The sequence below is a fragment of the Oncorhynchus nerka genome, linkage group LG12 (assembly GCF_034236695.1).
Source record: "Oncorhynchus nerka isolate Pitt River linkage group LG12, Oner_Uvic_2.0, whole genome shotgun sequence".
Lineage (NCBI taxonomy): Eukaryota > Metazoa > Chordata > Actinopteri > Salmoniformes > Salmonidae > Oncorhynchus > Oncorhynchus nerka.
Window position 1 is genome coordinate 48,437,376 of NC_088407.1, and position 109,255 is coordinate 48,546,630.

At 42.7% G+C, this 109,255-nt stretch overlaps 3 protein-coding genes, 1 long non-coding RNA gene and 1 pseudogene across 5 annotated transcripts; 2 read left to right on the forward strand and 3 right to left on the reverse strand.

Annotated features, from left to right (window-relative positions):
* Window positions 1–9,252: 9,252 nt before the first annotated feature.
* Window positions 9,253–13,038, reverse strand: LOC115138931 (uncharacterized). Its single transcript, XM_065025626.1, has 2 exons — window positions 10,999–13,038; window positions 9,253–9,686 (listed from the first exon to the last, which is right to left on the reverse strand). The coding sequence occupies exon 1, from the start codon at window positions 12,971–12,973 to the stop codon at window positions 11,771–11,773; it is 1,203 nt and encodes a 400-aa protein (XP_064881698.1). The 5' UTR covers window positions 12,974–13,038; the 3' UTR covers window positions 9,253–9,686; window positions 10,999–11,770.
* A 14,476-nt stretch (window positions 13,039–27,514) lies between these two features.
* On the reverse strand, window positions 27,515–45,331 carry LOC115138301 (zinc finger protein Rlf-like). Its single transcript, XM_029675006.2, is given in 9 exon segments — window positions 27,515–31,898; window positions 31,901–32,294; window positions 32,443–32,584; window positions 32,776–32,912; window positions 33,171–33,373; window positions 33,510–33,645; window positions 33,867–33,948; window positions 34,202–34,356; window positions 45,112–45,331. Coding segments are annotated over 9 exon segments (5,640 nt in total). The 5' UTR covers window positions 45,292–45,331; the 3' UTR covers window positions 27,515–27,687.
* LOC115138302 (uncharacterized) lies at window positions 44,387–67,069 on the forward strand. The gene is made up of 4 exons (XR_003864917.2): window positions 44,387–44,641; window positions 65,335–65,441; window positions 65,705–66,580; window positions 66,825–67,069. It is a non-coding gene; the product is annotated as an uncharacterized LOC115138302 (long non-coding RNA).
* Window positions 67,070–67,729: 660 nt separating this feature from the next.
* Window positions 67,730–91,626, reverse strand: LOC115138304 (nuclear receptor coactivator 7-like). 2 transcript variants are annotated; one of them, XM_029675008.2, is made up of 17 exons: window positions 90,687–90,775; window positions 84,185–84,388; window positions 82,859–83,075; window positions 82,134–82,318; window positions 81,285–81,364; window positions 78,474–78,584; window positions 75,953–76,132; window positions 75,411–75,542; window positions 75,113–75,297; window positions 74,305–74,711; window positions 73,969–74,125; window positions 73,555–73,726; window positions 73,184–73,300; window positions 72,032–72,184; window positions 71,590–71,685; window positions 70,851–70,924; window positions 67,730–70,704 (listed from the first exon to the last, which is right to left on the reverse strand). In XM_029675008.2, the coding sequence occupies exons 3-17, from the start codon at window positions 82,921–82,923 to the stop codon at window positions 70,569–70,571; spliced, it is 2,250 nt and encodes a 749-aa protein (XP_029530868.2). In that variant the 5' UTR covers window positions 82,924–83,075; window positions 84,185–84,388; window positions 90,687–90,775; the 3' UTR covers window positions 67,730–70,568. The 2 variants fall into 2 exon arrangements, with proteins under 2 accessions (XP_029530868.2, XP_029530869.2); XM_029675009.2 differs by lacking the exons at window positions 84,185–84,388; window positions 90,687–90,775 and adding an exon at window positions 91,551–91,626.
* A 9,354-nt stretch (window positions 91,627–100,980) lies between these two features.
* LOC115138783 (mitochondrial fission regulator 1-like) lies at window positions 100,981–102,829 on the forward strand (annotated as a pseudogene).
* The last annotated feature ends 6,426 nt before the right edge of the window (window positions 102,830–109,255 follow it).

The following is a 109,255-nucleotide window of genomic DNA, read 5'->3' on the forward strand; positions in this document are numbered from 1 at the left end:
TAATTTTTTTAATCTGCTCTTCTGAAAGTCAATATCATGTCAATCTACAACATGAATATACTCCAATTATGCACCATCATCTACAAGTACACACACTGTACCTCCCAGACATTCTGCACAAACCCTTCAATGCATTATTCCAGGTTAATTCCCAAATCCATGCATACAACACAAAACACTGTGATACACTTTACCCTCCCCACTGCTGCACCTCACTATCATGTTCAATTGTAATTAGTATGATTTGTTTAATTGCTTGAACAAACTGTTTTGTATGTATATATTGTTTATTGGGGGGTTGACGAAAATAATTGACATGGTGGGTGGTGGGGAAAGAGAGAGCAGGGTGATGGTCTGTGCTATCCGGGATCCTTGTGAGGTCCTTACCCTAAACCCTAACCCTTACCTAATCTTAACCATTTGAAATTTCAACTTCAACGGGGTAGGGACGTCCCAAGGTACGGAATAGCATGGACAATCCCCCTGCTCTCTCCTTCCCCAGGACCCACCATGCCCCTTCTTCTCTTCAAGGATGATCAATGGAAACAGGATGCACCTGAGCTCAGTCTAGAGTCTCATAGCAAAGGGTCTGAATACTTATGTAAATGTTATATTTCAGTTTTTATTTTCGATAAATTTGCCAAAATTGAAAAAATAAAAATAAAATTGCTTTGTCATTATGGGGTATTGTGTTGAAATGAATGAGGGTAAAAAAAAAATTAAATACAATTTTTGAATAAGGTTGTAAAGTAACAAAATGTGGAAAAAGTCAAGAGGTCTGAATATTTTCCAAATGCACTGTATAACCAGAGACTTTGATACAGATGTAACCCCCTCACCCTTCATACCCCATCCACCCTCAGTTCACCCACATGGAGTCTTATAGTGCAACATATACAGTATATCGATTTATTTATTTGCACACACTTTATTTATTGATTTATAGTGTAACATACAGAACCCCATCTCTCTCTTTCAATAGTATCCACCCTGCCTCTCCCCCTAAGTACCCACCATGCCCCATGACCTATATGTAACAGATACACTATATATACAAAAGTATGTGGACACCCCTTAAAATTAGTGGATTTGGCTATTTCAGCCACACCGTTGCTGACAGGTATATAACATTGAGTACACAACCATGCAATCTCATTAGACAAACATTGGCAGTAGAATGACCTTACTGAAGAGCTCAGTGACTTTCAACGTGACACCATCATAGGATGCCACCTTTCTAACAAGACAGTTTGCCCTGCTAGAGCTTCCCCGGTCAACTGTAAGTGATGTTATTGGGAAGTGGAAATGTCTAGGAGCAACAACAGCTCAGCCGTGAAGTGGTAGGCCACACAAGCTCACAGAACTTAATGTTAACTTTCACTGCTATGCGGATGACACACAGCTCTACATTTCAATGAAACATGGTGAAGCCCCAAAATTGCCCTCGCTAGAAGCATGTGTTTCAGACATAACATTGCAAAAATCAGAAACTTTCTGTCCAAAAATGATGCAGAAAAATGTATCCATGCTTTTGTAACTTCTAGGTTGGACTACTGCAATGCTCTACTTTCCGACTACCCGAATAAAGCACTAAATAAACTTCAGTTAGTGCTAAATACGGCTGCTAGAATCCTGACTAGAACCAAAAAATGTGATCATATTACTCCAGTGCTAGCCTCCCTACACTGGCTTCCTGTCAAGGCAAGGGCTGATTTCAAGGTTATACTGCTAACCTACAAAGCAGACAAAATGAGAAAAAAAATCCAGAAAATCACATTGTAGGATTTTTAATGAATTTATTTGCAAATTATGGTGGAAAATAAGTATTCTTTTCTGGTGGCTTTTGGGAGAGATAAAATGATTTTAAAAATAATGTTCAATGGCCTACATACAGTACATTTACAGTATATAGTGCATGTACAGGGTTGTGTAGGTTGCTTTCTAAATGCAATCTGTTACAGTTACAAGTTACCTGTCCAAAATTGTAATCAGTAACGTAACTTTTGGATTACCCAAACCCAGTAATGTAATCTGATTACATTCAGTTACTTTTAGATTACTTTCCCCTTAAGAGGCATTAGAAGAAGACAAAAATGTATTTTATCAATTGAATGACATCTATTGCAGGTTAAAACAATGTTAAAGTTTACATAGCTGGTCATACATGGATGTTAAATGTTACTTTATGGGTTGGTTATATGGGCTTCCTCTAACCCATAGCTTTCTACTACATATAAAAATATGATTAAATTATATATTTACATTAATATATTATTTATAAGTCTAAAAATGGATGAAGCGACTACATATTGCCCTTTAAATGTGTCAAAAGTGTGCGAGTTTGAGCACGTGTCTATTAGACCTGTGGATGTATTGTTTTTATCAGCATGGATTAGGTTGAGTAATAAAAGCCCTACTTGTATTGCATAGGCTGGGATCCACACTATGCATCTGTTGCAAGAGCACATTTTTCATTGGCTGTTCACTGGTTTCAAAAACAATGATTGATAGGCAACTTAAACTTCTTGAATTCAACCATTATTGGGTTCAAATATACATTTAGATTTGTGAACAGCTATCCACAACAACCACAATCCGTAAGGCGCAAATAGCTAAATGAGAGAGCAGCAGTGTGATTCACTTCACATCAATGCGCTATGTAGATATAAATAATAAGTGATACCCGTATCACCGTAGACTACACCACTGCTGTGATCCTTACCTCCAAGCGTTTATTCAAATTGGATCATCTTTGGATGCCGACAGCAAACGCACCATTGGAAGACATAGCTTGGACTGTAGCCTACAAAAGCCTATTCCTGCTCTTTTCCCGCGATCCATCAAACACATTTGGTGTGTCATCAACAGATTGTACCCTTCCAGCTCCAGCTTCTCCAGAAGGACCACACACCATCTCCTCAGACCAGGCATGTCGAGCTAAAGGAAGTGCACAGTCAGAACGTATTTTCAATTGCACATTTTGAGCATCTGTAAATACAAAACAAATACCTATTCTGCATTTGAAATAATACCACTTATGAAAAGTGTCCATAGCAAAATACCATGGGTACTGGAAAGAAAACAATCAATAAAACATAATTATGTGAATGACCATTTAAAATGTCTGTTAAATAAAAAATTATGATATTAGATCAGTGAAATCTGACCATGAGCATAAAGACGCCACAATTGCCATATGGTTGCCCAGGAAGTCCCTGTTTCAAGAGATAAAATAATAGTTTGAGTTACAAAATGTGCAACAAAATACTTGAAACCAAATAATAACATTAAAGGCAAAAAAACACTCAATGCAAACGATCACCTTTAAGTCCAGGCCAAATATTATTATGTCCACATCCCAGGGACAAGCTGCTTTGCCAGTTCACTGAGAGAGCAAGAGACAAATGTAGCGGTATAAAAAAATATTTATGTAAAAAAAAAAATACTATATATATAACTTCTATAAAGAACATAATGCCAAACACAGACGTGAATAGAACATGTGATTCTGCAGAGAGCAGAGATTATCCGTAACAAACACTGAGAAACGCAATAAACAAGGTCAACGTAACATGACCAGAAACAAGCACAAACAGGACATGCATAGTCAGCAGAACAGGACCATTGGGTAGTATTGTTTCTGAACCTCTGTGGGATCGGTGTCCCCCCTCATGGGACGGTTGAGCTAACGTGCACTAATGTGATTAGCATGACATTTTAAGTAACAAGAACATTTCCCAGGACATAGACATATCTTATATGGGCAGAAAGCTTAAATTCGTGTTAATCTAATTGCATTGTCCAATTTACAGTAGCTATTACAGTGAAAGAATACCATGTTATTGTTTGAAGAGAGTGCACAGTTGTGTACTTGAACATGTATCAATAAACCAATTAGGCACATTTGGGCAGACTTGATACAGCATTCTGAACAGTAATGCAATGGTTCATTGGATCAGTCTAAAAGTCTGCACATACACTGCTGCCATCTAGTGGACAAAATCTAAATTGCACCTGAACTGCAATAATACATTGTGGCCTTTCTCTTGCATTTCAAAGATGGGAAAAAAACACATGTTCTTTTCTTTGTATTATCTTTTACCAGATATAATGTGCTATATTCTCCTACATTAATTTCACCTTTCCACAACCTTCAAAGTGTTTCCTTTCAAATACTATCAAGAATATGCATATCCTTGCTTCAGGTCCTCAGCTACAGGCAGTCAGATTTGGGAATGTCATTTTAGGCGAAAATTGAAAAAAAGGGTCCGATCCTTAAGAGGTTTTTAACTTTATAAGCAGGTCATGGGAACGTGGCCGCCAAAGAACATGTCATCCTCAGGTTGATCTTAAAACACTCAGAGAGCCTTCATGTCCAAACTCTTGTGCTCTCTCTGTATACTTGGAGTCTAGAAAAATATTTATTTCTGTTCTGGCCTCATAGCCTTTAGGGAACATGCAGTCTGGATGATAAGCAAACAGCAATGCCACAGAAAGAGACAGCAGAGTATCAGCTGTAATAGACAGGACCGTAACAGAACAACAACAAAAATGACATTATTCATAACTTCAGTGAACACACACATCAATTGCCCATCCCATGCTGTTATTGGATCTACAACTGGGCTTTAATCAATCCAAATCCATCCAAATAATGATGGCTAGTAATAAACATTGGCACAAAAGGTCTCAATTTAGAAAGTGCCCATGGGTCCACAAGTTGTCTTTCATGTGAGTGTTCTCGTAACACAAGGGAGGTAATGCACAATAAATTGACTGTCACGTTTTAAAAGGTGGCCATGTATGTGTTTTACCAGAAAGTTTAGCTTACCGTGAAGCTGCTAAGAGGAAACTGGTTGGTGGGTGCTAGTCATGTCGGAGGGACATAGAGATCTGGGGTATAACACTTTTTTGGTTACTACATGATTCCATATGTGTTATTTCATAGTTTTGAAGTTGTCACTATTATTCTACAATGTAGAAATAAGTAAAAATAAAGAAAAACCCTTGACTGAGTAGGTGTGTCCAAACTTTTGACTGGTACTGTGCTGGGAGATAGTTTGTAAATGTTCAATACAAATATACTTCATAAATGGTTTGAACAAGGATCTAACTATGATTACATTAGTAATTTGCATCGTAGTTATTTTCAGTCAACCTAGGAACCTTTGCTTTGGCAGTGATCAACAATGGTTAACCATGTGGCACATACCCAAGCATTCTCTGCAAAGATCTCCTCTGGCACTAGTTATTTGGGGACTTCTATTTCCCTAAGATGGTCCAAAGCATCTTCTGACAGCACAGATGGATGGTAATTTCTTATGTTCATAAATATAGTGTACCATCCTTGTCAGACCTTCATTCCTGGGTGTGTATTCAGTGGTTGTTTGTTCAAGATTGTCTTCGCAAATGTTTTCTGGACATACATCACATGGCAAGTGCTGTTTAACATTCTCAGTGCTGGTCACTGTGTGAAAGACGCCTCTATTCATTTGGAATACATACCATTTTCCAATGCATTTATAGACACAGGAAACTCTGGCCTTGGAGCAAGGGCAGTGCCACGTGTTTTCCTTTGAATTAAACCACCATTACTTTGCCTAATCAGCTGTTTTAAGACACGTTTCCTTCAGAGATGATTAAAAACAGATTATAAACAGAAACAGATTACCGATCCACCTCTACGCAGACGACACCATTCTGTACACTTCTGGCCCTTCTTTGGACACTGTGTTAACAACCCTCCAGACGAGCTTCAATGCCGTACAACTCTCCTTCCATGGCCTCCAATTGCTCTTAAATACAAGTAAAACTAAATGCATGCTCTTCAACCGATTGCTGCCTGCATCTGCCCGCGCGTTGTTGGAGGACATTATAGTTGAAATGATTAATTATGTATACATTTTTAATTAGAACCATTTATTCTAATACTATTATGTTATGGTATGAAATGTATGGGTTCTTGGTTAAGCTGTTACTGAAAATGTAAGTAAAACAAATTCATTGTCTGTACCTTGCGGGAAAGGGAGAAGGAGGGCATATCTTTTCAGACAGATAAGAATGTTTGTTTGATGTTCCATTAGTGGAGAAAAGTTGATCTTTTAGACAGATTGGAATGTTTGTTTTATGAGGGGAGTAGAAGACATCTCCAGACCTGAAGACACTGCGCTATTGTGTGGATCGGAGAGAGTGTGAGAAACTGATGATGTCATTTTATGTTCTCTCTTTAAAATGTAAGGTTCTTTGAATTTTTGGTCAGTACTGTCTTGTAATAAATGCTGCTACCTGAGTTTAAGACTGGGGCTCTGTCCATTCCTATAATAATAATAATATGGGTTTTACGATCCCATAGAATGCATTGACAGAGTATTTAATTCTAATTGGGAAATAATACAGAGGAAATTTAGAATTCCACTAACACGCGTCCAACATCACTACTCTGGACGGTTCTGACTTAGAATATGTGGACAACTACAAATACCTAGGTGTCTGGTTAGACTGTAAACTCTCCTTCCAGACTCACATCAAACATCTCCAATCCAAAGTTAAATCTACAATTGGCTTCCTATTTCGTAACAAAGCATCCTTCACTCATGCTGCCAAACATACCCTTGTAAAACTGACCATCCTACCGATCCTCGACTTTGGCGATGTCATTTACAAAATAGCCTCCAATACCCTACTCAATAAATTGGATGCAGTCTATGACAGTGCCATCTGTCTTGTCACAAAAGCCCCATATACTACCCACCACTGCGACCTGTACGCTCTCGTTGGCTGGCCCTCGCTTCATACTCGTCGCCAAACCCACTGGCTCCAGGTCATCTACAAGACCCTGTTAGGTAAAGTCCCCTTTATCTCAGCTCACTGGTCACCATGGCAGCACCCACCTGTAGCACGCGCTCCAGCAGGTATATCTCTCTGGTCACCTCCAAAACCAATTCTTCCTTTGGCCGCCTCTCCTTCCAGTTCTCTGCTTGCCAATGACTGGAACGAACTACAAAATCTCTGAAACTGGAAACACTTATCTCCCTCACTAGCTTTAAGCACCAGCTGTCAGAGCAGCTCACAGATTACTGCACCTGTACATAGCCCATCTATAATTTAGCCCAAACAATTACCTCTCCCCCTACTGTATTTATTTATTTATTTTGCTCCTTTGCACCCCATTATTTTTATTTCTACTTTGCACATTCTTCCACTGCAAATCTACCATTCCAGTGTTTTACTTGCTATATTGTATTTACTTTGCCACCATGGCCTTTTTTTTGTTTTTTTTGCCTTACCTCCCTTATCTCACCTCATTTGCTCACTTTTCTACTGTATTATTGACTGTATGTTTCTTTTACTCCATGTGTGTTCTCAACTTGCCTACCTGGTTAAATAAAGGTGAAATAAAAAAAATAAAAAATAAAAAATGTGCAGTAATCAATTGAGCATGTATGGGGACATTGATTCAACCCTAATTATTTTTTTATCACATGTCCCCTGGAAAGATTTTGAAACTGCAGAAATCCCTTTTTGCTGGTCTATGCATTGGCTCTTCAGATTGGATTGTGCTGTGATGTTCTTCACAACAGGCTAATGCTTTTTCAAGTTATGTCTATTTAGATCATTTTTGTTTAGCCATGAACTGCATTTAGGACATTTGGTCTTTGGCTTGCCTAGAGGTGCGACTGTTGAATGAGCTAGTCCCGGGGGTTCCGTGGCGGGACGGGCTGGTCCAAGTGATTCTGTGGCAGGAAAGGCTGGTGCCGTGGCAGGAAGGGCTGATTCCAAGGTCCCATGACGGGAAGAGCTAGTTCTGGGGGTTCCGGTGGGAAGGGCTGGTTCTGGGGGTCCCGGTGGGAAGGGCTGGTTCTGGGAGTTCCATGGTGGGAAGATCTAGTCCCAAAGGTCCCTTGACATTAATGGCTGGTCCCGTGGTATGAAGGGCTGGTCCCGTGGCGTGAAGGACTGGTCCCATGGCGGGAAGAGCTGGTCCCGTGGTGTGAAGGGCTGGTCACGGGGTCCTGGGGGAAAGGCTGGTCCCGGGGAGGGAAGGGCTGGATCCAAATGTCCCACGGCAGGTGCCTTGTAAAGTCAGTAGTTCGTTCGACATGGTGGGATCTTTTTGTGTCTGTTTAATTGTGCAGTGATGAATGAACATATAACTCTTAGAAAAGGGATTCAGTAGCCTGTACTTCAGTAGCCTACACTACTTCGGACAGAGTATCATTTCTGAGTCTGAGCTTGCAGAGAGGGTTAGGCAGAAGGAGTAATATCTGACCAATTACCTGCTTGCTTTCGAAATGCCCACTCCTTTTCACACGCCCATACTCCAGCAGCTACCGGTCATTCGGTGTCAGAGGAGGCGCGTTTTGAGTGTTTTTCACAACGTTTTGTTCTATAAGATATTCTTCATCAGCTAATGTCACTTTTTGTGAATTTTGAAGCATTTATGTCATCAAAACAAGCACATAAAGGCTTCATAATTAATAAAGGCCATGTTAACTAACTGATATTATCTCTTAGAACAAAAAGTACAAGATCTCCTAAACCTGTGTTAATCCCAGACCATATTTTCAGCGTTTATCCCAAAACCCCTATTCTTTCCCCATTTCGCCAATAGGAGTGGATGAACGAACCAGAGGTAACTCATTTAAATTTTTTAGGACTACAAGCTGGCAAGCTCTATTTTTCCCTGATGTTGGCCCTGAAGCTAGATATACGTATGTGTTGTGATTCATTAAAATACCATGAATGTGAGTATAAATTGCTTTAAAAGTAGTTTCCTTTTAAAAACTATTTATAAAGATCCTCCTGATATGTACCCTAAAGGTCAAAGGTCAGAGTTATGTTGACCTGAACATCCCCGAAAATGTGTCTGATGGATAGCTGTGAATCTACACTTTCCAATCATACATGATTAAAGGGTATACGTGAGCAATAACTTGTTGTACACTGACATTGTATGTCTTAGGGTAAAATCCGCATGTGAAAAATGAATTGGAATGGAGGGATGAAAATAAGTGATAACACGGAGAAACATACCATTGCTGCACTGCTATCATACATTTTCCAACTCTAGGGACATAGACCTAAAAGAAAATCACAATGAATCATCACCACCCCAGGTGAGCCTGACCAATCCTCCTGTCTCATAGACTATGTGGGGAAAACATTGTGAGATTTAGCAGATGTATTACGTATGGCTGTATGACTGTTTACTATCATTGTGTTATTCCAATAATTAAAGACAGACACCAGAGATATTATTGAAAGAAAATATATTTAGACAACAAGTGTTTTCTCATGCCAATGAAATTCAGTATCAACATAGGTGATCGACAGTCTAAACAACAGGGTCAATAAATAAATCATTTAAATGTCTCCATTGGAGTGCAGTCCATTTCATTTTCTAAGACTATGGCCTATGCAGCACTCTCCCAGTCTACTCTCCCAGAGTAGCTGCTGCCCTTGGTCTGGAGAACGTGCTGAGAGCAGTGTGGGCAGGAACAAGATGGGGCGGCTCGATGTGAACCATGATTCTCCAAGGTTCTCTTCATAGCAGTCAGTTTCAATTCCAGCTGCTTGACTTTGATCAGCAGAGGGCTTAGCCGCCTTTTTCTGGACCTTCGCCACTCCACTTTCTCTGTTAAGTTTGTCCAACTGGCTGGACATTTGGTCACCCAACTCCAGGCAGCCTTAATGAAAAAGAGATTGTGTATAAACTGCTAATTACTACATTTTTAATGAACACAATCAATGGTCAAAACAGGGACATGCAATTATGGAGGCTGAAGCAAAGATATTTGATTATAGAAAATGGGTTTATGGCCTCTTCATGATCATTTGATAGCTATCATTCACTAATGGTATTGTAAATTAAACGTGGCAGGCAACAAGCTGCCTAGTCTCCTGCCACTCTGATTGTGATTATGATAGAAAAGACAGGAATTAGGACCAAACTAACTTGTGAAGCAAGCTCTATTCTGTCCCAGTAGATGTAGCACAGGTAAGCGAGAGCAGCCATAAATAAAGCTGTGAAGCATTTCCATCCTTCAAAGACAGTCTGGGGCGAAGGGACAACTGTATTGAAAGTTGCATGTCTGACTCTGTTGCTGCCAGTAAAGCCGCTGTTGCTGCCTTTAAAACCAGTCAATAATGCAGATTGCATTCTTGCCCATTCGGATTGAGGTTCAGCTCCTGGAATCCAATCCATTTCAACCAATGTTTCCGTATATATTTTAATTGGTTATATGGATGTAATGCGCTGCTAAAATGTGTCTGCCACAATTTCCCACAAATTGGTCAACATTCTAGAATCTAAATTGTGATTTAGATTCTAATCGTTCTACATGGGTGTCACAAACAATGCAGATATTTATGACAAGGCCTACAATTAGGTGGCTTTTCCGACGACATTCCAACTATCCACCGCATTTTCGAATGCTTTTAAAACACAGAAGCCAAACACAGAAACTATGGATACAACTTTGTCCGCGCATTATCATAATTCATAATAATTATTCAAAAGGACATATACATTGCAGTTTACAGCCTAGACTTAAGTGGCCCGCTAATTTAGTACCTTTCTGGACCTAAACTTTGGAGAATAGACCCAAACTGATCCAAATGGTTGCATAATCATACCTAGGCTGTAGGCCAGTTATTTTGTCAGGAAACTAAACAGGATGCCTACATCACTGCAGTTTAGAGTCTATGGACAATAATTGTGTACTCATTTAATAACAATAATACATTCCTAATTACACTGTGTTGTTGTTGCCCAGGTATAATAATTTGTGTCCAAAAACTTAGGCCTGGGCCCAGCAGCGGTGCGTGGGTAAAATCACTGGGGAAGCCAGAAAGATTAGCCATATTACAACCTATGTGTTGTGATAATTGCGTTGTTTTCTCTATAACCTGTTAGTTCAAATGTCTTGCGACGGTGATATATAGGCCTAAAGGCAAAGACAATAGGAAGACATAGTGACAGAATAGATTCAACCAAACCTTTGTTTCATCACAAAACCGGAGAGCAACCTCTGTCCGGTGAAGTCCACAAAACATATTGTGTTACGCCCCTGAAAACAGGGGAGAAATAATCACGAGAGTGATACGGTGTTGTATTCTCAAGTCAACATTTAGTTCAATGAGAAAAAGACCGCGAATTTCCCCAGGAATATGGGTGGAGACCAGAGCAATCGATCTCCGGCTCATAGACTAAAAGCATTTCGTAGATCACAGATTAACACTTTTAGGCACCACAAAATAAAGTAATCAATATAACGTTTACACATTACTCTCACAATTCGTACCCTTTGACAGATTTGGACTTTAACACAATTATATGAATGTTATCAATCTCTATCAACTAATACTGAATGCATATTTTAACCTTAGATGTTTTAAGATCCTCACATACTATGAACTTACTAATACTTTTCAATGTATAACAGGCTATGAATATGTCCTTTAACCTGTCACACTCTCCCGACAAAATAAATGTTGTCCCAACATTACCAACATTGTCTTCTTCAACAGTTCGTATCTTCTGTAAGATAGTACTTGAGCAGAGGTCAAGGGTCACAGTTCAAATATAACTAACAAGTTATATTCACAGTCCATATCTGTTGACCAGCTATAACATAAGCATTATTTCTCATACTATTGATCAACAGTCCATCAATTTTAATGATCTATATGCATAGTCTGTAAATTGTCTCTTTTGACAGTCTGTGAAATCTGACAGTAGTCCATGGTCAAACATGTCAACTCTGTAGCCTCATGTTTGCTGAAGCCCATACATGTAAGGTGGCTGAAAGTAACATTGCTGTAGTGATGGCAGCCATGGAACCAGTCCTGGTGCAGAGTAGACAGGGAACAACTGTGGCTGTGGCTGTATACTGTAGCAGGAAGGGATACCAAGCTGATCATAGGTGATACGTCTTGGAGGGTGTCTCTCTCTTTGTGGCAGCTGGTAGGCTGGTTCCTCAGGTTCAGAAGCATCAGTATATGAAGGAAAGGCACTTGGTGGACGATCATCAGGCAAATTTTCAGCAGGCAAGTTACTCTCCTCAGCAGGCAGGTCTTTAACTGTTGTTGTCTCCTCCAGCCGCTTTTCAACAAGAGGCTGTGCTGGTAGCGTATCAGGGACTGGCACTGCAACTGTCCGTTTCACTGTTGGGGGCCTGTGTTCCCACTCTCTCGCTGGTTCAGCATTCCTCTCCTCAGGTACTGTAGGAGATGTGGGAACCTGTAGCGGCTCATGATGAAGGTCATATTCATCCCCACTGTCTTCATCAGAATCTAGAGTCTGTGATGCAGGCTGGTGTCTCCTCGTTTTCTGACTTTTGTCCACTTTGGTCATTTCTGGTTGTGTCTCAAAAGGTAAGTGGTCACAGGACATGAGCAGATTTCTGTGCAGGACCCTGGAGCGTCCCCTACCCTTTTCTGGTCTCAATTCATAAATCGGCAGGTCTGAACCCATTTGTCTCACCACTGTGTGAATTGTATCTTCCCAATAGTTACGGAGTTTTCCTGGTCCTCCTCTTGGTGTCAGGTTTTTAATCAGAACTCGCTCGCCAGGCTGTAGCACTGAACTCCTAACTTTAGTGTCATAGTACTTCTTACTTCTTTCAGCGGCTTTCTGAGCATTTTCATTTGCAATGGCGTATGCTTCTTCCATCCCTCGTTTCCAGTTCTCCACGTATTCTCGCTGGTTACTGGAACCTGCCTCTGTGCACAATCCAAAGAGCATATCAACTGGAAGCCTGGGTGATCTCCCAAACAGAAGATAAAATGGTGAATAGCCAGTCACTTCGCAACGGGTGCAGTTATAGGCATAAACCAGTTTGTTCAGAGACTCCTTCCAATTTGACTTTTGTGTCTCAGTTAGTGTCTTTAACATTTGCAACAATGTTCTGTTCATGCGTTCCGCTTGACCGTTTCCCATCGGGTGATAGGGTGTTGTCCTGGACCCCGCCATGCCACTGAGTTTCTTTAACTGATGGAACAACTGATTTTCAAATTCTCCCCCTTGGTCATGGTGGATGCGGGACGGAACCCAAACTTCAGGGCAAAATCATTGAAGATGAGATTTGCAGCAGTTTTACCTGACTTTGATGTGGTGGCGTAGGCTTGAGTGAAACGTGTAAAATGATCAACAATCACGAGGATGTACTCATATCCCCCTTTGCATCTGTCGAGATGAAGGAAGTCTATACATACCAGTTCAAATGGCTGTGTTGTCACAATGTTTGTCAGAGGAGCTCTTGTTGCATGGGCTGGCTTTTTCTGCTTGACACAGCTACAAGTTTTAGTCACATAGTGCTCGATGTCAGATTGCATATATGGCCAGAAGAAGCGGTCACGTACTAGTGATACAGTGCGGTCAGTACCTTGGTGTCCCATGTTATTGTGCAACTCTTCCATCACTTTACCTTTGTACTGCTCTGGTAGAACTAACTGCTTGCGGGCTGTAGTGATTCTGTACAAAATGCCATCACTGTCTATTGTCAATTTGTCCCATTCTCTGAATAGGCATTTTGTCTTTGGACTGAATTTCTTTTGCTCTTTAACTGGCGGTTTGGAACCCGACAGTTTGAAATTGAGCACAGGACGGATGACTGGATCAGATTCTTGTGCTTCTCTAATCCCATCTTTTGGGATCGAGCTGGTTGTTGCAGTGGTTGTCTCACCTTCAGCTGATACGGACATAGATGCAGCTGAAAATGACCAAGGTACAACAGCCTCTTTCTGTACCTCAACTGCTTGTATCGTGGCGGCGATGGTGTCTGGTGGAAGCTCCTCAGAACATTCTCTCATCAGTGACTCTACATCCAGTGGCATCCTTGACAAAGCATCTGCATCACCGTTCTCTCTGCCTGGCCTGTACTTTATTGTAAAGTGGAAATCAGCCAAGTCTGCAACCCACCTGGAAGTGGTTGCGTTCAGTTTTGCAGTAGACAGAATGTAGCAGAGCGGGTTGTTATCACTGTATACAGTGAAGGTCGGAGCATAGTACAAATAGTCATGGAACTTATCAGTGATTGCCCATTTTAGAGCTAGAAATTCTAGCTTGCTCGAGTGGTAGTGATAGTTCTTCTCAGCTGCTGTTAAGGTTCGAGAGCCATAAGCAATGACCCTAAGCTTCCCCTCTTGCTTTTGATAAAGAACTGCTCCCAAGCCTTGGTGTGACGCATCAGTGTGTACAACAAATGGCTGAGTGAAATCAGGGAAACCTAAAACTGGTGGGTGAAGCAAACACTCAATCAGCTGTTCAAGTGCCTGTTGATGCTGGTCAGTCCGCAGGATTGGCTTGTTTGAGGGCACCACATGACTTACTTTCTTTGTTTTTGTTTTCCGTGGGTGGTCAGGTAATTTCTCTGAATCTGCTTTCTGGAGGTCATACAGGCAGCTGGCACTCCTAGAAAAGACTTTGATGTACTGTCTGTAGTAAGTGAGTAAACCAAGCATTTTTCTGAGCTGGCCCACAGTCTCTGGTCTGATTTCTTTCAATGCTCTTACTGCTTCAAAATCGGCTGGGTCAACTCGGCTGCCCTCTGCAGACACTATTCTGCCCAAATAACGGACCTGGGGTTTAAAGAGATCACACTTACTTGGTTTGAGTTTAATGCCATACTCTCTGAGACGCTGCAAAACTTTTCGCACATCATTCACATGGCTGTTGAATGTTTTACTGAAAACTAGCGTGTCGTCCAGATAAGGAATGCAGATGTTATCCCGGAGCCCTTCCAAACACTCCTCCATACACCGCTGAAAAGCTGCAGGAGCGTTCATGAGGCCGAATGGCATACGTATCCACTCATAGAGTCCCCACGGTGTCACAAATGCTGTCAGTGGTCTGCTTTCTTCAGAGATGAACCCCTGGTGATACGCTTTCCCCTGATCTAAGAGGGAGAACCAGGAATTACCACCTAAACTGTCCATGATGTCTTGGACCCGAGGGATGGGCTGGCGGTCGGGATGTGTCTTTCTGTTCAGATCTCTGTAATCTATACACAACCGGAGGGTCCCGTCCTTCTTACGAACGCACACGACAGGTGAGGAATATGAAGAGTTTGACTTCCTAACCCAGCCCTGGACTATGAGGTCATAAATGTAACCCTTCATCTCCTGATACAGTGGCCTGGGCACTGACATGTATGTGCGCTTTACTGGTTCAGAGTCCTTTAGAGAAATAGTCATTTTCAATCGTTCAATGCAGCCAATGTCATTGTCTGATCTGGAGAAGGAGTGACACTCTTCTCTAAGCATTTGCCTAACAACCTCTCTCTGTTCTTCGGTTAGGTGAGTTAAATCTACTGGTGGATCCCACTGTTCAGTAGCAGTACATGGGGTTCGAATGCTGGTGTGATTCACTGTGGCTGAGGTGACAGTTTTTTCAAAGACTTGGGCAGGTAACACAGTCATAATGGTTTGTACTGTACCGATGATTGTGCGTCCTAGCAGGGCAATGTCGTGGTCAGTGGGGTTAGAGACATCAAGCAGGATAACTGGAAAAACACCTTTACTGACTCTGACTAGTGTGTCAAAGAACTCAAGGTCATCTGGCCACTGCGGGTTCAGGTCTGGCTGGAAAAGCATTGTCATGTCATCTTTGAAAGGCTGGGAAACTACACGGCACTCAATCTGAATGCTACTGTGTTTTGGTACAGCAACCTTCTCTTTCTTGGTTTTCACTGCGTATTCATCTGTCTGTTCTGCGCTAACAGCCTGTATAAAAGCCCTCACCTTGTTTCTTTTGAGGCTTGGGAAAGCTGTTTTTACTGTACTGTATAGTTTAGTCTTTTCGGTCATTGTCAGGATGTGCTCGATAACATTGAAACCTATGATGGGATGAGATAGGTGACAGCCTTTCATTACCAGCACTGGGATGATCAGTTCCTTTGTTTGGTCAGTTTCAGAGGCTAGACGAAAAGTTGTTTCAATCCATCCCAGGTACGGCATTTCAGTCCCATTTGCTGCAGTCAACCTTAGATCATCAGGTGAGTCCAGGATTTCTGAAACATCTCTCAGCCTTGCGTTTGGGAGAGATTCCTCTTTCCATCGTTCATCAATGACCGATACCTGAGAGCCTGTGTCCCATAAAGCTTGGAGGTGGTGGCGATTCAGGTGACACTCAATAAGGCACTGTCTGCCGACTAGCGAGGTGACCTTTACGGGGTGGCAACCTTGAGCTAGGGATGGTAAGGAGTGGGCATTTTCCTCTGTGCAGGAAAACCTTTCACTGGTAGAGTCACTTTTCAGGTGAGTGCATTTTTCCTTATGTTTAGTCCAATGTTGGTTTTGACATACTTTGGAACAGTACAGTCTCTCTTTACATGATGAACATTGTTTCAGGTTCTCAAATGACTCTTCTCTGGCACAATTTGCACATTTCTGGGACTTTTTGGTAGCTACGGTTAACACTCGTCCCTCAGCGGTAACCCGTTTCCGTTTAAAGGGGCCTCCCTTGATGGTCTGGCTCCCGGATTTTACATCCAGCTTGAAAATGTTCTCCACTCCCACATCGGAAGCAGTGTGTGCAGCGTGCATCTGTTCTGGCCTGCTGGCAGACAAAACACCTCCTTGGAGCTTGAGCAGAGTGGTTGGTATACCGGTTAGGTGCATATTGATGCTGTGCAGGCTCAAGTGCTTGGGACCGACTGTAGTTGCTGTAATACTGCTGCTGGGAAACAGGTGGCTGGGGGTCCCTATCTGGCCTCCTAACTGGGGGTGGGGCATAGGCACAAGGCTGTGACTGAAACATAGGCTGCTGTAATGTCTCCTTAATCTGAGCAATCTCTGCACTGAGACCTTTTAGAGAAGCTACACCTGTCTTAAGTTCAGCTAACTCTGTTAACAGTTCTGCGGGTATCGTAGCTTTGGCTTCCTTCACAGGACACTTTGCAGATGGCATATCCTCTAACTGGACTACACTTACAGTTGTAGCAGGCTGTGGGGCATTAAACCGCTTTTTGTTTCGTCTTTCTCTCTCATTAGCACAAGCAATGTTAAGCTTCTCTAGCAAAACCTCATCTGATGTTTCGCTCTCTAGCAGGAGAGGCTGCATGTCTATCCTGATACTGTCACTCTGGAGACCCGTAAGGACTGTGTGTAAACACATGCTCTGGACTAGAGCAGGGTCATACTTAAGCCCTGATTCTGACTCCTGGGATGCAAACAGTACTTTTTGCCTCAAATCTAAAACGCATCAGGAAGCTTTGAGGGGTCTCCTTGCTATGCTGTGCTTCTGAAGCTAGCTGTTTGTAAAGCTCTGTTGCACTCTTCTCTTGGAAGTGGGAACGCAGGATACATCTAAGTGTGGGAAGAGTAAGCTGGGGTTTACCTTCCAAGTAGCTGCGTAGCTGTGAGCCTGGAGAAATAGCCCTGACTACTGCGTCTACTATTTCTACCTCAGGATATCCTCTGTTAAGTCCATTTTCAATCTGATGGGCAAGGCTGGAAAAAATCAGTTTTTCTTTTTGGCCCGGTTCACCTATCTGACCAGAAATTTTAAACTCTTTGCGCCAGTATGAGCTGGGCTGTGCATTGGGTGAGAGCGGCACGCTCCCCTGAAGATTGGCATGGTGTTGGGGCTGACGCAGAGAATCACTGACTTTGGCTGCAGTAATCTGCTCAGTTCCCGCCCCTTGTTGTGGGGTTACAGTTCTCAGTTCCTCTATTCTGTGATGTGTTCCGGCTGGTTCAATATCATGGTCAATTTGCCCTGTTTTGTTATCTATGCCACTGATCATCTCTGTCATTTCGTCTCTAAGTAGCAACAATTCCGACATGCCGCCATCTTCTAACTCTGCGACTTCCTCTCTTTCAAGGAACATCATAATGCGAGTCATTAATGCTATGCGGGATTTATCTTTAACATCTCTCCTCTGTTCGCCTGATATTTCAAGGAAATCACATATCTCTAGTAATTTGTCTTTAGTCAGGGTGTGCAATTCTCCTACTACCTCTTCCTGTAGTTCTTCCAAGGTGCTTGTCATGTTGACAGAACAGGAGGAACTTTTACTGTGCAGGAGTTGACTCTGAATTAGATGGTCCTTACTGTCTCTGATGGTCGATCAATGGCCTCAGTTGACACGTACTTAACCACTAACTTCCAACTTCCCTCGAACAGCAACACTTTCCTCACTGCAGCCTGCCTGAGTTGTTATGTGGAGATTTAGCTGGCTCGGAATTCAGCGACCAGGGTGTGGAAACTGGACATCTGAGCAGCAATCTCAGCGGAGCCTCCAAAAATGTTACGCCCCTGAAAACAGGGGAGAAATAATCACGAGAGTGATACGGTGTTGTATTCTCAAGTCAACATTTAGTTCAATGAGACAAAGACCGCGAATTTCCCCAGGAATATGGGTGGAGACCAGAGCAATCGATCTCCGGCTCATAGACTAAAAGCATTTCGTAGATCACAGATTAACACTTTTAGGCACCACAAAATAAAGTAATCAATATAACGTTTACACATTACTCTCACAATTCGTACCCTTTGACAGATTTGGACTTTAACACAATTATATGAATGTTATCAATCTCTATCAACTAATACTGAATGCATATTTTAACCTTAGATGTTTTAAGATCCTCACATACTATGAACTTACTAATACTTTTCAATGTATAACAGGCTATGAATATGTCCTTTAACCTGTCACAATTGCATGTAACAAACCGTTACATGACCTAAAGCAGTGGTTCCCAAACTGTTTATAGTCCCGTGCCCCTTCAAACATTCAACCTCCAGCTGCGTACCCCCTCTAGCACTAGGGTCAGCGCACTCTAAAAAATTGTTTTTGTTGCCATCATTGTAAGCCTGCCACACACACACTATACAATACATTTGATAAACATAAGAATGAGTGTGAGTTGTCGTCATAACCAGGCTCGTGGGAAGTGACAAAGAGCTCTTATAGGATCCGGGCACAAATAATAATGTAATCAATAATATAGCTCTTTATTTAGCCATCTTACATATAAAACCTTATCTGTTCATCAAAAAAATGTGAAAAACTCACCACAGGTTAAGGAGAAGGGTGTGCTTGAAAGGATGCACATAAGTCTGCAATGTTGGGTTGTATTGGACAGAGTCTCAGGCTTAAATAATTTTCCACACACAGTCTGTGCCTGTATTTAGTTGTTATGCTAGTAAGGGCCGAGAATCCAATCTCACATAGGTACGTGGTTGCAAAGGGCATCAGTGTCTTAACAGCGCAATTTGACACAGCCCTATCACAGAACCGCTTGTTGCAATTTCAATGAGGCTCTCTTGTTCAGATATCGGTAAGTGGACTGGAGGCAGGGCATTAAAGGGATAACGAATCCAGTTGTTTGTGTCGTCCGTTTCGGGAAAATACCTGCGTAATTGCGCACCCAGCTCACTCAGGTGCTTCGCTATATCATATTTGACATTGTCCGTAAGCTTGAGTTAATTTGCACACAAAAAATCATACAATGATGGAAAGACCTGTGTGTTGTCCTTGTTAATGCAGACAGAAAACAGCTCCAAATTCTTAATCATAGCCTCAATTTTGTCCCGCACATTGAATATAGTTGCGGAGAGTCCCTGTAATCCTAGATTCCAATCATTCAGGCGAGAAAAAACATCACCCAGATAGGCCAGTCATGTGAGAAACTCGTCATGATGCAAGCGGTCAGACAAGTGAAAATTATGGTCAGTAAAAAAAACTATAAGCTTGTCTCTCAATTCAAAAAAACGTGTCAATACTTTGCCCCTTGATAACCAGTGCACTTCTGTATGTTGTAAAAGCGTTACATGGTCGCTGCCCATATCATTGCATAATGCAGAAAATACACGAGAGTTCAGGGGCCTTTCTTTAACAAAGTTAACCATTTTCACTGTAGTGTCCAAAACGTCATGTGCGCATAATGATGATCGCCAGGTGTGTGTAATGATGAATCCCAGGACCGGTGGTTAGAACTCTGGCGATGTCGTATGCCATAGGGAAGGAGCAGGAGCAGACGTGGCAGCCCCGTTGGAAAATATAAATGTATTAATTGAAAGTGTGAAGAAGAAAAAATGTTAAAAATATATATACAGTGGGGCAAAAAAGTATTTAGTCAGCCACCAATTGTGCAAGTTCTCCCACTTAAAAAGATGAGAGAGGCCTGTAATTTTCATCATTAGGTACACTTCAACTATGACAGACAAAACAAGCATTTTGTCCCCAGAAAATCACATTGTAGGATTTATTTGCAAATTATGGTGGAAAATAAGTATTTGGTCACCTACAAACAAGCAAGATTTCTGGCTCTCACAGACCTGTAACTTCTTCTTAAAGAGGCTCCTCTGTCCTCCACTCGTTACCTGTATTAATGGCACCTGTTTGAACTTGTTATCAGTATAAAAGACACCTGTCCACAACCTCAAACAGTCACACTCCAAACTCCACTATGGCCAAGACCAAAGAGCTGTCAAAGGACACCAGAAACAAAATCGTAGACCTGCACCAGGCCGGGAAGACTGAATCTGCAATAGGTAAGCAGCTTGGTTTGAAGAAATCAACTGTGGGAGCAAATATTAGGAAATGGAAGACATACAAGACCACTGATAATCTCCCTCGATCTGGGGCTCCACGCAATATCTCACCCTGTGGGGTCAAAATTATCACAAGAACGGTGAGCAAAAATCCCAGAACCTAGTGAATGACCTGCAGAGAGCTGGGACCAAAGTAACAAAGCCTACCATCAGTAACACACTACGCTGCCAGGGACTCAAATCCTGCAGTGCCAGACGTGTCCCCCAGCTTAAGCCAGTACATGTCCAGGCCCGTCTGAAGTTTGCTAGAGAGCATTTGGATGATCCAGAAGAATATTGGGAGAATGTCATATGGTCAGATGAAACCAAAATATAACTTTTTGGTAAAAACTCAACTCGTCGTGTTTGGAGGACAAAGAATGCTGAGTTGCATCCAAAGAACACCATACCTACTGTGAAGCATGGGGTGGAAACATCATGCTTTGGAGCTGTTTTTCTGCAAAGGGACCAGGACGACTGATCCGTGTAAAGGAAAGAATGAATGGGGCCATGTATCGTGAGATTTTGAGTGAAAACCTCCTTCCATCAGCAAGGGCATTGAAGATGAAACGTGGCTGGGTCTTTCAGCATGACAATGATCCCAAACACACCACCCGGGCAACGAAGTAGTGGCTTCGTAAGAAGCATTTCAAGGTCCTGGAGTGGCCTAGCCAGTCTCCAGATCTCAACACCATAGAAAATCTTTGGAGGGAGTTGAAAGTCCGTGTTGCCCAGCAACAGCCGCAAAACATCACTGCTCTAGAGGAGATCTGCATGGAGGAATGGGCCAAAATACCAGCAACAGTGTGTGAAAACCTTGTGAAGACTTACAGAAAACGTCATTGCCAACAAAGGGTATATAACAAAGTATTGAGATAAACTTTTGTTTTTGACCAAATACTTATTTTCCAGCATAATTTGCAAATAAATTCATAAAAAATCCTACAATGTGATTTTCTGGATTTTTTTCCCTCATTTTGTCTGTCATAGTTGAAGTGTACCTATGATGAAAATTACAGGCCTCTCATCTTTTTAAGTGGGAGAACTTGCACAATTGGTGGCTGACTAAATACTTTTTTGCCCCACTGTATATAGACATACAGTTGAAGTCGGAAGTTTACATACACTTAGGTTGGAGTCATTGAAACTCTTTTGTCAACCACTCCACACATTTCTTGTTAACAAACTATAGTTTTGGAAAGTCAGTTAGGACATCTACTTTGTGCATGAATCATGTTTGCAACAATTGTTTACAGACAGATTGTCATTTATAATTCACTGTATCACAATTCCAGTGGGTCAGAAGTTTACATACACTAAATTGACTGTGCCTTTAAACAGCTTGGAAAATTCCAGAAAATTATGTCATGGCTTTAGAAGCTTCTGATAGGCTAATTGATATCATTTGAGTCAATTGGAGGTGTACCTGTGGATGCATTTCATTGCCTACCTTCAAACTCCGTGCCTCTTTGCTACACAAACTGTCAGAAACCGTCTCAGGGATGTTCATCTACAGTCAGTCATCTGCTCGTCGTCCTCACCAGGGTCTTGACCTGACTGCAGTTCGGCATCGTAACCGACTTTAGTGGGCAATTGCTCACCTTCGATGACCACTGACACGCTGGAGAAGTGTGCTCTTCATAGATGAATCCCGGTTTGAACTGTACCGGTCAGATGGCAGACAGCTTGTATGGCGTCATGTGGTCGAGCGGTTTGCTGATGTCAACGTTGTGAACAGAGTGCCCCATGGTGGCGGTGGGGTTATTGGCAGGTATAAGCTACGGACATTGAACACAAATGCATTTTATTGTTGATAATTTAAATGCACAGACATACCGTGAAGCGATTCTGAGGCCGATTGTCGTGCCATTCATCCGTCGCCTCAGGCCCCATGTTGCAAGGATCTGTACACAATTCCTGGAAGCTGAAAATGTCCCAGTTCTTCCATGGCCTGCATACCCACCAGACATGTTACCCATTGAGCATGTTCGGGATGCTCTGGATCAACGTGTACGACAGCATGTTCCAGTTCTCGCCAATAACCATCAACTTTGCACAGCCATTGAAGAGTGGGACAACATTCCACAGGCCACAATCAACAGCCTGATCAAATCTATGCGAAGGAGATGTGTCACGCTGCACGAGGCAAATGGTGGTCACACCAGATACTGACTGGTTTTCTGATCCACGCCCCTTTCCTTTTTAACCCATGAGGCGGTGCACAGTTGGCCCAGAGTCATCCGGGTTAGGGTAGGTTTTGGCCGGCCGTGATTTCCTTGTTCCATTGGGCTCTAGTGACTCCTTGTGGCGGGCCGGGCGCCTGCAAGCTGACTTCGGTCGCCAGCTGCTTCAAGAAGCAATGCGGCTTGTCAGGGTCATGTTTCAGAGGACGCATGGCTCTCAACCAACGCCTCTCCTGGGTCCGTAGGGGAGTTGCAACAATGGGACAAGACTAACTACCAATTGGATATCAGAGCAAAAAAAAGCCATGAGGTTGAAGGAATTGTTAGTAGAGCTCCGAGACAGGATTGTGTCAAAGCACAGACATGGGGAAGTGTACCAAAACAATTCTGCAGCATTGAAGGTCCCTAAGAACACAGTTGCCTCCATCATTCTTAAATGGAAGATATTTGGAATCACCAAGACTCTTCCTTGAGCTGGCCGCCCAGCCAAACTGAGCAATCGGGGGAGAAGGGCCTTGGTCAGGGAGATGACTAGGAACCTCTCACAGAGCTCTAGAGTTCCTCTGTGGATATGGGAGAACCTTCTAGAAGGACAACCATCTCTGCAGCACCAATCCGGCCTTTATGGTAGAGTGGACAGGCGGAAGCCACTCCTTAGTAAAAGGCACATGACAGCCCTCTTGGAGTTTGCCAAAAGGCTCAGACCACGAGGAACAAGATGATCTAGTCTGATGAAACCAAGACTCTTTGCCCTGAATGCCAAGCGTCACGTCTGGAGGAAACCTGGCACCATCCCTACGGTGAAGCATGGTGGTGGCAGCATCATGCTGTGGGGATGTCTTTCAGCGGCAGGGAGACTAGTCAGGATTGAGGCAAAGATGAACGGAGCAAAGTACAGAGAGATCCTTGATGAAAACCTGCTCCAGAGTGCTCAGTACCTCAGACTGGGGCAAAGGTTAACCTTCCAACAGGACACCAACCCTAAGCAAACAGCCAAGACAACGCAGTAGTGGCTTTGGGACAAGTCTCTGAATGTCCTTGAGTAGCCCAGCCAGAAACCGGACTTGAACCGCTCTGGAGACACCTGAAAATAGCTGTGCAGCAACGCTCTCCATCCAAACTGACAAGAGTTTGAGAGGATCTGCAAAGAAGAATGGGAGAAACTCCCCAAATACAGGTGTGCCAAGCTTGTAGCGTCATACTCAAGAAGACTCGATGCTGTAATCACTGCCAAAGGTTCTTCAACAAAGTACTGAGTAAAAGGTCTGAATATTTATATAAACGTGACTGTTATTTCTAATTTAAATGTTAAAAAAATACATTTTAGAATAGAGCTGTAACATAACAAAATGTGAAAAAAAATCAATGGGTCTGAATACTTTCTGAAGGCACTGTATGTAGCCGTCAAACATTGGACTATGCTAGCTACATTTACGCTAGGTAGATTAGTTTATCTCACGACAGCCAGCAATCTATCTAGCTAGTAACAAGTTAAGCTGATCTTTCTCTACCAGTATGGACAAATTTCAATCTCTTGAGTAGGTAGGTTCAAATAATAAATCCTACATCAAATTATCTTGTGGAAACAATCATGCTTTTTCTCCGTCAGCTGCATGGTGAATGCATCATTAAATTTTTTACACGCTACATTAGCTCCAATGTTGCTGTGACGTTACTAATGTCTGTTATTTGAGCGGGTCAAGATCCGCTGTCCTCAATAGATGGAAATAATAAAACCAGGTATAAACATGCCACAATGTCATTTTGGTCGGTCACTTCACCCCCTTCTCTCTTTTTTCAGACTGCATTTTGTCATTGATGATATTACTACACTCATAAAATGTTAGTATTTGGGCAACCCTGTGATATCACTACAATCAATGATAAAATATATTTGTAATTGGTGGTGATTGACATGTCGGTGTTAACTCAAATAATGCTTAGACTGTGACGACAACTATTGGAAGCAGTGCCTATCAATAAAATCAAATTAATTCATGGACATCCAGTGTGGAGTAGACAAGTCAGAACCAACTACCCAAACTGGAAAAAAAACTTTAAATATATAGGTAACCCCTCATTATGTTGTGTATATATTTTTTCTGGGACACCATGGATGGTAAGCAATATAATAATGTTTTTCAGAGACCGTGTCACTATCTACAATGCTAACAGCAGAGGTTGGCAACGTTTTTTTCAGAAGTTGCAGAATGTGAGCTATTACCATCTGTGTTTCTGTTTTTCTACCAGGAAGCTGTACGGTGAGATTGGAGAACAAAACCATGTACTGGATTGCCAGTGTCTTTGGGTTGACTGTCTGACTAGTACAACCACCATGTTCCATCTTCCCCATTTTGCAAACCTGACATTTTCCCAACCCTAGTGAAACCAGTCTATGACTTTCCGTATAATCAACTAATAAATGTATCCCTTTCTTTTGAAGAATGTAACTTATATCAATATTTTTTTTATACACCGGTCTTACTCCTTATATTAAGCAATTTAGAAGTTTCAAATGTATAAATCTGAAATAAACAGTTAGACATTGTTGGAAAATGTGATATCATTTGGCAAGAAAGTATGACTGCACTAACGTTATTGCCGTTGCATAAAGCACAACAAACTATTTGAATAATTAACAGTTTATATAGTATTTATGCCTCTATAAAATATTTGTTATATACTTTCAATGTAAAGTGTTAACAGGCTAAATAAATAGGTAATACTTTTAAATAAGAATCATCTGTTGATATTTGGCAATACAATGGCAATACTGTGTTACTGTAGTGCACACTGCAACTAATTCTGAATGTGAGGTTTTACGGACATTTAGAAAAAGGGAACATGACATTCTGACATCCTGGGGGGTGGAGCAAACAAGAGCTAAAGTAAAATGGCTATATTTTCACCATCTATGTCACTTTCATAAGAAATACAGATTAGTTTCCTGAAGAGTTTAGAGGCTAATCAATGTTAGGGATAATAAGGAAAAATATACACAATGCAATTTCATATTTTTGAAAGGGTCGATTCAAACATTTATTATTCTTTAGAAAGCATTACATGTCTGCCTACTGTACTGAAGAAATGATACTCAGAGGGGACAAAAATGGCAAATAAGATGATTCTGTCCCATGAAAGCTATTTTCAGACAAATTTATAGCATTAGAATGGGCAAATGAGCTACATTGTTCTTCTGAAAGTGTTTTATAAAAGTTAATTATGTAGTGAGAAGATACATACAGTGGCAAGAAAAAGTATGTGAACTCTTTAGAAATACCTGGACTTTTGTATAAATTGGTCATAAAATTTGATCTGATCTTCAGCTAGGTCACAACAATAGACAAACAGTCTGCTTAAACTAATAACACAAACAATTATACGTTTTCATGTCTTTATTGAACACACCGTGTAAACATTCACAGTGTAGGGTGGGAAAAGTATGTGAACCCTTGGATTTAATAACTGGTTGACCCTCCTTTGGCAGAAATAACCTCAACCAAATGTTTTCTGTAGTTGCGGATCAGACCTACAAAACAATCAGGAGGAATTTTAGACCATCCCATTCTTGGGATGTCTGGTGTGAACTGCTCTCTTGAGATCATGCCACAGAATCTCAATTGGGTTGAGGTCAGGACTCTGACTGGGCCACTCCAGAAGGCGTATTTTCTTCTGTTTAAGCGATTCTGTTGTTGATTTTGGGTCATTGTCCTGTTGCGTCACCCAACTTCTGTTGAGCTTCAATTGGCGGACCGATAGCCTAACATTCTCCTGCAAAATGTCTTGATAAACTTGGGAATGCATTTTTCCGTCAATGATAACAAGCTGTCCAGGCCCTGAGGCAGCAAAGAAGCCCCAATCCATGATGCTCCCTCCACCATACTTTACGGTTGGGTTGAGGTTTTGATGTTGGCGTTCTGTGCCTTTTTTTCTCCACACACAGTGTTGTGTGTTCCTTCCAAACAACTCAACTGCAGTTTCATCTGTCCACAGAATATTTTGCCAGTAGAGCTGTGGAACATCCAGGTGCACTTTTGCAAACTTCAGACGTGCAGCAATGTTTAAAAAAACAGCAATGGCTCTTTTCGTGGTGTCCTCCCATGAACAACATTCTTGTTTAGTGTTTTACATATCTTAGACTCATCAACAGAGATGTTAGCATGTTCCAGAGATTTCTGTAAGTCTTTAGCTGACACTCTAGTATTTGTCTTAACCTCATTGAGCATTCTGCGCTGTGCTCTTGCAGTCATCTTTGCAGGACGGCCACTCCTAGGGAGAGTAGCAACAGTGCTGAACTTTTTCCATTTATAGACAATTTGTCTTACCATGGTCTGATGAACATCAAGGCTTTTAGAGATACTTTGGTAACCCTTTCAAGCTTTATGCAAGTGAACAATTCTTAATCGTAGGTCTTCTGAGATCTCTTTTGTTCAAGGCATGGTTCACATCAGGAAATGCTTCTTGTGAATAGCAAACTCAAATTTTGTGAGTGTTTTTTATAGGGCAAGGCAGCTCTAACCAAAATCTACAATCTTGTCTCATTGATTGGACTCCAGGTGAGCTGACTCCTGACTCCAATGAGCTTTTGGAGAAGTCATTAGCCTATGGGTTCACATACTTTTTCCAACCTACGTTGTGAATGTTTAAATGAAGTATTCAATATAGACAAGAAAAATACAATAATGTGTGTTATTAGTTTAAGCGAGTTTAAATCCAGGTAATTCCAAAGGGTTCACATACTTTTCTTGCCACTGTGTATCTACATTGAAATGTAATACAAAGACTGAAGTGTTTTTAAATGTTTTAATCAGGGGGCCATTTTGCACAGGTTGAAACATGTAGGTAAATTAAGGAACTTGAGCTGCTCAGTTTGGCAACTTAAAAGATACTGATAATATCAGAGTAGTAATAACATTAGAAAAAAACACAGAGTCTTCATATTGGACACAAAAGTGCTCAGCTCTACAAACCTTTGAGAAGTAGCTTATCATTCGTTTTTGTGGGGAAGAGGTCAAGCAAGGAAGTGAAAAACCTTGGTCTCTCAAGAACCACTACAGGCCTTTGGTGCTGCAGCTGTTTAATGGCTAGGTCACCACAACCTGTAAGAGCCTTTTCTAAGATGACGTGTAAGTTCTGGACTGATGTATATTCCCCTGTCCTGGGAAGAGGCTTAAGTGGGGAAGAATGAGCCAGCCTGCTACAGGTAGTAGTGAGTCCCACCTGGCTGTTCTCCTTTACAAAACAGCTACGTCTGTAGGAATCCCGCCGCCGAGCTGACACCACAGGTGGATCAGGCCTGGGGTTGTTGCAGTGTGAAGCCCGGGGCCTCTCAGCATCCTTATCCTTAGAGTTCTCCTGTATGAACTTCAGGAAAGATGACTCGAATCCCATAGGTTTGTAAGTAGCTAGGTCAAATGTGCGAGGGGTGGGGCTTTGAGGTTGAGGGTCCTTTGAAATCGGAGGGTGCTCAGGGAGCTCGTTCTTACATTTAAGTGGCTGGCGGGCTTGAGGGGAGGGCAAGGGCACAGAAATGTTTGTTGGTTTGCCACTATCTTTGCCTGAACTGTCCAAGAAGCTCTCATCAACACAGAATCTGAGGGAGGATGGGGGAGAGAGATCAAGAGCCGGTGGGTTTGAGGATCTTCGCCTCGCCTCTTGGCTGTGGCTGTTCTGAGTAGCAGGGTCCTCCGTGTGCCCACAAGGTTCTCCATAAAGCAAGTCATCTGCACCGACCAAAACATTCCTCTCAGCAGTTGGCTCCTCTTTGAACCCCAGTGGGTCATAGTCATCAAGTGTTTCTGCTTTGATGGAGTGCAGACTCATAGGCACAGATGGACCACCAGGGTTCTCTGGCTCTGCTTGATACTCCATCTTCAGAACTCCGTTAGGTGCCCTCGTCATATCAGGCCACACAGACAATACAGTATTCCTTTGTATCAGCTCTTCCAGTTGCTCTGCTCTAAACACAAGCTTATCCTCATTCAATTTGAAAGCCCGATTGGTTAATTTGTGGCAATTCAAATAGTGACGTCGCATACTACGTATAAATTTGACTACAGAATCACAACCCTGCACCATGCATGGGTACGCTTCACGTTGACAGCGATCTTGGCACATCTGCAAGGCCTCCTCATGGGAACGGAAGACCATATCTTCAAACTTGTGTTTTGATTTGGACTCTACAATACTTTGGTCAACATTCAAAATTTCACCATCATCTTCATCATGCTCTTCACTAGTTTCTTCAGCCTTAACATCTTCGGGAGACTTTGGGCAGTGTCTCAGAGATTGCCCGAGAGGTAGTTTGGTTGCATCTTTTTGTGGCGTAGAGGATGTGAAGATAAACTTTTTTGGGCAACCAGTGACTGAAGTGTCATTGTGAGTATTCTGGAGACTCAATACAAGTGAATCATAGTAATTGAGGTGGCTAGAGAGTACATGTTTTTTCAGACTACTGCTTTGGGTGAACACTTGTGTACAGCCCTCATACTTGCAGTACATGGTCGCCTGGTAAGGATAACTCTTTCTGTGATGCTTTAGGCTACGGTTCACCTGGTAAGGATGCTCACTCTCCAAGTGACGCACCAGGCTACTGTTCAGGAGGTAAGAGGCATTACAGTTGGCGTAGCTGCACCTAAACTTCTGTAAAACGGGGTCTTCTGAAAGCACGGAAGGACATCCCATCACCTGTGAATGATGCTTCTTCTTGTGGCGATAAAGACTGTAGGTGTGACAGAAAAGCATCCCACAGTCCTTGTGCTTGCACATATAAATGCTGCCCCTGCCCCTTTGCATATCTCCATCCTCACTTTCCTCCTCAAAGTGATCCTGCACAGAAGATGGCGCGTGACTCCATTTCGTACTCTGGTCTCCAGACTTAGCAAATTGTACAACGTTTTGTCGCCTCCACATTATTTGATTTTTGAGGTACTTCTGCTGCCAGGAGGGGTGTTGCCAGGTGAGGGTCTGAGAATTTTGTATAAAAGAGACTGTGGACTTTTTAGACCAGCTCATTTTCTCCACAACTGCCTCGCTAAGTCTATGAGTCTGAAGATAATGAACCCTCAAGTCGGTCTTCTCTCTATGGCATTTGAAGCAGAGGTGGCACTTAAATGTCAGTGACTTGAGGATCTTCATTCCTTTCACCTTCTCCTCTGAGAAATGATGCTTGTTCATGTAGTGGCGCCTTAGGGTAGTGCTAATCACACATCTAAAATTGCAGCCATTAAGCTGACATAAGTATGGTTTAGTAGAAGCTTGCAAAACATAAGGGCTGATCTGGTCTGACTCTAAGTGTTGCTCTGAGGGTAGACGGTGGGCAACAGATGGTTCAACGTTTGATGTCAATTTCCTCCGCTCACCAACAGCGGGTGGAGCTCTCTTTTGTAATAATACAATTGGTGACCTGGTGCCAACACCCTGATGGCAGGATATATTTGATGTGGTGGACACTGACATTGGGTGGGAGGGCTCAGTGTATCCATTTGTAGAGTTGGAGGGAGTCAGACTAAGCTGGCTAAGCCCAATCAAAATCTCTCTCAAATGGTCATTATCATTGGCAAGGCATGATGGAGATGTTGTGGTGTTCTTGGTAAGGGAAGGGCAAGCATTTTCCTGGCTTGATCCCTTCATTAGCAGACAAGCTGCATGTTCATGTTTGTTCTGGCCATCATTGTACTGCTCTGTTTTGACCTTTAGACCTTTAGATTTCAAGTCCACTTCTTTGTCAAGATTGAGTTCCTTATTCTCTGCCTTGAAGTGCTCTGGATGAATACACCTCAGGTGCTTGTGAACATCTCTGGCTTTGGAGAAGGTCAATCCACACCTCTCAAAACCACAAGTGAACTTTTTTCCATCAAAGCACACAGCAACCGAGGTCATTGTGCCTTTGGGCTCCTTGCAGCTCGACACATGTGACGAGGACGCACTGCATGTATAGGAAGTAGCATTGTTTCCCCCAATGACTACCTCCTCCAGTGCAGTCTTTCTTTTACAATACTTTTTGGGTCTGGCTATGTCCTCAGTTATGGAATCAAGATGTTTTATTTTGGCCTTCCTCTGTGCCTCAAAGTCTTCCTCAGAGAAGGTAATGCCGTGTGTGGCTAAATGCCTGCTGAATTCCTTTTTAGAAAAGTAGAACTTTTTGCATTCAAGGATTGTGCAGCTGTATGCAGCATCACGAAAGTGCTGTGCTTCATGGTGGTATACCTGCCCCAAGTCAGAGAAAGAAAGACGACATCCTTTGAGCTCACACGGGTAGCTAACTTGATAGCCATGGCTATGCTTATGTGCAACAAGCTTATTGGAGGTGCTGAAACGAGCACCACAACCTGTGACCATACAAATGTAAGGCAGGTCACCGTAGTGCAAACGCTGATGTCTTCGGTGGTGATAGGCAGACATGAAGTGGCGCCGGCAGTAAGTGCACTTTTCCCTACGGTCTTTCATTTCAAAATAATGTTTCACGTTCTGGTCCCCAACGTGGTATTCGGATCTTAAATGCACACCCAAGTACTTGGAATGCTTAAAAGTCTTTCTACAGTGAGTGGCAGGGCATGTATATATGTCATGATTCTGCAATTCAAAATGAAAGTTAATGTAATCAAATGTGACATTATCTTCAAGTCCAGGGTACCTGGGGGCAGATGAAGCTTGTTCTAGAATGTGCTCCAAAACATCAGGATCATGTGTGGACTGGTAGTACAGCATTAAGGATGGATCAAGAGCAATCTCAACAGTCTCCAAGTCGTCGTCCTCCATTTCCTTATCCCAATCAATCCTCTTTTTGTCCTTTCTCTTTTGCCGAGTGCTTCTGGGTGGCATTCGAAGGTGTAGTTTAGTATGTGGGACAAAATCTTTTCTGCTCTTAAACTTCTTCAGGCAGACAGGGCAGGTGAAAACACCATTGTTTTCATGCCTCTTAGAGTGAAGAAGGATTCGCGTTTCAGTAACACTTTTCTTACAAATCTTGCAGAGGAACTTGTATTTCTTCTGAAGTGAGCCCTGCTCAACATCTGGCTTCAAAGGTGGTTTACTGTCCCACTCATTTTCCTCATCTTTATTATGACCATCAATGCCAACAATTGTCCGATTTAAGTATTCTCTTGGCATATCAACAAACCCCCTCTCCACCTCCTCCTTTACATCCTGCCCAAGACTAATCTCCTGCCCCCCTCATCCTCATCTTCCTCTGGCTCAGGGTCAAGCCCCAGCAGCCTGATGCACTGATGCTTGAGTGTTTTCCAGTCCCAGAATTCAGGGTCGAAAGGCCAGTGGGCTTTAAGTGCCAGGAGCAGTTCACACCGCAGAGAGTTGGGGATGATGGAATTTTCCTGGTCATACTTCTGATCGGTCTGCAGAGAGAGCTCTTCAAGGGAGCTGAAGGCCACATGAGAGAGGCCTAAAAGAAACTCTGTCAGCTGGCAAGCACGCAACACCTCAAGATCGTCTGGTAGGAGGCAGGCTACAGTCTTGCACACAGAAATCCTCATCTCTGTGTCCTCTTGGTCTGGGAGCTGTAGTGCTTTAACACATAACTCCACAGACGAAGCCAGACCAAGCACCTCTGCCTGTAGAAGAAATGGGGGAAATCAGTGGCCTAGAAATGTAAATTTCTTTTCAAAACAAATATTTCACTAAAATAACAATTCAAAACCGCTTAACAACTTATTGCAATGACATTCAAAATGAGAGGGAGAAAAAGCTGTATTTTTCTACCTCTGTCCGAATGACGTGCACAAGGAAGAGCAGATGGTAAACGGTCTTAGCAATGGCGCCTAGCTGCAGGCAACGCTCCAGCAGTGATTCCAAAGATGGGTCAATCCTTCTCTGAAGCTTACTCCACAGCAGTGTGAGCTCCCTAGAAATGAAGCCGCATAGAGAAATAGACATTAGAAAGACCCCAAAGCTACACACCAGCCCAGAACTAAGATTGGGCTAAGATTATTCAGGGTCCTTCTGCAAATAAGATCATTTTTTGCACCTAACATGCATTCACTTCAATTTATCCATATGCTTCCCAAGATTTGACATTGACTACTAAAAACACACCAGGAGCAGTACAGGCGTTGCTGCTGCAGCTGTTGAGTTAGGAAGGTGGTACACAGGATGAAGGCCGTGTTTTCCTCCCCCTCAGTCTCCAAACTGCATGTAATATCCAGCACATCCTTACAGTCCAGTCTGGATATCTGTGGGATAAATAATAAAGGCCAAATCATGTATAGAACTACAGTTTTGTGGACCATATCACTTACATCTCAAGGGCGAATGAGTTCATACTCTACATGTGAAGATTGCCCAACACACAAGTGTCAGATTCACTATGCCATCACATTTTCTTTCATAACAGCTTTCTCTGAACGCTATTTAAATAGCAGTATAAATAACATAACCGAGCTGAGCTAAAAGACAAATTATGCTGTTCTCACAACAACACACTGACAGACCTCCATGATGGCCTCCTCACCGGGCAGCAGGTGGCAGAGGAGAGAGACGTAGGTCTGCCGGAAGGTGGTTTGGTTGGAGACAAGGTGGCATTCGGCACAGGACTTAGCCAGCACAACAGCCTTCGCCACCTCCCCCACTTTCTCCAGGTGTTTGACACGCATCTCCATGAAGCCCTCCCCCTCCAAGGCGATGTACGCCTCAACTGAAGGAGAATGACAGAGCAGCAGTAGCTGGATGACTAATACCAATACTTCAAAATCACAAGATTAGCCTTATTAGTCACTGCTGCTTCTTTGTGCAGCATTACCATGTCAATGCAGTAAGGTGGTGATACTGACCTTCCTCTATGTTTGTGGGGCGACCAGTGAGAAGGGCGCCTAGGACAGGGTTACTCCACGCTCCCCCCTCTCCTGTGATCTGGAGCAAGGCTTGCAGGTCTGTGCTCCCATACTCCAACAAGGCATCATGGGCCACCTGCAAAACCCGTGAGAACACACACAAAGAAAGGGGTCGGGCCACAAATGTCCCTTAAGGTAAGAGACGGCGTGGTAAAGTTGTTCATGTAGGACAGCCCTCACATCAAGAATTGGATTGGATATAAAATCACTTCCTCAACTTCTCTCAATTCCCAGCTAATGTGCTCTCATGCTCTCTCAACACATTTACTTTTTAATCAAACAGACCCCATCCTTTACCTGAACAGAACGGTCAAATTGAACCCAGGCCTCATAAGGGATTTCATTTTCAGGCACAGACAGCAACAGTTCAAAACAGCTCCTGAAAGCAAAATAACAGAAGGACACAATGAGGGACAAGTGACAACTTGTGAAACTTCCTGACACAATGTTATCTATTTCTAACATGCAGCACACAAAAAATGAAGACATGCCTTTAAAAAAAGAAGGCTATGTATTGCAGCACACAGCAGAAAGTGTGGTACTGCTCAGGTTTAAAAAAAAAATATATATATATATATGTTAGTACAACCATAACAGTTTCAAACACATTATTACTCTTTGAGTTGACTCACAATGCCAGTCTCTTTAACACGAGGGCCACATTATCAGAGTCTGCGGTGAGGTGTGGCCTTGCAGCAGCGAAGCAGTTGATGGACAGGCAGTAGACCTCCAGAAGGGGAAGACCATGCTCCACAGAATTCCTGCTCCCAGCATAGTGCATCAGTGCCTGCAAAGACAGCCATGGAGGAAAGAGGTAAAAAAACAAAACAACACTTCCAATGACAAGTTAGTTATAAAACTTTTTTATATTTTTTTTAATAAACATAACGACTTAGCCAACAGCTACAGCTAGCTTAACACTCAATTACTTTCCAATTAATGGTTCAGCAGCCATACTGAACCCAATCTTGCCAAAATAGAGGAAAAAGCATAGCAAACTATGATACTACAATTTCTGTAGAAAAAAAAAAAAAAAGTCCTAATTTCCGAATTATGTCAGAAAGTAAGAGGCGAAGCAAGAGGATTAACCAAAATCGCAACAAAGCGATAAGCAGACAAAATTTTTTGTATGGGACGTCTATGAGTGTCAAATTTGGTCAACAAAAAATGTAATTGCTATTTTGCTAAGTGAGGCTTATTTTGTAATGTTTAGGTTGTTAGAAATGTACCAATATACAGTATTCAGATCCCTTCACTTTTTTCAGATTTTGGTACGTTACAGCCTTATTCTAAAATCGCTTCAATTGTTTTTTTTTACCCTTATCAATCTACACACAATACCCCATAATGACAAAGCGAAAACAAGTTTAGAATTTTTTGCAACTTTGTTAAATACCTTATTTCCATAACTATTCAGACCCTTTGCTATGAGACTCGAAATTGAGCTCAGGTGCATCCTGTTTCCATTGAGATGTTTCTAAAACTTAAGAGTCCACCTGTGGTAAATTCAATTGATTGGACATGATTTGGAAAGGCACACACCTGTCTATGTAAGGTCCCACAGTTGACAGTGCATATGTCAGAGCAAAAACCAACCAATAAGGTTGAAGTAATTGTCCGTAGAGCTCCGAGACAGGATTGTGTCGAGGCACAAATCTGGGGAAGGGTACCAAAACATTTCTGCAGCATTGAAGGTCCCCAAGAACACAGTGGCCTCCCTCATTCTTAAATAGAAGAAGTTTGGAACCACTAAGAGCTGGCTTCCCGGGCAAACTAAGCAATCGGGGGAGAAGGGCCTTGGTCAGGGAGGTGACCAAGAACACAATGTTCACTGACAGAGTGCCAGAGTTCCTCTGTGGAGATGGGAGAACCTTCCAGACAGACAACCATGGTAGAGTAGAGTGGCCAGACAGAAGCCACTCCTCAGTTAAAGGCCCATGACAGCCTGCTTGGAGTTTGCCAAAAGGCTCCTAAAAGGACTCTCAGACCATGGAGAAACAAAATTCTCTGGTCTGATGAAACCAAGACTGAACTCTTTGGCCTGAATGCCAAGCATCACGTCTGGAGGAAACCAGACACCGCTCATCACCTGGCCAATCAATCACAACAATGAAGCATGATGGTGGCAGCATTATGCTGTGGGGATGTTTTTCAGCGGCAGGGACTGGGAGACTAGTCAGGATTGAGGGAAAGATGAACGGAGCAAAGATCAAAGAGATCCTTGATAAAACCTGCTCAAGAGCACCTTCCAACAGGACAACGACCCTAAGCACACAGCCAAGACAATGCAGGAGTGGCTCCGGGACAAGTCTCTGAATGTCCTTGAGTGGCCCAGTCAGAGCCCGGACTTGAACCCAATTTAACATCTCTGGAGAGACTGAAAAAAGCTCTGCAGCGACGCTGACAGAGCTTGAGAGGATCTGCAGAGAAGAATAGGAGAAACTCCCCAAATACAGGTGTGCCAATCTTGGGTCTTCTTGGGTATGACGCTATGAAACTGTAATCACTACCAAAGGTGCATCAAGAAAGTACTGAGTAAAGTATCTGAAAACTAATGTGATATCAGTTTATTTTTTATAAAATTAGCTAAAAAAATAAAAACTATTTTTGCTTTGTCATTATGGGTTATTGTGTGTAGATTTATGAGAGAATTAAAAAAAATCTGTTTTAGAAAAAGGCTGGAATGTAAACAAAATGTGGATAGTCAAGGGGTCTGAATACTTTCTGAAAGCACTGTACGTGGAATTCTGGAAACTTTCAGAAAAACGATTTTTATATCAGAGTTGTGTCTTGTTCACACGCATATCTGCCCTGTCATTGGCTAGAATGTTCCCAGCTGATCTCACCTCCTCCCACCTGTCTTCCACCTTTGCAGACATTTATTTCCATTGTTAGAGCAGTCAGTCGACTATCGTGTCAATATATATTTTTATATATTTCACCTTTATTTAACCAGGAAGGCCAGTTGAGAACACGTTCTCATTTACAACTGCGACCTGGCCAAGATAAAGCAAAGCGACACAAACAACACAGTTAAACATGGGATAAACAAACGTACAGTCAATAACGCAATCGAAAAATCTATATGCAGTGTGTATAAATGTAGATCTATATAATATATGTGTGCAAATGTAAATCTATATAATCTATATATATCTATATAATAGATCTTTGATTATGTATACTTGCGTATTGCATTTGACACAAATGTACACATCAACTTTGCTTTATTATGTTAGTGTTAAAAAAAATGTGGTTGAACCACATCAACTAGCTAGAAGGCATGTTTTTGTAGAGTGTGATAGGGTCAAATTAGCTTGTTACAGCAACTCCATTTTGAAACAAGACCTGCTGTAGCTAGCGAGTTGTAATAAATAACGTTTAGCTAATAAATGCACTAGCTTTGGCCAAGGTAGCTGCTCTTAGCAGCTAGCGTTGCTAGGAATTAGGCCTAGTTGCAAAAAAACAGAATTGTCCACCGGAAGCCATACTTAGATATTTACTCTGCCGATTGTCCGTAGGGTTGGTCGATTGCCGGGCAAATGCTTTTAGGAGCGGGCAGAAAAGGTTTGTCAATCTACAGAGTCAAAAAGCTGCGAAATGGAGAGATAAAAATAAAGAGAAGGACATAAAAGTACCAGTGTCGGCTATGTTGTGTGTGTGATGATTGTGATTGTCACAAGACAGGGAATTCAAATAAGCCTATGGCACGTCAAGGGAACTGTTCAGATGGGTTTAATGTAAACTGAACAGTGACTGTAGGTCAATAACCTCTCACATAGCCTTCATATTAACTACTGCAGAATTGAGCATTTCTTGCAGTAAAATGATACACCAAATGTAAGCTACATTTTGAGTTGGGAACAGGAGTGGAGTTCTTTGACGCATGCGCTGTTAGATACCATCTGTAGAGGTGCTATCTTTATTAGCATCATAAAAGCTGATAGTATTTCAACCACATAAAATATGCATCCAAGCTGAACTGAAATCTTATCATAAACGTTGGGTCGTTTTCACAGCTGTAGTGGAAGAATAAGAGAATGTGATACTGGCGACTGGTGACTTGCAGGCGCCGAGGCCCAGCGTGAATCACGATTTATGACATTGTTTGTTTGGATGGCTGACCATCTGTGGGCTATCACAGGGGTCAAACACACCTTATCCGTGTCTTTCTCCGGGGAGGCACGTTCCCACAGAATCCTGTGAGCGCAAACACCGTTGGAGGAGTGAAATCCTGGCCTCCACAATCTCCAAACCTCAACCAAATTGAGATGGTTTGGGATGAGTCAGACCGCAGAGTGAAGGAAAAGCAGCCAACAAGTGCTCAGCATATGTGGGAACTCCTTCAAGACTGTTGGAAAAGCATTCCAGGTGAAGCTGGTTGAGAGAATGCCGAGAGTGTGCAAAGCTGTCATCAAGGCAAAGGGTGGCTATTTGAAGAATCTCAAATATATTTTAATTTGTTTCACTTTTTGGTTACTACATGATTCCATGTGTTATTTCATAGTTTTGATGTCTTCACTATTATTCTACAATGTAGAAAATAGTAAAAATAAAGAAACTCTTGAGTAGGTTTTCTAAAACTATTGACCGGTAGTGTATGTGCATATTATTGTGTGAGCAGATGATGGAGTGAGTGTTAGTATGCATGTTGGAGTATCAGAGTTGCACTCCAGCCATTACCACGAGCCCGTCCTCCCCAATTAAGGTACCACCAACCTCTTGTGGTGCATAGTGTGTAGGGCCCTGTGTATGTATAGAGACATTGCAAAAATAAGAATAAAATACAGAGGCCAACTCAGTCTGTTTAGGCATTTCATTAGTTATTTAGCAGTCCTATGGCATGGGGATAGAAGCTGTTCAGGAGCCTGTTGGTGTCAGACCTGATGCACTGGTAGCGCTTGCTGTGCGGAAGCAGAAAGAAGTCTATAGCTTGGGTTGTTAGAATATAACAATTCTCCGGGCCTTCCTTTCACACCGCATTATAGGTCCTGGATGGCAGGGAGCTCGGCACCAGTGATGTATTGGGCTGTGCGCACCACCCTCTGTAGCGCCATGCGATTGAGGGCGGTGCTATTGCCATACCGCGCAGTGATGCAACCAGTCAATATGCTCTCAATAGTGCAGCTGTAGAACTGAGGATTTGAGGGCTTATGCCAAACCTTTTCAACCTCCTGAGGGAGAAAAGGTGCTGTCGTGCCTTCTTTACGACTGTGGAGCATTTTAAGTTCTTAGTGATTTGGACACAGAGGAACTTGAAGCTCTCGACCCGCTCCACTGCAGCCCCATTGATGGGGAGTGATCACACCCCCATCCACCTTTCCTGTAGTTTACAATCAGCTCCATGGTCTTACTGATGTTGAGGGAGAGGTTGTTGTTCAGGCCCCACACTCAAGTCACTGACCTCCTCCCTGCAGGCTGTCTCATCGTCGCCGGTGATCAAGCCTACCACCGGCGTGTCGTCAGTAAACTTGATGAAGGCGTTTGAGTCGTGCGTGGCCACGGAGTCGTGGGTAAACAGGGAGTCACAGGAGCGGACTAAGTACACACGCCTGTGGGGCCCCGTGTTAAGGTTGGAGGTCAGACAGTTGTTGCCTACCATCACCACCTGGGGTTGGCCTGTCAGGAAATCTAGGATCCAGTTGCAGAGGCAGGTGTTCAGTCCCAGGGTCATAAGCTTGGTAACGAGATTGGAGGGACAAGTGTTGAACGCTGAGCTGTCGTCAAAGAACAGCATTCTCACATAGGTATTCCTCTTATCCAGGTTGGTTATCAGTGTGGAGTGCAATTGAGATTGAATTATCTATTGAGATTGCGCCATCTATATCCATCTTTGACGATGGAGTTCATGTGTGCCATAACCAGCCTCTCAAAGCACTACATGCTACAGGGCGGTAGTCATTGTGGCATGAAGTCAGAGTTCTTGGGAACAGGAATGCATGTGGTTAGCATAAAACATGTGGGGATTACAGACTGGGACAAGGAGAGGTTGAAAATTACAGTGAATAAATCTGACAGCATAATTTTTGGTGGATTTTGTGGTTTCAAGCTAATGAGTTGAACATTCAACAAGAACATGGGCAACATTTTATTATTGGCAATGAATGAGGTGGGAAGGTTGTTCCCTTGTCATATACAGTGGCAAGAAAAAGTATGAACCCTTTGGAATTACCTGGACTTCTGCATAAATTGGTCATAAAACTTGATCTGATCTTCATCTAAGTCACAACAATAGACAAATAGTCTGCTTAAATTAATATCACACAAAAAAAATATATGTTTTCATGTCTTTATTGAACACACTGTGTAAACATTCACAGTGCAGGGTGGAAAAAGTATGTGAACAGGTTGACCCTACTTTGGCAGCAATAACCTCAACTGTGTTCTGTAGTTGCGGATCAGACCTACACAACAGTCAGGAGGAATTTAGGACCTTTCCTTTTTCCAAAACTGTTTCAGTTCAGCAATATTTTTGGGATGCCTGGTGTGAATCGCTCTCTTGTGATCATCGGGTTGAGGTCAGGACTAACTGGGCCACTCCAGAAGGCAGGGTAGCCTAGTGGTTAGAGCGTTGGACTAGTAACCGGAAGGTTGCAAGTTCAAATCCCCGAGCTGACAAGATACAAATATGTCGTTCTGACCCTGAACAGGCAGTTAACCCACTGTTCCTAGGCCGTCATTGAAAATAAGAATTTGTTCTTAACTGACTTAGTTAAATAAAGGTAAAATATATATTTTCTGTTGTTGATTTACTTCTGTGTTTTGGGTCATTGTCCTGTTGCATCACCCAACTTCTGTTGAGCTTCAATTGGCGGACAGATAGCCTTACATTCTCCTGCAAAGTGTCTTGATAAACTTGGGAATTCATTTTTCCGTTGATGATAGCAAGCTGTCCAGGCCCTGAGGCAGCAAAGCAGCTCCAAAGCATGATGCTCCCTCCACTATACTTTACAGTTGGGAGGAGGTTTTGATGTTGGTGTGTTGTGCCTTTTTTTCTCCACACATAGTGTTGTGTGTTCCTTCCAAACATCTCAAATGTAATTTCATTTGCCCAAGGAATATTTTGCCAGTAGCTCTGTGGAACATGCAGATGCTCTTTTGCGAACTTTGGACAGCAGTGGCTTCTTCCGTGGTGTCCTCCCATGAACACTATTCTTGTTTCGTGTTTTACGTATAGACTCGTCAACAGAGATGTTAGCATGTTCCAGAGATTTCTGTAAGTCTTTAGTTGACACTAGGATTCTTCTTAACCTAGGGAGAGTAGCAACAGTGCTGAACTTTCTCCATTTATAGACTATTTGTCTTACCGTGGACTGATGAATATCAAGGCTTTTAGAAATGATTTTGTAACCCTTTCCAGCTTTATGCAAGTCAACCATTTCTGAGATCTCTTTTGTTAGAGGCGTGGTTTATATCAGGCAATGCTTCTTGTGAATAGCAAACTCAAGTTTTGTGAGTGTTTTAGCTTTTGAAGAAGTCATGAGCCTAGGGGTTCAAATACTTTTTCCAACCTACACTGTGAATGTTTAAATTATGTATTCAATATAGAAAATAAAAATAAACTAATAACACACAAATTAATGTAAGCAGACTGGGTTTGTCTGTTGTTGTGACAGATGAAGATCAGCTCTAATTGTATGACCAATTTATGCAGAAATCCAGATAATTCCAAAGGGTTCACATACTTTTTCTTGCCACTGTTATTGCTACAGTTACTATCAATATATAATTAAAAATTGTTTTCCAGATTGTATTTTGGCAAATATTTTTCACAATGTGAATATTGGGTCGCTACTGGGACAACCTGGTTCAGTTTGGGTCCCAAGGCAAAACCAGTTGAGAACAACTGGCCTACGGCACACTTGCATGCGGTGTCGGAATAGGATCGAATCCGACCTACTGCCTGCCCCTTTGACACAACCTCTATATTTCTCCATGGTCATCCCCGCTCTCTATCTGTTCAATAAAGTCTGAAAAGATCTTTAAAATATACTTTAAAAATGTAAAAATAAACGATAAATGCACTAGCTAGGAAAGCTATTTATTTCCTGGCTACCAGTCCACATCGCTCTGGCCAACTGACGTTTCTTCTCCACAATGAGTCTGGATTTGCCTCCCTCCAACGTTTTCTAGAATGCGAACACATTCTGATCATTCTGATTGGTTAGAGAAACTGATGGCTTGGGCCAGAGCCGGCCTACAAGATACCGTTATCAATTTTGATACTCTGATTGGTTAAAGACTAGTCAATTGCCGATTCATTTGTTTTGTACAACGCCTCTTATTTTTAAGTCACACAAACAACAGGGGCGGCAGGGTAGCCTAGTAGTTAGAGCGTTGGACTAGTAACCGAAAGGTTTCATGTTCAAATCCCCAAGCTGACAAGGTACAAATCTGTCGTTCTGCCCCTGAACAGGCAGTTAACCCGCTGTTCCTAGGCAGTCATTGAAAATAAGAATTTGTTCTTAACTGACTTGCCTAGTTAAATAAAGGTTAAAAAAATAAATAAAAAAATATTAAAAACATCTAGGGTAGTGTTGTCACAATACTAAATTGTTGACTTTGATACCGATATGAGGTTTAGTATCACAATATTCGATACCACAGCAAAAAAAGGCATATTAGCCAAAGTCACAGAATGGCACTTGATCCAGACAGATATTTTATTATTATACAACCATACAATCAATTTGACTGATTATTTAACCACTAACTACATATCATAATGGTAATCCTTTATTCGAATGGTAAATCTCTCATCTACTGATAAATTGGGTAAATCAAAATGTTGCCTAGGCCTATTCACAATAGGTAAATGCAGTGTGTGCATGGATGCATGAGTTTTTGAGCTTGTTTAGGCTGATTTCATTGGGCTATAGATTTTTTTTTAAAGTTTCCCTTCCATTTCGGGACATATTTTATTGTACTGATTAACACTATTGCATAGAAGAAGCAATCTCCTCTTTTATAAAAGTGCTGTTTCTTTAAGACGAATAATATCATTCACACACACATTCAGTACAGGATGGAGCAAATATGATCTTGACTGGGAGAGACGCGAGGTAGGGGAGACGAAGTAAATTAATAAAGATTTTGGTGACAATCAGCTTTGAAATCACCAATATTTTGCGTAACGTTTTACATAAACAATGTAATAGGGTAGTGAATTGATGTTAGCTGTAAACTAGCAAGGAAATTTAACCCACAAAGCAGGAAGCTACTGGTATCTTTTTGCTTCGTACAAAGTGTTCTAGTCTTTATAGGACATTGTTTTGCGAACAGTAATTAACAGTTTCAACATGTCGCGTTGCATTATTCAAGTGTGTTAACTTCTGTGCTGCATAAGTGATGATGCAGCCCAGACTCTCAGTGATTGCTGTGGTTTCTCAGAATAGGCTAGAGCTAGCAATGAGTAAGTGGAGCAGGCTCTTGCGCTATAAGGGGACATCGGCTTCGCTGAGAGAGACTTGATCCTCTCTCAACCAGTAGACGACGTGAGACATTTGAAAGAAGTACCAAAAGTAAAACATAAGAATTGAAAAAGTACGAAAAAGTAAGTTTCAGTATACCATGCAATACTATTGTAGGGTGGCATTTTCAGAGAATGTATGTAGCGATCGATAGAGCAGCAGAATTACATTCAGGGTGAGTCCTCAAAGCTAATTGATAAGTAATGAAGAACTCTTGCCCTGAAGGCCGGTCATAATTATGCTAAACCCTGCCTATTTCTACCATTTATCTTCTCAAATCTGATTGTAAACCTAACCACACCAATAACTTTAAACCAAGACCAACAATCAAATTGTTGTTTTCATGAATTTTTACAATAGACAATTTTGACTGACTGTTGTATTAACTAGTGACAACCCTGCAGGCCTAGTCACATGCATGCCTGCAAGTGCCTGATTTCCAGCTAGCCCTGATAAACAAAACGTGATGCCATCCAGCCCAGTTCAGCTATTACTGTAAACATTTAAAACGTTGCAAAGAGCAACAAAATAAACTAGCTACTTGTTTGTATGTACTGGATTTAGCATCTAAAATATTTTTTGCAAGCCTTGTCATCCTGGAGCACTGACCGTCTCCCTCTCTGACTAGCCCTTGATCAGGACTCAGTTCCAATGCATTACACATAATTGGCTGACCACACCGCTCGCATCGCGCGTACAAGCGTTGCAAAATAATTGTAGAAATCTATGTTATTCAATAATTGTGTCAACGAGCGTCTGCGTTGCCACGGGCTGAAATAGAAGTCATTCCTATTTCTGAGGCAGATCGCGATGCAAGTCCTGCCTCTCCCATCTCCTCATTGGTTTATAGAAGCAGGTACCCAGGTGCCACCTCCTCATTGGTTATACCCACGTGGGTGATTGAAAGACAACCTGTTGCCGTGGTAATAATATGAAAGTGTAGATGCCAATCACCATATAAGTTAAAGATGAAAAAGCCTGGAAGGAGGAGAGATGATTAGAAACGATTCGGTTGACCGTTTTCATGTGTGGATTAATTTTCGGAGTAGAGAACCTTGTGCATTGCAGGTAAACTAACAATCTAATGTTTATATCCCAGGACAAATTAGCTAGCAACAGCAAGCTAGCTAAATAGGACAAATTAGCTGGCTAAATTGCCATACATGTTTAACCCTTTTCGACCTGTCCACAAATTAATGTAATTGGTTCAGAGTTTGTTTAGATATTGTAACCTGCGTGTCGTGATCGCTTTTGGTGTAGGGGGACAAAATAAATTTATGCACGATGGCGCACGCGTAGTTCCGTGTAAGTCATTGTTCAGAGCGCGACGCTCTGCCTGAACATTTTTAACACGCATCGCTTGCAGTATGGTTTTGGAAACATTAAGGACCTTATCTGTCACATTGGCGCGTATTTTTTGGTAAACAAAAGGTTAAATTGATAGACCTTTATCGGATTAGGGTTCCCAAATGGCCATATTTCAATGTAACAGCGCTTGTTTCCGAAAACAAACTTAAGATAGTTCATTAGCACAGGTATGTATGTATGTAAACGGAAGACAGAAAAATACTGTAGGCTCCAACTGTGTCAAAACAGTGTACAGTAAGTGTCTTTTGCCTTTGTGAAATAGTTGTGATATGAATGTAGAGGGATTTATGTTTATAGAACTGTAACGTTACTGCAATTGATAACCGTTTCATGTTTAGATGGAGCATTATTTGGTTGTTTTGGCTTCCAGAACATAAGGTCCTTGGACTAAGGTGTAACGTTAGGCTCCTTTAGTCCAACACTGGGCTACTGTACTTCAAGCTTGTAGAACAACCATGTCAACATTGCTAACGTGTTAACTAGCTGGCTAGAGTTAGAACCACTGACGATAGCATGTTGTCTTTTGCACATTGGAGGCATGTAATACAGCTGTGTTATACTTTGCGTTGCTTATAGTCGTGCTTTAATGTAGATTGTTCGCTTATCCTGGTAAATGTTCTACCTAGTTAGCAACTAAAGGCCAAATTGGCGCATACAGCCAACATCGTTCCTTTTCCTTTCAGTTTTGAGTGCACGCTAGTTACCTGGCAGAAGTTGTCGCAATATTCGGTGGAAGATATTTCCGAAATGTCTTGTTGCCAGAGCGTTACTTCCAGCGCTCTCAAGGTAGTCAGCAAGCCTTCCATTGCGACGAAAGTGTCCTCGGCAGTATTAGACAGCCGATTAGTCCAGTCGGGTGCTGGTTCAACATCACTATCCGCCATCCTCACTCCCCGCCACCGCGCGTATGCAGCCTGTCATGTGATCGGCGTGCACTCACCACTGCTCCAGGTATTGACATTTGGTTATGGTAACTATACCTTTCATCTGTTGTTCCACCATATTTTTTGCATAGGAATTTAATTTATTGTAAACGACTATATATTCTATTCAATCACATACTGCTGAAAAAAATACCCCAAATAGTCCACTCCCAGAGACGCTGCAATTCTACACAGTTAGAGTATATTAGTGTCAACGCCTGCTGTACTACAGGTAGATAACATACATATATATTTCAACCTTTATTTAAGTAGGCAAGCCAGTTAAGAACAATAAGAATTCTTATTTATAAAGACAGCCAAACTCAGAAGACGCTGGGCCAATTGTGCGCCGCCTTATAAGACTGTGATACAGCCTGGTTTTAATCGTTTGTAAACATTTTAATCAAACTATTATATAGGAATCTGCAATGATCGCATTATTGTGTGCATGTAACCGTACTCAATGTTTTTGTGTTGTCATGTAGCTTTTAATTTATTGAGCAGTTGTATTGTGTAGGCCCACGGCACATTGTACTGGTACCCCCCCTGTATAGTCTCACTATTGTTTTTTTCACTGCTGCTCTTTAATTACTTGTTACTTTTATTTCTTATTCTTATCTGTATTTTTTTTTAAACTGCATTGTTGGTTAGGGGCTCATAAGTAAGCATTTCACTAAGGCCTGTTGTATTCGGTGCATGTGGCTAATAAAATGTGATTTGATTTGTATAGTCCTTGGCAGCAATGTCAGAAATGGATGTACTGTATGTGTAGCAGCAATAAACCACAGATATTTTGGGGAAAGTAAATCCAATGTACTCTGGTAATTGAACATATTATGAACTAAGCAGATATTTCAGCGAATTACATAATGGCACACTGGCCCGTTAAGACTGGCTCGCAATCCTTTGGGGAATGGATTGGATCTGGAAAATGAGAAAGCAATGTTGATACGCTTGCAGCAACAGGGAAGGTGCGGACTTGTCGCTACATAATGAATATTTATACAGAGTACATTTTAAACGTAATTTGTGGCTATATTTCCCATAAATATTTTGCACCAATTGTCTAGTAGAGTGCATGTCTGCGTTTGTCTAATACGTAATGTAAATTCAACATGTCTTGTATCTGAAAAACACAATTGTTATTTTTCTTCTAACATGTTAAATGTTTTTAGCTGTATTTAAAATAAATGGACACATTTTATTATACTTTTTTTTTTACTAAGATTTTATAAATTGAATACCACGTATTGTTTTTTTTTTACCCCCGTCGTTTTATTAGTGGGTTGGATGTCTACCACAGCTGGTAGCAAGCTCTCAACCCCAAACTTAAAGCATTATTTGTTTGGCTCACAAATTCATGTTCCTCCCTCCCCAACCTGGTCTCAGAGCATTTAGTATTATTCAGTATGTAAATCCGAAACATGACATTTAGTATGGTATGCTACCTTCCATATGGTATTTATTAATTTGTGGATGTCCATCACCCATTTCCTATGAAATATTACAGCCTTATTGTAAAAGGGATTAAATAGTGTTTTTGCAAATGTAGAAAAAATTAACTGTAATATTACATTTATATAAATACTCAGTACTTTGAAGAACCTAAGGCAGCGATTACAGCCTTGAGTCTTCTTGGCGCTACAAGCTTGGCACGCCTGTATTTGGAGAGTTTCTCCCATTATTTTCTGCAGATCCTCTCAAGCTCATCAAGTTGGATGGGGAGTGTCGCTGCACGCCTATTTTTAGGTCTCCAGAGATGTTCAATCGGGTTCAAGCCCGGGCTCTGGTTGGGCCAGTCAAGGACGTTGAGACTTGCCCCGAACCCACTCCTGCATTGTCTTGGCTGTGTGCTTAGGGTCGTTGTCCTGTTGGAAGGTGAACCTTCGCCTCAGTCTGAGGTCTTCATCGAGGATCTCTATGTTCTTTGCTCCGTTAATCTTTCCCTTGATCCTGATAAGTCTCCCAGTTTCTACAGCTGAAAAACATCCCTACTGCATGATGCTGCCACCACCATTCTTCACTGTAGGAATGGTGCCAGGTTTCCTCCAGACGTGGTGATTGGCATTCTGGCCAAAGAGTTCAATCTTGGAATCACCAGACTAGAGAATCTTGTTTCTTATGGTCTGAGAGTCTTTTAGGTCCCCTTTGGCTAACTCCAAGCAGGCTGTCGTGTGCCTTTTACTGAGGAATGGCTTCCGTCTGACCACTCTACAATAAAGGCCTGATTGGTGGAGTGCTGCAGAGATGGTTTTCCTTCTAGAAGGTTCTCCCATCTCCACAGAACTCTGGCGCTCTGTCAGTGAACATTTGTGTTCTTGGTCACCTACCTGACCAAGGCCCTTCTCTCCGATTGCTTAGTTTGGCTGGGCAGCCAGCTCTAGGAAGAGTCTTGATGGTTCCAAACTTCTTCCATTTAAGAATGAGGGAGACCTGTGTTCTTGGGGACCTTCAATGCTGAATAAATGTTTTTGTACCCTTCCCCAGATCTGTGGCTCGACACAATCCTGTCTCAGAGCTCTACGGACATTTACTTCAACCTTATTGGTTGGTTTTTCCTCTGACATGCACTGTCAACTGTGGGATCTTATGTAGTGCCTTTCCAAATCATGTCCAATCAATTTAATTTACCACAGGTGCACCCCAATCAAGTTGTGGAAAGATCTTCAAGGATAATCAATGGAAACAGGATACACCTCAGCTCAATTTTGAGTCTCATAGCGAAGGGTCTGAATATTTATTTACATAAGGTATTTCAGTTTATTTATTTTGAATGCATTTGTTTTGTCGTTATTGGGGTATTGTGTGTAGATTTGAGGGGGAGGGAAACGATTTCATCCATTTTAGAACATGGGTGTAACGTAACAAAATGTGGAAAAAGTCAAGGGGTCTGAATACTTTCCAAAGGCACTGTACATCTCCTTGCATTGTCAACTAAACAATTCAATATTCATTTTGTAATATAGTAAATAGCCTAAAGGCTAGCTTACAAACTAATGTAACATTCAACCTTAAAATGAGTAATAGTTCCATGTCCACATTTTGAGGTTACCGTTAATATAAATGTCTTATGTAATGATATTAAGCGTGCATGTTCAAGATAGCATGCATAGGTCATCGCAGGTCTGTGGAGATTTTCAGTTGCTCTAAAAATCTGTACGAAAGCACTGACCGATAGCGAACGTCAATGGATGTTGAAATTCAGACATCAAATTTTTTACAAGTTTGAACAGTACATTCGGGGTTAGGGTGATTCTAAGGGCCTGTGACCCTAAAAATGGGCCCTAAAAAAATGACATTTAGGTTCAATATTAAATTATTAACCTATCATCATTAATATCATATTTTATTTACAATGTATTAATACAACTAACGGTTTCTTTTTCTTTTCTTGTTTTTGGCAAAAAAAAAAGTACACATCCAGAGAGCCTATGTATTGCCCAACCTTCCCCCCTCTATTTATATGAAATGGTTCGGTCCTGCCCCCAAACCAGGCACGAACTGTACTTGCTAGCAGTGAATTGCTAGTGAGGAGTGCCGGTAGAGTATCATGTCTCAGCTTCCTAAAGATAAATCTGGCTTCCAAAAACGGAAAGACAGGAGAAAGAAAAGAAAGGGCGACAGCATGTCATTCAATTTTTCACAGAGGAAGGTGGGTGTAGTCCGTGAATGGTGGAAATGAACCTGTTAGCTTAGTCCATATTGAAATAGGCGCTTTTTGCTCCCCCAACATTCTCGTTAGTTTCTTAATATATTGACAGAAAATTCGGTGTTTACATTTCGCTCCTTTAGGCGACATTTAATCAATGCAGGCAAACTCTTAGCAAGCTATTTGTTTTAATATGCTTTGTGTTGTAAGTCACGACAGACAAAGATATATAAATATATACAGTTAAGCATATTGTCAACCAGCACATTAATAAAGTAAGTAACAACTGGTTTCCGTTTCCTTTGTAACATCAATATGAGTAACATCAATATTGCTACATGTTTTTTAAAATATTTAAAAAAAAAATGTTTTACAACAAAGGCAGACTCCACCTAACTTTGGCTTGTAGTCCATGTCTGCAATAAATTGGAATGTGAACGGAATGTTCGTTTACTGTCTCTGACTGTCCATTATTTTTTTATATATATTTTTTTACCTTCACACATTCTTTCAGGTGTATATGTCTTCGGATGGCCCTACCAGACCTTGTATGGGCAGTGTTGATTACATCAGGAGGTGCTTGACCTGAGATGTTTGGATCTTCTTGTTGAGGTGCAGCATTCAACTCTAGATTGTGTTCAGTACCCTGCTGGACTTCAGCTGGTGCTCTGTTTACTGGCTCTGTGCCAGGCTCCTCAACAGTGGGGAAATCCTTTATTTCTCTGCTCTTCCTCAGGGGTCACCTGTACCCCCTGAAGACCTGGCCCTGTTCTGTCTTCACCTCGTAGGACCTTTGCTCCACAGGTCTGACTACTGTGGCCCTCTGCCACCACTGTTTCTGTCCTGTGAGTGGCTGAACTCTCACCCTGTCATCTCGTTGCAGCTCTGTGAGATCCTGAGCGGAGGTGTCATAGTACTTTGCCTGTTTGTTGTCTTTCTTTTAACTTCTCCAGCTGACAGTTTGCCATCCCCGGTCTCAGAAGATTTCAACTCATTGTAAATAGTGTCTTTGTACGTCTTCCCATGAGCACAATTGCAGGGCTGCTGTCTGTTCCTTGTGACAGAGTATTTCTGTGATCTAGCAGGGTCAGGTATGGGTCAGCACCTGCTCTCTTTACTTTTGCCATCAGTCTTTTGGCTGTTTTCACTGCCGATTCCACTTTCCCATTACTTTGCGAGTATCCTGGAGACAATGTTTTGTGTGTAAAGTCCCAAGCCTTGCTGAAACATTGGAACTCGTCTGAAGAGCACTGGGGTCATTGTCTTGAGTAAAGGATGTCCGGTATCCCATGATGTGCAAAGTGTGTCTTCAGTTTTCGAATGACTCGTTTTGACTGTGTGTTCTCCAAATGGTCCACTTCCCAGAAGTTGAAGAGATAATCAACTGTGACCATGTAGTCTATATCGTTGAACTGGAACAGGTCAGTCCCTATTTTTTTTTCCCAGGGACGCTTTGGTGCTTCGTGTGGCCTCAACATTTCATTCTGCTGCTTCGTACCCCATGCAGTGCAGGTGCTACATTGTGCCATGCATGTTCTCAGCTGTGCATGCATGCCTGGCCAGTAGACACACTCACAAGCTCTTCTCAGACATCCCTCTGTTCCGATGTGTGAGGAATGAATTCTCTGCATTATCTCTGACCTGAGAGCAGTAGGCACAACGACTCGCTCACCTCTGTTGTGAAAATACATGGCTACTTCCAAGGGTGCATGTCCTTTCACTTCAGGCCACCCCTGCAGGATCACATTTTTCAGTGTCTGGAGCTCCTTGTCCAGCTCAGTGGTTCTCTGGATGTTCTTTAGTCTCTCGCTTGACACAGGCAGGTAGTGTATCATATTGATTGATTCCACTTCGACCTCCATAAGGCCTCTGTTGTCTTGTTTTGTGAGGTACGCCCTGCTCAGGGTGTCGGCCAGCACCACATGTTTTCCCGGAACATATCGGAGACTGACCTCGTAGTTTTGGAGTCTCATGAGCATGCGTTGTAGTCTTTTTGGTGTGCTGATGAGAGGCTTTGTCATGATGCTCTCTAGAGGTCTTGTGATCTGACTGCACGTCGACAGTTTGTCCATATGTGAATTGGTGGAACCTCTCCATGCCAAACATCACTGCAAGCAGCTCCTTCTCTATCTGTGCATACCCTTTTTCAGTCTCTGTCAGGGCTCTGCTGGCGTAAGCTATTGGTTGTCCTCCCTGCATCAAGGCTGCTCCTAACCCACTCTCTGAAGCATCACACAGTAGTACAAGCTGCTCTGTTGGGTTGAAGTATTTCAGCACAGGGGTCTGTGCAATGCTATCCCTGATTTTATTGAAAGCCTGCTCATGTCTCTCTGACCACTCCCACAGTGAGTCCTTGTGTGTTAGCTGGCGCAGTGGCTCGCAGAGCTCCGTGGCTAGGTAGTTTACCATGCCCAGGAAGCGCTGCACCCCCTGCACATCTGTAGGCCTAGGCATCTGTTTGATGGCTGTCACTTTTCCTGGGTCCACTTTCAACCCCGCTGATGTTAGCAGGTGGCCAATGTAGGGCACTTCCTTCAGCCTGAGCTGCAGCTTCTCCGGATTCAGCTTGAAATTGAGCTTCCTGCATCTGTCCAGGAGCATTTTCAGGTTTTTGTCATGGTCCAGAGTTGCCGCTTCATCATTGTCTCCTCCCACAATCAGGATGTCATCTGCAATGATTTTGACTCCTGGAAGACCTTCCATTGCCTGGTTCAACTTCCTCTGAAAGATCTCTGGGGCTGGACTGATTCCCATTGGCATGCACTGCCACCTGTAGCATCCCATGGGAGTAGAGAGCGTGGTGAGATAGCTGGATTCCTCCTCCAGTTCCACATGCCAAAATCCGTTTTTTTATACATCAAACAGAACACGCGTGCTCTGTTCAGATCTGGCAGCACGTCTTCAATAGTGGGAAGTGAGTAATGGCTCCTCGAGAGGTTTCGGATCAATACACACTCTTAGCTTTCCAGGTGGTTTCTTCACTACGATCAGGCTGCTAATCCAATCTGTGCTTTTTTCCCAACTGCTTTTATCATCCTTCTTTTCTCTAGACCACTGAGCTCCTCTTTGAGTGGTTTATATAGTGCTACTGGCACTCTTCTCTTTGGCAGCTGGACGGGCTCCACTCGCTCATCCACTTCCAGCTTCATTTTGCCGGGTAAGCATCCATCTCCCTGGAATACATCAGAGTACTCCTGTTTAATTTGCTCTTTAGTCCAGGATCCTGTTGTTTTCTCAATGGCCAGGATGTTGTGATGCTGCACAGTAATCAACTCCATTGCCTGGATAGCCTTACTGCCTAGAATGGGCCTGTGCACATTCTTGTTGACTACGATGAGCTCAACTCGGTAGGTTTTCTTATTGCATGGATTGATCACTTTAACTGTGCACTTCCCCAGTGGTGTCAGAGTGCTCTTGTTTATACATCACCAATACCTGACTGCAGGGCTCTATGTGACTGGCTTTTATGAGGTTTGCAGGGATAACATTACAACTAGCACCACAATCAAGCTGAAGTCTGACATTTTGTTGACCTGCATGGTTGCAAAGAGCGCTGCCTTGGGGTCTGTTTTCTCCTGCACCATGTTGATGCTCTTTTACTTGAATTTTTCCAACTTTCTCATTTCAATAGCGCCTTGGTTATGTGACCTACTGATCTCAAACAAGGTTCAGAATGCCAACTTCCCTTACCTACATTGTTATAACATGCCAGAGGCTGTTCACCTTGGAGACCATATGAGTATGGCCCGGTGTGAGATTTCCACCCTTTCCCCCGGATTTTTTTAAGGGCCAGGGAGAGCTCACCGGACTTCGCCGCAACACTTTCCAGGGCTTGGGCCCCTCTCTTGGGGCGAACCCATTCCAGGGCGCCCTGCCCTTCACAAAGAAAAGAGAGCTCTCCCTGGGGCTCCCGCCAGCTTCTCCGGGATCGGTCACTTTACCACAGTGGATGCCTCACGGCGCCCGTCTCCGCCAGTCCGTGGAGATTCTGAAAGTAGTTTGAGGTCAGTAGGTCTCATTACCAAGGAGCTGTTGAAATGATAAAGTTTGGAAAATGTATGTAAAATTGTGTGAGATGAAAATGGACAAACTAAAAGCTGTGCAATATAGAAGGGTAATCAGTGGACATTCTGAACCTTGAGGTCAGTATGTCACATGACAAAGGAGCTATTGAAATTAGAAATATTGACAAATATTGAACATTTAATGTAAAATTGCATGAAATTATATGGACAAACTAAAGGGTGTGCAATGTGTAGGCCCACTGAGTGGACATTCTGAACCTTGCTTGAAGTCCGTACGTCACATGATCAAGGAGCTATTGAAATTTGGAAAAATTCATGTAAAATCGTGTGAGATGAAAATGGACAAACAAAAGGGTGTGCAACAAACTCAGCAAAAAAAGAAACGTCCTCTGTCAACTGCGTTTATTTTCAGCAAACTTAACATGTGTAAATATTTGTATGAACATAAGATTCAACAACTGAGACAAACTGAACAAGTTCTACAGACATGTGACCAACAGAAATTGAATAATGTGTTCCTGAACAAAGAGGGGGGTCAAAATCAAAAGTAACAGTCAGTATCTGGTGTGGCCACCATTGACTGCACCAGATTTGCCAGTTCTTGCTGTGAGATGTTACCCCACTCTCCCACCAAGGCACCTGCAAGTTCCGGGTCATTTCTGGTGGGAATGGCCCTAGCCCTCACCCTCCGATCCAACAGGTCCCAGACATGCTCAATGGGATTCAGATCCGGGCTGTTCGCTTGCCATTGTTGAACAATGACATTCCTGTCTTGCAGGAAATCGCACACAGAACGAGTAGTATGGCTGGTGGCATTGTCATGCTGGAGGGTCATATCAGGATGAGCCTGCAGGAAGGGTACCACATTTTTTAAATATATTTTTTTACCTTTATTTAACTAGGCAAGTCAGTTAAGAACAAATTCTTATTTTCAATGATTGCCTAGGAACAGTGGGTTAACTGCCTGTTCAGGGGCAGAACGACAGACTTGTACCTTGTCAGCTCGGGGATTTGAACTTGCAACCTTCCGGTTACTAGTCCAACGCTCTAACCACTAGGCTACCCAGCGTTGAGATTGCCTGCAATGACGAGCTCAGTCCGATGATGCTGTGACACATCGTCCCAGACCATGACGTACCCTCCACCTTCAAATTGATCGCGCTCCAGAGTACAGGCCTCGGTGTAACGCTCATTCCTTCGACGATAAACGTGAATCCGACCATCACTCCCGGTGAGACAAAACCGCGAACACTTTTTGCCAGTCCTGTCTGGTCCAGCGACGGTGGGTTTGTGCCCGTAGGCAACGTTGTTGCCAGTGATGTCTGGTGAGGATCTGCCTTACAACAGGCCTACAAGCCCTCAGTCCAGCCTCTCTCAGCCTATTGCGGACAGTCTGAGCACTGATGGAGGGATTGTGCGTTCCTGGTGTAACTCGGGCAGTTGTTGCCATCCTGTACCTGTCCCACAGGTGTGATGTTCAGACGTACCGGTCCTGTGCAGGTGTTACACGTGGTCTGCCACTGAGAGGACGATCAGCTGTTCGTCCTGTCTCCCTGTAGCGCTGTCTTAGTTTTCTCAGTACCGACATTGCAATTTATTGCCCTGGCCACATCTGCAGTCGTAAGGCACGTTCACGCAGATGAGCAGGGACCCTAGGCATCTTTCTTTTGGTGTTTTTCAGAGTCAGTAGAAAGGTCTCTTTAGTGTCCCAAGTTTTCATAATTGTGACCTTAATTGCCTACCATCTGTAAACTGTTCCACAGGTGCATGTTCATTAATTGTTTATGGTTCATTGAACAAGCATGGGAAACAGTGTTTAAACCCTTTACAATGAAGATCTGGGAAGTTATTTGGATTTAATTATGTTACCGTCATTCTGTTGTCAGGTGTTAATCCCCTTCACCTACTGTAGTTCAATAATCAAAATAGATTTTTTTCAAACTCAAAGGGCTATATTGTCGGCTGCCATTAAGCAAGCGCAATTGCCAAACGCACGCTCGTTTGCAATTTCGACCTGTTAAAGCCAGCGCTCTTCTGTTTTCAAACTCTAGCTTCAGGATTGGTTTTATGAGCTTGCTTGCGCTGAAGTGAGAGGGGTGCAAGTAGCCGAGGTGTGTTCTTTAAATGTGCTAATTTCAGGCAGCGCTGTTGGGGTTATTTAAGACCAACCAAAAGCTGGTCTTAGTGGTAAAGCAGTTGGTTATGGCATGGATTTTGACAATGGAAGCACAGCCTATCCAGCTGTGACGCACAGTGCCCCTATGCACATGGAACAAGACAGCAGCACCTAGATCTTCTGCACAGACTCTGCCAGACCTGGTCCCTGACAGTAAATCTCAGTAAGACAAAAATAATGGTGTTCCAAAAAATGTCCAGTCGCCAGGACCACAAATACAAATTCCATCTAGACGCTGTTGCCCTTGAGCACACAAAGAACTATACATACCTCGGCCAAAACTATGATCACTTGGCTACATAGCTGATGCCTGCTGGAATGTCCATTAATCACGGTACTCCATTCTATTTGTTTATTTTTTTTTTATCTGTCGGCCCCAGCCGCGAACTCAGGCTCTGTGTGTAGTTAATCCGACCCTCTCTGCCTAGTCATCGCCATTTTACCTGCTGTTATTGTGTTAGCTGATTAGCTGTTGTTGTCTCACCTGTTGTTTTAGCTAGCTCTCCCAATCAACACCTGCGTTTACTTTATGCCTCGCTGTATGTCTCTCTCAAATGTCAATATGCCTTGTATACTGTTGTTCAGGTCAGTTGTCATTGTTTTAGTTTACAATGGAGCCCCTAGTTCCACTCTTCATACCTCTGATACCTCCTTTGTCCCACCTCCCACACATGCGGTGACCTCACCCATTACAACCAGCATGTCCAGAGATGCAACCTCTCTTATCATCACCCAGTGCCTGGGCTTACCTCTGCTGTACCCGCACCCCACCATACCCCTGTCTGCACATTATGCCCTGAATATATTCTACCACGCCCAGATATCTGCTCCTTTTATTCTTTGTCCCCAACGCTCTAGGCGACCAGTTTTGACAGCCTTTAGCCGCACCCTCATCCTACTCCTCTGTTCCGCGGGTGATGTGGAGGTAAACCCAGGCCCTGCATGTCCCCAGGCACCTTCATTTGTTGACTTCTGTGATCGAAAAAGCCTTGGTTTCATGCATGTCAACATCAGAAGCCTCCTCCCTAAGTTTGTTTTACACACTGCTTTAGCACACTCCGCCAACCTTGGAAGGCCACCAAAAATTCTGAGATTTCCATACCCAACTATAACATTCTCCTTCAAGATAGAACTGCCAAAGGGGGAGGAGTTAGACTACAAAGTAATTTCATACTTTCCAGGTCCATACCCAAATAGTTCGAACTTCTAATTTAAAAAAATCAATCTCTCCAGAAAGAAGTCTCTCACTGTTGCCACCTGCTACCGACCCCCCCCCCCCCCCCTCAGCTCCCAGCTGTGCCCTGGACACCATTTGTGAATTGATCGCCCCCATCTAGCTTCAGAGTTTGTTCTGTTAGGTGACCTAAACTGGGATATGCTTAACACCCCGGCAGTCCTACAATCTAAGCTAGATGCCCTCAATCTCACACAAATCATCAAGGAACCCACCAGGTACAACCCTAAATCTGTAAACAAGGGCACCCTCATAGACGTTATCCTGACCAACTGGCCCTCCAAATACACCTCCGCTGTCTTCAATCAGGATCTCAGCGATCACTGCCTCATTTCCTGTATCCGCTACGGGTCCGCGGTCAAACGACCACACCTCATCACTGTCAAACGCTCCCTAAAACACTTCTGTGAGCAGGCCTTTCTAATCGACCTGGCCCGGGTATCCTGGAAGGATATTGACCTCATCCCGTCAGTTGAGGATGCCTGGTCATTCTTTAAAAGTAACTTCCTCACCATCTTAGATAAGCATGCTCCGTTAATTAAAACCACTTAAGCTTAGGGCTTACTTTTTCGAACATTCTGTTAAAAATCGCGCAACATTTCAGCGCCTTGCTACTCATGCCAGGAATATAGTATATGCATATGATTAGTATGTGTGGATAGAAAACACTCAGACGTTTATAGAACTGGTTAAATCACGGCTGTGACTATAACAGAACGTGCGTTTCATCGAAAAGTGCAGGAAAATCTGATCACTGAAAATGGAAAAATATATCCATGCGCGACTTGAACCCATTGATAAAGGTGAACCAAATTTAATGGGGCTGAGGTTGCAATACCTACAGCTTCCACACGATGTCAACAGTCTTGTCATTTGCCTACTTTTTGTTTCTTGGGTCAAAAAGACGCAAGGCATTGCCTTTTCTTCCGGTCTCCGACCGGATATTTTGGTTGAGATTTACCCGGACATTATTTCCAGACGTAGAGCTATAGAATTTACATCGCCTCGTGATCAATTTGATCGCTTATTAACGTTTACTAATACCTAAAGTTGCATTACAAAAGTATTTCGAAGTGTTTTGTGAAAGTTTATCGTTGACTTTTTTTATTTTAAAAAATGACGTCGCGTTATAAAACAATGTTTTTTTTCCTTGATTACAGTCTTCATAGATTGATATCTAGGCTATATATGGACCGATTTAAACGGAAAAAAAGACCCAATAGTGATGTTTATGGGACATCTAGGAGTGCCAACAAAGAAGATGGTCAAAGGTAAAGAATGTTTTATATTTTATTGGTGCGTTTAGTGTAGCGCCGACTATGCTAATTATTTTGTTTACGTCCCCTGCGGGTCTTTTGGGGTGTTACATGCTCAGATAATAGCTTCTCATGCTTTCGCCGAAAAGCATTTTAAAAATCTGACTTGTTGCCTGGATTCACAACGAGTGTAGCTTTAATTCACTACCCTGCATGTGTATTTTAATGAACGTTTGAGTTTTAACCTCTTGCCTCTACTTGGGACGCTTGCGTCCCAACTAGAGCTCTGGAAATGCAAATGCGCTACGCTAAATGCTAATAGTATTAGTTAAAACTCAAAAGTTAATTAAAATACACATGCAGGGTATCAAATTAAAGCTACACTCGTTGTGAATCCAGGCAACAAGTCCGATTTTTAAAATGCTTTTCGGCGACAGCATGAGAAGCTATTATCTGATAGCATGCACCAATACACTACAACAGAAAAGCACAGCAGGGGACGTAAACAAAATAATTAGCATTTCGGCGTTACACAAACCGCACAATAAAATAGAAAACAGTCATTACCTTTCACCATCTTCTTTGTTGGCACTCCTAGATGTCCCATAAACACTATTGGGTCTTTATTTCGATTAAATCGGGCCATATAAAGCCAAGATATCGTTATATGTAGACTGTGTGATAAACGAAAAAAACAGCGATTTCACAACGTAACGTCATTTTTTAAAATTCAAAAAGTAGACGATAAACTTTCACAAAACACTTCGAAATACGTTTGTAATGCTACTTTAGGTATTAGTAAACGTTAATAAGCTATAAAAATCATCCGTAGGCGATGTAAATATCATTAGCTGTCGTCTTGGAAAAAATTTCAGGAGAGAGCTCTTCCGGAATGATCTGGGCGGAGACCGGAGGTAAGCGGTGCCCCTGTTTCGGTTCAACCAAGAATCAAAGATGATTCAATTCACAAGACTCTAGACAACATGGGGATGCTGTGGGAGTTGAATGATCGGTCTTATCTAATTCGGCTCACTGTTAACAATTGCTGGAAGTGGCGCAAGGATATTTATTTCCATTTTCTGTGATCAGGTTTTCCTGCGCTTTCCGATGTAACGCACGTTATGTAATAGCCACAGTCGTGATTTAACCAGTTTTAAAAACGTCCGAGGGTTTCCTATCCACACATTCTAACCATATGAACGTACTATATTCCTGGCATGAGTAGCAGGGCGCTGAAATGTTGCGCGATTTTTAACAAAATGTTCAAAAAAGTAGAGGGTCGACTGAAGAGGTTAACTAGTACTATTAGCATTTAGCGTAGCGCATTTGCATTTCCAGATGTCTAGATGGGACGCCTGCATGTCAGGTAGCAAGAGGTTTAAAAAAATGCAGAACTAAGAACAGATATAGCCCCTGGTTCACTCCAGACCTGACTGCCCTCGACCAGCACAAAAACACCCTGTAGCGGACTGCAATAGCATCGAATAGTCCCCGCGATATTCAACTGTTCAGGGAAGTCAGGAACCAATACACGCAGTCAGTCAGGAAAGCAAAGGCCAGCTTTTTCAAGCAGAAATTTGCATCCTGTAGCTCTAACTCTAAAAAGTTCTGGGAAACTGTAAAGTCCATGGAGAACAAGAGCACCTCCTCCCATCTGCCCACTGCACTGAGGCTAGGTAACACGGTCACCACCGATAAATCCATGATAATCGAAAACTTCCTCCTGGCTAATCCAACCTCGGCCAACAGCTCCACCCCTACTCGCCCAAGCCTCCCCAGCTTCTCCTTTACCCAAATCCAGAGAGCAGATGTTCTGAAAGAACTGCAAAACCTGGAGCTGTACAAATCAGCTGGGCTTGACAATCTGGACCCTCTATTTCTGAAACTATCCGCTGCCATTGTCGCAACCCTTATTACCAGCCTGTTCAACCTCTTTCATATCGTCTGAGATCCCCAAGGATCGGAAAGCTGCCGCGGTCATCCCCCTCTTTAAAGGGGGAGACACCATGGACCCAAACTGTTACAGACCTATATCCATCCTGCCCTGCCTATCTAAGGTCTTTGAAAGCCAAGTCAACAAACAGAACACTGACCATCTCGAATCCCACCGTACCTTCTCCGCTGTGCAATCTGGTTTCTGAGCCGGTCACGGGTGCACCTCAGCCACGCTCAAGGTACTAAACGATATCATAACCGCCATTGATAAAAGACAGTACCGTGCAGCCGTCTTCATCGACCTGGCCAAGGCTTTCGACTCTGTCAATCACCATATTCTTATCGGCAGACTCAGTAGCCTCGGTTTTTCTAATGACTGCCTTGCCTGGTTCACCAACTACTTTGCAGACAGAGTTCAGTGTGTCAAATCGGAGGGCATGTTGTCCGGTCCTCTGGCAGTCTCTATGGGGGTGCCACAGGGTTCAATTCTCGGGCCGACTCTTTTCTCTGTATATATCAATGTTGCTCTTGCTGCGGGCAATTCCCTGATCCACCTCTACGCAGACGACACCATGCTGTATACTTCTGGCCCTTCCTTGGACATTGTGCTATCTAACCTCCAAATGCCATACAACACTCCTTCCGTGGCCTCCAACTGCTCTTAAATGCTAGTAAAACCAAATGCAGGCTTTTCAACCGTTCGCTGCCTGCACCCGCACGCCCGACTAGCATCACCACCCTGGATGGTTCCGACCTAGAATATGTGGACATCTACATTTACATTACATTTAAGTCATTTAGCAGACGCTCTTATCCAGAGCGACTTACAAATTGGTGCTTTCACCTTATGACATCCAGTGGAACAGCCACTTTACAATAGTGCATCTAAGTCTTTTAAGGGGGGGGTGAGAAGGATTACTTTATCCTATCCTAGGTATTCCTTAAAGAGGTGGGGTTTCAGGTGTCTCCGGAAGGTGGTGATTGACTCCGCTGTCCTGGCGTCGTGAGGGAGTTTGTTCCACCATTGGGGGGCCAGAGCAGCGAACAGTTTTGACTGGGCTGAGCGGGAACTGTACTTCCTCAGGGAGGCGAGCAGGCCAGAGGTGGATGAACGCAGTGCCCTTGTTTGGGTGTAGGGCCTGATCAGAGCCTGGAGGTACTGAGGTGCCGTTCCCCTCACAGCTCCGTAGGCAAGCATCATGGTCTTGTAGCGGATGCGAGCTTCAACTGGAAGCCAGTGGAGAGAGCGGAGGAGCGGGGTGACGTGAGAGAACTTGGGAAGGTTGAACACCAGACGGGCTGCGGCGTTCTGGATGAGTTGTAGGGGTTTAATGGCACAGGCAGGGAGCCCAGCCAACAGCGAGTTGCAGTAATCCAGACGGGAGATGACAAGTGCCTGGATTAGGACCTGCGCCGCTTCCTGTGTGAGGCAGGGTCGTACTCTGCGGATGATGTAGAGCATGAACCTACAGGAACGGGCCACCGCCTTGATGTTAGTTGAGAACGACAGGGTGTTGTCCAGGATCACGCCAAGGTTCTTAGCGCTCTGGGAGGAGGACACGATGGAGTTGTCAACCGTGATGGCGAGATCATGGAACGGGCAGTCCTTCCCGGGAGGAAGAGCAGCTCCGTCTTGCCGAGGTTCAGCTTGAGGTGGTGATCCGTCATCCACACTGATATGTCTGCCAGACATGCAGAGATGCGATTCGCCACCTGGTCATCAGAGGGGGGAAAGGAGAAGATTAATTGTGTGTCGTCTGCATAGCAATGATAGGAGAGACCATGTGAGGTTATGACAGAGCCAAGTGACTTGGTGTATAGCGAGAATAGGAGAGGGCCTAGAACAGAGCCCTGGGGGACACCAGTGGTGAGAGCGCGTGGTGAGGAGACAGATTCTCGCCACGCCACCTGGTAGGAGCGACCTGTCAGGTAGGACGCAATCCAAGCATGGGCCGCGCCGGAGACGCCCAACTCGGAGAGGGTGGAGAGGAGGATCTGATGGTTCACAGTATCGAAGGCAGCCGATAGGTCTAGAAGGATGAGAGCAGAGGAGAGAGAGTTAGCTTTAGCAGTGCGGAGTGCCTCCGTGATACAGAGAAGAGCAGTCTCAGTTGAATGACTAGTCTTGAAACCTGACTGATTTGGATCAAGAAGGTCATTCTGAGAGAGATAGCGGGAGAGCTGGCCAAGGACGGCACGTTCAAGAGTTTGAGAGAAAAGAAAGAAGGGATACTGGTCTGTATTTGTTGACATCGGTACCTAGGTGTCTGGCTAGACTGTAAACTCTCCTTCCAGACTCATATCAAACATCTCCAATCTAAAATCAAATCTAGAGTCTGCTTTCTATTTCGCAAAACAAAGCCTCCTTCACTCATGCCACCAAACTTACCCTAGTAAAACTGACTATCCTACCGATCCTTGACTTCGGCAATGTCATCTACAAAATAGCTTCCAATACTCTACTCAGTAAACTGGATGCAGTTTATCACAGTGCAATCCGTTTTGTTACTAAAGCACCTTATACCACCCACCACTGCGACCTGTATGCTCTAGTAGGCTGGCCCTCGCTACATATTCGTCGCCAGACCCACTGGCTCCAGGTCATCTACAAGTTCATGCTAGGTAAAGCACCGCCTTATCTCAGTTCACTGGTCACGGTGGTAACACCCACCCGTAGCACGTGCTCCGGCAGGTGTATCTCACTGATCATCCCTAAAGCCAACACCTCATTTGGCCGCCTTTCCTTCCAGTTCTGTGCTGCCTGTGACTGGAACGAATTGCAAAAATCGCTGAAGTTGGAGATTTATCTCCCTCACCAACTGTACATAGACCATCGGTAAATGGCCCACCCAATCTACCTACCTCATCCCCATAGTTTTTATTTATTTACTTTTCTGCTCTTTTGCACACCAGTATCTCTACCTGCACATGACCATCTGATCTTTTATCACTCCAGTGTTAATCTGCTAAATTGTAATTATTCGTCTACATCCTCATGACTTTTGCACACAATGTATATAGACTTTTTTTTTCTACTGTGTTATTGACTTGTTTATTGTTTACTCCATGTGTAACTGTTATTGTCTGTTCACACTGCTATACTTTATCTTGGCCAGGTCGCAGTTGTAAATGAGAACTTGTTCTCAACTAGCCTACCTGGTTAAATAAAGGTGAAATAAAATAAAAAACATCAGCGCCACAGGTAACCTCCACAAAGCTGTGAACGAGCTGAGAGACAAGGCAAGAAGGGCCTTCTATGCCATCAAAAGGAACATAGAATTTGACATACCGATTAGGATCTGGCAAAAAAATATGTGAATCAGTTATAGAACCCATTGCCCTTTATGGTTGTGAGGTCTGGGGTCAGCTCACCAACCAAGAATGAACAAAATGGCACAAACACCAAATAATGCATGCAGAACAGTATTAGGCCAATATCCTCTAATTATCAAAATCCAGGAAAGAGCAGTTCAATTTTACAACCACCTAAAAGGAAGCGATTCCCAAACCTTCCATAACAAAGCCATCACCTACAGAGAGATGAACCTGGAGAAGAGTCCCTTAAGTAAGCTGGTCCTGGGGCACTGTTCAAACACAAACACCCCACAGAGCCCAGGACAGCAACACAATTATACCCAAGAAATTATGAGAAAACAAAAAGATAATTACTTGACACCTTGAAAAGAATTAACAAAAAAAACAGCAAACTAGAATGCTATTTGGCCCTAAACAGAGAATACAGTGGCAGAATACCTAACCACTGTGACTGACCTAAACTTAAGGAACACTTTGACTATGTACAGACTCAGTGAGCATAGCCTTGCTATTGAGAAAGGCCGCAGTAGGCAGACCTGGCTCTCAAGAGAAGATAGGATATGTACACACTGCTCACAAAATGAGGTGGAAACTGAGCTGCACTTCCTAACCTCCTGCCAAATGTATGACCATATAAGAGACGCATATTTACCTCACATTACACAAAGAATTAGAAAACAAACCTAATTTCGATAAACTCCAATACATACCAGTGCGCCAGCACGGCAGCAAGATTTGTGACCTGTTGCCACAAGAAAAGGGCAACCAGTGAAGAACAATCACCTTTTATAAATACAACCCATATTTGTATTTACATATGTTTATTTATTTTCCCTTTTGTACTTTAACTATTTACATCGTTACAACACTGTATATATGACATTTGAAATGTCTTTTCTTTTGGAACTTTGAGTGTAATGTTTACTGTTCATTTGTATTGTTTATTTTACTTTTTTTAAATTTTTGTTTTGTCTACTTCACTTGCTTTGGCAAAGTTAAAATATGTTTCCCATGCTAATAAAGCCCTTGAATTTAATAGAATTTCTGTGCTTTTTATGCCATTTCCTTGTAGGCTGTTTTTTTGGTCCTGCTCAATGCATTCGCCAAGTAGTTAAGACTGTCAAAGGGTTTGGCTCCTTAGACCGCTTTGAAATAAATCTTAATCACCAAAGCTTTATTAAAAGATCAAGGTGGGAGCATCACCTTTTTTTATCTACGTATGCGATTGTACAGTATTTTAGATGTGCGTAAAAACCCCTCCATGTAGGCTATACATATGACTGAACGATGATCTGGTGACTTTTACTTGTTACTGTAGCCTATGCTATTTAATAAACTGTATCAATCTACAACAGACTAGAAAGAGAATATTCCGTGTCCCCAGATGAATTGAAGTTGATGACAAAGCAAAGATAGTCAATAACCTACAGAATTTGAGACAATTACATGCAGTATTAAGCCATGAAGGTGGCCAAGCCATTGTCACACCTATAATTAATTTATTCATCAAAATCTAGCCATTTCACGCCACCTCCAGCTCTTGTCCTCAATTTCCGCAAACATATTTCTGACACACACCCAGATTTACCAATGTGTTTTTAGGTTTGTTAAAATAGAGCCCAAGGTGTCATTTCATAGCTGACACGTCATTCTTTCTGCAGCCATCTTTGAATCTTAATTCAGAATAGACATTTAAGAGTATTTGGAAAACTTTGTCACAAACTGAGGGAGATTTTAATGTAATTCTGTCACAAAACTTTACATGTGCACTGTTCTTCAATTGCATGTGTTTTTGCAAAATTGTTAGTGGAAATAGTCCTTGGGCATAGTGTTGTATGATTTGTTTAACATTGCAATCAATGGTTTTTGTTTGGCATACATTTTGAGATGAAAAATCAGAGGCTCAGCATCATTCCGTATTTTTATTTAACTAGGTAAGTCAGTTAAGAACAAATTCTTATTTACAGTGACTGCCTACACGACGCTGGGCCAATTGTGAGCCACCCTATGAGACTCCCAATCACAGCAGGTTGTGATACAGCCTGGATTCTAACCAGGGTGTCTGTAGTGACGATTCTAGCACTGAGATACAGTGCCTTAGACCGCTGCGCCACTCGGGAGCTCAAATCGCCAGAAACGAATCCCCTCACTTCCTTGCCATGTTTACTTTCAACTCCCAGTACACTACGTTAGTACATTTGAATAAACTGATACATTGTAGCTGCTCGAGTGCAATATTTATTTATCCAAAACAATGTTTTCATAATTGTAGAGCTCTTAGAAGTTGGGGTTACAAACATGTACTATGATCTGTCCCAAACATATTGTGTGGGGCATTTAAATTCAATGTCACTGGAGCGTGAGAAATGACACAATAAGACAAAAGGAGCTCTCATTGTGTGTTCCTCCAACAGGAAGTGGCAGAGAAAGCACTGGGTGCAGAGGGCCTCTTTCTCTTCTCCTCCTTGGACAAAGACCATGACCTTTTCCTCAGTTCAAACCATCGCAGAGAAACTCACAGGTTCACCACCAGCCTTGCTATGCATCCTAACACGTTAAAATCCAATATGCTTCATCTTTCTGGTTCTCTGTAGATCAGTTAGTAGAGCATGGCACTTGCAATGCCAGGATAGTGAGTTCAATTCCTGGTACCACCCATACGTGGTCCCGGGAACGCATGCATGACTAAGTTGCTTTGCATAAAAGTGTCAGCTAAATACCATTTATTATTAAACCCAACACACACAATCATTTGTTGGTGACCTCTTGCGCACCTTCCCACAGGGATCACACATCCAGTGGATTTCGAGGAGCAAGTGACCGATGACCCTAATCGAGAGACCCTAACCCTGGAGTCCAAGATGCAACCTCTGCAGCTTGACACAATGATGAAGAGTAGCCCCGCAAAACACTCACATAATTACTGGGTTTTGCCTTACCGTGATTTAAGCTAAAGTTATTTGTAATCCAGCTCAAGCATAGATTACATCCTACCTTGTAAACATTTTACTGCTGTCTATGACTGGGTTATAAAGTATGAAAATACTTATGGTGATAAATGACAAGAGAATAAGGTTCAAATAGGCATTCCAACAGTTAGCAGAGAAAGCCTCAGATAGTTTCACCTGTCTCTGCTTGTCTCCACCCGCCACCAGGGGTCTCCCATCTCTCCGTGTTCTCTGTCTGTTGCCAGTTTGTTTTGTTTGTCAAGCCTACCACAGTTTTTCCCCTTGCGCCTGTCTGTTTCTAGTTCCCGTTTTTGACCATTCTGCCTGCCCTGGATACTGACCTCTGCCTGCCCTTGACCTGTCGTTTTGCCTGCCCTTGACCTGTCGTTTTGCCTGCCCCCTGTTCTAGTAATAAACTTTTGCTACTTTGACACTCTGCATCTGGGTCTTCCCTATAACGTGATCCAGATTTCACAATTAAGTCTCAGTCTCACCAGGTTACCCATAGTTCCCTGAGTGGGCTGAGATCCTGGCAGCATTCTGCTGTGACCTCCACATCCTTCTCTGCCAGCCAGTACAGGGACCTCCTGCTCCCCCCAAAAACACAGGGGAGCTGGGATACACCTGGTTGGTCATTCAGAGTGAGCTCAACATATTCACTGGGTACCTGCCAAACAATCGCTACCACCCCTCTGCACCACAAGGAAAAAAGGTACTGTCTCTGGAAGTGACTGTATCTGATCTTTCACATTCAGTTTGATTTTTGTTTTAAAGAAATAATCCTCACATAAACCCTTGGCAAAGACTAAGTTTTACTTTGACTCTGATACGTCTACATTATTATTACCTCAGCATAGTCTGTCTAGTGTTATCAGCAGCAAATTGTATCAAATGTCCTATAACTTGTTTGAATGAAATACATGATCATAGCAGTGACTGTGTTTGTTTCCCCACAGGTTCTCATTCACTCCCTGCTGAGTATGTTCCACCCACGGCCTTTCAAGTCCCGCTTCACCGCTCCGTGGCCTGCATTCGAGCCGCCAGAGACTTCTATCTGGACATAGTTTTCAGGTGAGGAAACTCTGGGATTCCTCATCAAGCCTAGTCCAGCGAGTTCACAACTTGTTTCCATGTTATTACCCCTGTAACAGCTGCAGATCCCAGCCTATGGAATAAAAGTTTTGAGTTCTTACCTTCTAAACTCCTCTGTGGTAATAATGTGCTCCATACGGTCAAAAACAAGTTTAATTTAAGAACACGAGTGAGGCTTTTAATATTAAATCTAATTTGTGCCAACAAAAAAGTGATCCATAGGCCTAATGGACACATACTCAAAACTCGAGCAGTTTTGATAGACACAAAGGGGAAATGTGTAGTTGGTAGATCCATATTTTAGATTTCTTGTACTTACCACCATTTTCATGATATCCAATTGGTAGTTAGTCTTGTCCCATCGCTGCAACTCCCGTAGGGACTAGGGAGAGGCGAAGGTCGAGGGACATGTATCCTCCAAAACACAACCCCGCCAAGCCGCACTGCTTCTTAACACACTGCTCGCTCAACCTGGAAGCCAGCCACACGAATGTGTTGGTGGAAACGCAGTACAGCTGGCAACCGAAGTCAGCGTGCATGTGCCCGGCCGTCACAAGGAGTCGCTAGAGCGCGATTGGACAAGGACATCCCAGCCAGCCAAACCTTCCCCTAAAACAAAATCATAAACAACAGAGTAGGGCTGGCTAATAAGTCCTTCATTTTGGGGTTATGCTCAGGTGTAACAATTTGGCTAATCTATACTTCCATATTTCCAAGTCATATTCTTGAAGATCAAGGGGTATTAAATGAATTGGAATGACTGGAAATCTGACAGACGTTGGTTTTTAATGTAAAGATAATCTAAATTGTATTATTATCTGTAGTAGAAAGCAATGGGATAGAAGAAGCTTACAAAAACAACCCAAAGTGCAATGCAACATCCATTTATGACCAGCTATGTAACCTAACATGGATTTATCCTAGATAAATCAGTAGATGTCATTCAATTTGTAATTAATTTGTGTAATGCCTCAAAGGTAAATTAATCTAAATGTAACAAAGGAATCAGATTAAATTTGACTAACGGGTTACAATTAGAAAGTGACCTACCCAACCCTGCCTGCAAATCTGTATGTGCGACCAATACACTTTGATTTGGATACTTAACAAATTCAACTGGTTTGGAGGAAACGACAACAGCCTAGGGAAGTCGAAAATAAGCTTCAAAATAAAACTGAACCATCACTTTAAGGGAATGTAATTGGATCCTGTGCCAGACCAAAGTTTAAAAAATAAGGTTGTGTGAAAATGAATTAATTTTCCCCCTAATGACTCTAGGTCCACCACATCGATGCTAATTACTTCCTGGATGAGAAGTCCATGAAGCCTGAGGAAGAAGCCACATTTAGCTTCTCTGGGGGGGGGGGGGTTCGAGGACCCCTCCACTGCGACATACAGCAATTTTCTCAAAGAGGGGCTGGAGAAAGCTAAGGAATACCTAGCACAGTAAAGGCTGACAGCAGTCAACTTTGTGTTTGTAAATTAGGGTAATTCCTCTGAAGGATAATGATAAAATGAAACGCTAAACGTCTAACTTCTGTGTAGGGATCAGATTCCTTCGGCGCTGGCAACTTTTCAGGTTTTCATTAGCATCCAACATGATCAGTATTACCTCTTCAAGAACCTCTTCAAATGACCGTGGCAGCTATACCAGTTGAGCCCTTCTGAAGACATACGCTTTAGACATGTTTTTTCTATAACTAAACTCAATAGCTAGACGTTCAAGTAGACATACTTCTCATCAGTCAGAAAAGTAGCCAGCTTTTAAAACGTTGCTTTGGTCTTTGATACTATTGACCAATTCATATTTAATTGTTGTGAGTTCAAATTTGTTTTACTCACTTAAAACGGTTTCACACCAAAACAAGCAGACACACCATAATGCATTGTACTAATTAGTGGCACTGTTTTGCAATATGTAAAGAATCATAGATTTCTGTAATACTTTGTCAGTCATTGTTGGAGTGGCAGAGCAGGTCAAGTCGTTCCCTCTGGAGTTTTAGCAGTTTGAGGGCCTGCCTGAAAGTCCAAAGTTGGCTGGCCAAGGCCTGATGCCATTGCTAAAACCTCTGCAGGCAACACCCCTGCTCTGTTCCCGAGGTCACCAACAGCTGTCATGGAAACACAAAAAGTTGGATGCTGGCACAATTGTAATGTAATTGCTTTCCTATGAAGCAAAAACATTGATGTAGATCTCATGTTATGGAACTACAGGTTAATTAACACCTTACCCATGAGATCAGAATTTAAAGTGTGACTACACCAAATATTATCTAACACAATCAACAGTTATTAAGAGCGAGATGAAATGGACTTAGTGATATTCTTCGGGTTCTACCACGTGTACATTGACACTTGAAACAGGTAATATCTTAACAAAATGTAATTTCTCCATCCTCTAAAAGGAAAGATTCACCCATTTTGAATGTGATATCATATGTGCATCACTGTTCTATCAATTCCTAAGGTCCTTTCATGTGTATCTGAGCTATTCGCTGTTCAAGCAGGCTGTATTTTTTTTGCCTGCTTGAACAGCAAATAGCTCAGATAAACATGAAAAGACCCTAGGAATTGATAGAACATCGCTCAGATGCACAAATACGATAAAACATTCAAAATGGTTGAATCTTTCCTTTTAAGCACTGCAATGTAGGCACATGTTAGCATTGCAGAGGTAGTCATCCCCTTGAAATAACCTTCGACTATTTGTGCCTAATTTTGTGCAAAAAAAATAAAAATAGATTGAGTCTTGATTGTTATTTTCAGTCCTGTAAGCTGACTACTGGATGAAATCGATGTTTCTCAAAAAGTATCAGATAAAGACATGTTATAATAACATTAGCCACATTTTGTCTACTTGTTATATTGTGGGAACATGGATCTAATTTCTGATCAGTGACAGCAACTTTCATGTATTGTTTGATTGGGTAACATAAAACATTTCTATAAATATTTAGGTTAGACCATGTTCCCCCAAGTCCTTTTTTTGTTCACTTTGACTAAATGTGTACATCAGTTCATATAATTTGGTCTATATGCAAAAAGGGGCATAGTGAGCCCCTAGTTCTTTGAATTTCAGTTCCTCCATTTTACAAAAGAGACAGCCACCTTCAGGTTAGCGATTCACAGGCAGCAAAAAGATGTGTAAAAAAAAAATGGTGCCGGAATAACAGTGCCAATTGTGCTGGGGCGGAAATGCAGGCTTACACATGCAGGTAGGCCTTCAGATGGAGATCCATTGCTAGAAGATGTGAATTCCACCCCTGAACTACAGTATCCACAAGGCAGAGTCAGATGACCGTGAGGACCATACCAACCTGCGAAAGAGTGTGTGTGTGTGTGTGGGGGGGGGGGGGGGTCTTCCAATGCAGTGAGGCTACAACCTCAGCCCCAAACCACCAACACCCCTCCTCCACCTAGTGGTTTGGTCCACATTCAGAGATAGGGTTCAGAATAATCACAGTTCAGTTCACAGCCCAAAACCACAGAATTAAGTCAAAATAGTGAGGTACATCCAACTCATTGTTCTAGAGTCTTGTTTAAAGCAGTCATTGGACAGCCAGACATAATGAGTGGGTGTTGCTAGGCAAGTTGAAGAGGGCAGGCCTTCACCAGAATGTCCACACCTCCAGCTCTATGACGTGGAAGTCGTCTCTTTCTGAGAGGCAGCAGTTGTTGAAGGTGTAACAGGGGCTACTCCTGCCCAGGTACAGCGTCTCATCCAGCCACAGGCCAAAGTGACCACTGCGGAAGAGAGAAAGAAATGTGTTCTCCTAAACATATTGGCACATACTGTAACACAAAGCAATGGACAGTAAGTGTCACGGATATAGAAACAGCATCAAGAAAACCATAATGTAACACATTTCTATAGCTGGGAGTGGCTCTACCTTCCTCCTCCGATAGCAAAAGAGTCCAGGTCTCCCTTTATGAAGAAGGAGTTCTCTCTTGTCCATCTGAAACACTATGGCAGGTGACAAGGGCAGAGTCAGTCAGGGACACCAACACAAGAGTACCTTAGGGTCCTATCTGATTAATGCTTTACTTCTCCGACAGCCCTTTCCGCATTGCAGACCAGGTGAATTGCAGATCAATGAACATGGCCTTTGTAATGCTCTGCATATACAGTACACTATTTATAGCACAGGAGGCTGCTGAGGGGAGGACAGCTCATAATAATGGCTGGAACGGAGCTAATGGAATGGCATCAACATGGAAACCGTGTGCTTGGTACCATTCCCCCTATTCCTCTCCAGCCATTATCACGAGCACGTCCTCCCCAATTAAGGTGCCACCGACCTCATGTGATTGATAGCAATGAGTTCCTAGCTTCTTAAATGTTGTTTGTGCTTAAAAAGGCAAAACGTGACCTTTCATAATCCAGTCATGCATTAAATTGATAATGTGACGTTGGTAGAGACCTTGACGTGAATAGTAATTTGGCTGCTGTGGAAATTCCTGCAATATTACATCAGCAAGATTTGCAACAAACAGTATTGTCTTCACTTAGGTTGACAAAACAATCCTGCAGCAATACCTTAAGACACATTACGGATTAGAAAATGTGAGAGAATTGTTTGGCAATGGTTGTGTATGCATTATAGTGTGTGCGTGTGTGTCTTGTCTGACCTTGAATCGAGGATGCAGCATGAAGAGGAATGTCTCTCCTGTGCCATAGAAGGTCTCGCTCGGCCTCAGTGGGTGAGAGAGAAAGCTCCCAAACACCTGGGGCACAGAAACATAACTACCTTTAACAAAAGCACAACCCTCTGGTAACCAAACAAGACCGAGCTCATACAATGGAGGTCTTCATAGGTGACCACAAGTCCACAATGAACTCTTGTGACTCCTGGCAAATCATATTATTCAAACCAACCCCACCATAGTTTCTGGAGCAGTTGTGAGTGTCTGTAGTCAATAGTGCAAATGCCATGAAAAGCAAGTGCTCTATGGTACGTGTTTGTGTTGAATCTCTAAAGCGGATAGATATTAAAAATGTTGAGGGTGGTGCGTGGAACATTAGAGAGTTTAACTATTTACATTTAAAATCTGAGAACATAAAAAAGGTCACCTGATTGAGCGAGTCCTTGATGACCATGAGTACAGGCGAGTCGCTGCCGTTCAGCTTCCGGTAGAGGGACTTGAGGCTGGAGCCGTGAAGAGAAGTGCTGTAGGCCAGATGCCACATGTGGCCCACTGTCCTGGGAGGCAACTCGGCTGAGAGCTGGAGAGAGGGAAGGATTGAGAAGGAGATAGAGTTGTGTGAGAGGGTTGGAGAGCAGGGGCACAAGTGGGCTCCCGAGTGGCGCAGCAGTCTAAGGCACTGCATCTCAGTGCTTGAGGCGTCACTACAGACACCCTGGTTTGAATCCAGGCTGTATCACAACCGGCTGTGATTGGGAGTCCCATAGGGCGGCGCACAATTGGCCCAGCGTCGTCCGGGTTTGGCCGGTGTAGGCAGTCATTGTAAATAAGAATTTGTTCATTACTGACTTTCCTAGTTAAAAAAAAAAAATTAAATGGGAGAATAGACCCTTCTTACAAGATTAACAAAAATCTTCCTATGTTGAGCTAAAGAAAAAGGGAGAAAACGGTAATAAATGATTCCTCTGTTGAGCTAATCATCTATCCAACAATGAATGAGCCTGGACATGAGACATTTGAAGATCCGACCTGCAGATGCCATAGATAATGTATTGGTTCAAAGTGCTCACAGCACTGCTCTGCTTAAATCTCTACACAGGAGTTCGCTACCAGCATTCTACCTTATACATAACCCCCCTTTGAGACATGACCACAGTCGGGGTTGAGTATTTTCAGTACTCTACTCAGCACAAAGGTTCAGTCATGAATGGCTCTGTATGTATGACTGAAGGCCAATGCTGCTTGAGGGAGACCGAGGCAGAAAAGTCAGGTTTTGTCTCAGACTCTGGATTTATCTTTAACCCCAGACCAGTCTGGGAATGCTGAACTTGTAATGCATTTGTGGAACTAGAGGCAAGAAGAGGAATGTGTGCAATTTCTTCTATATGTGTGGTGCTGACCAGTGACATGTCATGAGAAGCTTTAATTTAATTTCCCCTTGTGGATTAAGGAGGTCATTATCTCTTCCTTATCCAATAATGGATGAGCATAATCTTCTATTGTGAATTTGTGCATGTGCGATTAGATCAGACAGAGTTTTGTGAAGCTCCGACATACATGTCTCTGGTTGGGTACGTACCTCTCTGACAAGCGTTGCGTCCAAGATGCGACTCTGCTCCACGATCTCACACAGTCCCTCTGGATCTTTGTCCATGACCAGAGGTAGTCTCCCGCCACCATCCTCCACTGACACCATCTGCAAGACAAGAGAGACAACCTAGTTATAAGCCCATTAATCTCGCACTCAAACTTGACACACGTCGCACTCAAACAACAACTCCGGACCCCACTCCACCTAAAACACTACTCAAAGTTCCCCAGGGCAAGATGTGCAAAAGATGCATCGTCACCACTGACGCTCTAGTCAAAGTTAATGGAAATAGCCATTTTTTGTGTTCAGCCACTACAGACTTTAGGACTTTCCTCGATGACTTTAATATACAGATTTACCTCCCAGTCCTCCCCAGTCCGTCCGTGGTTCTTGGACACTTCTTCCTCCTCCTCCTCCCCGTTGTCAACCAGTACAAACTCGTCTTTGTCGCCATCCCCCTCCGCAGACCCTCCCTCCAGTACGCATAGGTCAGGCCTCCAGTGGCTCAGATAGGCATAGAGCTCGTCTGAGCTACAGAAAACAAGACATGAGAGCAAAAAGATTTAGTGTTAAAGACCTTTAACTTACTTCTAGTGAGAATTGTAAAATTCTCTATATTCCTCAGCAGGGGAGGGCAATGAAATTGCTGAACAAGACATGTAAACATTATGTAAATGTTAGACAGTGTCAGTGCGAGGTGCTAATGTTCACAGAATGTAAGTAGAGTGTTAATGCTAAACTAAAACAGTCTTTCTGTGGCTCCAGACTGTTACCTCTCCTGGGAAAAGGCGAACCAGGCATCCCTCCGGGGTAAGGTTTTTGTTGTCCCCAGCTGCAAGTCTGCAGCCACACCCTTCTTCCCAGCGGACCCCTGGAGCCGCAGCCTGACAAACATGAGACACCCAAAAGTCCCTGAAGGTCTAGAGAGGCCTGGAGAAGGAGAGAAGTAGGGGGGAGCGAGAGAGAAAGTGAGGGTGTAGCAAAACAAAGGAAATGAGTGGGAACCATTTGTTATGATACCATCTTCCTACAAACTTATCAAGCAGACTTCAACTGCTGCTTGGGATAAAACAATGACATAAAACTATTGACTTGATTCCTTTCATTACCTGACGTCTGATTCCTCACAGACTGCTCCTTCTCAGTCTCCTCTCTGTCCACCTGCTCCATTCTCACTAGATTTCTCGTCCCTGCTGCTACTTGTCCTCCACAACAAAAGGTGGCAGCACTGCTCAGCTCAGCCCCGGATGACTGCACAACCAGCTCTTCCAGTGGGCTTCCCTTCCCCTCCAGCTGCTTCTCTGCCCGAGTCATGTCACTGCTACTCTCCTCCTCAGCGAACCCTTGGACTAGGCTGAGAGCCAGGGCAGACCTCAGCTCCGACGTAGCAGCAGAGACCAGCACTGGGACAGTCTCCCTCTTGTGCTGTGGGCTACGGCTGCTTCGCCTCCCACCCTGCTGGAGCGTCTTGCCAGTTTTGGAGACAGTTTTCTGGGTATTTTTAGTTCCTTTCCACCTAGTAACAGAAAAACAACCACCCATGTATGTTGCATGTTCTGCAATGTGACCCAGCAAGCACTCCTCGATACCATAGAAATCCATGGACCAATATCATTGGCTATACTCATTTACATTTACATTTAAGTCATTTAGCAGACGCTCTTATCCAGAGCGACTTACAAATGCACTGCTAGATATCAGAGAACATACAGAATATTAGAATACACACCCACAGTGATCCAGTCATAGTGCGTATTTGCGATCTACCGATTTGACAGGTCTGCCCAGCATATAGGATTATTTTAGTGACCTCGGTTAAAACGCCTTTCCAGGCAATGTGAAGACACAGTATGTTGATCTGTGAAGAGCTGCACCAAATATGTGTGTCTCAATCATGCACAGTCATTTAATGCTGACCTGTGTGTGGAGGTGTTGAAGTGCACGTGGGAAATGTCCGAGTAGAACGAGACAGAGTCCAGGCTGTCCACTGAGCAGGACAGCAGGTACTCCTCACAGCCGTGCTCCATCACCAACGGGTGGGTCTTACACGGGTCAAAGAAGATCTTATTGGACGTCACTAGCAAGATACCAGAAACCACACCCTGGTGAGAGAGAGAGAGGTGAGAAAGGTAAGCGGGTGGTGAGAGGGGTGAGCAAGAATTGCGAGAGTGAGGTAGGTGAGAGTTGAGTGAGAATGGCGCTAGTCTCCACCCACCTTGCGGTCAGTGATGTAGCGGCAGAACAATTTGAGATATGGCATGGCGGCTTGCCCTTCCCTTTGGGAGCACTCGGGAGGGAGGGCCAGTAGGCAGAGCTGTCCGTCAGGCATTGGCACCGCCTCCACATCCTGGGAGAATCAAAACAAGCACGGAGCAAAAACACAACCGTAGCTCAGTAATATGCACTTCTCCGCTTGACTTAAGTGTCTAAAGCAGGCATTAGCCACTCGTTAGACAGTGCTTTATATACACAGAGCTGACTTAGCTGGTTTTAAAAAAAACAGTTCTCACAGAAATCAATCATTGCCATTAGCCAGTTAGCCAAGTTTTTCCAGTCCTGCATTGGCAATTTCAGCCTAATTTAAAAACTGTTAGCCTCTCCTGACAAGAACATTCAATTCTACCATCGGAAAAGCAAGAACACACTCCATTAAAGGCCTGATAGGAGCCAGATCATCATGGTTAAATCATTTAAAAACATTGTCAAATGTACTTCCTCTTCTGTATGATTTGTGGAATAAAGTCACATTATCCTTACCAGTAGTTTGTCATACTCTGCATCTGGTGACGGGGAGTGAGGGCTGGCAGATGGGGCCGGAAAAAGCCCAAGCCCTGGGTTAGTGTCCAACTCTGGCTCCAGCCTGAGGTTGGGGTCAAGGTGCATCACTGCGGGAGATGAGCCTTGGCCAGAGCCTTTACTCTTGGGAACGCGGAGGTTCTTCAAATGAAAGCACAGGGTAACATCACAACACACAGTCGTGCACTGCTGTAAATACAACTCTGCCCAGCGTAAGACCTCCCACTTCCTCTTTCCATTGTACTGTGAACTTTAAATCTGCTTTACTGTCGTCTTATCTGTAGCCTACTGGAGTGGAGGGGTGGATGCTTGATTTGGTAACCATGCAAATACAGGTAACTGCCAAAATTAAGGAAACAAGTAAATGAGGGATACAAAGTATATTGAAAGCAGGTGAGGTCCCAGAGTTAAGCAATTAACAATCATGCTTAGGGTCATGTATAAAAATGCAGAGTTGCCCATTATTTTGGCTAACATGGCTAGAGGAGATCTGTGACTTTGAAAGAGTGGTCTCAAAGGAGCATAGGGGGAGAGAGTCAGTCACCAGACAACCCAACTGAACACTTATGGAAGATTTGAGCGGCGCCTGAGACAGCATTTTCCACCACCATTAACTAAACACCAAATTATGGAATGTCTTGTGGAAAAATTGTGTTACATCCCTCCAATAGTTACAGACAATTGTAAAATCTATTCAAAGGTGCATTGAAGCTGTTCTGGCAGTTCATGGTTGCCCAACGCCCTATTAAGACATTTTATGTTGGCGTTTTATTTTGCCAGTTACCTGTAGCTTCTCTGAAGGCTATGTGGTGAAGGCTACATAGTCTTTCCCTCACTTTGCATGTCAAATCAGTGGAAGGTACAAGTAAAACACATTATACACACACACACACACACAAAAGTATGTGGACACCGCTTCAAATTAGTGGATTCGGCTATTTCAGCCACAATTTGCTGACAGGTGTAGAAAATGAAATCGCCATAGACAAACCTTGGCAGTAGAATGGCCTTACTGGAGAGCTCAGTGACTTTCAACGTGGCACCGTCATAGGATGCCACCTTTCCCACAAGTCAACTGTGCTGTTATTGTGAAGTGGAAATGTCTAGGAGCGACAAAGGCTCAGCCGCGAAGTGGTAGGCCACACAAAAATCACAGAACGGGACCACTGAGTGCTGAAGCGCATAAAAATCAGTTGCAACCTTCACTATGTTCCAAACTGTCTCTGGAAGCAACGTCAGCACAAGAACTGTTCGTCTGGAGCTTCCTGAAATGGTGGAGCTGCACACAAGCCTAAGATCAATATGCGCAAAGCCAAGCGTCAGCTGGAGTGGTGTAAAGCTTGACGCCATTGGACTCTGGAGCAGTGGAAACGCATTCTCTAGAGTGATGAATCACGCTTCAATATCTGGCAGTCCGACAGACAAATCTGGGTTTACCGGATCACAGGAGGATGCTACCTACCCAAATGCATAGTGCCAACTGTAAAGTTTGGTGGAGAAGGGATGTTTTTCATAGTTCGGGCTAGGCCCCTTAGTCCAAGTGATGGGAAATCTTAATGCTAGAGCATACAATGACATTCTAGAATGTTCTGTGTTTCTAACTTTGTGGCAACAGTTTGGGGAAGGCCCTTTCCTGTTTCAGCATGACAATGCCCCCATGCACAAAGCGAGGTCCATACAGAAATGCTTTGTTGAGATCGGTGTGGAAGAACTTAACACAGAGCCCTGACCTCAATCCCAACCAACACCTTTGGGATAAATTGGAATGCTGACTGCGAGCCAGGCCTAACTCGCCCATCAGTGCCCGACCTCACTACTGCTCGTGGCTGAATGGAAGCAAGTCCCCGCAGCAATGTTCCAACATCTAGTGGAAAGCCTTCCCAGGAGAGTGGAGACTGTTATAGCAGCAAAGGGGGGGAACAACTACATATTAATGCCCATGATTTTGGAATGAGATGTTCGACGAACAAGTGTTCACATACTTTTGGTCATGTATTGTATTATGTCACTACCCTGAAACTTCATACTGGGAAAAACATATGCAGATATAAAAGATAATGTACATCTTGTCAGTGTCTGCTCAAATGATCAAATCAAATTTTATTTGTCACATACACATGGTTAGCAGATGTTAATGCGAGTGTAGCGAAATGCTTGTGCTTCTAGTTCCGACAATGCAGTAATAACCAACAAGTAATCTAACTAACAACTCCAAAACTACTGTCTTATACACAGTGTAAGGGGATAAAGAATATGTACATAAAGATATATGAATGAGTGATGGGTTGATCGTACCCATAGGCCTGTAATTAATGCCCCCCCCCGTGACATTTCAAGGAGTCACATGTTGAGTGAGGAGAAGTTACAGAACATGTCATATATATATACAGTATAATGTGTAAATGTAGGCTCTGGAAGATACTGTATGTATGTGTACAGGATGTAGCATCTGATAAAGGGGGGGAACCATGGTGACTCTTACCTGCCGGGAGATGAGGGAGGAAGAGATGGAGAGCTGCCTGTTCAGCTTAGTCTGATCTGCCAGGCTACTGCACTTGGAGGTGACACTGAACACCGTGTCTTCATGGTGAGCCTGTGTGTACGCAGTGCAGAAATCCATTAGGTAGTACTCCAATATTTTAAGAAATTAGACCAAATAAATGCCAATCTGTTCCCTTCATTTGAGGCTCCACAGTCCTCTGACAAGCCCAATAACATGTGAACCCTCCATCCGCTCCTACACAACACAGGATTTAGCTATTGACAGATGGTCCATTGACCTAAATTACGTTCCCGACGCTTGAGACTCCATGTCTGCGGGCATTATTCACACTCCGCTACTGTATGTGTGTGTGGGTATGACAGAGTGTGTAGGAACATGCCTAATTGCTTGTATGCTTTTTGTGTGTGTAAAACATTTTTAAACAAGATAGTGATACAGGCTACCAGTTCGGCATTATTTGAATACTGGTTTAGTGAATCAACTTCATACATGGAACTCATTGATATTTTCATAACACAGAAGTTTATAGACCAAGTATTAACTGCAAAGAATACAAAGAGTATAAAATGGACATACATTCTGAGTACTCCATATGTTGCATAAATCAATATACAAACACGTCACCCCTATACCAGACTCAAAGCAATATTGGTCCTTGAAAGCATCTTGATATGCTGTAGATCTTTTCAATGTATATTTTCTAGACAGAAAGGCATTGCAAAGGGATTTTCTAGACCGAAAAAAACAAAGTTATTGAATACATGTTTTTGCCTTTAGTTGTTTAGGCTACAGTAAGATTTACAGTAGTTTCCACATACAGTTGAAGTCGGAAGTTTACATACACCTTAGCCAAATACATTTAAACTCAGTTTCACAATTCCCAACATTTAATCCTGGTAGAAATTCCCTGTCTTAGGTCAGTTAGGATCACCACTTTATTTTAAGAACGTGAAATGTCAGAATAATAGTGATTTATTTCAGCGTTTATTTCTTTCATCACATTCCCAGTGGGTCAGAAGTTTACATGCACTCAATTAGTATTTGGTAACATTGCCTTTAAAATGTTTAACTTCGGTCAAATGTTTTGGGTAGCCTTCCACAAGCTGCCCACAATAAGTTGGGTGAATTGTGGCCCATTCCTCCTGACAGAGCTGGTGTAACGGAGTCAGGTTTGTAGGCCTCGTTACTCACATGCTTTTTCAGTTCTGCCCGCAAATTTTCTATAGGATTGAGGTCAGGGCTTTGCAATGGCCACTCTAATACCTTGACTTTGTTGTCCTTAAGCCATTTTGCCACAACTTTGGAAGTATGCTTGGGGTCGTTGTCCATTTGGACGACCCATTTGTGACTAAGCTTTAACTTCCTGACTGATGTCTTGAGATGTTGCTTCAATATATGCACATAATTTTCTTGCCTCATGATGCCATCTATTTTGTGAAGTGCACCAGGCCCTCCTGCAGCAAAGAACCCCCACAACATGATGCTGCCACCCCAGTGATTCACAGTTGGGATGATGGTGTTCTTCGGCTTGCAAGCCTCCCCCTTTTTCCTCCAAACATAACAATGGTCATTATGGCCAAACAGTTCTATTTTTGTTTCATCAGACCGGAGGACATTTCTCCAAAAAGTACAATCTTTGTCCCCATGTGCAGTTCCAAACCATAGTCTGGCTTTTTTATGGTGGTTTTGGAGCAGTGGTTTCTTCCTTGCTGAGCAGCCTTTCAGGTTATGTCGATATAGGACTCGTTTTATTGTGGATATAGATACTTTTGTACGCGTTTCCTCCAGCATCTTCAGAAGGTCAGGGATTGATTTGCACTTTTCGCACCAAAGTACGCTCATCTCTAGGAGTCAGAACGTGTCTCCTTCCTGAGCGGTATGACGGCTATGTGGTCCCATGGTGTTTATACTTGTGTACTATTGTTTGTATAGATGAACATGGTACCTTCAGGCGTTTGAAAATTGCTCCCAAGGATGAACCAGACATGTGGAGGTCTACATTGTTTTTCTGAGGTCTTGGCTGATTTCTTTAGATTTTCCCATGATGTCAAGCAAAGAAGCACGGAGTTTGAAAGTAGGCCTTGAAATACATCCACAGGTACACCTCCAATTGACTCAAATGATGTCAATTAGAAGCTTCTAAAGCCATGACATCATTTTCTGTAATTTTCCAAGCTGTTTAAAGGCACAGTCAACTTAGTGTATGTAAACGTCTGACCCACTGGAATTGTGATACAGTGAACTATAAGTGAAATAATCTTTCTGTAAACAAATTGTTGGAAAAATGACTTGTGTCATGAACAAAGTAGATGTCCTAACCGACTTGCCAAAACTATAGATTGTTAACAAGAAATTTGTGGAGTGGTTGAAAAACGAGTTTTAAAGACTCCAACCTAAGTGTATGTAAACTTCCGACTTCAACTGTATCAATTTCCCCTTTACGAAATCTGATAACGTTCGAAAGCTGCAATAATAGAAGCTTTTTCATCTGTACGTGATATAATTACGAACATTCATTTTCAACACATATCTTGCAATACACTGTCCTTCCATTATAACTGTTGTAGAGCCTCAGAATATACCCGTGCATACCCATTGACATAAGGAAGATCTGTGACTGATCTGTGACCACTGTTTCACTGAAATACAGCTGGTCTGACCTTTGAACCCTCATTATCCAAATCTATCTATACCATATATTATGCACTGTATTGGTTATCAAATGTGAGGGTGCAGCAGGTCTTTAAGATCATTGGCATAGGATTAGGGCTACATAAGATTGTGACTCACCATAGTGTCTACCTTGTCATCTGACAGGTGATCTCTGCCCATGGACTTGGCCATGGTTCCCTCCGTTCCCCATCTAGGCTCTATGAAGGCAAGATGTAAAAACATGATGTTGAGAAGCGATAACTCTTTCCACCAGTACTCTGCTTTCTGCTGCTGACTTACAACTTGTTTGTGGTACTGTATATAGTTTAATTCATGCAAAACAACCCCCCACTCTCTCTGGCCCTGTGTGTGGGCTCCTTTGTGTATCTCTCCTGGGGTACATGCAAGAAAGTACATACATTTCAGAGGTTAATTAATGTACTGAGGTTTCTCTTTGAGAGCCTCAGGTGTGCAACAAGACAGCACTGTTGGCCTTGACACACCGACATAGAAATGTCAGCTCTCTGGCTCAATGGCATGTGTCAGCAAACTAGATCAAATTGAAAGCTCGCGGGAGGAGTGATCATGTTGATCCAATAAGTCCTTCTATAAAAATGTCAACATTAACAGGGGCAGATCTGTGGTTCTGTGTACAGTGCTTTCAGAAAGTATTCATACCCCTTGACTTACTCCACATTTTGTTGTGTTTGAGCCAACAGGTCATTTTTCTGTCAGAAGTTCAAGCCTTCCTTGCTGCAGTGTTGCAATTCCTCAAAAGTTAAATAACGCTACACCTAGAGGAGTTCTCCTTAACAACCTTCATTTGTGTGTGTTCTGTCAGGCTCTAGAATGGTTTGCCACGAAAATACACAACACATTTATAAATGCCATACGAATAATTGGCTATGGATCTACTGCAGCTACCAAGCCCCTGCTAAAGCAAACAAACCAGAGATATCGCTATAATCTTGTTGAGAGATACCTCACCTTGGAGGTAATACTGTCGCAGTCGGGGGTTCCGGATGTGGGGGACGTGGTCAAGGGGACGCCCCACGGCACGGTGGCCCTGACCACTGGCCTCCTTGGTTGGGTCGGTCTGAGGCCCTGTCTCCAAGGGTCCGGAAATTAACCTGGGGGACTGGGTGTCCCCAACAGGGAGCTTGGACCCCAGTCTGGAGGGGAGAAAGAACAAAGGGATGCTGGTGGTAGGGAAAACTACTGGGATGTTTATTAGTTCACCATTTATTATAGTCATTAAAGCCTTCTGACCCCATCTACAGTATATGAGCACGTAAGGGTAAAAATAGTTGATAACACATCCGAGGCAATCAGCTATGATTCTTTATAATTTTGTCTTGACATTTAAAAAAAGACTGCTCTATATTGGCAATCACATTTGTGATTCATAGGATAGTGGGTGTTAGGGATATGGGTTGTTACTGCTTCTGGCAAGCACCTGCACTCCTCTTGCCCACGTAATGCCCATGACTGTTTGTGTTCCTTTATTCAAACAATAAGTAAATTCAAAAGAGTGACTATATCAAAGAAGGTGTTAAGTCTACTTTGAGCTGCTGTGCTCTATTCATTGCAACATGTAGGGAGAGCAACCCAAAAAAGGATAGAACGCATTCTGGGATTAACTAAACGCGTCACAATTCTAAGCAGTGCTTTTCCTCATTTTTTGCCAATAATCAGTTAATCACAGGCCTGACCTGGTCTTGACGTTGCCAAAGTAGCTGGGCCTGTTTTTGTCCCTCTGTTGTATTTTGTGTTCCATGGCTCCAAGGGTTTGCAAGAAAGCCTTCTCAGTGGCCTAGCTGAGAATTCTGGGATATTGACAACAGCGATGGTCTGGTGAGTTGAGGGGCTCAGCTGGCATCCGTCCTCCTATGTTGGGTCCCCATGCTTATTAGGCACCCGTAATCATACCTACAGGAGAGTGTAAGTTAGTGCACATATAAAAAAGAATGAGAGAGTGAGACAGTGCATATACTCCAAGTAATGTAGTCAGGTCTTTCAGGAGAATCAATGATGCAATCTGAGCATTTTAGCAGGCATATAACCTTGCGCTGGAAAAATGGTCAGAAAAAAGGTTAAATAAGAAATTTAAAAAAGAGTGGATTCGGCTATTTCAGCCACACCATTGCTGACAGGTGTATAAAAATCAAGCACACAGCCATGCAATCTCCAAAGACAAACATTGGCAGTAGAATGGCCTTACTGAAGAGCTTGGTGACTTTCAACATGGCTACAGAGTTCCAAACTGCCTTTGGAAGCAATGTCAGCACAAAAAGTTCCTTAGTTCCAGTGAAGGGAAATCTTTTTGCTACAGCATACAATGACATTCTAGATGATTCTGTGCTTCCAACTTTGTTGCAACAGTTTGGGGAAGGCCCTTTCCTGTTTCAGCATGACAATGCGCCCATCCACAAAGTGAGGTCCACGGTTTGTAGAGATCGGTGTGGAAGAACTTGACTGGCCTGCACAGAGCCCTAACCTCAACCCCATCGAACAGCTTTGGGATGAATTGGAACGCTGACTGCGAGCCAGGCCTAATCGTGCAACATCAGTGCCCAACCTCACTAATGCCCTTGTGGCTGAATGGAAGCAGCAATGATCCAACATCTAGTGGAAAGCCTTCCCAGAAGAATGGAGGCTGTTATAGCAGAAAGGGGGGGACCAACTCGATATTAATGCCCACAATTGTGTAATGAGATGTTCGATGAGCCCTTGTCCACATACTTTTAGTCATGTAGTGTATATTGCATGGCATTTTGGTGCATTCAATGTAATCTATTGTCAGAAGAGATTGGTTTCTCCACTTAGCTCAAGTTCATAGTGAATAAGGGGTTCTACATGCAATACTGTATGAAGCATGCCAACAAAATCATTATGCCGTGGAGAAGATTGCAATTACTGTAGTCTTCCTACACATGAATGATCCCACTTCCATATCGAAAATCCTGGGATGCAGCAATAAAACGTAGTGGTGGGGTACCCTGAATTCAGCAACATATTACAAGCATTTGGGGACTGACCTGTCACAAAGACTGCCCGGAGTGTTGATGGAGAGCGGGTGATTTCGGCAGACTTCATATTGCGGTGTTACTGTAGACTGTGATAGCACTGCAGAGGAGAGCTCAATACTGCAGCGCCAACAGCAACACGTTGAGCATGTATGCTCCGCCTATTTCCCTCATCCTCCATCCTTTTTAAAGGGCCCGTGGTTGAGCACTGCAAGGCTGGAATAACGGTTAACTCACTGTAATAATCAATCCAACCCCACATGTTGTTAAATTCCCCATACAAACGCCTTAAAATAGCATAGATTACAATGGTAACTTTTCAAAATGACTTTGGTTTGTTGCACTAATTAATTGCAGATAGAAAAAGCCTATACATAACTTTCGCAGAAAATAACATGGCCTTTATTAGAATAGAAAACTGGAGTGGTTTATACCTTTGGGAAATATATATAGTTTATAAATAAATTCCGCAAAAGGCCTAGCACACGCCTTCTGTCACTCGAAGCGCTTCGCTCGTTGATGCTCAAATTCTGGAGAAAAACACGGTTCTGACTAGAGTGGGTACAGTTAAAACCAAACGTAACTTTTTCGTAGCAGGTTAAAGGCGCTCCATGGTCAACTGCCATCAGCATTGGCCGTGCAGCTGATACGACCTCTGCAGAAGTCAGGGCATACATACTTCTTCCGCTTCGCCGAGCAGAGTAGTTGTAAAATAAATGGTCAATGAAGTTAGTTTGTTTTACAGGACCTCCCATATAGCTCTGCGAAGCAGAAATACGAATGCACTTCCTGACTTCTGCAGAGGCAATATCATGTAAATGCTTGCAAGGCCAATGCAGACCTCAGATTGAACATGCAGTGCATTTAAGAGACAATTTATGCTTGATCCGAAATGTGGTCGGTGGTGCCATATGGATGGTGTGACTCAGTAGCGGATCCTACAGAGGCATGTAAACGTTACAGTAGAGGCGAAAATGAACTCAGTACCGCATCGCCATTAGCCTCTAAAATGTTGTAACAATATGGACGGCTCCATATAGCTACGCATTAACATGATTGACGACGGTAGGTGAAGGCGGGAGGTCCTGTATAAACACAAACGCACTTCCTTGACACCTCTGCGCAATAAGTATGAATGCCCTGACTCCTGAGGCTGTATCACCGTAAATGCTGCACGGCCAATGCAGACATCTGATTGCCCATGGAGCTCCATTAAGGGTTAATTTAGGCAGCGGCTTAGGAAAGGGTTAGCTAAAATACTCTAACCTTCTAGGAAAAGCAACGCCATTCTTTATTTTGTGTTAAGATAACCGACATTAGCTACAACACATGGTATCATTCGATGTCTAAATTGAGGGTCAATAAAGCCAGGAAGACCGGTTGAAGGGCGAGTTAACGTTAACTGGCAAGCGTCGTCAGCTAACAGTAGAGCGCAACTAACGTTAAACACAACACACTAGCTAGCCGTGCTTTAGCTTTCTCAAACTTCTGCATTCTCCATACAGTTCACAGCCATAGCTTCGCCCACGACTGCCTCATATGAACTCGAATCCCCTACGCTGTGGTTAACGTTTAGAAACGTCAGTAATCATCGCTTTCGAAACATATGGCGGTTATCTTTCATCAACGAGAAATAATCCTTCGAATAAAAAAATACTTAATGTTGCAGTTTTAATCCTTAGCGCTATGGGTGCCTCCATCCAGCGAAGCTAACCAAGGTACAGTTTGTTTTATAAGCACACATTGACATTTTACAGACATTCGCCAAAAGCTATTTAAAATTTGTAAAAATCAATGACTAATTCACAGTTTTTCACAATCAAACTATATATTATTTATTCTATAAATGTCAAGCATACTTTTACAGCCTTTGTTTTGGATTTTTTTTTAAATCCAGTTGATTTGATAGAAATACACATCTATAAACGGCCATTTAAAGCTATACAAATCAACGTTTCACTGATCAAACTAGGTATGATTTATTCAATAAATGTGTAGTATACTTTTACAACCTTTACTTTGAGTAGAAATTCAGTGGCCATACAATCACCTTCCTTTTTACGGAACATTGCATTGGGCTAGCTACCAACTAGTAACCTAACAATAGCTGCAGGAAGTAGGGGTGCTGCAGCAACCCTATAAAATAAGTGCACAAAACTAGTGCACTGGACCTTTACTAGTACTATATTAGCGGACCGATAAGTCTGTAGGGCTGGGCGATATGACGATATATATATCGTGTGACGATAGAAAAACATCTATTGTTTCATATTACGCGCTATCGTTTATTTCGTTATGTGTCGCAAATCACACTCCTTTGGGCAACATGTTTTGTAAATTGGACGACGGTTTGCGTGTGGAAGGAATTTTGCAACACAAACATTATGTGTGAACTTGACAGAGCATGGAGACACGGAGCTCGTACCTAAAAAAGGGTCTTCGGTCGCATGGACATGGTTTGGGTATGAAAAGTCTGACACGGACCAGAAAACCGTCCTCGGCAAAATATGCCGCAGGCCGGACCCAACAACAGGCTCAAACACCACTAACTTTTTACCACCTACGCAAGAATCATGTCGAACAGTACGGTGGGAGTCTACAGATGAGACCCAAAAAAGTAAAGTTGAGTGCTCAAATCAAACCCCCGACTCAGACGTTGCAAGAGGCTTTTGCCCGCGGCACACCATATAGCAAAGGATCACAAAGATGGAAGGAGATAACAGCTGCCGTTACAACTTACAGTTGAAGTCGGAAGTTTACATACACTTAGGTTGGAGTCATTAAAACTCATTTTTCAACTACTCCACACATTTCATGTTAACTAACTATAGTTTTGGCAAGTCGGTTAGGACATCTACTTTGTGCATGACAAGTAATTTTTCCAACAATTGTTTACAGACAGATTATATTACTGTATCACAATTCCAGTGGGTCAGAAGTTTACATACACTAAGTTGACTGTGCCTTTAAACAGCTTGGAAAATTCCAGAAAATGTCATGGCTTTAGAAGCTTCTGATAGGCCAATTGACATCATTGGAGTCAATTGGAGGTATACCTGTGAATGTATTTCAAGGCCTACCTTCAAACCCAGTGCCTCTTTGCTTGATATTATGGGAAAATCAAAGAAATCAGCCAAGACCTCCAAAAATATTGTAGACCTCCACAAGTCTGGTCAATCCTTGGGAGCAATTTCCAAATGCCTGAAGGTACCACGTTCATCTGTACAAACAATAGCATGCAAGTATAAACACCATGGGACCACGCAGCCATCATACCGCTCAGGAAGGATACGCGTTCTGTCTCCTAGAGATCAACGTACTTTGGTGTGAAAAATGCAAATCAATCCCAGAACAGCAAAGGACATTGTGAAGATGCTGGAGGAAACAGCTAAAAAAGTATCTATATCCACAGTAAAACGAGTCCTAGATCGACAGAACCTGAAAGGCCGCTCAGCAAGGAAGAAGCTACTGCTTCAAAACGGCCATAAAAAAGCCAAACTACGGTTTGCAACTGCACATGGGACAAAGATGGTACTTTTTGGAGAAATGTCCTCTGGTCTGATGAAACAAAAATATAACTGTTTGACCATAGTTATGTTTGGAGGAAAAGGGGGAGGCTTGCAAGCCAAAGAACACCATCCCAACTGTGAAGCACAGAGGTGGCAGCATCATGTTGTGGGGGTTCTTTGCTGCAGGAGGGCCTGGTGCACTTCACATAATAGATGGCATCACGAGGCAGGAAAATGATGTGGCTATATTGAAGCAACATCTCAAGACATCAGTCAGGAAGTTAAAGCTTGGTCGCCAAATGGGTCTTCCAAAGTCTTCCATACTTCCAAAGTTGTGGTAAAATGGCTTAAGGACAACAAAGTCAAGGTATTGGAGTGGCCATCACAAAGCCCTGACCTCAATCCTATAGAACATTTGTGGGCAGAACCAAACTGAAAACGTGTGTGCGAGCAAGGAGGCCTACAAATGACTCAGTTACACCAGCTCTGTCAGGAGGAAATGGGACAAAATTCACCCAACTTATTGTGGGAAGCTTGTGGAAGGCTACCCGAAATGTTTGACCCAAGTTAAACAATTTAAAGGCAATGCTACCAAATACTAATTTAGTGTACATAAACTTTTGACCGACGGGGAATGTGGTGAAAGAAATAAATTCTCTACTATTATTTCACATTCTTAAAATAAAGTGGTGATCCTAACTGACCTAAAACAGGGACTTTTTACTAGGATTAAATGTCAGGAACTGTGAAAAACTAAGTTTAAATGTATTTAGCTAAGGTGTATGTAAACTTCCAACTACAACTGTACATCTGCAAAGACATGGCTCCAATTTACAGGGTCGAGAAACGACCCAAGTTACCAAATGCAAATTGATATGTTGCATGTATTAATGCCAAAATAACATGCAAGCCCCCAAAATATAGTGCTCTTGTTTTTTTGCACATTTGTCACACTTAAATGTTTCAAATTTTAATATTACACAAAGATAAGTAAACACAAAATGCAGTTTTTTGGTGATCATTTGATTTAATAAGGGGGGAAAAAAGCTATCCGAACCTTCATGACCCTATGTGACTAAGTCATTTCCCCCTTGTTAAATCATGAATTTACTGTTGTTAATCACATTTTTTGGAAAGCTGAGTTCAATTTCACTAGCCACACCCAGGCCTGATTACTGCCAGACCTGTTGAATCAAGAAATCACTTAAATAGAACCTGTCTGACAAAGTGAAGTAGGCCAAAAGATCTCAAAAGCAAGACATCATGTCGCGATCCAAAGAAATTCAGGAACAGATGAGAAACAAAGTAATTGACATTATCAGTCTGGAATTTACAAAGCCAGTTCTAAAGCTTTGGGACTCCAGCGAACCACGGTGAGAGCCATTATCCACAAATGGAGAAAATTTGGAACAGTGGTGTACCTTCCCAGGAGTGGCCGGCCTACCAAAATTACCCCAAGAGTGCAGCGATGACTCATCCAAGAGGTCACAAAAGAACCCACAACATATCTAAAGAACTGCAGGCCTCACTTGCCTCAGTTAAGGTCAGTGTTCATGTCTCAACCATAAGAAAGACTGGGCAAAAATGGCATCCATGGCAGAGTTCCAAGGAAAAAACCAGTGCTGACCAAAAATAACAATGGCTCGTCTCACTTTTGGCAAAAAAACATTTGATGATCCCCAAGACTTTTTGGAAAGTATTCTGTGGACTGACGAGACAAAAGTTGAACTTTTTGGAAGGTGTGCGTCCCGTTACATCTGGCGTAAAAGTAACACAGCATTTCAGAAAAAGAACATGCCAATAGTCAAATATGGTGGTGGTAGTGTGATGGTCTGGGGCTGCTTTGTTGCTTCAGGACCTGGACGACTTGCTGTGATTGATGGAACCATGAATTCTGCTCTCTACCAAAGAATCCTGAATGAGAATGTCCGGCCATCAGTTCGTGACCTCAAGCTGAAGTGCACTTGGATTCTGCAGCAGGACAATGATCCAAAAAACACCAGCAAGTCCACCTCCTGAATGGCTTAAAAAAAAAAATTAAGGTTTTGGAGTGGCCTAGTCAAAGTCTGGACTTGAATCCGATTGAGATGTGGCGTGACCTTAAAAAGGCGGTTCATGCTCAAATCCTCCAATGTGGCTGAATTAAAACAATTCTGCAAAGAAGATGGAGGAATTTTGGCCCAAACGATGTGAAAGACTCATTGCCAGTTATCGCAAACGCTTGATTGCAGTTGTTGCTGCTGAGGGTGGCACAACCAGTTATTAGGTTTAGGGGGGCAATTACTTTTTCCCCATAGGGCCATGAAGGTTCGGATAGCTTTTTCCCCTTAATAAATAAAATCATCACTTAAAAACCCAGGTAAACACAAAATGCAGTTATCTTTGTGTAATAAAATGTGTTTTAAACGTTTAAGTGTGACAAATGTGCAAAAAAATAAGAAATCAGGAAGGGGCAAATACTTTTTCACAGCACTGTATATATTTTAGGCCTATATTTATTTGGTTTGCAACTATAGTTGGTATTTTCTATTTACTTTTTTAGATTTTATACATTATTTTTTATACATGCTTAATTGAACATTTGCACAAAGGTTCGAAATAGAAGGAGAAATAATCTAATGAGTAAGTACCTCTTATTTGTTTAGTGTAATTCGAAATGTAATAATCGGCCTTTACATGAGGTCATTTTATATAAACTAGTAATTAATTGAATTTACAGAATATGAAATGACCTATCGGGATATGATATTTTGGCCATATCGCCCAGCCCTAGCAGTCTGTAGCACAGGCCCCCAAAAATGTAGTGCCGTAATACATATTTTTATTGCATAAATCGTGCATACATTAGATTGCAATGTTGGTGCAGTAAAATAATCCAAATGTAGCCTATGACAATGTAAATGGAGAAGGATAAAACTTGGTCAGCCGCAGATCAAAATAGCGACACGAAGTCTTCGGGTGAAAGGAGTTGTCCATGGTGCTGTCATTAAAGGTATTTTACTTACCCTGTTCGTAATGAGTACGTGACGGTTGCATTTAGGCTTCTGCGCAGATGGATGAAGCCAGCGGGGAACGCATGCGGCATACAGACACCACCCGCTACAGACCTACCACAGATCTTACTTGCAGTGCTGTAGTGCTTTTTTTTTTAGGTAAGGGAGCGGAAAAAATGTAAATGGTGTCACAATTTCCCCAGTCTATACTTACAGATGTAGCCTATTACTACAGGGTTCTCCAACTCTATTCCTGGAGCGCTACCATCCCGTAGGGTTTCATTCCAAACCCAGTTGTAACTCACCCGATTCATCTTATAAACCAGCCAATTATTAGAATCCGGTGTGCTACATTAGGGTTGGGATGAAAACCTACAGGTTGGTAGCGCTCCAGCAACAGGGTTGGAGAGCCCTGTTATAAAATATGCATAAAATGCATCCTCCAATTGCAACGTCTGCCTATGCCCACACATAGGCCTATTGTCTCAAGAAAATGTTAGATTTTTAATACCCTCAAACACCAAGTTAGGAATACCTCTTTTCAAAATAGGCCGTCATCACTGTCAATCGTAAATGATAATTATTCATGTTTTACCGGTGAAACTGCATCTGCATGCCAATCATTTGATTGATCTCAATCAGTTTCATGGGAATAGCCTATGCATTTCAATCTTCTTGAATTACTGTTTTGTGAGCGTGTTAGAGCAGATGATAAACTATTAGCCTTTCTTGTATCAAATCAATTGACCAAGTAGTGAACATAAATAATTACTACGTAGAATTGTAGGACATTTGTTTTAAAACAGCCATATAATCAAGCTTTTGGTGTGGTAGTTTCATGCACTTCAATAAACCATAACCTAAATGCAGTATTACCTCCAACTTGGCCCAATTCACATTTCCAATTTCCCACTCCGACATAGCCTACCAAGCTAGAGCAGGCCATGAGTCTCAACCAATAGGCTAAATATCCCAAGCAGGCCTACAGCAACTTCCAGAGAGGGTCAGGCTCTTGGGCTTTGCGGTGGCCACACTGGTTTAGGTGTCGGTCCTCGGCAGAACGTTGTTGCTGTAACCAAGTGGTCACATATCGTTCTGGGTTCAACTGCGCAAGAGCAGGTCGGTGGAGTTTTATCAAGGCAGACGTTCTGAAGTTGTCAAGCCTCCAACAGGCCTCTACAGTTATTCATAATTTGCCGGAGAGAAGACAGGGAAGAAACCACCATTATTTGGTTGTCATTCTATTGTTTTTCATTGATTTTGTGTGTTAATTAAATATAATTTATTTATAATTGATTAAAAAATAATTTATAAAAGGTTCTGTGTATTCTCACATTGAAAGCACTACACACCTACTAACTTGTGAAGCGAAGACAGCTTCACTGCGCTATTACATCAATAAAATAAAAAAAATTGGGGGGGGGAAATGTTTTTGTCACAGAAGTAGTGCACTGGGCCTTTAATAGTCCTGTATTAGCGTACATATATAGCCTTCTGTAGTGCGAAATAATTGCAGTAACCATACCCCCAAACTACTTCCAGCGGCTATGAAGCAAAACAAAAAAAATTTAACTTCCAGATGTTTGTGTGTGGTCTGGGGTGTAATCTTTAGTGCACGCTGTATCATACAATTGCTCCCCGTTTGTTTTCGTTTAGTTGCTAGTAAATACCACCACCCATTCTGTTGATAATCTATAGCTCCTCAATGCTCACTGTCAACATGTGTGTTTGTCTCCTTTACAGATGTTGGAATACCTAACTATCAGTGTCTGAAGACTGCTTATTAAACACACAAGTAGCCAACTGAGCCAAGCACTGATTAGGTGTCCTCTGCACAGTGAATAAGCAAGATCAATCACCATGGAAACCGAAGCAGTAAGTTAGATAGCTAGATACACTACATGACCAAAAGTATGTGGACACATGCTCGGCAAACATGTCATTCCAAAATCACAGGCATTAATAATGGAGTTGTTCCCCCCTTTGCTGAAATAGCAGCCTTCACTCTTCTGGGAAGGCTTTCCATAGATTTTGGATCATTGCTGTGGGGACTTGCTTCCATTCAGCCACAAGAGCATTAGTGAGGTTGGGCACTGATGTTGCGCGATTAGAGGCATGGCTCGCAGTTGGCGTTCCATTTCATCCCTTAGGTGTTCGATGGGGTTAAGGTCAGGGCTCTATGCAGGCCAGCTAAGTTCTTCCACAACAGTCTCGACAAACCATTTCTGTATGGACCTCGCCTTTTGCACGGGGGCATTGCCATGCTGAAACAGGAAAGGGCCTTCCACAAACTGTTGCCACAAAGTTGGAAGTACATAATTGTCTAGAATGTCATTGTATACTATAGTGTTAGGATTTCCCTTCACTGGAACTAAAGGGCCTAGCCCGAACCACGAAAAACAGCCCCAGACCATTATTCCTCCTCCACCAAACTTTACAGTTAGCACTATGCATTGGGGCAGGTAGTGTTTTCCTGGCATCCGCCAAACCCAGATTCTTCCATCAGACTGTCAGATGGTGAAGCGTGATTCATCACTCCAGAGAAAGCTTTTCCACTGCTCCAGAGTCCAATGGCGGCGAGCTTTACACCACTCCAGCCGACACTTCACATTGCGCATGGTGATCTTAGGCTTGTGTGCGTGCGGCTGCTCGGCCATGGAAACTCATTTAATGAAGCTCCCGATAAACAGTTATTGTGCTGACGTTTCTTCCAGAGGCAGTTTGTCACTCGGTAGTGAGTGTTGAAACAGAGGAAAGACTATTTTTATGCATTTCAGCACTCGACGGTCACGTTGTGTGAGCTTGTGTGGCCTACCACTTCGTGGCTGAGCCGTTGTTGCTCTTAGATGTGAGCCGTTGTTGCTCTTCCACTTCACAATAACAACACTTACAGTTGACCTGTGCAGCTCCAGCAGAAATGTGTCACACTGACTTATTGGAAAGGTGGCATTCTATGACGGTGCCATGTTGAGTCACTGAGCTCTTCAGTAAGGCCATTCTACTGCCAATGTTTGTCTATGGAGATTGCATGGCGGTGTGCTCGATTTTATACACCTGTCAGCAACAGGTGTGGTTGAAATAGCCGAATCCACACACTTTTGTATATACACTGTAGCTATTAGCTAGCTATTTCTAAAGATTAAAAGCATGCATTCTGCAGAGTAAGGTTACTGTGATGTTTGTGGTGGCCTGGGCCCTGGGCGCCAGTTGTTTTCTACTCTCCTGCCAACTCCTGACGGAAGCACAAAGGGCAAGAAGGTAGAGACAACAATACATCATGCGAAGCAGCCACAACAATATTGGTTATGTCAGCATTCGTGATGGCAAGGGACTCTTCCAAATTTGGAAGATTCCACTGTGTTTGTGTCTGTCAATAAGCTTCCTGTTCTGTTAATGCAAGAGTGTTTTCTTATGGTCCATTGTGTTTTCTCAGAAGCGACTCACGCCCGCGAGTGGCAGCCCACGTGTCTTTCCTGCTTATGCAATGTAACTCCTCTGTGCCCTACTTCCGCCGTTACGTCAAGAAGGTGGAGACGCTGAGGAAACCCGCGGTGACGGCTATGAACAACACCAGCTCCCTGCAGGACGAGCTGAGGAGACTCCACTCTCTCCGTTGCCACAGAGTCTGGTTGGGAATTTGTAAAGGAATTGTTTTCATTAAGTTCAATTCCCCAGTGAAAGGGGCTCTTTCTCTGGCCAAGTTAGCTATATTATGCCTATTCATGGGTTGCACCACTGTCACGTAGTTGCCATTATTATGAACATTCTACAGACGCCGTGGCCATATTGTTGCCCAAACGTCCTGTGAATCACAGTATTCTGAAAGGGGGCTAATGACTGTTTAGTCTAAAATACATGGTAGTGATCTGGAAATATGATGGCATTGCTAAAATAGGCAACTATTTAGTAGGAATCAGCTTTCCATTATCATGTCGTCAAATTTGCTTCAGACAGATGACAATGCTGTCATTAGCTAGCAAAGTTTGCCCAAAATAGCTACCAATGTTAATGTTAACTAACTCAAAACCGGTGGTCTCTCCTCAATCCTAGCTAGCTAGCTAATGTTATACTGCTTCTAAAGTCAATCTGGAGACATCACATTTTATTTGTCACATGCAACAGGTTTAGACCTTACCGTCAATTGCTTACTTTACAAGCCCATAATCAACAATGCAGTTCAAGAAAGTGTTAAGAAAATGTTTACTAAATAAACTAAAGTAAAAAAGAAAAGAAAAAGTAACATGATAAAATAACAATAACAAGGATATATACAGGGGGTACCGGTACCGAGTCATTGTGTAGGGGTACAGGTTAGTTGAGGTAATTTGTACATGTACACTGCCGTTCAAAAGTTTGGGGACACGTAAGACATTTCCTTGTTTTTGAAAGAAAAGTAACTTTTTTGTCCATTTTTAAAATAACATCAAATTGATGAGAAATACATTGTAGACATTGTTAATGTTGTAAATGACTATTGTAGCTGGAAACGGCAGATTTTCTTTAATGGAATATCTACATAGGCGTACAGAGGCCCATTATCAGCAACTATCGCTCCTGTGTTCTAATGGCATGTTGTGTTAGCTAATCCAAGTTTATCATTATAAAAGGCTAATTGATCATTAGGAAACCCTTTTGCAATTATGTTAGCACAGCTGTAAACTGTTGTACTGATTAAAGAAGCAATACAACTGGCCTTCTTTAGACTAGTTGAGTATCTGGAGCATCAGCATTTGTGGGATCGATTACAGGCTCAAAATGGCCAGAAACAAAGAATTTCTTCTGAAACTCGTCAGTCTATTCTTGTTCTGAGAAATGAAGGCTGTTCCATGTGAGAAATTGCCAAGAAATTGAAGATCTCGTACAACGCTGTTTTCTACTCCCTTCAGAGAACAGCGCAAACTGGCCCTAACCACAATAGAAAGAGGAGTGGGAGGCCCCGGTGCACAACTGAGCAAGAGGACAAGTACATTAGAATGTCTAGTTTGAGAAATAGACGCCTCACAAGTCCTCCACTGGCAGCTTCATTAAATAGTGCCCGCAAAACACCAGTCTCAACATCCACAGTGAAGAGGTGACTCAGGGATGCTAGCCTTCTAGGCAGAGTTCCTCTGTCCAGTGTCTGTGTTCTTTTGTCTATCTTAATCTTTTATTTTTATTGGCCAGTCTGAAATATGTCTTTTTCTTTGCAACTCTGCCTAGAAGGCCAGCATCCCAGAGTCGCCTCTTCACTCTTGACATTGAGACTGGTGTTTGACCACCTAGCTAGGTAGCATTATCATCTACAAACCAAACACACTAACGTTATGTCAGCAATTTGCATATCTAGCTTTAGATAGCTAAAGTTAGCTAGTTTAAATGAAGGCATGGCATCTTGTGGGGTTTATGCAGTGTAGCTGCATGACGCTATTATTAGATTCCTTTGAATACAAATGCAAGGCAATTGATAATAGAGGTCGACCGATTATGATTTTTCAACGCCGATACCGATTATTGGAGGACCCCAAAAAATCCGATACCGATTAATCAGCCAATTTTTAAATTTGTAATAATGACAATTACAACAATGCTGAATGAACACTTATTTTAACTTAAGATAAAACATCAATAAAATCAATTTATGCTAAAATAAATAACGAAACATGTTCAATTTGGTTTAAATAATGCAAAAACAAAGTGTTGGAGAAGAAAGTAAAAGTGCAATATGTACCATGTAAGAAAGCTAACGTTTAAGTTCCTTACTCAGATCAATATTCCCAGGTAAGAAGTTTTAGGTTGTAGTTATTATAGGAATTATAGGACTATTTCCCTCTATACCATTTGTATTTCATTAACCTTTGACTATTGGATGTTCTTATAGGCACTTTAGTATTGCCAGAGTAACAGTATAGCTTCCGTCCCTCTCCTCGCTGCTCCCTGGGCTCGAACCAGGAACACAATGAGAACAGCCACCCTCGAAGCAGCGTTACCCATGCAGAGCAAGGGGAACAACCACTCCAAGTCTCAGAGCGAGTGACGTTTGAAACGCTATTAGCGCGCACCCCGCTAACTAGCTAGCCATTTCACATCGGTTACACCAGCCTCATCTCGGGAGTTGATAGACTTGAAGTCATAAACAGCGCAATGCTTGACGCACAACGAAGAGCTGCTGGCAAAATGCACGAAAGTGCTGTTTGAATTAATGCTTACGAGCCTGCTGCTGCCTACCACAGCTCAGTCAGATACTTGTATGCTTGTATGCTCAGTCAGATTATATGCAACGCAAGACGCGCTAAATAAACTAGTAATATCATCAACCATGTGTAGTTAACTAGTGATTATGATTGATTGATTGTTTTTTATAAGATAAGTTTAATGCTAGCTAGCAATTTACCTTGGCTTACTGCATTCGCGTAACAGGCAGTCTCCTTGTGGAGTGCAACGAGAGGCAGGTGGTTATAGTTGGACTAGTTAACTGTAAGGTTGCAAGATTGGATACCCCGAGCTGACAAGGCAAAAATCTGTCATTCTGCCCCTGAACGAGGCAGTTAACCCACCGTTCCTAGGCCGTCATTGAAAATAAGAATGTGTTCTTAACTGACTTGCCTAGTTAAATAAAGATTCAATAAAAGTGTAAAAAAACTTTTTTTTTTTTTAATTGGCCAAATCGGTGTCCAAAAATACCAATTTCCGATTGTTATGAAAACTTGAAATCGGCCTTAATTAATCGGCCGACCTCTAATTGATAAGCATCAAAAACTTTGGATTGAGCCTCCAGAGTGGTGCAGCAGTCTAAGACACTGCATCGCAGGGCAAACTGAGTTGCTACAGATGCTGGTTCGAGACCCGTGCTGGCGGCACCCAGGAGACCCATGAGGTGACGCACAATTGGCCCAGCGTTGTCTGAGTTAGGGGAGTGTTTGGCTGGCCGGGATGTCCTTGTCTCATCGCTCTGTAGTGACTCCTGTGGTGGTCCAGGCGCATAGGTGTTCCTTTTCCTTTTGGCCCCCCGTAAGAGGGTTACTTCTGGGCAGATTCCTCATTGCTAGCTGGGATCAGTCCATGAGAACTTGGGCCATTTCAGTGTCACACTTCCGTTAAAAATGAATTCCAACGTTTATCCAGTTTCTGGATTGGTCACGAGGAGTATTTTTCTAGCTTCTTTTTCTCTTTTGGGGTGAAGTTGATTCAGATTCAAGAACTGAGAATGCTGCATGTTTCTTTTCTCCCTGCTACAATGACTGTTTATCTGCAAACAAGTTAGCTAGCTTGTTGGCTTCGTTGGCTCTGTTTGTTTCTAGGGGCTGTTAGCTTGCAATTGGCTTTCATTTCCGCTGCGGGGCCATGGCAGCAGGGTCATTCTCAAGTAGAAGGGATTTAACGCAAAGATACACCTTGCCCAGAAGGAGAGCCCAAGGCAGATCAGGGCTCAATCCCTTGTTTTTTCGTTCAAAGTGAAAACCCTACACAAGAAGTGGGGCGGCATAGGTCCAAGACCTGCAGATTCCTGCTTTAAGGTGTCATCACCTTCAATATGGCTTTAGTGCAATGCTGATGTGTTATAAAAGCCTCCTGTAATAATCAACCACACTCCACACTGCCCTTTCTCACCTGGACAAAAGGAACACCTATGTGAGAATGCTGTTCATTGACTACATCTCAGCGTTCAACACTATAGTGCTCACAAAGCTCATCACTAAGCTAAGTACCCTGGGACTAAACACCTCCCTCTGCAACTGGATCCTGGACTACTTGACGGGCCACCCCCAGGTGGTAAGGGTAGGCAACAACACATCTGCCATGCTGATCCTCAACACTGGGGCCCCTCAGTGGTGCGTGCTTAGTCCCCTCCTGTACTCCCTGTTCACCCATGACTGCGTGGCCAAGCACAACTCCAACACCATCATTAAGTCTGCTGATGACACAACAGTGGTAGGCCTGATCACCGACAATGATGAGACAGCCTTTAGGGAGGATGTCAGAGACCTGGCAGTGTGGGGCCAGGACAACAACCTCTCCCTCAACATGAGCAAGACAAAGGAGCTAATCGTGGACTACAGGAAAAGTAGGGACGTACACGCCCCCATTCATATCGACGGAGCTGTAGTGGAGCGGATCGAGAGTTTCAAGTTCCTTGGTGTCCACATCAACAACAAACTATCATGGTCCAAACATACCAAGACAGCTGTGAAGAAGGCACAACAACACCTTTTCCCCCTCAGGAGACTGAAAAGATTTCGCATGGGTACCCAGATCCTCAAAGTTCTACAGCTGCACCATCGAGAGCATCCTGACCGCCTGGTATAGCAACTGCTCGGCATCCGACTGTAAGGCGCTACAGAAAATTGTGCGTACAGCCCAGTACATCACTGGGACCAAGCTTCCCGCCATCCAGGACCTATATACTAGGCAGTGTCAGAGGAAGGCCCCAAAAAATTGGCAAAGACTCCAGTCACCCAAGTCATAGACTGTTCTCTCTGCTACCACAGGGCATGCGGTCCCGGAGTACCAAGTCTAGGTCCAAAAGGCTACCTAACAGCTTCTACCCCCAAGCCATAAGACTGAAAAATGAGTCAAATGGCCACCCATACTATTTACATTGACCCCCCTTTGTTTTTACGCTTGCTGTTTATTATATATGCATAGTCACTTTTCCCCTAACTACATGTACAAATGACCTCGACTAACCTGTACCGCCACACATTGACTAAGTACCGTTACCCCCTGTATATAGCATCGTTATTGTTCTTTTATTGTTCTTTTTTATTTATTTTGTAATTGTTTTCTTAACTCTATTTCTTGAACTGCATTGTTGGTTAAGGGCTTGTAAGTAAGCATTTCACGGTAAGGTCATCATATATTGTATTTGGCGCATGTGATCAATAAAATGTTGTTTTATTTGTTACTGTGTGTATATTTTTTTGTAGGCTTATCTATTGGTCATTAAGATTGTATGTCTTTCTGCATGGATATGCACAGGAACTCTGTGGCATAAAGTCATGTCATTGTTGCAGAGATGATGATGACCTGTTTCACATGCTCTAGCCAATGAGCTTTTCCTAGACAAGCATAGGGCTTGTCTTCTTAAAGTGATGGGCTTTGGAATTGAAACTGAAAAACACTGACCCACCCATGCCTCAGAAACTCATCAAGGACATTGTATTAAAAATAGACTGACTATGTGACCAATGTTACCAAAAACAAAATTTGCCACTGAACAAATTTCAGGTCTGCTGAGCGCAAACTTGAATGTTGTGAAAATTCTGTGCAACTTCCAGTGTGTTTACTCTGAACACTGAGGCTGTACCCACTTTAAGTTACAGTTTTATGTGGCTTAGAAGGCTCGTGTGTGTATTTGATCATAATTTTGGCTCCCGAGTGGCGCAGCAGTTTGAGGCACTTCATCTCAGTGCAAGAGGTGTTACTACATTCACTGGTTCGAATCCAGGCTGTGTCACATCCGGCCGTGATTGGGAGTCCCATAGGGCGGCGCACAATTGGCCCAGTGTCGTCCGGGGTAGGCCATCATTGTAAATAAAAATGTGTTCTTAACTGACTTGCCTAGTTAAATAAAGGTTAAATTTAAAAAAAATCTTAATAATGTAGGCCTACCAGTGTGGCCTAACATCAAAAAAAGAAAATGTATCCCATAACATTTTAACATGTTCTATCATTCAGTCTACAGTAGCAGCCAATGTGTGGTGTTCAATGTAGGCCTACATTCCATGACACAAAATAAATACAAATGCAGGGTTTGAAAAGAACCTGTTTATCCACTTGTCCTTCAGACAAGGAGGTGACTGCAAATGTTTTCGTTTGATGCAAGAAACTACTTTACAAAATAAAATGCGTTATTATTTCCAAACCATTATTACAGAGAATCAGACAAATGAGCCTACACCTCTACCTATTGGCTACTTAGCTTATTCAAGCCTGCATCAAAATACAACACTGCCTATTTTAAGCCAAAAAAAGCTCTTTACCTGATTCACTTTTCAAAGATGTGTAGAAAAGTACACGTTTTATGCTCTTGTAGGAAGCAATCAGACTACAAATGAACTATAACTGGGCTAATAACTCGCAGGGAAAACTCTAGAAAGTGAAGTTCAATCTCATGCTTCTCTCAGTGGGCTGATATTTCTTCTGCTTGGCAGTCCTGGGGGAGCTGCGCGGCAGTCTCGGGGCTACTGCGTGCCCGCGAGCAGCTTAGAGGGAACATTGCATGTGACAACAGTGCAGGAGACGAGTTGATTGCCAATCTGTGTCCCTTTTTTAAGGCTCCGTCTGTCACAATTCGGACGTTTATTAATGGGAAAATTATGTTCTCTAAATTAACTCTGACAAGTTCAATAACTTGCCTGTCACTGCTCTGCTCTGTTTTCACCAGTCAAGCTCAAACCCCTTGACACCTGACCCCCTCTCCCCCGACGACACCAGCATGAGCTTTTCAATGGCGGCCTTCAAGATGGCGCCCTACCAGCCCGCCGCCTCTGCCTCCTTCGTCATCAGCGACGTGGTGAGGAGGATGAGGAGGACGTGGTGTCCATTGTATCGGAGCTGATGCCAGACCCCCTGCCACTTGCGAACATGTCGGCCTTCATGGCGACCTTTGGCCTGGACCGTCCCAGCATGGACTTCCGGGAGGCGGAGGAGGACATGGTGTTGCTTTCCAAGTCCACCAACTTTGCCGACGTCAGGGACATCCTGAAGGACATGAACCGCATGAAGATGAGCAGGGACAGGTAGGTTTAAAGGGCGAGTCAGGACACTGAGGAAAATGCCTCCCTCTCCATTAGTACACACACACACACTGTCTAAATATCATGTTAGCAGAAGGTGTGTGATAATGCATTGGCAGCTGACTGTCATCCTGTTTTCCATAGGTAAAAAATCTACGAGAGGAAACAATTATTAGGTAATACGTTTCAGATTATGTCTTTGTACCAGACCATGCTTTTAACGTGTGTGTCCATGCAGGTATAACAGAGGCTGCACCTCCCTAATGGGGGGAGTTAGACACTGCCTCGCTGATCTCAGAGGCCCTGAGGAAGAATATCCTGAAGGATAAAGACGTTGTGGGGATGAAGAAACTCAAGTAGAGGCTCCGTAGTCCTCAACCTCTACCCAACTCCACCTACCCACGTAAGTCAGGCCACATAGAAAGTAGTCCATGTCGACAGACATTCATACACAATACGGCTCGCAAGATTAGACGGAAACATAAATAAACATTTATCTATTAAGCTTTACTTTTAAAATGTCAATTGCCAGTGGACACTCCTATGTGTGTTGCATGCCAGGATTTTACTCTTGGTCTACAGAGGATTGTGTTTCATTGTTTCCGTGTCTCTCCGTTCTGTTGCCAGGCCTGTGCCTAAGGACCCAGTCCCCATGGAGACCCGGATGCACCTCATCAACCATGGCAATGGCTAAACAACATGTCTGGAAAAACAAGCAACCACCTCCCAGCAGGTCAATTCGGTCTGAACCAAACCAAATTGAAACCATACCCCAATGGCTAGGCACGACATCTCCTGTTATTCAATCAACACTCCCCGCTCACTATCTGGGCCCACACACCTCCCCAAAAGGAGGATTCCTTATCCCATTGGTTCAAAAGCAATGTCATAGCAACTTCATTTTGTGGGTGCTGTACAACTTCCACTTCAGATTTCACCTACTTTGATGTCTCTTGCTCACCATCAGACTGTCTCCAGTGCTGCCTGGTAACTTTTTTCTCTTCTGTATAGTGCCTGTCCTGGTACCATGAGAGAAACCATTCCCCCTTTTTGTCCCCGACAAGCTTCAACAGAAGAGTTGTGGATGAACGCATTTGTTGGAGTGGAATAGTTATTTTATCTTTTCATTTCTGTATAGTCCTTGAAGTTGTATGTACAAATAAGACTGCAGAAAGTAACAGAGTACTGCAATACCTACACAATTCTTTGTTCATTTACAGCAAAACATCTGTTCAAGTTTGTTAGTCATGGTCAATGTGTACAGCATAAGTTTACAAATAAACAATCTTCTTCACATAGCTCTTAACCTACTCATAACCCCATTGTACCAGTACGAGAAAATGTTATCGCTGTCCTTAGGGTAATAACTCTCAGAATGTAGCTTGATTGATGGACGCTGTGCAACATGATACAGAGAAATAAATCCCAATTTGAAATCGGTCGACGGCCATGACTAAATAATAATGATGTGTGTGGTCTTTGAACTTGTCTGATACAAGGACAGCTTGGAAGACTTGTTAATCTATTGTAAAATTTGAATTTAAGTGTTATCCTTCCTTGTGTGCTGTTGTGCTATATCTGCCTGTTAAGACAACCAGCGATAAACTCCCGTTTTATTTTTATTACAGAATCTGTGGCTCTTAGGTGTAGGAGACAATGTGCATGTGTGCTGTCACAATATACTAAAGATATGAGTATGAGTGTCACTTGTGTGGCTTTTGAAAATAAATTATCCCGTGCACGCCTTACTACAAAACCTATTGCCTCTATCAATATGACAGTTTTTCCTTTTATTCATTGGTTAGTGTGCTTTTTTAAAATCAGCCCATCCCCATTAGTCTTTCCACTATTTGTGAAAGGGAAAGGGAAGTCCCACAAAGGTACACCTTTCAAAAGTATGTGGAGACCTGCTCATCGAACATCTCATTCCAAAATCATGGGCATTATAATATGGAGTTTGACCCCACTTTACTGCTATAACAGCCTCCACTCTTCTGGGAAGGCTTTCCACTAGATGTTGGAATATTGCTGAGGGGACTTGCTTCCATTCAGCCACGAGCATTAGTGGGGTCGGGCACTGATGTGGCCTGGCTCGCAGTCGGCATTCCAATTCATTCCAAAGGTGTTCGATGGGGTTGAGGTCAGGGCTCTGTGCAGGCCAGTCAAGTTCTTCCACACCTATCTCAACAAACCATTTCTGTATGGACCTCGCTTTGTGCATAGGGGCAATGTCATGCTAAGGGTACTAGTACGAACCATGAAAATCATATTATTATCCACCAAACTTTACAGTTGGCACTATGCATTCAGGCAGCTAGTTTTCTCCTGGCATCTGCCAAACCCAGATTCCTTCATCGGACTGCCAGATGGTGAAACGTGATTCATCACTCTGGAGAACGCATTTCCACTGCTCCAGAGTCCACCACTCTAGCTGACGCTTGGCATTGCGCATGGTAATCTTAGGCTTGTGCTTGGCTGCTTGGCCTTGGAAACCCATTTTAATGAAGCTCAATGTTATTGTGCTGATGTTGCTTCCAGAGGAAGTTTGGAACTTGGTAGTGAGTGTTGCAACTGAGGACAGGTGATTTGTAGACGCTATGCGCTTCAGTACTCAGCGGTCACGTTCTGTGAACTTGTGTGGCCTACCACTTTGAGGTAGAGTCATTGTTGCTCCTAGACCTTTCCACTTCACAATAACAGAACTTACAGTTGACTGGGGCAGCTCTAGCAGGGCCAGAATTTTATGAACTGATTTTCTCAAAATATGGCATCCTATGACGGTGGCACGTTGAAAGTCACTGGGCTCTTCAGTAAGGCCAATGTTTGTCTATGGAGATTGCATGGCTGTTTGCTCGATTTTATACACCTGTCAGCAACGGGTGTGGCTGAAATAGCCAAATCCACTCATTTGAAGGGGTGTCCATATACTTTTGTATATATTGTATATATATCAGGTGGATAAGGATTTGCCCAAATTTTCAGTGTCTGGCTCATTTTTTGAGTGCAAAATCGAGACAACAAAGCTAAGCTTTGAGCAGAGCATTTCACAAAGAAGTACGTTTAAGAATTCGTTTTTTTTAAGGTTTGGCATTGCTCATTTCTCGTCAAGAGTTTATGGGAACGGAATCAGTGCAGTTATCATTATTCTTGGTGCACCACATTCTCATTGATAAAAAGGGATCTTTATTGACATTTCAGTCACCAGCTTTGTGTTTGTATTCTACTTTGTCACCATTTTTGTTTCGGCTAACTAGTAACCATGCCATCTAATGGTCTCTGATTAAATACCTGCCATGTGTCTGTATGCTGCCAAATGGAAGAAAGAGCTGTGTTTGTTTGTTTTGTGTTTAAACTTAAATAAAGATGGGCTGACATGTTAAACTCCAGACTCATTCTTTATAATTCCTGCTTGATAACAGATAACATTCTTTTAAAAGTCTTACTGATTTTCACAATGCTGTAATTTAAATCCGTACAAGTTGTCATTGCTGTAAATAGTGTCAACAGTTGATGGTATGATTGGCTATATTTTGATTGTAAACACAGAACAGGCCAGAATTACCACCATTAGGTAGTTGTGCATTCCCAAAAAGTGACACTAGATCACCACTGGGTTGCAGTGTAGATTCACTATTGACTGAATTGTTATACTTTATCAAGAATTAAATCATTAAATTGATTTACATTTTTTGCATATGTAACCAAGTGGTAGAGCACATTCTTTGTATTATAATGTGCAACCCCTTTCTCGTCTCTTGGGTGTGTAGGCATTTTATATTGTTATACACAATGCTTCATTTCAGAATAGTGACAGTAGTACCATTCTATAAAAACATCCTTCAGACTTATTCTGAAATGGCAGGGCCCCAAGCAAAAATGTATCCTGTGGTTTCTGTTCACGCTACAGTAGCACACTAGAGGAGAAGCACAAAATATATATATATATATAAATAAATCATAATAAGCCAGTGTCATTTGCTCAGATCTTGTTGCCCTTTTGTTAAGATGGGGTCACCTGCCCTGGCCTTATCCTCCATGATACCTTCAGTTGTTTCAAAATCTTTAAAAGCTCCTCTCTCTCCTTCCTTCTCTTGGGAGGCTAATAACTTTGAAGATTCTAGTTAACCTCATTTTTTTCTCTCCTTTCTACTCTCTTTCTCGAAGGCCCAAGATGATCCAGGCCATTTCTGTTTTTCCATGTGAGTCCTTGGCATACTTTGTCTCTCACTTCCACCAAGAGCTTCCTGCCTATTTTAGATGCTGGGAGATGTCTGTGGAGAGTTCATCAAATAGAGGTCAGTGTAACGACATGGCATTGTTAACTGTTAATATAGACATTAGGGTGACATTGAGACTGTTTTGTCATCCAAGATATAAGTAAAGCTCCTCAAAACAGGTTACTGTGCTTCTAAGAGCAAATAAAAGGACCATGGCATGAGAATCTCCATGAGAGATTGTGTCTGCAATAGTAAACGTATTTTCTTTCCCTTGGTCTAAGTAACATTTCCACAGTAAGTGGATGCAATAATGTGACATGGAGTTTTGGCCCTTTTGAATTCTCCCTTACTGCCACAACTTGTCCTGTAAAGGGTTAATTCGCTATTGCTCAAGATCAAATACTTGGATGCATAATCTGTATTGTTGCCATATTATCCTCTCAGATAATCCGTGTTCAGGTCCTAAACATCTTAATTTGACTCATGTCTCTCAGCCTCATCCATATATAACAATTTTGTCAAAATGACTGTAGATCCCACTTCTGACACCATGTTATATATGGGATCCAAAGTAATTTTGGCAAAAATGTTTAGGTAACCGCAGGCTTTGATAAATAATTAGAGTTCCTACACTCCCTTTGCCATTTCAACTAGGCTGCTAGCTTCCGCAAATGGTAGTGGTTTCATGAATAGAGTGCTCCTATCTGTCATATGGGCTTGACCAACAGGGTTTTTCAACTTTTCATCAATTCCTCTTTTGTTTGCCGGAAACTCTTTCTAAACAGACAAGTCATTAAGCACAGAAACTTTCCCAATGCTCTTAAAGTTCTCTTCACTTCCCAGACATTGCCATCACCATCTATAACTTTTCCATTTGTTCCAGTCACAGACTAGGATTGTTAGTTGTCAGTCTTCAAAGTGACCCAGGAACAAGACACTTCGTCAGCAAAGTGATGAAGTTTTGCTTTGGGCAAAATGTGGCAACTAGCCACAATTAATATTTCTGACAAATGTGTCAGGCACTGCACTCACAGAAAAACAAGATCCAAAAGGGTTTTTCAGCTGTCCCCATAAGAGAATCCTTTTTGGTTAAGGTAGAACCCTTTTTGGTTCCAGGTAGAACTCTTTTGGGTTCCATGTAGAAACCTTGGTGTATAGGGTTCTATATGACACTCAAAAGGGTTATACCTGGAACCAGAGGGTTCTACCTGGAATCAAATAGGATTCTTCACATACTTCTCCTATGGCGACAGCTGAAGAATCCTTTAAGGTTCTAGATCAGACATTTTTCTAAGAGTGTGTATGAGACTGAGCAGAGAGGTAATTCTGAGGCCTGGCTAGGCTTGGTTGAGGTGAAGAGCGATTTGCCCGACGTCTCAGCTCCAACCAGGGGAAGAGAGATTGATGACCTAACAGACATCAGTCTCATTAAACTGAAAGCTGCAGGGCAGGTGTCGCAGGGAATGTGTGAAAGTGGGTGTCATTTAGGCAGATTTACACCCTCTTTTGACTGTCGGGGATGTCACTTCAGCACAGTGGAACATTCCATTCTATGGAAATAAGAGGAAAATAACTGTGCACAACGTTTGTATTAATGTACACTATCTCTGTAAATTAAAGTTGTTTTACCTTTATTTAACTATTTTCAATGACGGCCTAGGAACAGTGGGTTAACTGCCTGTTCAGGGGCAGAACGACAGATTTGTACCTTGTCAGCTCAGGGGTTTGAACTCACAACCTTGCGATTACTAGTCCAACGCTCTAACCACTAGGCTACCTTGCCGCCCCAGGTATAAGATATAGTCATTGTTTATGTGCATCTATATGTTTCTATATGGAGTGGATAATTATTTTTGCTGAAAAAAATGAAAAAATAAATTTTATTATACAATATTTAAAAAATAACATTGTATTGTATTTTATCACAATGTCATATCAAACTAAAAAGTGTGAGTTATACTTAAATTGGCTAATATTCACTTGGGTATGACAAAATTCTCCTTTGAAAAATCCCCCATAATCTCAAGACAATCACAATACACTATATATACAAAAGTATGTGGACACCCCTTCAAATTAGTGGATTCGGCTATTTCTGATAGGTGTATAAAATCGAGAACATAGCCATGAAATATACATAGACAAACATTGGCTGTAGAACGCCTTACTGAAGACCTCCGTGACTTTCCACGTGGCACTGTCATAGGATGCCACCTTTCCAACAAGTCAGTTTGTCAAATATCCGCCCTGCTAGAGCTGCCCAGGTCAACTGTAAATACTGTTATTGTGAATTGGAAATGCCTAAGAGCAACAACAGCTCAGCCGCAAAGTGGTAGGCCGCACAAGCTCACACAACGGGACCGCCGAGTCTTGAAGCCCATAAAAATCGTCTGTCCTTAGTTGCAACACTCACTACTGAGTTCCAAACTGCCTCTGGAAGCATCGTCAGCACAATAACTGTTCATCGAGAGCTTCATGAAATGGGTTTCCATGGCAGAGCAGACGCACACTAGCTTAAGATCACCATGCGCAATGACGAGTGCCGGCTAGAGTGGTGTAAAGCTCGCCGCCATTGGACTCTGGAGCAGTGGAAACGTTTTCTCTGGAGACATGAATCACGCTTCACCATCTGGCAGTCCGATGGACGAATCTGGGTTTGGCAGATGACAGGAAAATGCTACCTGCCCCAATGCATAGTGCCAACTGTAAAGTTTGGTGGAGGAGGAATAATGGTCTGTGGCTATTTTTCATGGTTCGGGCTAGGCCCCTTAGTTCCAGTGAAGGGAATTCTTAAAGCTACAGCATACAATGACATTCTAGACAATTCTGTGCTTCCAACTTTGTGGCAAAAGTTTGGGGAAGGCCCTTTCCTGTTTCAGCATGACAATGCCCCCGTGTACAAAGCGAGGTCCATACAGAAATGGTTTGTCGAGATTGGTGTGGAAGAACTCGACTTGCACAAAGGCCTGCCCTCAACCCCATCGAACACCTTTGGGATGAATTGGAACGCTGACTACGAGCCAGGCCTAATTGCACAACATCAGTGCCCGTCCTCACTAATGCTCTTGTGGCTGACTGGAAGCAAGTCCCCACAGCAATGTTTTGCATCTAGTGGAAAGCTTTCCGAGAAGAGTGGAGGCTGTTATAACAGAAAAGGAGGGAAGAACTCCATATTAATGCCTTTGATTTTGGATTGAGATGTTCAACGAGCAGGTGTCCACATACTTTTGGGAATGTAGTGTATCTGTTGCCATAGGATCCAAAGCTCCTGTAATGATGCCATTGTCCAGATGAGTATGAATGACTTGCCAATTTGAAAATAGCAGAAGCTGAGAGCACACAGCTGACAGCTTAATGAGCATTACAGTGCCTGAACTCTGTCTCAACCATACCCATAGCAACATATTAGCAGGAGAACATTACCTTTAGGAACACACCCTACGCCAGTATTTCATATGAATTAAATTCTCTGACAGCACCTTGCTCCTGCCCTCTGTCTTATTATGATTGCTTTATGAGGCCCAACTGTCTACTAAATAGTTAGATGGAGGCGCGGGAATATACAGTGCTATCATTCATAGGTTTTATGAAGTAATCAATCACTTAACAATATCTAAACTACCAGAACTACAACTAAAACTGTGCCATC

Bases quoted from the DNA above. Each gene is read 5' to 3' on its own strand.
- LOC115138931 (XM_065025626.1), bottom strand. From the start codon at position 12,973: ATGGCGGGGTCCAGGACAACACCCTATCACCCGATGGGAAACGGTCAA.
- LOC115138304 (XM_029675009.2), bottom strand. From the start codon at position 82,923: ATGGAACACAAAATACAACAGAGGGACAAAAACAGGCCCAGCTACTTT. The intron at 74,712-75,112 runs GTCAGCATTAAA...TTCTGTTACTAG, and splicing joins TTCAACACCTCCACACACAG to GTGGAAAGGAACTAAAAATA. The intron at 72,185-73,183 runs GTACGTACCCAA...CCCTCTCTCCAG, and splicing joins ACGCAACGCTTGTCAGAGAG to CTCTCAGCCGAGTTGCCTCC.